The 144179-nt window shown below is 40.0% G+C and overlaps 8 protein-coding genes across 10 annotated transcripts in view; 5 read left to right on the top strand and 3 right to left on the bottom strand.

The window, feature by feature from the left end:
- The window catches only part of gfra3 (GDNF family receptor alpha 3), a 74186-nt gene extending 69287 nt beyond the window's left edge, over positions 1 to 4899 (bottom strand). The window contains exon 1 of the mRNA XM_084718329.1: positions 3791 to 4899. Coding sequence (XP_084574455.1) covers positions 3791 to 3830 — 40 coding nt within the window. The 5' untranslated portion in view covers positions 3831 to 4899. The remainder of the gene's footprint in view (positions 1 to 3790) is intronic.
- Positions 4900 to 55303: 50404 nt separating this feature from the next.
- On the top strand, positions 55304 to 62391 carry dnd1 (DND microRNA-mediated repression inhibitor 1). The gene is made up of 5 exons (XM_084718595.1): positions 55304 to 55421; positions 57795 to 57900; positions 59676 to 60001; positions 60641 to 60773; positions 61583 to 62391. The coding sequence occupies exons 1-5, from the start codon at positions 55398 to 55400 to the stop codon at positions 62146 to 62148; spliced, it is 1155 nt and encodes a 384-aa protein (XP_084574721.1). The 5' UTR covers positions 55304 to 55397; the 3' UTR covers positions 62149 to 62391.
- Positions 62392 to 62984: 593 nt separating this feature from the next.
- Positions 62985 to 72085, bottom strand: hars (histidyl-tRNA synthetase). Its single transcript, XM_084718594.1, has 13 exons — positions 71917 to 72085; positions 67232 to 67321; positions 66455 to 66574; positions 66258 to 66353; positions 65902 to 66027; positions 65660 to 65767; positions 65462 to 65560; positions 65285 to 65378; positions 64813 to 64940; positions 64436 to 64702; positions 64188 to 64304; positions 63753 to 63899; positions 62985 to 63635 (listed from the first exon to the last, which is right to left on the bottom strand). Exons 1-13 carry the CDS (start codon positions 72004 to 72006, stop codon positions 63576 to 63578), a joined length of 1542 nt encoding a protein of 513 aa, XP_084574720.1. The 5' UTR covers positions 72007 to 72085; the 3' UTR covers positions 62985 to 63575.
- Positions 72086 to 73265: 1180 nt separating this feature from the next.
- ugl (ureidoglycolate lyase) lies at positions 73266 to 79503 on the top strand. Its single transcript, XM_084718328.1, has 15 exons — positions 73266 to 73410; positions 74430 to 74558; positions 74649 to 74867; positions 75597 to 75687; positions 75813 to 75889; positions 76547 to 76657; positions 76808 to 76867; positions 76964 to 77120; positions 77311 to 77509; positions 77958 to 78036; positions 78124 to 78216; positions 78468 to 78540; positions 78643 to 78710; positions 78816 to 78940; positions 79067 to 79503. The coding sequence occupies exons 1-15, from the start codon at positions 73405 to 73407 to the stop codon at positions 79236 to 79238; spliced, it is 1659 nt and encodes a 552-aa protein (XP_084574454.1). The 5' UTR covers positions 73266 to 73404; the 3' UTR covers positions 79239 to 79503.
- Positions 79504 to 85280: 5777 nt separating this feature from the next.
- On the bottom strand, positions 85281 to 99223 carry naa15a (N-alpha-acetyltransferase 15, NatA auxiliary subunit a). Its single transcript, XM_084718593.1, has 20 exons — positions 98986 to 99223; positions 96822 to 96906; positions 95107 to 95211; positions 94613 to 94770; positions 94324 to 94458; positions 93128 to 93281; positions 90983 to 91102; positions 90746 to 90841; positions 90425 to 90531; positions 90270 to 90342; positions 90005 to 90174; positions 89750 to 89902; positions 88588 to 88716; positions 88114 to 88329; positions 87401 to 87592; positions 87202 to 87310; positions 87009 to 87107; positions 86732 to 86875; positions 86165 to 86262; positions 85281 to 85989 (listed from the first exon to the last, which is right to left on the bottom strand). The coding sequence occupies exons 1-20, from the start codon at positions 99037 to 99039 to the stop codon at positions 85780 to 85782; spliced, it is 2607 nt and encodes an 868-aa protein (XP_084574719.1). The 5' UTR covers positions 99040 to 99223; the 3' UTR covers positions 85281 to 85779.
- A 1048-nt stretch (positions 99224 to 100271) lies between these two features.
- ndufc1 (NADH:ubiquinone oxidoreductase subunit C1) lies at positions 100272 to 102677 on the top strand. The gene is made up of 4 exons (XM_084718327.1): positions 100272 to 100429; positions 101390 to 101493; positions 102305 to 102372; positions 102558 to 102677. The coding sequence occupies exons 1-3, from the start codon at positions 100384 to 100386 to the stop codon at positions 102362 to 102364; spliced, it is 210 nt and encodes a 69-aa protein (XP_084574453.1). The 5' UTR covers positions 100272 to 100383; the 3' UTR covers positions 102365 to 102372; positions 102558 to 102677.
- A 1732-nt stretch (positions 102678 to 104409) lies between these two features.
- mgarpa (mitochondria localized glutamic acid rich protein a) lies at positions 104410 to 124279 on the top strand. The gene is made up of 8 exons (XM_084718592.1): positions 104410 to 104591; positions 108611 to 108711; positions 109465 to 109570; positions 111626 to 111643; positions 116369 to 116719; positions 120115 to 120995; positions 122172 to 122218; positions 123168 to 124279. The coding sequence occupies exons 1-7, from the start codon at positions 104516 to 104518 to the stop codon at positions 122205 to 122207; spliced, it is 1569 nt and encodes a 522-aa protein (XP_084574718.1). The 5' UTR covers positions 104410 to 104515; the 3' UTR covers positions 122208 to 122218; positions 123168 to 124279.
- A 5281-nt stretch (positions 124280 to 129560) lies between these two features.
- On the top strand, positions 129561 to 137318 carry elf2a (E74-like factor 2a (ets domain transcription factor)). Of its 3 annotated transcripts, XM_084718589.1 has the most exons (8): positions 129561 to 129640; positions 131196 to 131478; positions 133295 to 133402; positions 134113 to 134229; positions 134942 to 135025; positions 135354 to 135546; positions 135645 to 135899; positions 136015 to 137318. In XM_084718589.1, exons 1-8 carry the CDS (start codon positions 129566 to 129568, stop codon positions 136589 to 136591), a joined length of 1692 nt encoding a protein of 563 aa, XP_084574715.1. In that variant the 5' UTR covers positions 129561 to 129565; the 3' UTR covers positions 136592 to 137318. The 3 variants fall into 3 exon arrangements, with proteins under 3 accessions (XP_084574715.1, XP_084574714.1, XP_084574713.1); XM_084718588.1 differs by lacking the exon at positions 129561 to 129640 and having other exon boundaries at positions 131163 to 131478; XM_084718587.1 differs by lacking the exon at positions 129561 to 129640 and having other exon boundaries at positions 131286 to 131478; positions 134116 to 134229.
- The last annotated feature ends 6861 nt before the right edge of the window (positions 137319 to 144179 follow it).

Genomic DNA, 144179 nt, shown 5'->3' with positions numbered 1-144179 from the left:
GTCTTTGTCTAGCTTGTGTCTCCTAAACATGAATGAGCTCAATTTAAGAGGCTTTGACCATTTTCTCCTACTTCTTAAATTCGGCTCCTTTGTCTCATCTCTCCTCGAGACTAATTTGAGCCCAACTGAAGATTTTAAAATGTTCCTTTTTTGTTTCACTGCACTGATCTTAAATTTGTCTTAAATTAACTTGAGACAACGGCAAGATCTAAAAGAAAACTCGGTTGTCTTACAAATGAGATCTTAAATTTGTCTCAGTGGTCAAATTAAAGTCTTGTTGCTCCATACAGCTGTCAAGAAGAAACTTCTAAGACACCTATGAGCTCAGCTCAGATCTGCTTTTTCTTTTGTTTTCTCCTCAGGCTGGGGGGTGGGGTGGGATTTTGGAGAAACAGATGCGACTTCAGTGAGCTTAAAATAAGAATCTCGTTTGTTTCTTATAAAACAAAGAAAAGGCAATTATAAGAAACATTTTTTTCCCTCTGGGAAAACCCAAAGACTATTCATTTAAGATCAGAGATGATGAAGAAAAGCAGAAAGTCCTCACACTGAAGAAGCTGGAACCAGCAAATGTTTGATATTTTTGCTTGAAAAATAACTAAAATTAATATTGATAATTAAAATAGTTCACAACAAATGACAAATTAATTAGTAGAGTGTCTAGCTTCGGTACTGTGACATATTCCTTAGTGAAACAGGATATAGTAAGGCGGGACATAACGTTGGGAGGAATATGATTTGAACGTTGAAGAGTGGGCGTGTCATTACAAACACGGGGAACATAACATGCTGTTGCTAGGTAGCTAACAAACTAATCTTAGCTCTGAGCAGCTACAAAAACTTGATTGATGGGTTGATGATTTTTTTTCTGTCATTTTTTGGTGCACAATATGAGACTGTGATCTAAAAGGGTTAAAAAGGCATTTTTCTTTTCATCACAGGTTTAATACATGGATGAATGGTTGAAATGTCCACTTCCTGCCAGTACAGTTAAAATTCCAGAACAATCCCCAGAAACCTGTCCTTTATGGAATAACATGCAGTCAAATATCAACCATAATCACTGTGTTGATTCATTGTCGGTCAGTGATGATGGCAGGTCTACATGAGCCATCAGGCAGGACAAAAACGGTTGGGAACCACTGATATAATCTTTATGTAACAAGTGTAACTATTGCAAGACCAAAACTGCTAAGACAAACATTCAGAAGGCACATATTCAACTATGTAAAGCTGGAATTATTTGTAGATATCCCACGTTACCGATTTTAACATTGAGTTTACATGGACAAAACATTTGAGGGGAAATTAAAGTCCATATCTGAGAGTGAGCGAATGCAGGTTTGCCATGCAGAGTCGAACCGAAACCAAAACTGATTCGTCATCCTCCGCCTTTACGGGAACACCGGGTGACTTCCCCCCCCGTGCTCTGTCAGCTTCAGTCTCGCTGGTCAGACTTCAAATTGTGAAAAACACATTCAACGTCAGACAGATATGGGCGTGTCCTGTTGACAGGTCCCTTCTCCACATAGTCAAGAGCTCAAAACGACCAGGAAAGAGAACTATGAAACTTTGAATGGTGCACAAAAATTTTGCACTCAAATTTCTGCGTCCCGTACCAAATTTCCAGGATTAAATCAGTGTCCTGTTTTTGTCTTTAACAACCGTCCGTGTTGATAAAATCTGCCACTGTTATCTTATCTTCAGGCCTTCGAAGGATTTGCATAACCTCTTTATTGTACGTGACAGGAGAGGTTGTTGGCCCACTGACCTCAGCCTCTCAGATTTAATGTTTCCACGTTTATTGAGGCTTTATGATTTTCATTGTGTTCAGTCATGATCACTCCCAGGACACTCTGTCACTGCTCCACCTGCCTCTGTACACTGACCCACATCTGTAATGTAATAAAGTCAGTAATGAAGAATCATGGACGCTGCTAGAACTCCTCTTTAGCTCCTCGACACACCTGTCTGTCACTCTCAGCACACACACACACACACACACACACACACACACCGCCATATAACACCACAAAATGGTTGTTTTAGCCTTGACTAGTATATACTGAGCTATAAACAAGCCTTCAGAGAACTTCTCTGAGGAGTGCGCTGATGGTGCCGTAAAGAAGACGTTTTCTTTTCATTTACGAGCTTTTAGTGCCCACACGCAGGCTCCTGAACACATCACTCCGACATAAAACACACAAAGAGGAGTAATAAACTTAACAGGGTCATCATCATGACAATATCACACACTCACACCCAACAAGTTACAGAGTCATCATCACAAAGCTGTGTTAATGGAAACATGAGAGCGTATGTCCACATCGAACAAAGGTCCAATTTATTTCCGAGACACCAGTTTTTGTAATTATTCATAACATCACGGTTTTTAGCCAAAACTGTGCTTTCATCTGTGTTATTTTCATACATGAAGGAAGAATTGTTCAGTCACGACTCTGTCAGGGTTGATCGTCTTCATTAGAAAACAATCAATGAGAAAGAAAGAATCATTATCAAAGGTCTACTACGTGGTGGGTCCACAAAAATGCAGATTATTTACTGTAAGGTGATGTAAAGAAACTTGTTAAAAAATTATCTGTAAAGGTTGTTTATCCACGATTACCAAGACAAAGCATCTCTGTGGCTGTAAACAGGCATCTGTGAGGGCGTATAAACTGGCAAAATGATAAAAATATTCCTTGAAAATCTTTAAAATGCCTTATTTAAATGCTTTAGTCCATGTACACACACACTGTGGGTCCTTAAAATCAGTGAATTTTGTGCCTGAATCTTTTCCTTTCCTTGCTGGAAGACAAGCTGCTTAAATACACCTGAAATTTAGTGTTTCAACACGTTAATGAGTCAATCTGACTGAAGATATATGTCAGGCTGAACTGCAGAAGATCAAATCCTGTTTTAATCACATTTTTTTAGCACTTAAAGTTACTTATTTCATTCACCTTTGTCTGACACATTTAAGGAGATTTTAAGGCAATTATTTTATATTTATCATGAAGATTCCACTTTTGATTTTGTTTTTTTTATCCCGAATTATTTCTATTTTTGTACTTTTATTGCCCTTTCTCATCTGAAAATGGTGTAAAATATGGCATTTTAAGAAATTACAGTATTTCAAAAACAACTTTTAAAAAATGTACTGCAAAATTTGGATTTTAATAAAACAAATAAGAGGATCTGTGAGTGCCTACTCTTACAGAAATCATTCTTGCTGTGAAGCTGAGATCCAAACAATAAAACATCTCGGTGGGTTTTTGTTGTCCATCAGTCGCTCATCATTGTAAAGTTTCAGTTCACGGTTGGAGCTGGAAGGGCGTAGCCTAGTGGCGTTTTAGACGAGAACATAACGGAGACATTTATTGTCTGGCAGGAACTAAGCGCACAGAAAGAACCACAGCCAGAAAACCGAATTATTGAGACAGAAATTATAGTTGAGAATTTAAATATTCGGTGATGTTAAAACATTTTTTTTTTACTGTGCTGAAAAGTTGTGAGGAAAAAAAGACAGCCTGCGCTTATTTACATCCCCGTGGCTCCAGGAGCGTGAAATTGACCAAACGAGCCAAAAAGCTGCACCTCGGAGTAATGGAAGCAGATAACAAAAAGAGGCTGAATATCTCTCTGCACTTTGGAGCAAAATGTGAGGCTGCAAATGAAGTGTGACTTTCCGCTCTCCATCCTCAGCTCCGGCTAAGTTGCGAGCCAAAGAGCATCCAAAGACAAAGAAGGTTTCTGTGTTTAAGTGTGAGAAACAAATGAGTGGACGTACCTGTGAAGAAGAGAGCCAGCACGGTCCCGAGGAGGATCATGTTTGCTGTGTCCGGGACACCGGAGGGGGAAAGACGGGGGATGTGGGACGGGGGACTTGGTGCGTTCTCGGCCGCTCCAGCAGCACCGCTGTGCGCCCCGCAGACAGACACCAGCCTGCCGCTACATTCACCGACACTGTCCGCCCGTCAGCGCGTCCCTCTGCCCGCCTTTTGTTCTCTGCTGCGGCCGTAAAGTCCCTCAAGTTTCCAGCTTCCCAGCCTCGGAGGAATGTGTCGGAGCAAAGTACGCGCCACAGAGGCAGCCTCAGCTCTGAGAGAGTGTGTGTGTGAGAGAGAGTGTGTGCCAAGGCTCCAGCTCCACACACACACACACACACACACACACACTCATACACACAGGCAGACCGCTCTGCTGCTGCTGCTGCTGCGTGCACAAACCTACTGCTGGACGGAGGGAATGTCAGGCGTCACCGGGCTGCAGCTGCGCCCGCGGACAGGCATCACGACGCGGCTCCGCTGGTGAGGAGGTCCCGGTCCAATGTGCGATCATGATGCTGACAGACAGCAGGAGAGCTGGGGTTATTACTGAAGATATCCCTCCCCCTGCTCTCCCTCCTCCTCCTCTTCCTCCTCAGATCATCACCACCATCATCACCTTTAGGGACAGTAATATACCAAGGGAGGAACAATTACCTGCTAACTGAGATTTCAACTTGAATGTTTAAATTAATTCATATTCTTGTAATCTCCAAAGATTCCAGTTTTGCATTAGATGCGGTCCCACGTGGCTTTTTAAATCTGCAACCAGGAGCAAAAATCCCCAGCAGTCTGTGAGAAAATGTTTAATGGTTTGGACACTATAGAAAGATTCTACACAGCAACAAAAGCAGTCAAGTGTGAAAGTCTCTGACAAGATACACGATACACTTAAAAGTACCATCACGCATCTGAATGAGCCTTTTTAAAAAATGCTTTTGCATCTTCCAATTTTCTGCACAGGAAGATTCATCACAGACAGACACACATGATATGGAGGCTCATGTCTGCCAGTGAAAGAGAAAAACATATCACCACGATTAAATATACTTATCAGATAAAAAGTCATAATCATGAGATTAAAAAAGTCGAATTTGTAATAAGTCGAGATGAAAAATCTAAATTATAAGATAACAAACTCATATTTATGAGATTTTAAAAATTGGAAATAATAAGATTTGAAAAATCTGAAATATGTGATAAAATCATAACTGTGAGATTTAAAAAAAATACAATACAATTATTAGTTTTTTATTCATAATTTTGACATTTTATCTCATAATTATGACTTTCTCTATCACAAAATTATGATTTTTATCTCATAATTTTGACTTTAATGTCTAATTTAGATGTTTTATTTTAAATTTCATAATTTAGACTTTTTATCTCACAATTATCTCATGGGGATTTTTTTTTTCTTAACTGGCAGAAATGGGCTTCCATACATTTGGTTTTGATGCTACAGAAGTTTGTTGCTTTTACACTTAGTTTTGGTCATTTGTTGCACATAAAGTGGTTGCTTTGGCAGCATATGGAAATTACATACTGTAATTTAATAAAGCAAACTTTATTTTGTGTTCAATCACAAGGACATTTATTATCATTCTACAACACAGGGCTGTACAACAAAATTAGAGTTGTGGTTCCCTCATAATACACACAGGATACTGATGATTAAATTCAGAATGAAATAGGGGGAAAATATAGAACAATATATATATATATATATATATATATATATATATATATATATATATATATATATATATATATATATATATATATACACACACACATACAGGTAGTTTTTTGAATTTGCATCAGACTGAATATAAACAACAGATATGAGAACAAGGTCGACATCTTCACATTAAAAATTCAGCATCTGGGAAACACTGTCCATCAGCTTTGACTGAGTTTGAGCACAAATCATAGTCAATGTAAAAACACAGAGTCCTCCCCCTTCATTCTACCTGAGACTACCTGAGTGTGGTCCGTCTCTCAGGTGCAACAGGCTGGTCTCTCTCTGTCTCTGAGTGTCTCTGTTTTCATTTTCCTGGCTGGACATCATGCAGAAGCAGCCTTAATCACGGCTGTAGCATGACTCTTACCCACTCACCTCCACTCCTCATGGGACAGTCACCCGTGGCGGTGCGTCCAGCTGATCTGACTGCACATTCAAAAGACGCCAACTGCATTTGTTGATCATCTCAGGGTCCACTGCTCTTCAGTGCAAACCACACATCTGCACTTTACAATCTGTTGCATCCACGTGTGAAGACGAATCAATCTTGTAATTTAAAGCCGTACTATAGTAAATATTTTTATACTGACAATAGACAATTTATACTGTGTTTGACTGTGTGAAAGGGGTCACTCCTACACCTCTGCCTCTATTACAGTTCCAACAAATATGAATACTTTATTCAAGAAGGCACTAATAAACCAATGGAAACAGATATTCCTTCTACCTAAAGTTGCTTGTTATTATACTGGGGGAAAATAAAAAAAACTTTACACAAATAGTTAATTTTATTTTAGTGCTAAGAACTGGAGTAAAATTAACACATCAAGAAACATGAATGCAGCATCATTGCTATTTAAGATTTTTCACTTCAACTGAAGGACATCTTTAATGTAAAGAGTTCCTATTTCCAATGAAAAACAAAATCTTTTTATTACACTTTTTTTCTCAGTTCATTATTGCTCTGTTTCCAATTAAAGGGGTAACAGTGGGGTTCATTTTAAAATTCAGCTGAGTTAAAAATAAAAAAGAGAGAGAGATGAAAGGTACAGAAGAAGGATGTGGGAATATAATTTTATGTTATTTTGTTTTGTTTAAAAAAAAAATGCTGCAGAAGTGCCCTCTTTGTTGCCCCTAAGGTAGATAAGACATGATGAAGTGCCATGGTAAAGGACCTTATTCAAAATGACAAACCAGCGTGACCCAAATCACAATAGGCCGTATTAATACATTCTGGAAAGAGTTCATTCATGCATAAATGAACATTCCTGATCATTTTCCTGCTTTCCACATCATCTTATACAATTCTAGACACTTAACTGTTAACATATATGTGTGTAAAAAATTTCTAAATGAGAAATAAATGCATTTAGACTGAGTGTACAGGCCATCTCACTGTTTTTATTTCCTCTTATCAGGAAAGCAACACAGGACATTTTATCCTACTTTGTAAATGAGACAAAATAAATACATTAGATGGAATTAACAGGCTCTTGTGGTTTACGTTGTAAAACAGTCATGCTGTGGTTAGGTTTGGGCACGAAAACTACTTGGTTAAGTTTAGGAAGTGTTGTGATGGATGTCGCCTCCATAACCAAATTTTAAGTTACTCAAAACTTTAAATAACTCTGTATTTAGTTTTTGTTTCACACCAAACTCTGTGTTTGTTTGAACCATCCATCCACACTCCTTGTCATCCACTCCCTGGTGTTCGGTGGCACCGCCAAACAATAAACAGATATATCAGTTGGAATAAGCTTTCTGCACTTGCGACCAATGCGTGTGTTTTTCAGGTGAGGACAGGCTGGATGTAACCGGTGGTTTCTGTACTGACTGGAGGCTAAACACCACTGCCAAACAGGCTGAAGCCTCCTGGGTGAAGCAAAATAAGACAATGCAGGCAGAGGGCAGAGTCTGTTCAGACACAGACGCCACCACACACCTCTAGTGGGCGAGCAGTTTTAAAAATGTCAGATAATATTATAAGTGTTTGTCTGAGTTTATAATAGAAAGATGGATAATATCTAACTGAGGCAGTCGCAGCGACAAGTCATCCTCCCATGATACCTTTCATCTGTCTTCTCTTTCTCCTGCCACAGTTGAAATTGACCATTACAACACCAATACAATCATTTTGCTTAGCCTCACCTCATCTCTATGCAATCTAATTGTGTTTAAATGTATTATGTTGCCCATATGTGATTTAGTTTGGCGTGTATAACGGATCCATTTCTCCATTTTTTTTCAGTGAGTACAGAGGAGCAATGAATATCATCAGAAACATGAATACACATGCAGTAATATGAGGGCCATTGTAGTGGCCTCTGGTGACAAGAATGGGGTGGAAACTACAAAAGGAAGCAAATTTGGTAGGATTATGCAATATTATAATATTTATCCATTTTGTGTCTCTAAAGCTGTGGATTACAAAGTGTCATTCAGAGGGCTGCAGGGGCTCCACCTCTGAAACCACCGTGGCGTCACCTGAGGTTCATTTGCACATAAGACCACAACAGAATAATGAAAGAATCTCTGCCTGTGGTGTGACACTGCTTCTATAAAACAAGAAATAATTCATGTGTTTATATCTATTCTTTTTAATTATTTGTGGTTCTATATTTTTACTTCACTTTGCGAGGCAGCTGAATTCGCAATATCATGCAAGAATCCATCTTTCTGGGGTTCAAGTTATTCGTTTGTGGTGCAACCAATCAGCGTCCTAGGAGGGACTACCTGCAGCTACAGGCTAGAGTTTTATTTTGCTAATGTAAAGGTCTGCAGAGTGACGGCTGCAGCGGCACAGTACGAACCCTCTCAGTTGGACCATGAGTGCTCTGAGCTGGGTGAGGAGTGAGAGGCAAACAGCCTGCAGAGTCAGACTTTTTGCACTCTTTTCACGTGGTGAATTAAGGATTTAGTTCAACCAAAGCAGAGTTGGCGATTGTTGGACTAACAAAGATGGTTTAAGTGAGATTTCCGTGGTTTTCTGTTGAGTTTGAATGAAGTTTACAAGAATTTAATGAGCCAGTTAAGCTCAACTCGGTCCGGTAAAAGAGATAAACTTGTTTTGTTTTATTCACTCGTTCACACATCTCCCAGCTGAGACTCGAAAGGACGGGAGGAGAAGATATCGTGGATTACCGATGGATGAGCTGACGATGGTTGGTTGGAAAATTTTACAAACATTGTCACAATTTGGTTGAGGCAACAAAGCTATTTGGTTAGGTTTGGGAGAACATCATGGCTTGGGTTAAAATAAGTGTTGTGTTGCATGTGCATTTTGCAAAAAAACAAATGAAATTTTATGATAATTCTTTGCATCTGCTGTTGTTTCATATGAGAGTTCATTTTCAATAGCTTCTTATCGTCATTGAGAGAAAATTACTTTCTTTCCCCTGTCATGATTTCAGTGTGCACAAAGCAAATGGAGGCAAAAACAGACAGATTACCACAAGGTCCCTGGGACTAAGCTGGTTATTATTGTTAATAGTGATAGTTAACTTCACAGTGGCAGTGACAAACTGTGGAACTGGATTCATTTTTCCAATCCAAGTGAGAGGTGCAATCATCATCACCACTTTCACATATGAGAGTTGGACTCAGTGTGTGTGGTCCACTCAGGAGCAACCACACCCAACAGGTGATGGACATCATTTCAACAAATTGGCTATCTATGGCCCTGATTTAATCCGGGCCACGTCTTGCCAAAATGGTGTTGAAAGTGGTAAAATTTAGTTTTTGCCCAGGCAGCTTGCAAGATGTATGATGTACACAGTGAGAGTAATATACTAATGAGCACTAACCAGGATTTTAACATTGATTTCTGGTTGAAAACCTTGTCGATATTCAGTCTGAACCCCTTTAACTAGCTTAAATGCTGTTACAACATCAGCGTGTCATAAAACACACATTTGTTTAATCATTCATGTTTCAGTTGCAGGTTGAAAGTGAGATGGTATTGATTAGTGTGAAGGTATTTCTCTGAAGTCCGTTAACACAGGACTTTCATCCAGGCAAGTGGGGTTTAAGTCCTGTGTGTGGAATTTTATTGTCTGGCTTTTAACTTAGAAATATGGATGTCGTTTCTTACTGAGAGTCCAAAGTGACAGTAGGCTGGGTTTTTTTTTTACACATTTTAGAGAGTGAAAAAAAGTCACTGGGATATTTGTAGTTCTTCAGTCTAACTGATGGTGAGGCTAGACTTGGGTTCTAGTTAGACGTCTCCTAAACTTCCACTGACAGCCCAAATTTAGTTTAGTGTTTTAGCCCAGATGTCAGGTCTACGTCTAAACAGCTAGATGTCTTTTAAATCAAACAGCAGAGGTGGAAATCAGCCCCAATCACCTCTATCAATTCTCACCCACGTTACATGATGTAAATCTTGTGCTGTAAGTGAAGTGAGTCAGATGGTGTCGGTCATGCCCCCCCCCCCCCCCTAAAGTTCAAGATGGGGGTTCAACAACCTCCCCAACCCTGAGGCAAAGTAGGAAAAAAGCAATTGTTAAATCACCTTATTGACTCAAAAATTTCATTGGTATTTGAAAGGAGCACTAATAAAGTCATAGCACAAAGCTATATTGTTCTTAATATTTACTTTACATTATGAGGTGTAGAGTGCGTCTTGTGTGTTACTGCCCAAGCACACAGAACGCTTTAATTAATTTTAATAAGCACGAAGTGGCGTCAATTCAAACACTTCTGACCTTTAATGCAGTTAGTACAGTAACTCATGGCTCTGCCATCTAAATTAGACAAACACAACACAGTGTCTGTCACCAGCTCTGTGTGGAAATACTTCAAAAGATTAAACAATGAGGTTGCAAAGTGTGCGCTGAGCTCTAACGAGGGATAAAAGGCCTTGGAGGTTTGCGGCGACATTTGGAATAGCAGACAAATTTCCTAGTGAAAGCGCAAAGCTTCAAGAACACTGGATTTATACTTTATCAAAAACACTTCTGAATGAAATGCTGGCAGAGATGGAAGCATGGTGATGATGATGGATTGATGGATTGATTCATGATGGATTTACCTGCAACAGTTAGCTGCGAAAATGTGCCATTCACTGCAGAAAGTTCCTTATGAATCTGGCCAAAATCTCACACCAAGTGAATGAGAACTTTTTAAGAGTTTTGCTGTTTAATTTTGAGTGATCATTGAGCTTTTTAGGCTGACTGCTTCGAGTATGGCGGTGCGCACAGTGCCAGCCTTCTGCTGGAGCCGCAGCAACAGCCTCTGAACACCAACAGAATATGGGATCTGTCTCAGATCAGTAGTAGACCTGGGGTCTGGGTCTCCCTTAGAAGAAATCACCTGGGGTCCCAAGACTTTGTCTGCTCTGAGGTCCTTCCAAATTAGATTTGAATGTAAACTAAAATCGCCATTTATGAAGTCTGTGTACAAAACTATTTAAAAAGATAAATTTCTTTGCTCTCAATTAAAAATAGCAGGTTACTTTGATGGCCATAACTCTGTGGCCTCTCAAGCTCTGTGACAATGAATCATTCTTATTATTTTGGTAAAGATGAGGGGGTGTAAATCTGCTCTACTGGGTTGATAAAAGATTAAAAAAGTGTTAAGCTTATACTAGAAAAGAGACACGTACCAAAGGTAAATGAAACAATTTAATTGATGATTATTTTGGACAGCAAAGCTTTGTGTGTGTGGGCTTGGGGGGGGGGGGTCCAAGGAAAAAAGGTTGGCAACCTCTGATATAGCCCATAATTATAATATGAAGAATTGTAAAATATCACTTCCGTGCGGCTGTTCAGTCAGACAGTGACAGATCACAGGTTATAAACAGCATTTCATCCTCACAGCTGTGATGTTGATGCTGTGCGGTTGATATTATGTTCATCATAATGTTGATTTATATTGAAATTAAGTTCTTCTGCATCTATAGTTATTAATACCACCAGATAACAGACTAAACTGGTCAAGTTTTTAACCCACAATTCTCTTTGTTAAATATGTGTCTGAAACATTCTTTGATCTGATGGTAATGCTGAAGTTATACCTTAAAAACAGGTGTATTCCCTGGAATAGTGAGCTTCTATTTACAGGATAGAAAATGTCTAATTTTCTTTCAACTTCTTTGAACTTCAAAAGGCGTCTAATTGACGGTAAGGCCATACTTTCTGTTCTGGTTTCTGCTTTCACTGACAGCCCAAATTTAGCCGTGTTTTAGCCCAGACGTCAGGTCTAAGCATAAAAGGCAATTAGATGTCTTACTGTGAACGCCGACAGAATATGGGATCTGTCTCAGCTCAAAGGAATGACAATGATGTTTTGACAAATTTTGTTTGTTTACAATATGAAGAACTGTAAAATATCACTTCCACGAGGCTGTTCAGTCTGACAGTGACAGATCAGGATAGGAAATGTATAATTTTCTGAAAAAATATAAATCCCTACTCCTCGCCACATCACACCATCTAACAGGGCACATGAATACAAGCGATACTAAGAGGAAATGTTTGTATAAAAGACATTTGTTTGCATTTGTATTGACATTTTTGATCATCCCTAATTCTAATATTAAACATAAGCAAAATTAATATAATTTATAATTATAATATATTGCAGATTGAACTTAAGCCAAATCATCCTCAACCTTTTTTTAACTCGCTTTAACAAAATTATTACACACATCAAATAAAATGTCTTTTAGAAAATTCATCCTGGAGGCTTTTGTTGCTCGCAGCATGTGTCTTTGTACTGTGCTGATTGCTCTCCAGTAGTTTCAGTGCTGGAAGTGTAGACGGTGTGTGTGTGTGGATTTGGTGCAGAGCAGGTGTGCAGCGCCGAGCAGCGCTGTGGCTGTGCTGCTCGTCATCCACGGTGCTGTGGTGTGGGCCGTTAGGTGCACTGCTGGACTGGATGATTGTATAAATGGAGGAGAGAGGAGCTGGAGGAGACACTTTTATGGCTGGCCAACCATAAATAGCAGTTACACAGAGGCACACACACACACACACACACACACACACACACATATATATATAAGACTCTCTCTCTCACACACACACATTCTGCATCATCATGTGTGCTTAAATCTCCTCACATGCAATTTCTATAATTGGTGATGGAAGCAGCTGAGATGGCACACAGTTTTTATGGGAGAGCATCTGCAAAATGCTAATGCCTGAATGTGACAGATTAGTCTCAGTGACAACGGGAGAAACAAGATAATAGAATTAGTATTTTCACCAAACTATCTGGTTTTGTTTTGCACAGAATCATGAGCATGAGATGAGCTGCTCTATAGACGGCAGAGCAACAGGGAGGCCACACACACAATGACTGGCAGGGTGTTTTTGTTCCTGTATTAACAGCTTTTTCAGCTGCTCTTACAAACCACAAACTGTGAGTCCGCTTTAATGATCACGTGCACATACACACATTAGATCTGCAACAATTAATCAAATAATCTTTTATTTATCGATAATTAATCAGTTTGAGTCCTTTTTGAAGACTTTGAAATGTGAATATTTTCTTTCTGGTTTCTGAGGTGGTCATCTTGGACTTTAGAGAACACTGATCGACATTTTTCACCTTTTTATGAACCCAACAACTAATCATTTAATCAAGAAAGTGATTGACAGATCAACCGGTAATGAAAATAATTGTTTCAAGACTTGAAAAATAGGTCCAAACATGTGAAGCACATAACCGTACATAAGCAGAAACATTCACATTTGGTTGCTCTGTATTCTTAAGTTGAAAACATTTCATTGTTTGCTTGCTAATGTTAGCTTAAAAGTTAACAAAATATTAGTGTTTGTTAGCTAACAGCAGCTAAACAGTTAACAAAAAAATCCCAACACATTATTTCCTAGTTAACAGTAGCTAAGAATGTAACAAAAGTTACACTGTTAACATTAACATTAACATTACTAAAAAGTTAACAAAATGTCACATTATTTGCTAGCTAACATTAGCTAAAACGTTCATATTAAAAAGTTATATTGTTTGCAGCTAACATAGATTTTTTTTTTACTAGCCAGCATTAGCTAAAATGATAAAACATTACATTGATTTCTAGTTAGCAGTAGCTAAAAAGGTAAGAAAAACATTATGTTTGGCTGAATTAATGAATAATTCAATTGATAATGTTGCTCAATCATTTCATAAATGCAGCCATTTTCAAAATAAAGAAAAACAGTTCCATTGAATAACAAAAATAAGAATTACATCAAATAAAAAGGTTTGATCTAAATTAGATGAAGTGAATGTGGGGTTTCAGTCTTGAAACAGCCATGAAGGTAATCGTCAGTTGCAGCTCTCGTGTACATACACTCAGACACACACAGACACACTGAAGTGTTACAACCTCGTCCCATCAAGCAGATTACATGCCTTCATGTTCGGCCCCAGAGGTCATTCAACCTCATGGCCTGTTGGGCAACAAGCTGTTCAGCTAATCAGCGGAGAGCCTCCTCTCTCCAGGGAGGGACATATGGCGAACAGCGCTGTGACATCACAACAAATAACAACCGCTGTGACATCACAAAGGAGGCTTTGCAGCGGTGTCATAAATCTCTCTGTGACCACATCTGTCTCCACCATGGAGGTCCACTGCCACGCCGCCTGCAGGGACTATAGGCTGGAAGAAAGCGTGGTCACGATTATTTCACTGGAAGTAATGTCACAGGTTATGGAATGATGCCATATTACATTAAAAGGATAGCAGCTATAACCTCCTCACCCCTCAGCCTCTCTTAAAACGCCTCTCCTCATGTACACCCATCACCGCCCAGGCAGAGCGGATAACTGCCCCGGGGGCCGCTTCAGTTCTGAGGCCCCAGAGACTTCTGTGTCTGTCTGTCACATGATTTATGATGTATGTATTTTGCTCATGTCAGTGACTTTGCTTTATGGATGACAGCCTCTATCTGTCAGTCCACAACGCACTGATACCAATCATACTTCTCAACCGTCCTGGGAGACTCTTGTTTTTCTTTGCTGTCTCCCAGTTTCCTCCCAGGTTCACAATTCTCACATTTTTCTCCTGATTTAGGACACAATTTTACACGTTTTTTTCTTTCTTATGCAAAGTTTTAAAGGAAAGAGGTACTTTTTTCCCAAGAGCAGTCTATTAAAATAAATAAAATAAAATATTAATTAATTATTATTAAAATATAATTGAATCAACTTTGAAATTGAGCTACGAGGCAAAGCTAAATAAGCTAATAATTGTCACTTCTAAATTGATTTTCAGTGTCCTATAAAATGTCTAAATTGACTGAAGCGTCATTAAAATTGGCCCACCAGGCCAGAAATATGGCTACTTTTGGTTAAAATCGCCATTTTGAATTTAATATAAATGTAAAAAAAAAATACACTATTGATATGGTAAAAATTGTTATTATTATCTATGTTTTTATTTCTTTATAAAATAGGTTATTTCAATAAGTTATCTGTGCCATCAATCAATTCAGTGTGTTCTAAAGCCTCTTAACTGACTGGAACATCACCAAAATTGGCCCACCAGGAGTTAAAACATGTATATTTCCAGTTTACATGGTCATTTTGAATTTAGAAATTGATTCAGCATCCTTAATAACCTCCAAAATCACTTCAGCATTGTCCAAATCAGCCAAGCAGCTGCTGAAATATTGTCCATATTGTCCATGTGCTAATTATTGCTAATAAAGCAAATCGCCCAACACATATAAGTTAGCTGCCGAGGACTTTAAATTTCTGACATAAAACTTTTGGGTACTCTACATTTCAGGGTTCATAACAGGGCTTTTTTAGCTGGCAAATAGAATAAAGGGTTAAAAAAGTTGTTACAGTGCACAAGGCGAGTGAATTTAGTTGTGTTTTCACTCTTCTGCTTGAGCAAAAGTGACAAAAGTGAATATAATTATAAACTGTTAATATAATGAAATACCATGAAGTCAGTCTTAACTGTAGTTTGTGTAAATGTGGCAGGGTTACAGCCTCTGTTGTGTCGTGTTCAACAGCCCTGGCGTTCACTCTGCACTCTGCTAATACTCAGTGTAACAAAGTAACCGCTAACACAAAGGATGCAATCATCTGCAATCATTTTAATGTAATTATTTTAATGGATTTGTCCATATTTATAAATGCTGATGATGTTGCCGTCCTCAACAAATGTTATATTTAGCTGTGAGCTCGACTCAGACTCAGAATTCAACTTGTGTCTTCATCAAACCTGCTGCAAACACTGATGATCTTTAGACTTAAGTTGTATTTATGTTGCACATTTTAAAAGCAAAGTCGTTTACAAAACATAAAACCAATGAAATATCAGAGTGAACTGAAATATTATACAATATATCTATTCTATAACTGGGACAGATCATGTTCTACCAAAAAAAAAAACCTTTGAAAATGATTTATACCAACACTCTAATTACATTTTTTTGGTTTAAGTGTATTCTTAAAGGATTTATATTTATGAGATATATGTCATTTATGAAGTGTTTTAGGCTGCTTTATTTTTTTATGTCTAAAAAATAAAATGGCTGCTCACTATGTGAAATGAAAAAAACATCACACTTTGTTTACATTTAATAAGTTTAGTAAGTAATAGTCAAGAGATTATCTTTATTTCCCAGCATACATGAAGAGTAAAAACACAAAACTCCCTTAAAATATGGGTTTGTCCCATTTCTCAAGAAAGAGTAATTAACAAATGCAATGAAAATAAATCAGCAGACATCATATAAAACAATTTAAGAGCAGGCAAGTGTTAAAAACATGTTTTTAAAAGACATTTCAATTATGGCAGAAAACTGGAGGCGACGCATCTGAACATTTTCTCTTCTTGCATTTATATTCACCACAGAACAACAGGGAGGCTCCGAGGGGCCACATTCCCCACCGAGCAAACCTAATAATGGCAATTATTGTCAAGTTTCATTGTTATTATTGTTATTATGGAAGACATTCATCGTGCTGCTCTCTGTTGTTTGCATGAAAAGTGACAAATAGTTGTGTCAAGAATGAGAACAGAGAGCCAGAGATAGAAGTTCAAATTCTGGATCCTTTTTTCACCTCATTAAAGTGACGCAGGGACAGCAAGCCTGTATTTATAAGCACCTGGACTTTATATTACAAGTCTAAACATAAATACTGCACGTGAGAAGTAACTTGAAAGAGACATTAAAAGGGACAATTCACCCTATGATCAAAAATACATATTTTTCCGCTTACCTGTAGCACTATTTATCCATCTCAATAGTTTTGTTGCGAGTTGCAGAGTTTTTGAGATATTTGCCGTAGAGCTGTCTGCCAGTATAACGGGACTAGACGGTGCTCGGCTTGTGGTGCTCAAAGAGATTTTAGTTTATTGTAATGCAAAAGTGCTCTAACAAGTAACTTTTCTCAGTGGGTAACACTGTAATGTACAAAGTTACTTTTTTATGGCAGTAATCTTGTAATGTAAAGAGTTTAACGCTGCCAAACACTGATCTTAATTTCTGGAAAGGGACACTGCTGTCGAGTGGGAATTCATACATCTTTATTGGTAATATCTACAAAACTCCAAATAATCACACCTAAACAATCTAGATAGATAAATAACACCACAAGTAAGAGAAAAAAAGTGTATTTTTAATTTTGGGGTGAACTTTCTTAAAAAAGTTAAGAATTTAAAAAAAGAAATTAATGCAGTTTAACTGACTTGACTGTTTAAAGTTCATGTAAAGCAAAAATAAATGTAGATGAAATATTAAGTTTAGGAAATTAGGTCTCAAAATCCTAAAAAAGTGAGCTTTTTTCTCTGCTCTGAAACACGGGGGACGTGATCTGAAAGGTGGACACTACGTCCAGCAGCTTTTTTTTTTTCTGTGTCGGGTTGTTGGAGCTGAAGTGAACTGAAGTGAACTGCTGGGCTGATTTGGACCTGTAGAGTCTCTGAAGGTGGGGGAGGCGGTGTTGGGGGAGGTGGTGTTATTCGTGTGTCGGTTTGTGAGGATTATACCATGGCTCCAGCACGTCACCGAGACATGTTTCAGGTCCACTTAAAAAAATCCAGAAATCCTGAACGACAGTTTAACTCTCTAACTCCATACCTCAGTGCTACATAGTTCTCAGTCTTTTCACATGTTTTCAGCAACTATGTTCTAACATCTGTGGTGTGTTCAGAAGAAAAACTCCCTTCTTCCATCATTGTTCGTCTCTCAGGCTGTCGCTGACAAACCATCATGTCAGCTGCTTACACTGGTCTCATCACAGGGAACAGCCTAATTACAGATCAGTAGCTTCAACTTCCTGCTGAATGGAACCCATGTATAACTAAATTAATCCAGTTTTCACTCGATAAACAAACAAATGCGACTCGGATGGGAGGAGAGCGATTTCGCCGGGCAGGATCCAGGATGTGGCAGCTTGTGTCGCTGAGTGGATCCCTGGATTGCTGTTGGAGTAAAATGCCATTCAAAAAGCCTGAATAGGAAAAAAAAAATCTGACATCAAAGTGAAAATTCTCCACATCTATGAGGAACATGAGCTGGGTCACTGACAGACAAGTTGTGTAACTAGTGTACTAATATTTAGTCACTTCATGTGGTTCATCTATAAAACATGCCGCCCCCTCAGAACTTCTAAACAAATGTAAAGTCCCGATAGGAATCCCCCTCCTCTGCTCTGACGCTGCTTTATGGCTTCTTGTTTCTGCTCCTTGTCAAGCCTTTTGTTTGATGATACTGATCAAATGGATGGTGCTTCTGGTGCAGAGATCCAGGCTGATAGCTGAAGTTATTAACATCAGATACACTGTGTTGTTTTTCTCTATTTCTCATTCATTTTGTAGCTTTGTCTGTTTGTGTTTGATTGAAATGGGAGTCTTTGACGGGCCATGAAAAAAAAAAAAAAACAATAGTGAAGTTTTACAAAATTTGCACTTGATGGAGTTCAGTCAAAGAAAGAAACGTTGGTAGACTTTTTGGGTTCAGCAGCAACACCATCCGTCCAAACTTCTGCCTTCAGATCTGTGACAAAATATTTTGAACTCCAGGTTCACTTACCAGCTTTTTCCAAAGTTTTCTACCTTATCCTGTGGCCTTTGGTGAATGGAACCAGTCCAGGTGTCACAACATACACATTCTCAGTCCCAGATCATTAAATATAGCTACTCCTATAGCATCAGGTTTGAACGTGCAGGTGAAGTTAGCAATAATAAATAGGCAACACCCAGGTACTTCCAGGTAAATAAAGAATTATCCAGATTATCAAGAACAAACAGTAAGAAGAAGACAGTAAGATGCAGCTGAGTGTGCAGTAAAAGCAGATTTCTTTTTCCTTTCACACACAAGAACAGCAAAGTTTCTGTCAAGCTTCCATTACAATATTTACATCCAGCACTGACCTTTGCATATGTCCACTTCATGGGAAATACTGTCATTGACTGTTACAATCGTGTAGTAAATAAAATATGGTCACATGACCATCATTTACGAGGATCACCCAAGCGCCCCACTAATCAAGTGACCAGGATGAAATGAAAAATATACCAATCTAGACAGAAGAAGGCTTGTTTCTATGTTTGAAAAGGGACAGACCTTGTAGACACCATACATTTATCTATAACCTCTTATGCTTTGGAGGGCAGTGGGGGGGGAGGGGGGGCTGACAGATCGGCTGAAAGGCAGGGTACACCCAGTAAAGGTCACCAGCTCATCACAGGGCTGACACATTGAGACAAATAATCACTCATCCTCATATTCACACCTACAGACACCTGAAGGAAACCCACGCAGACACAAGGAGAACACGCAAACTCCATACAGAAAGGCCCCAACCAGCAGGTGGATCCAAACCCAGAACCCTCTGGTTGTGAGGCACCACTGTGCTTTAGAAACATTATTATTATTTGTTCAGCATTGAAAAGCTGAATCTGTAGAGCTGTGGGAAACTTCAGAGTCCAAAACACAGAATGTCATGTATTATTTTACCAAATCATAGTCAGGATCATAATAGCCAAGCAGATACAGTAAATAAGATTGTCTCTGTGCAAATTTGCAACATTTACTTTAGTTCCTTTAGTTACTATTAGGCAACAACTGCTTTTTGGCCGTGTATTTTTTTTGGCAACAATATATTTCCCACAAACTTTCATGACAACGACAAAAAAGTCCTCAATGTAATTTTCAATCCACTTTATTTAGTGAGTTTGAGTGTTTCACCCCACAGAGACCAAACATTTTTGTGGAGTGATGTGTAGACAACAGGACCTATTATCCGGATCACAGCTGAGAGCTGTACAGTAGGTGAGCTGGGAATATTAATTACAATTAATTGCATCAATTATAATAATCGACTCACTCTTGACTCACAGTGTAAGACAGCTTGGTATTGTAGTGAATGACTGTTCTGATCATTCCAGCAGTCAAGTCCCCTAAGGTCAGTCATTGCAGAGCATTTTGTCTTTGACAAAGTTGGCAGCAAAGACACAAACAGGAAGTAGTGCTGTATCTCTAAATTGCTCAGTGGGTAGACAAGTCCTAATTGTACCTGTGTAAAATGACACGGCTTGACACGCTGCTTAGCAGCTGGAGCAGCTGCTTGCAGCTATGTTTTGTCTTTATTCTCTACCTGAATCATTCACACTGTGTTGGGTTTCATTTGTCTTCAGCTTTTTTTTCTCATATTAGTTCAGCTTGGAAGAAGATGGAGATTGTAGATATGGTCACAACAGCAAATGATACAGGGCTGCACCTAACGATTATTTTTTTTAATCCATCTATATCTGTGTAATAATATCTATCTATCTATATAATGTATCATTGTTTTTTTATTATTCAATTAATGGAACAATTACCTTACCTAAAATAAATATTAAAAAACTTAAATTTAATCATCAACCACTCATTCAACCACTGAATGTTGAAAATAAAAACAAAGTTAGGTTTCTGTCCACTTTTTTCCCCCTTTGTGTAGTTTCTCCACAGCTCACTCACAATGAAAAGGATTCTACTCTTAAACACCAGAGCTTTCGAGAATTAAAAGGTCCACGTTTTTCACTGTTAAGAGAGACTCCAATCTGCAGTGCAAACCACAGAATTGTAGATAATGTGGTGTTTTTCATGTGTTACAAGACGTATCAGGAGCAAAATGAGCAGTCAACTCCACGTCTGAGCGTTTCTTGCTTTGAAACTGCAGCGAGCAAGGGCAGTCGAAAAAAAGACGGATTCAGTTAGGCTAGTTATATGATGTCATAAACCCAAGGAATCAATCTTGTTAATCAAGAGGGTGGTGCTCTACATATCATTAGTGGCGACGCCCAACCAACAGGAGAAGCTGGGTGTCTCGACTCGGTTTAGGTCGGTAGGGGTTTGCATTTCCATTACAATATGGCTACCTGCTTGAAGGTGTGTCTTTTACCTGAAAATGAGCTCGAGGAGGCTGTAAAGCTGTGGATAAACTGTCCATAAACGTCTCTGAGATAAGCACACTTCTTCAGAATAAATGTCCCTCGTTGTTTTGTTATTTATATGCTTTATAATGAAGCAGACAAACAGGAAATGTTTTCATTTGGGGGTTTCATCAGCAGTAACTTAACATGACTCTGACACAGCTGAAAGAGAATATGAAACGATAAAATGAAGCGGATACCTGGAAGTACAAACAATGACAGAGGAGAGAAATTACATTTCAAAACATAAAGATTCTGTTAGAAGCTACAAAAGTACTGAGAGCTGAACTTAAAGAGTCTTAAAGAAATGTCTGTCTCTCTGCTCTCCTGCACACACAAGCTAAGTATCACAACACTTGTGTTCGAGGAGGAGAAAGGCGGCTCATCACTGGCTGGCCACAGCCAGCGAGACTTCACTGCAGTCTGCATGGAGGCAGGCCGGGCTCGCTTTGGCCCCATTCCAGAGTTGGTCCACCTCTGGTGCAGCGTGGCGCAGCTCAGTGTGCTGAAAGTCATAATGGAGACACAATTCAGCGCAGTACGATTTGGCTAAGCGCAGCCAAAAGTTCCAGTGGAAAAGGCCCACTAGTTACTGTGATTATCTACAGACACAGAGGAGAAGCCAAGTGGAAGCCCCTAATTCAAGGTGTCGCGCCATTTCAACAAGGTATTTCAACTTACTGACTACAGACTGACCAGTCTGGTTGGCATGGTAATAGATCATTGGACAGAGAGCACGTGCATCAGTTCACACAGGCTGAATTGGTTTAAGCTCCAGTTCATGAGTACATAGCTAGCTGCATTTTGTTTCTGTTCCGTCTTGGCATGACATTTGTATTGAGTGAGACGGGGTGTAGGTGGTAACGCTGTATACAGTCATACAATGCAGTCCACAAACACAAAACAGTGTGCAAAAAGTGGGTTAACACACTGGAGCTACAGAAGTGGAAGACTTGTCAGTGGGTTTGTTGCTGCTACTGAACTTTCACATTACGCAGTTATGACTTAATGTTACTAATATCAAAATGTGGCTTAATTGAGGTGTAATAACACTGATATGTCTGCTCTCAGACTAAACTCGGTGTTGAAGGAGTTTGGTTCGGCTATGATCTCTCGTGGTTGCTGGGTTTTGTGCTTTTTGGAAGGTGTTTCTTCCTCAGTGAAACTCCACTGACCCTTCCAGCGTCAGCTTCAACACACCAACTGCATCCTATCACTGCTGCTCGGGTGAAAAAAAAAAGGAGAAATAATCAGAGAGGAGCGAGTGGAGGGGGTGCAGATCCACGCGAGCATGAAATAACCAGATATTGTTACCAAATCTCACAAACAATTTCACATGAAATTTCTCCCACTCAACCTCTTCCTATCTCTCATAGCTACACCTCTCATTTTCTCCTCTACCCTTTTGTCTCTACCCATCCATCTCTTGTTCCTCCGCTCACCTCTTCCCTCCTTCCTCTCCCGCTCGCTCTCCTTCCTCCCACCTCCCTCTGAATGTCTCTCTCTCTTCACCAGGTTGCCCTCCGCCTCCTCCCCGTCTTCCTCTCGTTACCATTTTATAGGCTTGTTAGTTCCACTTGAAATGCCAAATGACAAACAATCTAAACCCAGTGAGCCGCTACCTTGCTGCCCTCATAGAGCTGCAGAGTCTAAACAAACAGGATATGAGCTGAAACACTCACACAGGCCGCCCCCACCCGCCCACCATAAATCCTCATATAGGATTTAGACACTTAAACACACACATGAGCTGTGTAACGACAAACACAAAGTCATTTCTAACCTTTTAGATCAGCTGTGTTGCTGCAGCGTATCTTTCATCTTCAACTTTGATTGATGGCTCCGGCTGAGATATTTTTTATATAATTCAAGTAATATAATTTATATTTTTCATCTATGAGCATCTTATTATTTTGTTGAGATCCAGTGTAGAGTTTCAGTGTCTCCTTGTTGTCAAAATGCTGTTCACCGTACAGCGGGGTGCAGAACTTTTCGCGTTAAATCAATTTTTTGATCGTAAAGTTAAGGTTAAGTACTTCAGGACCCCTAAATTAGTGTCTGAGTTCACTGAAGGATCCTCACCATTGTTCTGGAGAGGCTGTGGGACAGTTGGGAATCATACGCGTATTTTTTGGGACCGTCTGAAACTGTATGAGTATTAAAAGTGACATTAAAGTCATTTTAGATGTTTTACCTTTGAATCTGCTGTATCATACGTTGGGATGTATACCAACAGGTAAACTCTATAGAGGTAATTTGTATATCTTAAGGATGTTATTGTTAATTGCAAGGAAAATGATTTCTTGGAGGCAAAATCAACCCCCTACAGTGGAACAATGGATTAAGAGACTGACACACGTCTACATAATGGAAGAACTAACTGCACAACTGCAAATGAAAGAAGACATTTTTGTATGGAGATGGACACCTGCAACTCAGTATCTGGCTGAAACAAAACCCATAAAGATGATATTCATCCTCTAATTATCATTATTATTTCTGATTGATTGATTGATTGTTTTTTTCATTTATCTTTTATATTTTTTCACTTGTGTTATCTCCTTTAATTTGTTTGCAGTTCTTAAGAACTGTGATTGATAATCAGAAATGCTGGAGGAGCTTTGATGTGAAGGAAAGTTTAAGATTGTATCTGATCAATGTCCTGCATTGTCACTCTGGATGTTCCTGGTGACTAATTTCCCTGTCGATTGAACTTTAATTTAGACTAGTCAAGTAGTCTAACATTAAGAAAACACTCGGTTAAATTGAGCAGAATTTATTAATTTAGAATGTTATAACACTGTCAGAATAAAACTGTGATCATGAATGTTAATCACAGTCTACAGTCACCAAATCGTACTTTAAATGCTGCTGAAATGTTTGCCACTTTGCGCTGTGCAACACAAACATTAACATACAAAACATGACAACATCTCATTAAATGCTTCAACTTTTCAGACCGAAAAGGATCACAGTGTCGGTGGGTAAATGACCCAGAGCTGACGTTAGCTGCAGCCTGCTACACAGTGTGGATAATGTTAGCAGAGCTAGCAGCAGCTGCTGCTCTGCTTGCAGGTTTACGTCCATGCCTGTGCTGACTGTGGTCACGTGTTGCTCCATTCGAGTGATTATATACCAGTTTTACCCATTTTCTAGATTAAAACACTGACAAACTGTGCTGGTTTTACAAGTTGTCATCTGCCCAACTTTGCAGAAACATCCAGGGCCGTCTGGGCCATCAGGGAATATGAATTTACAGGGTACGATGAGAGAGTCTGTTGTTTGACGGGGCCACATCCCTGAATAGTGACAGACGGCTGCATAACATCTTAGAGGCAACAGTTTGGTGACATTTTTGAGGACGTCGGCGTGGAAAAAGTCTCGGGGACCCTGGTGCCCCTCTAAGGGGTACCCAGACCCCAGGTTGGGAACCAGTGGTTTATATTGTAACAAGTCTGCATATGTTTTATTTTGAAAATTGATTGGATTCTCTCTGCCACTTACTCACCAAAATGTTTTGCGTGTTTGTCCTTGAGCTTTGACAAATGTGTTGACGGTATTTCCATCCTCACAAAACATTTACAAAACTGATTTTTAGGTGTTTCAAATCCTGCTTTCTTTATACCCATGTTCACTTTGTTGTTACTACAAATATGTCCAAAAAGCCTCACAGAAGAGCAGTCAGTTTTTATTTCAGCTTTACAAGACAAGACGCTGGATACACTGAAATATCAAATGATGAACTGTAAAGTACTTTTACGTTTTTACAGTCATTCAGTTTAATCATCTGCATCACAGTGATGAGTCTTTGGGAGGGAGATCGAAAGGATCCTTGACCAGTAACGTGTGGTGAAATCTTCGTCTGTGTAGGCAGTTTACCATCAGTGTGGCATCTTCAATTAACACAGCAGCCCACATTCATATTACACATGGATAGACAAAATATAGTTGAGATTAGGGATGTAAATCACCAAAAATGCCTACCTGACAGGCAGTATCTATTTTTCATAGCTTCCGGTACATGACAGTGTTTCTGTGAAAAAACAAGTTATTAAAAGCTGCTGATAGAAGTCGTTGTAATATAATATATGACATTGTCTAGTTTAAAATGGTTTGTGTCTAATATGCAGTTAGCTTTCTTTTCTAGTCTTGCTGGGTTTAAATACTTATGGTCTATAGGTTAATAAATAAACACCCTTATTCCATAGATGTTTACTAAAAGACCCGGTGACATCTGTTGCCATGGATACCAACACAACACTTGGCTGAATGAAGATGATTTTATAGATGTACCATGTGGTTAACAGATCGATTTTATAGGTGGGAGCAGAAGAAGTCATGTCAAAATAAAGGTATATGTGGCAATATTTTGATGATCCCGTATCTTGTTATATTTATTCAATCAGCAAGGAGACCGAGACTTTAGAGCAGAAATGACAAGCCAGTTATTTATTTTCTACCTCAAAATAATTCTTCTGTTGACTAAGTTCCCTACTCTAATAAATTAAATTCGTTTTATATTTTTATTTTCCCCAGCTTTATTCATGGAGACGGAATTAAAAATCACACCTCTGGGATTTCTAAATACCTTGGTCTACTGTAATACTTTAATACCTCCCAAGCCTGCAACCTGAGGTGTTCATTTCTCATTAGCAACCACAGCTCTAATTTTCTTCATAATATAATATAATAATAATAACAATAATAACAATAATTTGTATTTATTGAGCACATTTCAAATTGCTTCACAAAGGCAGCAAAATAAATTAGCAGAATACCAAGTGCTTCACAAAGGGCATCAAATACAACAGACAGGCTGGAAAGTCATCAGGTTTTAAAATAAAACAGATAAAAACAAATAATTCTGTGTAAAATGGCAAGAATAGGAAAATTAAAACATTTTAAGAAATTAAAAACAGCTCAAAACAGTTTAAATTTAATGTTGAAATTCTTTTTTACGTAAGAAATATCCACGCCACCCGCCGTTTTGCTATCCACGCTCAAAAGTCTTAGCCGTTAGCTTGGAAAGGGAACAGTCGGACTCCAGAGTGGAGGCTGTCATTTTTTGGGGAATTCCTGCGGGACATGGGATTCCTGTGAGATTCCCGTGGGGTGGGAGTCAATTTAACTTTTCATCACGGGACTGGGGCAGGACAGGAAAAAAGACAACCAGAGCGAGAAACATCAGGTTTTTTTTTTTTTCATTTATGTAAAAGGGTGTATAATGTCATGGGATCGGGATGTGATGGGAATATTTTTGCAGGACTGGGACAGAAAATCACAAGCAATCACAGTCAAACTGTCAAAAAATGTCTTGGATAATATCCACACGGCGTCAATACGTCCTGTTAGTAGACGCTACTGGTCGCACTCGCGACATGACAGATAACAAGCTAACGGGTTAGCTCACTCAAGGCAAATGGTCACTTCCTGTCTGTGACAGGTGCACTGTTACTCAGGGGGCGGGACGCTGTCGGGCGACGTGGACGTCATGTGACGAAACATGGAAGACATGACCGCAGTCTGTAGACACGGTCGCTCATTCAACAGTATAAGAACCAACCACACATAAACAAAAGATGTTAATTTGTTGTCGTTCTGTTGTTTGTGTTTTCGTGGATCTTCCTGACTAGAAAAGTTTCCTGAATACAAACACCAGACCTTTATCAAACATATTTAAATTCACAATTAATACCAGCGACAGTCCGCCGAGGCTTGATGGTAAGTGGTGTTAATATCAGGGAGGGACTCTGGGATTAACATGACTCTCCTAAATTTTTCCTCTGAGAGATCATTAAACTTCCTGCAGGGTGATGTCATTAATAATCCTGCTGAAGAACCTGAAATGTATTGTTTGTTTACTTCTGTTTAATGCTGCCATTAGAGGCTCGAGAGAACTTTATTTTCGACCCATCCATACACATTATCACAGCAGGGATGTTTCTCTGAGTCAGCGCTGTTACACTTAACATTTAAACTGAGGATGGAAAAAAATCCACCAGTAAAGTACAGATACTTGTGTAAAATAGAAGTACTGATTCAACTTCTTTACTGCAGTAAAAGTGAAAAAGTACAGGTTCTGAAATGTGCTCAAAGTAAAAAGTTTCCCTCTGAAGGACATTTCTGAAAGTTGTTACTTTTTTCATCTTGTTAGTTGTTTTTTGTCTTGTTATGACTTTTATGATCTTTATTGGTCTTGTTGTTCTTCTGCATTGTTTTCTAGCTGGTTCCATCTTTTCTGTCTTGTTATGTCTTTTATGTTTTTCATCTTATGTGTTTTTTGTTTTGCTCGGTTTTTTACAGCTTCTTACTCCTTGTTACATCTTGTTTCACTACATCTTTTACGTTGTTTTCTTCTTTTTTAAATCTTTGTCTTATTACGTCTTTTCTGTTGTGTTTTTTGTCGTTACATCTTTTTTGTCTTTGTATGTTCTTTTTGTCTTTACTAACTTTTTAGTGTTATTACTTTTTTGCCATTTACAGACATTTTTCTATCTTGTTATGTCTTTTTATTTTGTTTTTGGTCTTGTTGCATCTTATATGTTGTTTTTCATCACTTTTCATCTTTTCTGTCTTATCTTTAATGTTGTTTTTAGTCTTATCTTTTCCATTGATACATTTGTTTTCATCTAGCTACATCTTTTATGAAGTTTTTAGTGTTGTTACTTATTTTTCGACTTTGCTAGTTTTTCATCTTTTTCCGTCTTTTATGTTGTTTTTTCTGATGTGATTTTTGTTTTTTGTTGCATCTTCCACACAATTTTTCATCTTGTTATGTCTTTTCCGTCTCGTTACATTTTTGGTGTCCTCTTTGATCATCTTTTTGTCTCGTGTCTTTTTTGTCTTCATGTTGGAAATTTCTCGTGCAATGAATACAAAATGAGAATAATAATGCTTCTTAAATACTTTATAACTACAGTAAGGAGCCTGTTTTAAGAATGTAAGGAGTAAAAAGTACAGATTTGTGTGTTTAAATGTAGGGAATAAAGGTAAAAAGTTGTAAGAAAAATAAATAGTCAAGTAAGTCCAGATGTCTGAAAAGTCTACTAAAGTTCAGTAACTTAGTATTTATACTTCCCACCTCTGCAAATAGTACAAAACAAGACAAACAAAGAAAAAGGACAACATGAGGTGAAGCAAAAACAGTACATGTAACATTAATAAACACAGAGACCTCAGTGAGGAACGATATGAAATGTTGGATTGGAAGTATTATAAAAGAAAGAAACAGAGAAACAAAAATCATAAACACCCATATGAATCATAAAAACCATGTGACAGCGCGGCTCCAGCACATGAAGTACCTCTCCTTTATCAAACATCTGCTGTTACTGTGTCCTGCTGTTGGCTCTGGGCCTCGGTGAGTGACTGTTCCACAGTATTATCAGAGACATCAGCACCCTGTGTGTGTGTGTGTGTGCCCGCGCCTGAGTGTGTGTTGGGAGTGTGTGTTTGTTTTCTGTTGTGGGGGGTGGGGTGAGACGGCGGGGTGAACAAACATGTCCTTTTGAGTCAGTGGATGCAGAGCTAATATTGACCAGAGCGCCCGCTCGGCGACATGCAGCAGGTCAAATTAAGCACAGTAGCGACGGTCGCGGGGCACAAAGAGCCAATGACACGCCTTATCACCTGGATGAATTAGCCTCCGTCTGTCAGGCCGATCGCCAACACGCCACACACTGACACACGCAGGGAGGGAGACACGTGGATGTGTGTGCTGCAGCTGTCTTGAATGTATATTTGGATCTTCTGTACCTTGTGTTATATTTTTCTAATTTCCCTTTTTAGGTGTTCTTTTTCCACCACCTCATGTTCAGATAAGAAGACCTGGAAAAGGGGATTAGCGTGTCATATGGTAGCTAACCAAAGACGTACAGCTGGGCTCTTTTTTTTTTCTTCTTTTTCTCACAAGAATCCCATAAAAGCTATAAATTCAACCTCAATTAAACCCTAAAAACACACCAAACACCTTCCTGCATTAGGATGTTGATTTACACTTGATTTGAAAGACTTCAAACCTCTGTTAATTATAAGTTAAGTGTTAATGAAATTCAATTAATTAAGTATTTTAAAGGAGTTTGGGATTTGCCTTTTTTAATTATTGAACAAATGCTACAAACCCTTTAAAGTCTAAATGAAATTTTAACTACATTTTGATAAGAAACTGTTCTATATTTCTTTGCTGTATTGTATAGTTTGTACTGACTTGTGTAATAAGTTGGTCAAATGCTGTAATATCTGTGATTTCAGTGACTGAACATTAAATACAGCTCGTCCTCCTCTATGTAGGTCAGAGGTCACCAGCCTGCAGCTCCTGAGCTGTACGGGGCCCTTTAGTCCCAAAAAAAATATATGGACATGAATGTTTGTTTCATTTATCATTATTGTACGTCCACTGTAAAGACAGAAAAGTTAAGAAAACTCAGACTCAAACTCAGCTCTGGTGGCTCAAACATGTCTGGACATGTCCAATAAAGCTGCTAGACAGAGCGTCCATGTTTCAGGTTGTTTTCAGGTCGCAGTGGGAGGAGACGCCCCCAGTGTTTCAGAGCAGAGTTAACTTCAGCTTTTATTATGTTCATTATGTACAAACTCAGAACACACATTTATTGTTGCCTTACTCAATCTTTAAGATATTTATAGTCAGAGTCTATGCAGTTTGTTCAGTTTTTTTTTTTTCTAAGCATATTGAGGCGTTTAGCTCAGTCTTCAGAATGCGTTGTGTCTAGATGGTAACCCCAGATCTGTGAAAGATCATTTATTCTTTATCAACGTGGTTTTTGTCCCTAAACCAAACCAAATACATAATCTGCAGCATTACCACATTGTAAAATAGAATTAGTTTGTACAAACATGCAAATAACATGTACAAATCTTTATTTGATCATTAAGAAAGCTGCTGATCCAGTCAGTGATTCAGTCTTTGAGCTGTGACAGTCCACATCTGGACCCACAAGATTAAGACATATATAATAATATAATGTCTTGCAATGTGCAAATTGAAAAAATATGGAGATACATACAGGGTCATGTTCATTATAAATGTCTCTGCTTATTAAAACACAAACCAGGTAAAATTCCTCCACAATGTACTTGAATTATTCTTATAAATGTAGCCTGTTTCTTAGGAGAAAATGATGTTTTGATCTTCTGTCATGCCATGACTTCAAAATACTGAAAAAGAAAAAGATCACATCATCAAGTCAGCTAAGCGCACACACATAGAGATTTTATTTTCAGTCATTCAGCAACAGTGTACACACCACATGCATGCTGGGAACAGCACAAAAGGCTCACAGGTGAAGGAATGTGAGAAAATCACGGCCAATGAATGTCACAGTGGTGAGTCAGTCTGATCATTTTTTTTTAGAATCAGAAATACTTTATTGATCCACAGGAAGAAATTGGGTCGCATTACAGATCCTCTCGTTCTACAACAGAAATATATGTACAAGCACAGAGAAAATAGAAAAATAAGAAGTTAAAAAAAACAATATGTATAGGAAAAATAGAAAATAAGAAACATGGGAATATATATCATACTACAATATGACAACAGTGTAAATAAAAATGCTAAGAAATAAATAAAAATATGCAGCATCAAGTATTGGATTACTGCACATTTGAAATATTGCAGCAACCCGTTCCCACCTGAATTCAGCACATACTGATATGTTGTCTCCGCCCCTCAGCAGTAACCTTCAGTGACAGTATCTGAGGCATCTAAAAAGTTGTTTTTAACACCTTATTAATGCTGTGAAATAATAACGGTTTGGTTACGGCTGAATTCCACCAGACACGGCTGTGTCGTATTACGGCTGCGCCGCGTCAGCCAAAGCTGATCGCAGCCATTCTGCACAACGCTTGTGATTCCAACAGCAGCACCTTGGCACGTCCCAGAAACGGCACTCTGCTCCGCGTCACTTCAAATATGCGCCAAATCTATTATTGACAGGTGACACGTCAGTTAGCACAGAACAGATCGGACAGGCAGGAAGTCAGGAAGCAGGGAGAATCAGGTTAATTTTCAAAATAAAAGACCATGTGCAAACTCACAATCATAAAGAAAGACAGAAAAGAAACTATTCAACCACGTAGCCTGTTTATCCATGGTAGAAGCACAAATAGCAAGAACCTAATTAACAAAATCTGAGCAAGAAAATATAATCAGGTGGGCAAAACGCTCCGCTGCTGAAATGCCTCTGAAACGCTGCTGGTGGGACTTGCAGTCGTGTGGAGGACAGATCAGAACCATGGCGCAGGCCACGGTGAAATCAACCGGTTAGGTTTAAGCACAAAAACTATCTGGTTAGGTTTAGGATAAGACCATATTTGAGGTTATCATAACTACTTTATGTTAGGTACGTCACGTGACACACATAACGTTATGTACCTTACAACTTGTAATAATGCTTTGCATTCACATGGGATGTGAATTTCTCCTGAGTTTGTTTTAGCCATCTATCCACCAAACTCCCTCCATGTGTGGACTTTGTCCCTCTAAATATCACATCAACAGCCCGGGGCGTCTTAAACAGCCACAGATGGGTTTGCTGAAGTCACTTGAAAACCCTGGTGCTTCAGTTTCAGCTGCAAGCCGTCCATGTCTGCATGAGTCACTGAGAGACGGTGACAAATCATCTGTATTTTATTGTCAAGCTTGCCAACCCTCCCTATTTTCCCAGAAGGCTTCCGGTTTTCATTGCCTTCTCCTGGTTCTCTTCCAGGATCATAGTTCTCCTGTTTTTCTCCCCATTTTGACAAATTTTCTGACCTTTTTTTCCCTTTTCGCAATCACAACCTGTTTCTGGCACTGTACAGAACTTGATAACAAATGAAAGAAAGCTGCCTGGACGGCCCACGGTCAAGACCCACGGGCACACATACGCAAGAGCGAAGTAGTGGCCTGCCAAGGCTGTGACCCCGCCCCCTCAAGTTCACCAAAGTTGAACTGGACACAGACACACACGTGTGACAGAGCCTCAATACATCTATGCTCGCATCTCGTCCTCCTCAGAGAGACAAATGGATGGTACTAAGACAAAGAAATACTGTTTAGCAAATTTCAGACACTGTGGAAAGAAGGACTCCTGTTTCTCAGTGCAAAGGCCCATATTTTTACAATGTCACAACACATTAAAATACTAATTGTCGGCATCATATTTGCTGGTCAAAGATGTATTTTCGAGTGTGTGCTTAATGAATTATTTATGAAAATAAAAGCTCAACAACGCAGGGTTAAAGGGAACTTTTCCTTTCAATCAGACAGTAACTCATAAATAGAAAGAACATCCAGTCCACTTTTTCTAACTTGAGACACTTCTCTCTTTTTTTTTTTTTTTTGTATCTGCATGAAAAGTATGTCACGCAGCTGTTACATTACATTGTATTTATTTGGCTGTCAATAAATGCATTCAGCCATGTGCATATAACTCGTACATGCTGGACTGCTTCAAGTGCCACATTTAGAAACTACTTTACAAGATGGAGAAAGTTTTTATTAAGTTAGTTTTCAGTCTGTGAGAAGATGTGCAGAGTTTCTGTCGACTGGTGCCAATAGAGGCAAAGTCACGTCCCTGCAGGTGGTCTAACTTTGGACAAAATATGAACTGTCGTCTGTGGTGAGAGACAAATTAATTTTTTGTTCTTGTTTGAACTGTGCCATGAATTACATGTAGATAATTTTACCAGTGAAGAAACTCACAGTTTGTCATAAAACTGTTGAGACACAGATATAAAAAAAGTTAAAATTCAAACTATACAAAATCACCAATGCACATTAAGTGTTAGTTAAGCCTGTTATCCTGAAAACAAAAGCCCACTACTCTGAAAACACACACTCTGGACTTTGAGTTAAACGACTACCTCGCTCACTGCCTGCCAAACTCCTTTAACATTTTGCTCAATTTAACTGTTAGAAACATCTACACCTTCGACAAGATTGTTAATGATTTCTTCAGACTCATAAACAGACACTTACTCATTCGGCAAACATTCGGTATTAATTTTAACTCTAATTAATGTGAAACAGGCAAAGAGAAAGTTATTCCAGCCCGGAATAGAAATTTCAAATAGGGCACTGCGGCTGCACTGAAGTTCTCAGAGTGTATTTCAACTTAACATTGTCATTTTATGGTTTAGCAAAGTAAATATATTACAGACGTCTCCTTTAGGGACATGTCGATCATCATGATGTTGAGGAGGATGAATGTGCAGGATTGATTGTCATGGGTGTATGATGTTGTGACTCTGCAGCTGTTCATAGACCCATTTTAAGAAAGCTGTCAGACTGTGGGTGTGTGGAGCAGCAAGTGGAAGAAAACGGACTGCAGGTGGAAATCAGTACTGTGGTAAATCAGATATGGTACATGATAACATAACACTTAGGTTCTTAAAATACTTTAGATAAAACAAGTACATCTGGTGCAGTGCAGCCCACCAAATTAATATTAGAGGACCACGGGGAGAGCAGCTGCTACCTCCATCATTTTTTGTGATAAACAGCTTCCAAATGAGCTTTAAATGAACCTGTACTGTGCCATACCTTAATGTGGTGAAAAGTGAGCGCTCCTGCGGTTTGATTTTGCACTTGCTGGGATGTCGTATGGTGTTAAAAATGTTTCCAAAAAAAAAAAAAAAGAAAAGAAAAGAAATCTCCCTCAACATCAAAATACACACTGTGCTGGGGGGCTTAGTATGCATATGCACAACAAGTCCCTTGAGTGGATTTATTGAGCTTATTATGGTTGCTAATTGAACAGAGCGGTATCACCAAGAGTGTCTCGATACAGAGAGACAAACAAATAAGTGGGGCGGGCGGCTAAATGAGGGTAGAAAGATTTTTGAAATCAAAGCAAGCGAACGGAAGAGCTGCAGAAATACTAATATGGTGCTGTGGGATTTAGAGTTCACTCTTCACTTCGTTATGTTAATAAGTCACCACCATAGAGGGAAAAGAAACAGAAGGAAAGCCTAAAATCCAAACAAATAGCAGTTACCATAACCTGAAATATACTCCAAGTGATTCCACTGAACATGTCTGTCCTCCACACGGCTGCAGGTCCCACCAGCAGCATTTCAGCAGTGGAGTATTTTGCCTGTCTGATTGTGTTTACTTGCTCAGATTTTGTTGATTTGCTCCCCTTTCCTTGCTGTTTTTGCTTCTACCATGGATAAGCAGGCTATGCGGTTAAATAGTTTCTTTTCTGTCTGACTTTATGGTCACCAGTCTGCACAGGGTCTTTTATTTTGAAAATTGATTCTCTGTTTTGTCTGTGTCTGACTTCCTGTCTGCTCGATCTGCTCTTTGCAATTTGACATGGCCGCTGTCAAAAATAGACTTGCACGAGCACATCTGGTATAATCAGAAGCACTGGATGGCCATGATCAGCTCCAGCAGCTGTAACATGACACACCTGTTCACAGTGAAATCAAGCCGTCAGACTGGGTTTCACCAACAAAGACTGATTTTATCTAAGAATAATTCTAATCAGAGTTTAGGAAAGCTAGGTCTAAAATGAGTAAATCCAGATTTAAAATTAAGCAGAGCTCTGTTGCAGTTAAAAGCTAATCTCTGTTTAGTAAATCCAACTTTATAGCTGTAAACCGAAATTAAACAGACTTTAATTAATGAATAATTTTAATGAATAAATAATAAATTCAAGTGTTGTTGGAACAGAAAGTATAAAGGAGTGGGGAAACCGTCAACTTTCAGCTGCTCTGTATTCTTTAATCAAGTGCTTCTTTGTTTGCTAGCTACTTAGAAAGGTAAACAAAATATTACACTTTTAGCTAGCTAGCTAAAATTTAACAAACCATTACAGTTTTCTTGCTAGCTAAAACCCTAACAAAACATTACATTGTTTGCTAGCTAGTTAAAAAGTTAACAAAATACCACCCTTTTAGTTAGCTAGCTAAAATTTAACAAACCATTACAGTTTTACTGCTAGCTAAAACCTTAGGAAAACATTATATTGTTTGCTAGCTAGTTAAAAAGTTAACAATCACTAGCTAGCAAAAAGTTTACCAAAAATGATACTGTTTGATTGATCGTTAGCTAGCTAAAAAGTTAACAAAATGTTCAACTGTTTGCAAGCTAGGTAGCCCAGCTGGCCTATTAATGATGGCTTGGTTGAGAAGCTCTAATTTCTCCTCTTCTGAGAAAAAAGGACGAGTTAATTAATGAAGCATTATGGACAAATAATAGAAGATTTAAAAAAATAGACAACATTGAGGAAAAAAGAGACTGCCTGGCAGCAGGTGGCTGACTGCTTTCAAGGAACCAGTCTCAAAAAGGCAGCTATTCTAAAAGTTAAGTGTAAGTTTAAAATTAATACTGGGCCACGTCTTAAATTGGAGATTAAATTTTGGTGCAGCCTTTTCCAACTGGAAATCCAAGCATCTCATTCTCCAAAGCCACCAGACTCCTTTGGCAAAAACCAAAATTTTGCCTCACAGACCACAGAGCTGCTGGTCTACTGCTGCCTCGATGGGTTAGTTTGTTTGATTTCAGAGTAAAAAAAATCACACAATAACACAAAGAAAATTCTGCTATCTGACAGCAAGGTAAAGAGTTGAAAATATTCTAAATATAGCTTACACTTAAACTGATATTGATTATTTTAGGTGTCTACAATATGTTTTGCTGCTGACCCTGTCAACAGCTGTACACTGGTTAGCTTCTTACACCGGTTCTCCTGCTGCTTCTCCAAACGGGGGGCGTATCGACCTCCATCTACTGTGGGAAATACACTGACTATGGAGAAGTACCTCACACAACCACACTTAAAATAATCAGAACTATCCCTTTAATGTCCCCATATTGATCAGTAAGATGAAACAGAACAGAAGAGAATATTTATATTCTTTTTTCTTTAGAGGAAGAAAAAAAATGAGACTTTGATTTATGTTTTGGCCCCTTATTTCTGACATCAGTAATAAAGGGGAAAGTAAAACACCCAGGTTGTGTTAGTGTGCACACCCCTCTAACTGCTGCTGCTGTCGCCTAATTGTATTTTAAAAGATTTAACTAATTACATTAGAAAGGAAACAAAAGCCAATTTACCTTTTCCTGCAACCAACTCAAGGGTTCTTAATTAGATCAGTGAAAAGCAGGATTTCACTGGAATGCCTGTGTTGCATGAATTTAAAGCCGAGGGTGATTATATCTAACATTTTACACACACACACACACACACACACACGCACGCACACGTGTTGTGTTCCCGAAGCAGCAGGAAGAAAGAATGTGTTCCAAACTTTCTCTGTCGGGAGTGCAGACTGTGAGACTGTTTGAAACTGCTGTTTGAAAATCCTGTGGGCAGCATCTGTAACCTCTGCTCTGTGAGCTAAATGAGCCAGTCTTAGTTACCTGGTAACATAACTAATTTTTATATTGCACACATTTCCTTCATAGCATCATGGAAAAGTACTCTCAGACATATCAAACCAGCTCTCCACCCCGATGGATTTAAACACACCACAGCAACAGAAACTGTCAAAGGGGGGGAAAAAATGAAATATGAAATATTATAACATATGACACCATGTTTTCATCAAGTGGACTGATCCTAAATGTCTTCATTTACTACACAGAAAGATACAGTTTGGTTATAAATCATGGGGTTGTAATTAAGGGTCTTAATGAGTTAAAGATGATTTTTATACAGAAATGAACATTTTTAAAAAATGTCTGCATATAGTGTTAAAAATAATATAATGCTGAGGACAAATGGTAGGGATACAGTACCAACAAAATGGTTAAAAATACATAAATACAGCAAATAAAATGAAATGCGAAAACTGTTAAATTTTTTTGTTTTAGATCTCATAGGTATATTTATTTTTAATTTACAATTATTAATTTATGTGATTAAACAAAATAATTTCATATTAATCATATATATATATATATGTATATCAATAATTGTATATATTTAAAATAGTTTCCATATTTCTTTAAGTATTGTTATTGTAACTGACATCAGTCGTAATTCTCAAGGATGTCATAATAAAAATATTACATCAGAATAATAGTTTGTAAATAATCAACATAATGTTGCACAATAATCTACGAATTGGCAAATTATTAATCTCTTCATGAATGACACCAGTTACATGCATTTCAATATAATAAGTTTTATTGTGTGTCCATTTTTGTCTCAGTACATTCAGTATTTCATTTCAGTTTTATAAGACATGGTAAGGTATTTACGTTACCATGGTAACACAGGGAGGAAGTGTTGGCTCCGACTTTGCACGATGTGTCTAATGGTTAAGTTTCCTTAACCTTGAATTATCTAAGCAGGTAGCCGGGGTCTAAGTACAGTCTGTGGATCAGGACGCAGCTCATGGAACGCTGCAGGTGAGGAAGGTGTGAGTGGAGGTGTATGGACCTCTGGTGACTTGATTTTATTCTTTTATAGTTTTTATTGGTTGCTGAAACATGTGAAAAGATTTCTGAGAATTATGTGGTCCTGAATTGTGGAGTTAGACAGTTCATGATTTCTGTGTTCTGTGTAAATTTTTGGGCAGACCTGAAACATGGCTCGGTGACGCGCCGGAGCCACGGTCCCCCAACGTTATATAAGCCCCGCGAATCGACAACACAAACAACCTCCTCCTCCCCTCACCGTTCAGTTACAAACGTACCTTGACCTTCAGAAGTTCACTTCAGCTCACTTCAGTTCCAACAACCTGACACAGAAGAAAAAAAAACATCCTGTCACCGTCCTCTGGCTCTGGTGGCTCAAACATATCTGGACATGTCCAATGAAGCTGCCATGTTTCAGGTTGTTTTCAGGTTGTATTCGTGTTTGACATCCCCAGAGTTTCAGAGCAGAGAAAACTGCTGATTTTTTTCATGATTTTGAGGCCTAATTTTGAACACTTAGCAATTTTTTAATCATTCAAATTTGTCTGGGTGGTTAATAACATGTTTCTGTGGTGACAAACTCGGAGCACACAGTTTTTGTTGCTTTACACAATCTTTAAAAAATAGCTGTCATTCATTTCCATGTAGGTTTTTTCTCAGAGCCACATGGAGTCTCTGCAGAGAGGTCTCAGACACACCCACCTCGGAATCGTCAAATCAAATCCCTGAACAATTTAATGAAATCCCTCTTGAAAAGATACCCTTGGCTTATTCAGTTTCACTCAGAAAAGATGCTCTGACTGCTTTTTTCTCCTCGCTGTTGGTAAACTCAGTTCAACCCATCCAGACGCCCACAGTTTCTCAGCGCACAAAGCGTTTTACGTTAAAAAAAAATGTTTTAAAAAGAGGAAGAGATAATAACAAAAATAAAGAGGGGGGGAAAAGATGGAGCGCACGCAGGGCCGGGCCTCCCAACATCAAGGTCCCTTCATTACCGAGCAGCTGTTGAACTGCAGTCAGATGACTCAAGTTGATTTCAAAGTCTTTAAAGAGTTGTCGCAGCCGGGCTCGGGCGTGTGTGTATCGGAGGGGAATGAGGATTGAAAAGTGATGGAGAGTGACAGCCGACAGATTGCCGGCGCTCGCAGCTCGCCCTCAGGTGAGACTGGGGAAGACAGATCACCCCTGCTGATGTTTAGGCGAGGGAGGCGGAGAGCACAGCTGTGTGTGCGGGGAGGCGGGGTGCAGAGAGAGAGAGAGAGAGAGAGAGAGAATGAGCGTACAGTATAAGCATGTACACACACACACAATCTTAAGTGCCTACATGGCAGCTCGTGTGTGTTTCTGACAGTTTTGGCCCCTGTGTGTGTGTGTGTGTATGTGTGTGTGTGTGTGTGTGTGTGTGTTTGCACAAGGGTGTGTGTGTCAGACAAGGCCCCGCGGCTCAGGATCTGCTGTCGCTAAGCAGCTGACACTTCTTAGCGACAGACTGACAGATTTTCACAAACTAATTTGACTCTGAGGAAGACGACACGAGACGCTCATGAAACTTTTCACATCCTGCCAGTGGAAAATATACTGCAGAGCTGATGATGATGGTGATGATGATGAAGATGATGATGATGTAGAGCTAACCCCAAAAAACTGTCACTCAACAGACAAAGAAAGAGCGTGACGGCGTGGGAGTTGTGGAGAAATGTAGGGTGACACACATGTTGTTGTCAGAGGAGGTTACAGGGTGACGGAGGGTTAGATCACCTGCACTCATGGCTGCTCTGCTTTAACACACTTGAAGTTACTAAAGTCATCAGATTTAAGCATCACAGGCAGCACATCTGAGACTAAGAATACAAGCTTCCTGTTTCTATGAATGTGGCGTGCAGAGGTGGGAAGTAACTGAGTGCAAATGCTTCATTACCTCAGTAGATTTTCCAGGTATCTGTACTTTACTTGAGTACAACTTTTTACTTTTATTCCCTACATTTACACACAAAAATATCTGTATTTTCTACACTCTACATGTTTAAAACAGGCTTGTTACTTCAGTTTTAATGCATTTTCAGAGGAATTGTTTTTTTTTATTTTGCATCGTGCGCTGCCTTCCTAACATCAAGTCTGATTTCAACCTACATGGATGAGATGATAACACAGAAAAGACGATGTAACAAGACGAAACCTACATAAAAGATACAGCAAGACAAAAATGATGTAAAACACGTAACAAGATGAAAACGATGTAAAAGACATAACCAGACAAAAACTACATACAATATGTAGCAAGATGAAAATGATGTAAGAAGACGTGAAAAGAAAAAACTACATAAACGACACAGCAAATTGAAAATGACATAAAACACGTAACACAATGAAAATTATATAAAATACGTAACAAGACAGAATGACAAAAATGAGGTGCAAGAAGCAACAAGACAAAAATGACGTACATGTAACAAGGTGAAAATGACATAAAAGATGCAACAAGATGAAAACCTTGTGTTACAAAATGAAAACAGAGGAAAAAGATGTAATGACAAAATTGACATAAAAGACAAAGTGACGAATATAAAGGAAAAACTTCATAAAAGACAAAACAAGACAAGGCGACAAGACATAACCTGATGACAATGATGTGACAAGACAAAAAATCCATAAAAGATACAACAAGACGAAAATGACATAAAACACGTAACAAATGGAAACGATGAAAAAGACATAACCAGACAAAAAATGCTGAAAATGATATAACAAAACAAAACCTACGTAAAAGATACAGCAGGAAGAAAATGAAACATAACAAGATGAAAATGATGTAACAAGACTTAAAAAGACAAAACTATGCAAACCATGCAGCAAACAGAAAATAAAAGTTTTAAAAGTAAAAAACATAACAAGACAGAATCACAAAAATCTGGTGTAAGAAGCAACAAGACAAAATGATGTAAAACATGTAACAAGATGAAAATGACAACAAAAAACAGACGGAGACTCTGGTGGAGAAAAGGTTCAGTTACCTTTGCACAGAAACAATCATTAGAAATGTCCTTCAGAGAACGACTTTAAGGCCAGAGCCTGTACTTTTTCACTTTTACTGGAGTAAAGAAGATAAATCAGTACTTCTGCTTTTACCAGAATCTTTTTTTCTACTTGAGTCAAGTATATGTGCACTTTTGCCACCGCCAGTGGTTCAACTTTTCAAAGGACACCTTCACACCTAACCTGACCACTTCAGTTCTAATAAACTCCATTTGTTCTGTTTAGTTCTTTCAGGCTGGTCTGAAAGCTGCTACACCAAACAAAAAAATAAATAAAATAATGTCAAAGTGTCAAAGATGTCAGCTTCTTAAATGAGAATATTTTCTGGTTTCTTTAATCCTCTCCGACAGTAAACTGAATATCTTTGAACTGTGAACAAAACCAAACATTTGTGGACGTCATCTTGGACTTTGGGAAACACCGACCAACATTTTTCTTTTATTTCTTTATTTTTACTTTACCTTTATTTAAAGAGGCAAGTTATTATGAACAAATTCTTATTTGCAATGGTGGCCTGGCAGAAACCAAGATCCTCATGAGGAAAGCATTTTAGTTTCACCATTTTATGGATCAAATAACTAACTGATCAATAAAGAAAATGATCAATAGATTTATCAATAATAGAAATAATTATTACATGAAAGACTTGAAAAAAATGTCCAAATGTGGAGCACACAGACTTTTCAAGTGACTTCTTGAATGCACATATTTTCTGTTTTTTTTTTTACTCCTCTCAGACAGTAAACTGAAAATGTTTTGATTTGTGGATAAAACAAGACAAATTGATCCACATTTTTTACTATTTCCTAACATTTCATGCACCAAACAAGTAATCGATTAATAGATATAATAATCTTAGATAGATAATAATCATTAGTTGCAGCCCTGAAAACACTACATCAGGCTAAACAGTTTCAGCATATTTTATACTGAGGTAATCCAAAAGTAATGGAAAGTAATCAAGTTACATTTACATTTTACATTTGTTACTGGAATACATGTTTAAAGTAAGCTTCCCAAACCTGCGTGTGACCTGTGTAACATAATTAAGGTTCTGTAAAGGTCTGTGTTCTCCACTGGTAATATATGTCGTTCTGGGACCTGTTCTGCTGTTCAGGTACGAGGACGTGTCGGCAAACGGTCACCACAGTCGGACACATTTATATCACTTTACGGAGCGGCTATAAGTTTCAGCTCCCGCTGCTTTGTGCACCAAGGCCAGTAAATCCAAAGACACACACACACACACACACTGACTGGACCATACACACACGAGGATCATCCGCTCATCAACTACCCAACACTCACCCAGCTCTAGAGGGAAATTACAAGGCCGACACTCAAAGGACTCGTGTTTGCCTGCGCGCGCGTGGTGCCAATAAAAAAAGTGTTGATGTGAACCTGTGGCAGAGTAACTTAGCAACAACCTGAAAAGAGCAGGAATTAAATGCCACACACACACGCATGGGGCCACGTAAATCCAACCTCTATATTAACTCCGCGGGGACCCTCGGATGGTCAATAAAAATGCCCCGAGACCTTGATGCAGATCTGATTGTCCTGAAAGCGGCCCGGGCTGCTTATCTGCTGCGTGGAGATAGCCTACAGTAATTCACTTAGATCCCAGATACTTCAGATTAACTCCTCTGCTGGGAACACAACAACAACAAGACAGACACGACAGGAGGAAACACCGTATTCCCAACTCAATATCCTCCCCCACACACCGACCTCCCCCTCTCCCTCCTCACCCTCCTCGCCTCCCCTCCTTCTTCTCGTCTATCTTTCCATCTAAGTTCCTCTCCGTCGCCTCTCTAAAATACCGTCCTCTGTCTCATGGATGAACTCCCTCACTCCTCCTCCCCTTTCTTCTCATCTGCAACTTTCCAACTCTCTTTTTTTCTTTTTTTTCTTTTTTCTTTTGGCACAATGAACCAAGCGGACCACATCCTGCAGTAGAGGCATTATCTAAAAAAAAAAAAAAAAAAAATCCATAAAAGTCATCAGTGTTTTTGTTGTTTTTCATTTCTGAACCCGCTGCTTCAGCGAGCTGTGCCCCCCCGATGCAGCCAGAGAGAGAGGAAGGGGGTCAGTTGATCAGTAAACCTTCAGAGCACTGCCAATGCTACGTCCTCACACACACACACACACACACACACACACACACTGGCGGCTGGCAGTCAGCTCTTGGATGTGAGTACAGTCAGTGGCTCAGGTCTCTTGCAGCTTGTTTTTCATTCTGTCCTTCCAAAAGGAAAAAAAACCAAAAAAAAAAAACAGCCTAATTAACAGCAGTTTGAGTATGCTGCTCAGCACACATCTCATTCACTGCATTTGCGAGGACTTCAGCAGCCAGTGGAACAACAATTCACAGCCTTTATTTAAGCTCAGGTGTCGACAGAACGACGTAAAAACATCATGTTAAAAATAAAAGTGCTCACGGTCGAATAGGGCTCACTGAGTCACATTTTAGGACTTTCTTAGACAGATAGTTCCAGTCTGTCTGTTGGGTCAGGGAGGAGAGGCTGACATTTTTTAAGGTTTGTAATAGCAGTCAATTTGACTTTACATCACAGAATCATAATAACAGGTCAGTTGTGGTGTGTGGACTGTGGATTGATGAGAAGGGAGGAGACAGGAATCATTCTTCTGAGATTGGGGCGGGACAGGAGTGAAAATCCACGCCCGTGTCGCCCTCTAGTCGGGCTCACTGGGGGCTGGACAGCAGTGACATAAATGAAGATGGACGCCGCGGCTCCTCTTCCTCCCACTGTGCAAAAGTGAAGCCAAAATATCCCAGATACGAGTGCTGCCATCTTGTGCTGGTGACATCATCTGGAGTCTGCGCAGTAATGATCAGGGTTGCAGCCGTGGTATCAAGTTCCTGCCCAAACAGCTGGCCAACAAGAGTGAAACACTCTTTTTATAGCATCAAATAAGAGGTAGTTCATTTTTTAAATATAATATAATAATAAATCAGGAACTTCTGTAAACTTATAATAGACTATGACCTTCTGTTAGACTTGCTTATTGCAAATAAACTTTCTTAACAAATATAATTGATGGTGGTGTCAGATTGCTGCAGACTGGCCCTTTAATACAGGTGGTTCCTGCCATGTGTGTGACAACTGTTTGTTGAACACCAAACAAAAGTGGAATATGGAGGAGAAATCTATGTTTTTATCCATACATTTTGACTTTTGAACTTAACCAGTTAACTAAGGAATAAAAAAAAGTCTCTTGCCGTAGACTACAGTTTATATTTACTCTAGTCTGTCTCGAGTCAAGTCATCTGACTTGAGTCATCCATCTCTGTATACGATCACCTTTTAACTTGATATAGAGTGCCTAAGTCCCGCCCCTTCCAGGGGATTACCATGGGACCTAACTTGGAAAAATATGAACTATAGTCGGTGGCGAAAGACAAATTATTTTTTGACCCCACCTGCACTGTCCCACGAATCACACATATGATGCTTGTCAGTTCAAAAGATGATTTTTCAAGTCAAGGCAGTCACAGTTTGTCATAAAACTGCTGAAGTATCAAACTGTGAAGATACGTAATTATAAAGATTTCACACCCAGAAGCCGTGTAACTGACGTCATGATTTTCTCCCTCCAAAAGCCAACGTTAGCCACTGAAGCTACGAGTTCTCTATCAAGTGCCACAGTTCAAACAGAATCTAAACATAATTTGTCTCTCGCCATAGTCATATTTTTTTCAGAATTTAGGTCCAGTAGGGCTCATCCGAAGGGGCGTGACCGAGGCTGTCTCTCTGCAAACTGTTGGTTATTTACTCATCTTATTCATTTGGTCTTTCTGGACAACGCAAGTCCAATATTCACTCTGTTGTATCTCTGTTTTTGGTCTCCACCAACCCCTGAGAAACCTATTTCTTAAGCTTCTCTAGCAGGTAGCATTACAGTGGCTTTATCGGAGCTTTGTCACTGAAATCAGCAGCAGCTGCAGCTGGAAATGACGCTATGAGAGCAGAAAGAGTGAATCCAAACAGTAAAGTAGTGGGGCTCCAGTTGGGGGTGCCCCTTTCACATTGTTAAATTGACTTAACATTGTCATTTGATATGTTGTTATTATAAAAATCTGTTCATTTAATGTGCTTAGTTACCTTTCAGCACTGGACCACTCTACGGTTATTAATTAACGCCTAAACTTCCTGGCAAACATGTTTTGAATAGATGCTGATAGAACACGCTGGAGACCTCTCCTTCACATGAAGGAAAACAAACACATTTGTGAGCTCGCCTGCACACACATGCACAAACATAAAACTCCGTGTACGGCCCCATTTGTGATTTGAGCAGCAGAGCATCTAATCGCTTGTGTCACTGACAGTGATCACCTGAGGAGCTCTGAGCTGCACACAGGCGGTCCCACCGGGGCCGTTTTGTCACAGTATTTCCAGTCTCTGCAGGCTCTTCAAGGCCACATGAATGTGTTCATGCTCTTCATAAAATCAAAAGACACTTAGCCCCGTCTCTGTGCGGAGAAATATCTGCTGCGACTGCTAATGAAAAAAAGGCTTAACTGTGAAAAATGCCGAACTGCGCCGGGAGGCAACTATCAGGGTGTGAAAGCACTATTTAAAACCTGCGTCTATATCTGCTTCACTTAACACAAACAGTGTTAGTCTACTACTAAAGTGTGTTTTCAAATGTCTCCCCAGTTTTAGAAGCTTAATGAGTTTCAACTGAGAAAACAATAAGCACTTAAGAAAGTAAGTCACACTCAGGGAATATTTCTGTAATACTATGAGAGAAATACTGTCCTCAGGTTCAGAGACAAAGTAGGAGTTCATGTACAAGGATGCTGAGTTGCATCATGGGAAGTGTAGGATGAAGAGATTGATCAGGCCGACAACCGACCCTTTGCTAAGCCCCTCCTGTGAACCACAACTGTAACTACAGCTCCGCAAGCCTGGCAACATACCTGCAAACTAGGTTTGTTTTTTTCACTGTCGTTATGTCATTCTAGTTCTGAAAGCTGTTGTCATGTCGTAATATTCCTCACAAAAAAACATCACAAGTCTTTTGGCCAATCACGATCAAGATAACTTCATCGTCTAAACCTGCCAAATCAAGTTGAAGAGCATCTTAACGTAACCTATCAAATCTGTCCCGACCTGTTTACGATGGAAAGCGTGCCAGTTTGTTAGCACGTCAGCTAATATTAGCTTCAGTGAATTGTGTATTAACTTAACAATGTTAGCGTTGCAGTTGAGAATCATTTTTATGAGTTAACCCACTGCATCTGTATTGTTATCTGATTTTAACGTCCATCATTGTTGTAAGTTACAAAGGAAATAAAAACAAACATATAATGAAACAAGACACCAGTGTTCTGGTTTATCGAGTGACCATGTTAACTGGTGACTCAGCAAAATAAGTTGTAGTTTCAATCACAGTGTTTCACTGTATTTGGTGACTCATCATATTCTTTGACCTACAGTGATAGAAAAAGTACGCAGCTGCTTTACTTGTGTGAAAGTAGTAATACCACAAAAATACTTCATTATGAGTAAAAATCCTGCATTTAAAGTCCTACATAAAGTACTAAAGTAAAAGTACTAAGTAAAGTAACTTTAATTTTATGTTAGTACGTTTTTACTGAACTGCTAAGGTAAAAGTAAAAGCAGTAACGTCTGCTGAAAACACAAACCGAAGATGGAGGTCTCTCTTTAAAGGGATAGTTCACCCAAAAATGAAAGTTCAGTCATTATCTGGTCACACTCATGCTGACTGAAGGTCAGGTTTGTTTTTTAGTCCACAAAACTCTGCTGGAGTTTCACAGGAAAACAGTGTTGCAGAATCTCCCAAACAATGGAAGTGAATGGTGGCCAGTTTTCAAACGTAAAAAAACAACACCCCCCAAAAAAAACCTAAAATGCCGTCTGGTGTAATCCGAGTCCTCCTAAAGCCCCAACATGCCGTTCACTTGTGTGTGCACACATCCAGTTCAGACAGTGTGCATCACTCACCATGAACTTGACCAGATGAGGCTGAAATTAAGACACGCTTACACATCCCTTAACCTTTGAGGCTTTCTGCCAGGAAGCCTTGAAGGTTAAGTGATGTGTTAGGGTAAATAAAATCATGTTTTGGGTTAAAAAAGCAAGACTGAAAACCCCTCACCTCCCTCTCCCCGATATATTACCTATCTGTGTGAGACTTTTGCTGTAAAAAGGGGACTTAAGGTTCTGAACCTGAATATTTAGACAAGAAATCATAATCAGTAATCTGAACTGAATTTTAATTTTAATTCAATTTAAAACTGAGAGAGACCCATGATAAGGCTGGTAGGCTATTACTCTCCCTTGCACATTCTTTTTACTTTTTATAGTTTTGTTTATGTCTGTGCGCTAAATCAAATCAAAATCCCCTTCCAAGTGTGTAAGAGAAACTACTGTAAAACCCACAAAAAGTAAAAAGCAGAAAAGTGGCAACATGACAGTGGACCTGTGCCGTCTGTAGATGTAAAAGGCTCATTCTAAATTAACAAAAACACAACTATTCTGATTTTCAGGTGACTGTGCACTAATGAAAACATAATTTCTCACTGTTATATTTTATTTCTGTCATATTCTACCAACCGATTTGTCACCGCCTCCCAGCGTCTGACGTTGAAGCATAAGGTACCCTCTAGCGGCTGAATCTAACGCAGCCAGACGTGACTGTGAATTGGTCAGTTTAGTTCAGGTTTTAGCAGAAAAAAGGTACACGTTAGAAAATATGTAGTTGCTGAAAACATGTGAGAATACTGAGAACAATGTAGTACTGAATTGTGGAGTTAGACTGTTAATCTGTTTTTTGGGCGGACCTGAAACATGGCTCGATGACGTGCCAGAGCTACGGTCCCCCAACACGATATAAGCCACACGAATGACACCGCCTCATCCTCCCTAATGGTCAGTTACAAACGTACCTTCAGCGACCCTGATCCAGAAATAATTAAACAAAACTATGTTGTTGTTAGGAACAAAGTCTGTGCCCTAACAGTCTCTAAGAGCCCTGAGATTCAACAAAACAATAAAATAGCAGGAGGATGCTAAAAGCTTTCAATCACGTCAGGACTCCTAAGTAGAAAACCACACAGTCTACAAGTTTATCCTTCATATTTACCATATTTTTCACACTTGAGCCACAAGATAATAAAAATAAGTTGATTTTTCAACTATCTGTTCCATTTTGTGGTTGAGTGCTGCATATTCCTCAACAAATGTTTACTTGTTTTCTTAAATTTGAGGCACAGCGAGGCTGAACTTGGGTCTCCTGGAGTCTTGGCACCACGAGACAGTTGTCCATGTCACCCTGTGTCCAATCCAGCCTCAGTGTTGACAGAACAAAAGTTGTGCTCTGGCTGGACGGCCCTCAGTCTGCAGCAGTGTGAAGGACCACGCAAGCTCTTTTCCATATTTCCTGCCCATAAACTATAAATGGCCTATTTACTGCCAACCATTCTCCAAACCATACCATATGTTTGTAGATTGATTTCCTACCTTCCAGGCAGCCAGTGAACTGTGCTGAGTTTCACAACATCAACAGTGAGCTGAGAGGGAATTTTGGGATCTGGAGGCTCTACTGGGCGCTAAAACACGGCCATTATACTGATTGTTTTTCAGATTCTTCTCATATTGAGAGGATCTCGTATCGGCCCCCACGGCTTCCTTATTTCTTTGCAAGTATCCGTCTAGCATTTTATGTTATGCCTTTTGCTGTGATGTTTTAATTCTGCAAACAGTTAAACAAAAGTAATCAAGGAGTGTGTTTTTACTGGATCGTTTGCATTTTTGAAAATGAAGTATTTTAAAGCCTGGCTCTAACGCGATTCCTCTTTCTGTCTGCTGGTTTTGATTTTAACCATCTGAGTTAAAAAATAATAATGATAAGTCAAACTATACTTCCTCGTTCGTACCTAACCCTAAACTCAAATCCTGACGCTAAACTAATTTCAGTTTTATCCCCTAATCCCAACTCTAAGTCCAGGGCCTAATCCTGCACTAAACCCTTTAAGAAGTGAAGAGTGTCCAAAATGTTCTCCAACTGGTTCTCACAAGGCTGGAAAAACAACAACAGCACACACAACATACACAAACTGTGGAGACAGACGGTTGTTACTGAATAAAACATTTGAGACATGAGTAAACTGACTTTTTTACCAGCTGAAGCCGGGCTGCGGGAGCGGCGCGAGCCTTGATGTGCAGATGTGACGGGGAGCTGAATGAACAGCGGGAGACCTTCCTCTCTCAGTGCACACACACAGATAGCACCGCCTGTCTCACCACACGGTCACTGCAAGACGGCAGAACGCAGACAGACATGTGCCCGTCATGGGAGACATATGATTTACTGAGTGTGTGTGTGTGTGTGTGTGTGTGTGCAGAGTGGTTTACACACATGATTAGGAAATAAAGATCATTGCAAATATATGGAAAACTAGAGTGCTTTTTTCAATTTCAATTTCCAGTTTCTGCATTAATTAGAAAAAAACACATTAAAGTATAAATCAGTGGTTCCCAAACTGGGGGGTGGGCCCCCCTGGAGGGGCGCAGAAGACCACTGGAGACATGAAGAATGAAACAAAGTTGAATGAATATGATATATGTAGGGGAAATAAACAAAAGTTTGGTGATTCTATCCTGCTAACCTTTATTTCACTAAAATTCAACATTTGAATCCTTTTTTTAATCAGTTGATTAAAAAATTGTGGGGTTGGGGGGTGTGCAAACTTCTACAGTTTCTGAAAGGGGCGTACACCAGAAAAAGTTTGAGAACCAGTGGTATAAACCAACATGTCGTCATCCCTTGCCGTCAAATACCGTCGCTACTTCGTCACATCACTCTGTCATACTGGCGCACAAACACTGCTGCCAGATGTGCGATCAGGGTTACCAATTACCTGCAGTAATCCAAGTATCACAATATTTAAGTAATGTAACTTACTTTCAGTTACTTTAGGATTACCTCAGTATAAAAATGGTGAAATTGTTTAGCTTAATTTAGTGTTTTTAGGGCTGCAACTAATGATTATTTTCATCATCAATTAATTGGTTGATTATTTTCTCAAGTAACTGATTAGCTGTTTGGTCCATGAAATGTCAGAAAATGGTGAAAAATGTTGATCAAAGCTCAAAATGACGTCCTCAAATGTCTTGTTTTGTTCACAACTCGGAAAATATTCAGTTTACTGTCAGAGAAGAGTAAAGAAACCACAAAATATTCACATTTAAAAAGCTGAAATCAGAGAGTTTTGATGTTTTTCATTAAAAAATGACACAAAAATGATTAATTAAATATCAGAATAGATGGAGATTAATTTAAGTAAATTAATAATAGATTAAGCGTTGCAGCTCTCAGAGCCCTGTCTTACGCTGATCTAAAGAGCAGGCTGCTTTTGTACTGCACCTTTACACACTGTCCACTTTCCTTACAACAAATTTGTATCAAATCTATTTCAGTCTATAAAAACCTGACTGTTGAATTCTGTCATAGCACGGACACCACACACATTACACTGCACGCTAAACGTATGCATGAGAAAAGTATGTTGTGTGCAGGAAGCAGCAGGCGTTTGAAGGTTGAGGGCGTCTGTCTGCAGCACAAAGACCACTTTTCTCTCTGTGTGCGCTGCCATGTGTGTGGAGCTGCCTGTCTCAGGATAAAGTACAGGTGTCTGGCATGGATGGAGCGCTGCTGCTTTGTCAGCAACACAAACATTACTTTCAGACAGCAAAACGCTGCATTATACAGTCGCTTATAGGAAAGCAAAATGCTGCCATACCGCTGACTTTGATTTTCAGCTGAGCTATTTGTTTCAGTTACAGGCCGTCTCTGTCCTCTCTGCCTGTGTGTGCGTGTGTGGCCTGGCTTTCACACACTGCTACTGCACACACACACACACACACACACACACACACACACACACACACACACACACACTCATGCTCCTCTGATAGAAGCCGGAACTGAGAGAGCCAGGGAGAGACACCATGAAGAGAATTCTGAATGATTTTTAATTTTGTATCAAAAACTTTACATCTCTAATTAGATCATATGGTTCCGCTGTAGAACCTTAAAAGACGAGTCAAGTATTTTGGGAAATCCTCTCATTTGCTGTGCTGCCCACAGTCAGATCAGAACGAATATGAATATCGGTTTCATCGCTGTGCACTCAGGACGGTCGTGAGGTCAGGTTAGGCAATGCAAACCAAAGCTAAAAATACATGTTGAGATTATATGATAGTGGTTTCTACTAATCATTTCATCCTATTTATATTTTATTAATATGAATTTGTTTAATTTATTTAAAATTTACATTATTATTTCATAATTTGTGTCAGGATTATACACACTCCTTTAAAAACTAGTCAGAATAGTTGTTTTAAAAATGCTCCTTCTTCCACGACTTGCTCCGAAAGATTTTTATTACTATCTTTGAGTCAGAGGTTCTCTGTGTCTCTTGGCCCTTTTCTGTAAGAAGCTACAAAAGTACTGAGAGCTGAACATAAAGAAACTTTTACTCTCCTGCACACACGTGAGCTGAGTATCACTTGTTTCGAAGGGGAGAAAGAAAGGACGTCTCAGGTCGGCGAGACGTCACCGCAGCTCGCTTGGAGGCGGGTCAGGCTCGCTTTGGCCCCACTCCAGAGTGGGTCCATCTTGGGCGTGGCTTGGCTCAGCTTGGTTTGATAAAAGTGGTCATGGCGTGCCACGGTTTAACACGGTTTGCAGCACCGGGGGAAAAGCCCCATCTGTCTGCACTGAGGACTGCGTGATCGACCGACCCTCCTTTAGCTCTACATCATCGTCTGTCCTATGTCACATACAGGACATCCACTCCTTTTCACTCCAGTCTGCATGCTAGCAGTGCATCTGACTGTCTATGACCGTCTGTTGCAAGTTGTCTTAAGTGAGCTAAACAGTTAGCTTGCTACATGTCCTGTAACAATGGCTGCCAAAGACCAGTAGCATCTATTAAAAGGACACATTGACGCCATGTGGATGTTATCTACAGTTTAAAGACTTTCTAACAGTTTTACTGTGATTGCACATAGAGCTGGACTGCTCCCTAGCTAGCTTTCTGGGTAGAGCTGTGCACAGGCCATAGACTCCAGCCCTGACCCAGGCCTGGTCCATGGTGGTGAACTGTTTCCAGCTGCTGAAAGAAAAACTTTAGGGACCACTGTCGTATGGTATGGTGCACTTAGCATGCGCTCCTCCTTGTTGCACACTTTCTCAACATGATCCAACAACCAAAAGGTAAGTACAGATTCACAGCCTACCGTTCTTCGCACTGCACTGTTCTATTTCTACTTCTATTGTTAATGCCGACTGCAGACTGTGTCAAATTACAAATTAAAAAAAGTGAAGAAAGGTGCGTATGACAGACATGTTGTTAGACGGGACTGAAAGGTGCAGACAGTCTTCCTTCAGAAAGAAAAGGGCTGGTGACAGTTTTTATTTTTTTAATTTATAAATGATGTCATTGTGTCTGTATAGACATTTTTATTCATTAGAGAAGGAATTAGCACAGGACTCTATATTTATTCCTCTATATATTCTGGTATTTTGGTGCAATTCATATGCAAATGTGAATTGTACATATTACTGTAACTGCAAACCATATATTTGTATATACCCTGATTCATGGCCGGTTAGTGATAAGCTGCTTACTGTCTTTGCAGTATAATAGATTTCCGTACATGAAGTACCGCTCTGTGGACTCCATGTCTGTAACCAAAACTGCTCCTCTCAGCTTTGGTATGTGGCATTAGTTGCTATGGCAACATGAGTGAGTTTGAGCTATCTGTCTAAAACCAAAAGGTCCGACTTAAGTTAGCTGGATGAACCAAATCCCTGGATGTTTGTTTGAGATAAAGCAAAAGGCAATAACTTCCATTTTATCAGTTTAGCTTTAAAAAGCAATATTACGACAAATATGATAAAAATCCTGTGTGATGATGATGTCAAATGATATTGCACCTTTTACTGATATTCTTTACATTGTTGTTATTTATTTACAATATTTATTGTTATGTTACGGTAAGTTTGTGATGCGTCAAGTAACTTTTAAAATCTAATTATTTCAGTGGCTTTGGGATGTTTCAGATATATTTATCCAGCAGCTCATTCTAAATGTTACATTGAGCAGATTTTTTCAAATAGCACCAAGAATTGCATCATTGTAAAGTTTAGTGAGGTCATTCATCTTCAGCATCTCTTCTGTGTAAACTGCAGTTCATTATGAGGCAACAATGTTCAGACCACATTGTATTATACGTCTGTCTTCATGTACTTATTTATTACTCATCTCTCAGCAGTTTCCTCACTGCAGGGAAAACAGACATGATGCAACACTGACACCTTGTGGAGTTCTTCATGTATTACACGTCATGGTTTAAAGTCACATACAGTATAATGTGTAATGAAAGAGGATCCTGGGATTTTTGTGTGCAGCAAACCCTCAGGTTTCCTCTGTTATTATTGTTGGATTTATCATCTAAAGCACTCTGAATGCAATCTTCATGTCCTCTCATCTCTTCTCTTCTTTTCTCTGAAGCTGCCCTGTAAACTGGAGGAGAAGGAGCTCCTTCTCCCCGAGGTTTTATTCCATCAGTTAACCTGCTCTGTTGCAGGTTAACTGTCAGCCTTAATTTAGCTGTGTGTGTCAGAGACTTCCAGCCGGGCAGAAACAGAAAACGACAGTTCCATCAAGTTCTGTCAGGGTAGAAACACAAGCTCAGACCTTTTTCTATCCGATCAAGCATGAATTTACGTGTTTAATTTAGTTCCAAAGAACATATTAACTAAAAGAGAAAAAATGTCATAACTTTTAACAGGCCAACAGATTATTTGACATGGAGTTAACCTGTTCATTTAAAAGCTCAACATTTCTAATTTAAGAAAGAAGTGTTCCAAAGTTGAAAAGAAGTTATTTATTCATTCGCTCATTTTGTTCAAGCAACGAAACATTAAAGTTCAAAATATAACTTTCTGTTGTGTTTAAATTTATACTTCTCCAGTTTCTTTGATTCCTATTTCAACTTATAATTTCTAGTTTGAAATTTCAGATCTTGTTTTGTTCAGCATTTTAGGCTTCACCTTTACGTTAAAGTTTCTGTACAAATAAAGGGCCTCCATCTCCAACTTCTTCATAAGATTTTTCTTCAATTTGTTCTCATGAAAAGTCTTAAGAAAAGTCCCTAATTAGCAGAGATTAACGCGCACACAGAAATCACACAGAGGAGCTGAGAGAGAATCAAGAATTCAGAATTCAAGAATTTGATTTAAAAACTGCATTTGAACATCAGTATGTAAAACCTAAATTTTAGTAAATAAGAGTTTAAGGTATTTGATTTCTTTCTTGAGATTATTTATATGCTATAAATAACTACAGTTAAGTTAAATTTATTATTTATTTTAATGCTTTGTAAAATGTTGAAATAATTTTTTAAATATTTGTAAATTATATATAAAACATGTCAGCAAAGACAAAGACTCTGTTTGTTTCAGAACAGCCTGCAGCGTCACCAACACAAACATCATTCCTGCAATTGTTAGACTGTCAACGTTGAACATCTGGACAACTTTTGCAGCAACTGTGATAATTTTACATCACTGAAATAAAATATTAAATGAAACAAAACAAAAGAAACCAAAACTTGTACATTACATATTCTGTTGAAATAATATTGTGAATAAACATGATTTGGTTAATTTACAAGATGCGCAGTGTTGTGATTGTGTCATATTATGTTGATTATTAACAGAAAGTTATTATGTATTTATATTATGCTGTCTTTGATAATTATGACTGGTGATGTTAGTTGATACGACAATACTTACAGACATATGTAAACTCTATTGAATATTAAATAAATGTATAGGTATCAAATTAATTCATAAATTTAATTAAACATCATTAAATATTACATCTGATTTAATAAATAGAACTGTCAGTTAGATATAATTGTTTTTTAGGCGCAGTGAACTGAAAAGTTTGGAGTCTTACTTGACACGACTGAATATCCTGTCAGTCCACTTCACAGAGGATTACCAGGGGATTGGAACGCACCCCCTCTCTCATCCAGGGTGAGACAGAAAGTGTGGTCGCGTGCTGCCTGCATGATGAGAGCGTGACATGCTGCATGTCCATGCTGGGACGGACTCACTGACCAATCACAACTAAGCAGGCTGGTCAGCTCAATTTCTTCTAGAATTTCTTTTCTAACAGAACAAAATTAAACTTATTTTCTACATAATTTACGATACTTTATTAGTTTTGTATGGAAGTCTATTTCCGCCAGTGAAAGAAAAAAAAAATCCATATGGTAAATCATAATTATGAGATTTAAAAAAGTCTAAATTATTAGCCAAAAAAAAAAAAATCATAATTCTGACAGTCAAAATTCTAAGATAAAAACTCAACATTAAGAGATAAAAAATAATAATCATTATTATGAAAAATCTCATAATTATGGAAATAAAAAATGAAATTGAAATTATGGGATTAAAAAATAGAGTAAAATATATTTTTTCTCTCATAATTTCGATTTTTTCTCACAATTATAATCTTTTATATTTGACATTTTATCTCATATTTTACGTTTAATCTCATAATTGACTTTTTGTCTCAAAGTTATGACTTTTTTAAATCTCATATTTGACTTTTCTATTCCACAATTATGACTTTCGGTCTTAGAATTTTTTTAGCTCATGATTATGACTTAATCTTGCAATTATGACTTTTATCCAATAATTTTCGACTTTTTATGCCGCAATTATGAGCTACCTGTAGGAATATTTTTCTCTTTATCTGGCGGAACTGGGTTTCCACAGTTTTAAACTATCGCGTCTTGTCAGTTTATTTTCGTTTAAATTTGAATGTGTGGGATTTAACCAGTGTCCATCAGTCAGTCCGTCCCTCGACATGAGCTCGGCAGGATGTGGGCTGAACACCTTAACCGGTAGGTGCGGCCTCGCGCTACAGAGCGGCGTCACAGCCCGCGCGAGCACACGGTGGAGATGATGGAGAGCAAGCGGAACCAGGTAACGTTAACTTCACACTTTTAAATGTGATTCTTTATGAAGTAAAGGAACTTTGTTCTGTTAACGGAAAATTTAAGACTTTTTCTGACCTGTTTGAATAGTAGCACTGATGGCGCGAGACAGATGAGCTTTGACTGAACTGGTTGGTGTATCAGCCTCGCGAGCTGTTTACAGACACACGCGCATGTTGGCTACATTGTGTCAAGTGTCCTGACAGTGACGTGTGGCTCACAGTGTCTTTGTTCGTCGTGTTTTATTGTGTTTCTGCTGTTTCTTCTTTATTTCCACTGGTCTGAGATCAGCGCTGCTGGAGCCCCACCTGCTGCTCATTAGGCTGATAAAGACCCGCCAGAGTTTAACGACAGAGCCAGAGTCAAAGTGTTGTACATGTTTTAATTTCATTTTTAACTACGAGTCTCTGTTTGTTGTGAAAGTCCATTTCCGCCACTGAAAGTAGGAAAAAATAATTATGATCTGTCATGAAATGATGAGATTAAAATTTCATAATTCTGAGATGATAAATCAATTATGAGATTTAAAAAAAAAGGCAAAATGAAAAGAAACAGTTAAGAGATAAGTTATAACTATGCGATTAAAAGTAAAGTAAGACAAAAAGTTGAAATTAAGATAAAAAGTTATAATATGTGATAAAAAGTCAAATTATTTGCTAAAAAAAAATAAAACTATTGGATAAGTCTATTGGATATGACTTTTTATTTCATAAAATAACTGTTGTTGTCAATAACTGCTGTGTTTTTGTTTGATAAATTTACTGTTTATACCCATGAAGTTTGTTGGTTAAGAGAGACTGATATTTAGTTTGTGTAGCAGCAGCTTACCACCAGAAAACTCTGAGTACTCTGTTTACTAAGGAAGTCTACTTCTGACAGTGAAAGAAAAAAAATACCTATAGAAAGTCAATTTTGAGATTTAAAAAAAGTTACGAGATAAGTCAAAATTTTGAGGTAAAGGGTAGAAAATAGGAAATAAGATTATGAGATAAGTTGAAATTAAGATATAAAAAGTTATAGTGATAAAAAAAAAATTCAAACACTTCTCCTCCTGTGTTTTGTGAAGTAAAAAGTGAAGTTTAGTCGGTGAGGACAGAGTGATATTTGGTTTATGTAGCAGCAGCTTCCTGTCAGAAAACGCTGTCTGACACTTAAAGTTAAAATTGTAAATATACTCTAAATGCAGCGTGCACTTAAACTGATGTTGATTTTTCTTTTTTTATGTGTCTAGAATACATTTTCCTGCTGACTTTGTCCACAGCAGGACGTTGCAGCTTGAGGCTGGGAGAGAAACATGTTGAGTCAGGGGACGATTCGGTGGACAGGTGGAGACAGCCGGGATTGGGAATTTTGCCCAGATGCAGGAGAACCCGCTACACTTTGTTTTCAGTGCCATGGGATGTTTAATGACCGAGTCAGGATCTGGGTTTAAACTATCTTCTGTACAAACAGCAGATATTTGTCATCAACGGCAGCTTGTAGTGGCCAAATAATACGTTCCTGAAAATGATGCAGTGCAGTGATCTGTTGTATGGAGTTTTTGTTTATTGTTCTTAAGTATAAATGTGTGCGTGGTCATCAGTGGCATTGATTGCTCAATTCACTCAGGGAGAACAGTGAAAAGTTCAGAAAATAAATTCCCTGATTAACAGGAGAGGACTATCAAATCAAATGTTCACTAAGATGTGATGTCACAACCTCTAGCTCGTGGTGAAAAGTGGAAGCAACAAAAAACCGTTATAAATGGTCAAATTACGTTATTTATTAGCAAGTTTTGGGGAAATTAACAGACAGAAAAAAGTTATCCCTGCAATATTGTCACAATATCTAGGTATTTGGTCAAAAATATCCACCTCCTGGTTTACACAAGCTGCAACAATGGATCGATTTTTAAATTAATCATCAACTATTTTATTTTGAGAATTGATTAATCGATTTGAGTAATTTTTTAAGAAAAAAAAGTCAAAATTGTCTGATTTCAGCTTCTTAAATGTGAATATTTTCTGGTTTCTTTCCTTCCTCTCTGACAGTAAACTGAATATCTTTGAGTCGTGGACAAAACAAGACATTTGAGGATGTCATCTTGGACTTTGGAAAACACTGATTGATAATTTTCCACTTTTTTCTGACATTTCAGAACAAACAACTATTAATTGATGACTTGAAAAAACATTTGAGTGATTAATCAAGTATAAAAATAATCATTAGTTGCAGCCCTAAAGTACACAAGATGTCACAACTGTCATTATCAATAATTACCGATATGAAACTTCATTATCATGACAGGATAGGATAGATAAGTGTTGATTAGTAGGAAAGATCCTGTTTCTGAGGAGCTGTTCCATCTTTGTGTCCCTCTCAGGTGCTGAACGTTAAGCGGGTGCAGGAGCTGGAGACCTGGCTGAAAACAACCAATACAAAGCTGACTCAGGTTAACGGCCAGAGGAAGTATGGAGGACCACCTGAGGGTGAGTGAGGCTGATCACCTCAGACACACCGCCGTCACACTACACTGCATTTTTAACATTACTGAAAGGAGAAATCTGTAGTTACATTTACTGTATTAGATAATAAAAGGCAACATGTTAAGTTGAAATATTCGCTTCACTTGACATGAAGCATCCTCCTTTGACATTTCTGTTCCAGATGAGAATAACTGTTTTGTGTGTCCGTTTCACATTAATTGGAGTTCAAATTGATGCCGATTGTTCACAGAATGGATGTGTGTCTGTTTATGACTTGTAAGAAATGATTAATAATCTTGTAGAAGGAGTAATTGTTTATAACAGTTAAATTGAACAAAATGTGAAGGGAGTTTGGCTGCAGTGAGACAAGCAGTCACTGAATTCAGTGGGATTTTGTTTTCAGGATAGTAAATATATAATATACGGTCTATGGCTCAAATTCAGTATTTGGACTGCGGTACTCAGCTTTGCACATGCAATAACTACGTGTTGCTCCTTTAACAATGGCTCTGTTCTGTTTAAGTCTCAGTAAATCTGAAACTCAAGTAGCTAAATATTTTTCTATCTTTGTCACCTGTGCTTCTCTTTTTGTTTTGTCACTGTAACATGTCCAAACTGTTTTCTGTGGGGAAAAAAAAGACCCTAAAATGCTGACAGTTATCAGCGACTGCTCATTATTTTACCTGAATCAAACTTCAGGCATCTAATTAGCTGCAGCTGTGTTTTCCATGTTGACACCTCAGTGAGGAGACTCAAGTATGAACGGGAACATCTGAAAAACTGTTTCTGACATGAAACAGCTGGCCGTGTTTGCTGTTATAAACGTGGCTTTAGAGTTTCCGTGTGCAGAACTCCACATGGAAAGAGGCAAATTACTCACAAAATGCTGTGACCCTGCATACAAAGTGCAAAACATTCAATTAAAACCAAGCTGATATTAACAGATCAAGCACATTTGTTGGTATTTCTCCTCATTTTGATATTAACCAGATGATGCAACACATTTACTATTATGTCACCATCACTGCCATATATTTATTCAAATGTATGACAGGATTGAACAGTAAAAGAAACTCAGCTCATTATTATCATCACCTGCTCTCTCAGTTTGGTTGGTTTCAGGGATTTGAGTCATGGATCAGACATAAGTTGCCGCCCTAATTTGCTATATCCTATTTTCATTTTCTAGATCAAAACATTGCCAAACAGTTCAACAAGATGTCATCTGTCCGACTTTGCTGATTTAAAAAGAAAAAAGCAGCCTGGGCCATCGGGGCGTATGACGAGAGGGGCTGCTGTCTGATGGGGCTGCAGCCCCGACTAGTGGCAGGCGGACATATAACACCTTAGAGGCAACAGTTAACTGGCATTGGACATGAATGGTTGAACCGACTAATACTTTGTGTAGTCGACTAATCGTGCACATCCCAAGTGCACATATTGGGATCAGCAATCGACCAAAATGTGTTGGAATGTATGAGTAAATCAGATATCAATAAAAATCTGATATGGTGCACCAAAATTTTAGCATCTTGTGTTTAGAATTTTGTAGAATTTTACATGTACACAGACAGAGGCTGTATCAGACCGTCCATACACATGATTCTTGTGAATAAGGTCAGTTGTTTGTTGTTTTTAGTCTCTTCAGGGGGATTGTTGTCAAGAACAAAACGATCCCGTAAAGGAGATCTGAGCAGACAAAATTAAGTGTTCAGATTTTCCTGATAAAACCATGTGATAAATGTAGTAAATAATCAGACATCACCACCCTCTTCCAGAGTGGGAGGGGCCCACCCCAGAAGCCCGCTGTGAGGTGTTCATCAGCCAGATCCCGCGGGACGCTTACGAGGACCTGCTGATCCCGCTGTTCAGCTCCGTGGGGCCCCTCTGGGAGTTCCGCCTTATGATGAACTTCAGCGGACAGAACCGTGGCTTCGCCTACGCCAAGTACGGCTCGCCAGTGATAGCCACCAGCGCCATCCGCCTGCTGCACGGTCACATGCTGGAGCCCGGCTTCCGCCTCAACGTGCGCCGCAGCACCGAGAAGAGACACCTCTGTGTGGGAGACCTGCCCGCCACCACCAAGCAGGAGGACCTGCTGCAGGTACGACAGCATGAAACCTGTTCTGTAGGTCATGGATTTAAAAACTTTTCATTTATGTTTGTTGAAATTCTCTGTTACATCCTGCCTGCAAATCAACAGGGTTCTAACAGGTGCTGGAAATCCTTGAAGGTGCTTAACTTTTAATGTAGTGTTTTCTAAGTTTAACTAAGTTTTTAGCTAGCTCGAAAATAACGTTATCGTTAACTTTTTAGCTAATTTTAGCTAGCAAACACTGTAACCTTTTGGTAATGCCTTGGCTAACATCAGCCAGCAAATAAATAACTTTTTGATAACTTTTTAGCTAATGTTAGCAAATAATATAGCTTTTGTAACTTTTTAGATAACATTATCTGGCAAATAATGTAACTTTTTGTTAATTTTTAGCTAACATTAGCTAGCAAATTATGTAACTCTTTGGCCAGTTTCTAGCTAACATTAGCAAACAAAATGCACCTTGAAAAGTGCTTGAATTTGACTTCAGAAAAGGCGGAGGAACCCTGAATTTATAAATCAGATCCTCTACAAATAAAAAGAGAAAATTTGGTATCTGTGTTTGACCTCCCTGTCTGTCGATAATTTAGATTACGTCCTTACCATTTAACTAAAAGTTCTTGTATTTTGTGTAATGTTTGTTCGCAGGTAATGCACGTCCTGACGGAGGGGGTGGAGAGGGTGTCTCTGAAGGCGGGGCCTGGTATAGAGGGCGTGTCTGCTATAGTGGCCTTCTCATCACACCACACTGCTTCGATGGCCAAGAAGGTTCTGGTGGAAGGTAGGTGAGCTCCTGACGGACGGTGATACGGTGATCCCATTTATTTCTTCAGCCTTTGGTAGAATTCACAATTTATTTATTTTTGCAAATGAACTCTCCACATATGATATGCATACGGTAACATTTTGATTTATTTCAAACTGTTGCTTGTTTCATCCATGTGGCCCCAGGCACAGTGTCTGCATGTGTCAGAGTTGGTGTGTATGCAGTGTTTATAAATGGAGCCTCTGGTCCAAACACTTTGTCTAATTTTCCAAAACTGACACTGACACCTGCTTTGCGCTGCGATTGGTCGGCTGTGAGGAGCTGAGAAAGGAGCCAGGCTTCTCTCTCTGCTCTCTTTGTTCAGTCTTTTTCAATTAGTCCAACACCATGAACATCGTCCAGGAGAAACCTTCTGAAACTGTACACCGTACCTCCATCACCATGACAGAAGTGTAGCTGTTTGTTACAGTTATAAAGACTTTGCCACTTTTGATTAGACATATCAGCTCTTATCTAGAGTGACCCGACTCCTGTCTCCATCTTGAAAATTACCTTGTATGGTACCGGCGACAAAGTATCAGGCTGCAATCCATTTTCAGTGGAAGCCGGTGAAACTGAGCCAGAAACTGATGTCTGATAACACGAGCTGGCCTCAACTTTTCTCAGCGCTCAGCGACAGTGAAGGCGGCCATGTTTGGCTGTTTGGTGGCTGTTGCCGATGATGTAAACATACAGCCAGAGGTGTTTTCTCAGCTGGTTAACAGTCTCATTATCTCAATGTAAAGGTTTCTGGTTAACTTTGGCTTTTTCTCTGCTGTCTCCAGCCTTCAAGAAGCGGTTTGGGTTGAACATTTCCATCAAGTGGCAGCCAGCAGTGAAGCCGAGCACAGACGAGTCCCTCCCTCCTCAGAAACCTTCAAAGAGCCTCCTGCCGTCACCCATCAAGCCACCGCGCCACAACCTCCACTCTCCACAGCCCTCCGTCCTGCCTCCTCGCCTGGCCTGCCCTCCTTCCGTCCCTCCGGGATTCTGCAGAGCAGTGGGAGGACCCACTGCCCCCCAGCACCCTCCGGCTCCCAGCTCCTCCACCTCCTCTCGCTCACATAAGAACAGAGCATCATCATCAGCGTCCCCCGTGGTGCTCCTGCAGCAGACGTGCGAGGCAACCGGGTTCAGCCAGCCACTTTATGAGATGTGCTACAGCCACGCCGGGCCTGATGGATTCGTCTACTTCACCTATAAGGTGTGCATCCCCGGGTTACCCATGGCCTTCGAAGGCGTGGTTATGATCTTACCGGGAGCCAACACCACCACCATGCTGGAGGAGGCTCAGCGTGCTGCAGCCCAGCAGGTCCTGCACAGGGTGTACAGTTACGGTCCTGCACACTGACCAGCTCATCAGACCTCCTACAGCACTGTTTCTGCTTCTGCCTCTGTTCTGTTAACAGTGATGTTCTATCAAAAAAACAAAGGTGTTTGATCTTATATGTAGTTACTTGATTTCTGCATGCTTTTACTAGTAGTGGATTTGTCTTGTTTGATATTCTATGGTTTGTTTGTTTTATGCATGTTTTATTGTGTGTTATTGTAAGATTGTTTCCTCATTTTAATTAAATGAGATTTGAAAAGAAAATGTAATGTTGCTACTTAATATATTCAGTCAAGTACTAGTTTTCTACCAGCATTCTTCTTCTCCTGCCTGATTTGCAGCAACAGTGTTGCTCGGTCATGATTCAGCTAATTATCAATAATGTGGTTTGGGCTTAAGGATCTGTTACTCTGACAACAGCTCCAGAAGAATTTTAAAGGGATAGTTCACCCCAAAATGAAAAGTTTCACAGGAAAACAGTACTGCAGAATCTTCCAAACAATTGAAGCAAATAAACTGTTGGTCTAACTGTCTTTCAAATCAACGTGGCATGCTGGGGCATTAGGAGACTTAGTTGTTTTTTCCATCTGGGAGATTCTGCAACGCTTTTGTCCTGTGAAACTCCAGCAGTGTTTTGTGGACTAAAAAAAAAAAACAAACCCGACCTTCAATCAGCACGAAGGTGAGCAGATACAGACTGAAATTTCATTCTTGGGTGAACTATCCCTTTAAACCAGCTTCAAAGAACCAGAGGATCCAGACTCATGTAGGATAAACCCCAGCATCTTGAAAGGATTCTTCAGAGGTTTCTGCCACTGGGTGGGAGAAATGAGTTTCCATCACAGTCGACACAGCAGTTGTTTTTTCGCACTGAGCATAATGATGGATGTTTATTTGAGACAGTTGACAGTACAGGCATGTTTGATACAGGTAGAAATGAGCCTTTGTCTTGTTAACAGTTGGGCTGCGGCAAATCATTCGATGGGTCCATGTAGAAAGTAAATTTAACAGAATTTCTCATCCTTGGACCTGGACTGAAAAAGCCCCGAACTCTGAGTTAAGACTAAACTCACCTCCAGCAGCTTTCTTAGACTCAAGTAGTGATGATGTTGTGTTAACATCAATGATCTGTTCCTCAGAGAACACTATAAACAAGAACATATCTTTCAGACATAATCCAGAACACGTTACATCTCATGGATGGAGGTGCACATCATGTTAAACACACTTCCTCTTAGCTTCCTGCTATGTTGCAACATAATCCCAGTGTGTGTGGCTGCTATGAGGATGAGTCAGATGTGTGTTTTCAGGGCTGCATGACGTCCAACATGCTCTATAGAGGGCTAGACGAGAAATTCTGTATCAGAGTCTGTAGAGTGTGTGTGTGTGTGTGTGTGTGAGGTGGTCAGATGATGTGATTGGGGCTGTAGCTGAACAGAAGGGAATGGCTAGACCTCAGAGGTCCTCCTCCTGATCTCATCTATAAGATCCGCTCTGGAAATATCGACCTGTGGAGAAGAAACAAGGCAGAAGAAAGGTTAAAGTTTAAACTCTACACACTGGAAATAGAGATCTACTGTGTTTTTACCAGGTATAAATAAAAGGTTATGTAGAAAAGCTGTTACCTCCTCTCTGGTGGCCACGACGCGCAGTTTGACCACTCCGTCTTTCAGCTCCTGCTCTCCCAGTATGGCCACCAGGGGGATCCCAGACTCCTCGCAGTGCTGCAGCTGACTCAACAGTTTGGGGTTCTTCTTGTACATCACCTCTGCCTGAATACACACAGACACACACACACACACACACACACACACACACACACAGCAGTCAGTTGGCCTCCAGAATTCAACGGTCACTCTTACTCTCTCTCCCTCCTGCATGGTGATACGGTTGGCAGGTGTAGTCTGATAGAAAAATAATAACTCCTACATGAAACTGCTCACAACAATGATTATCAGGTCATGTTTTTTGGAAAGAGACATCGCTGTTGAGTTTTTCAAATGGTGGACAGACCACAAGGTCAATCAGAACATACAAAACACTCTCACACAAACACACACCTTAATGCCAGCATTCCAGAGCTCTGTGATGAGTTTGAGTTTCTCCTCCAGAAGGTTCTTCTGAGCAGACGCCACCATGACCTGAACCTCTGTGGTCCGAATCTTCTCTGCCGAGGCCTGAACAACACAACAGGTTACAGTCTAGACAACTACACACATATGACCAACACTGCAACACTATTCAAATGTGTAATATATTAAGAAATAAATGGTCATTTTCAGTATCCAGATAATATGTGAGGCGTCACCTCAGCCTTCTGCTCCATGATGGAGAAGATCCTCTCGATGCCGATGCTGACGCCCACACACGGCACCTTCCTGCCCTTGGGGTCAAACATGCCCACCAGGCCGTCGTATCGCCCCCCGCCGGCCACACTGCCCACACTCACGCTCTCCTCCGCCCCGTTCTGGGCTTCGGTGGATACGGGGGCCACACCTGCCTGAGTCAGCACCGCCTCATAAATGATTCCTGTGTAATAGTCCAGACCCCGAGCCAGACTGAGGTCAAACACCACCTGCAGGGGACGGAGGAAAACAAATGGAGGCCGGAAAAATTAGAAGGTTACATGAAACAAAAGTATTTCATCATTATTGTAAAAAAAAAAAAAAAGATGGGATGTCTGACCTTGTCTGTGACCTGGAAGAGCTGCAGGTAACTGAAGAGCAGCTTTATGTCGGTCAGACCGGCACAGGCCTGTTTACTCTGAGACATCTTCTGGTCCTGAAGGAGGCGCTCTGCTAAGTCCATCCCACCTACAGGACAAACAGGAGGCTCTTATTTAAAGCAAAATCATTTCTTGTCTGATTACTTTATTAAATCAATGAAATGATCAGCAGAACACCTGATTACAAAAATAATCAGTAGATGCAGTCAAACTGAGAAAACTGTACTCAAGGACAGTACTTGAATAAACATACTACTCTAATTTCCACCACTGCTCAACGGACAGTTTTTATTTGTCCGTCTCCTCTGCTGACAGGACAGCCTGGTCTGAGGACCGTGATGCTGTTAACAGAGGTTGCAGTTGTTGTGGATTGAACAGATGAATGACGCCACTGATGTCTCACATCGGTGTGAGTTTGTGGGAAAGTCTCACCCTGCATACTGACGTACTCCCCGATCTGGTCTGCAGCCTCCTCTGACAGGCCCTTCTCATTCACCATCTCCTTCTTCACCTCCTCCCACGGCATCTAGGATTCGACAGGAGAATGAGGAGACGAGTCCGTTTACCATCAACCTCACCCTTCTGTAAGTGACCAGCGGCTGTCCATACCTTGTCCAGTTTATCCACTGTTGAACAGATGGTGCGGAACTTGTCGTCTGGAACGCCGCACACGGCGAACATCCCGTCCAGGATGCGTCTGTCGTTGACCTGGAAACAAAGGACAAAGGTACAGAGGTGACACCTGCTCATCAGAGTCTGCAGATCTCATCTGTGTCCATTCAGTGCGACTGAATGGACGTGACAAACCTTGATCCGGAAGTCTCCGAGGTCCAGGTCACTGAGGATTTCATGGACGATCTTCAGACACTCGGCATCTGGAATCATGGCGTCATACTGCCCTGCGATGTCAAAATCCTGAAACACAAACGAAAATGACTTTAAGCAGCTCAGACAAAGAGAATTCTGAGTGAATTCAGTCTGTTTCCCGAAGATCTAACAAATCAGAAGCTCGCTGTCAGAAGGAGAACACGTATTTGAGGATGACTCACACACTGGTAAAACTCCCTGTAGCGTCCGCGGGTCATGGCTGGGTTGTCACGGCGGTAGACTTTAGCGATGTGGTAGCGTTTGATGTTGGTTATCTTGTTCATGGCCAGGTAGCGAGCAAAGGGCACCTGAAAGAGGGCAGGTCAAGGACAACAAAACACTCTCCGCTTTGATGGAGACAATCTAGTGACTTTTTCTTGTATATCGACCAATTTAATTATGTAAATGATACATATAATTAAATAGTTTTCAGAAAGCCATATCTGATGAGCTCTAGTTATGACCTGGTTCAGACTGAATGTGAGGTCGTGTGCAGCAGAGAACACTTCATACTGATCAGGCTGAACAGTGAGGATACAGTGAGGTCATATCTGAGCGACAGCAGCTCTCCTCCTTGGTCTTTGAGGTCGTAGATGAGCTTGGAGTCTTCTCCGTACTTCCCTGTCAAGGTTTCCTGCGCCGCACACAGAGACAACAAACGTTCAAGTTTCCATGTGAGATGTTTTACACTCTGTGAATGAACATGTATTCTGAGTTTCGTCAGTGTGAGACTACCTTCAGTTCAAAAACAGGTGTGTCGATGGTCTCGGCTCCGTGACGTTTGAAGCAGCCGATGATGGTGTTGAAGACTTTCTCTCTGATGGCCATCTGTTTGGGGTTATAGTCCCTCGTTCCCTGACAGAGACACACATTTGCTGCATTTCAGGCTGACTGTGAAGTTAGTTTTTTGCTAACACCCGCCTGCTGGGGCTGCAGCTGCAGATAGAGGAGGGGCAGCTGCACAACAGTTAACCAGTGTTGTACATTAATAAAATTAGGGCTACAACTAATGATTACTTTCATAGTCTATTAATCTGTCCATTATTTTTTCAATTAATCAATTAATAGTTGTTTTAAAATATCAGAATATGATGAAAATGTCAATCACCATCTCTCAAAGCGTAAGATGACAGATATGCAGTTTGTTATTGTAGAGGAGTAAAGAAACCAGAAAATATTTTTATTTAAGTAGCTGAAATCAGAATTTTGACTTTTTGTCTTAAAAAATTACTCAAACCAATTAACTGATTATGAAAATAGTTGGTGATTAATTTAGTAATCGATTAATAATTGATTAACTGTTGCAGCTATGAATAAAATAATAATAATTGGTTTAACCAAGTAGTATTTCCGGTGCTGACTAGCAAGAATAACAATCTTTAAACAACTACTACTACTTCAAAACCAGGTGGGAATTTGGTTTTTGTAACACAGATTTCTTTTCCTTTATTCCAGCAGTGAGCTGTATGTGCAGTAAAAGTGTGTTTGATCAGAGCAGCACTGTCCTCTTACCTTTGCTGTCTTGAGGACGAATTGATGTTTGCCATCGTCTCCTCCTAACTGACCCTTCAGCTCCAGCAGTTTGGCTACTTCTTCATCAATCTGCAACACACACGCAGAAGATCGATGAGAGGATGATAAGAACTTTGTGAACACTCACTGTGGACGTTATCTAACATAAGTGTTGGTCAAAAACAGCGAAAAAACTTGAAAAACTACAGATGTCAAATGATTACAGGAAATTCTGTCAAACACACACATTCACACAGCAGCAGAGGCCTACCTGAGCCACAGTGATCCCAGGGAACGAATGCAGAGATCGGATACGTGTTGCAGTCCGACAGCCAATCAGACCAGAGCAAGCACGAACACAAAACATGCCCAGCATGTTCATCCCACAGTGCAGGGACACAAAACCATAAAAATAAAAAATTAAGTCCAGAAATTGGACGAGCAAAAGTTCAGGAGTGCATCATGGATACAGTAACGCCCAGTGATATTGTCCAGGGACCATCAGCAGCCAATCGCAGAGGTCAGTCGAAGAAGAGCCAGAAAGTGACATCCAGGATGTTTCGATTCCAGACGGTGAGGTAGACGAAGGTGATGATGAAGGATGAGGCAGGCCGAGGCAGACGTCATCCGGGGTCAGGCAGGAAGAACAGGAGAAAAGTGGTAAGCAACCCTAGCACTAGGGGAGGGCGGGGCATGACGCATCATCATCATCATCATCACAGCGTGGAGGATAGAACATGAAATGTACCAAGTCAATCAAAGCAGCGAGGCCAACGCAGCCCACACACACACACACAAACACACACAAAGACCCCAGGATCAAATCTAAGTCTGCAGTACGTCTATCACTTTAAAAGCTCCTAACATGTAAAACTTTGGTTAACTGTGTGATTTCAGTGTTTCCTCTATCCTGGTCCTCAGAGCTCACCCCCCTGCATGTTTTAGATGTTTCCCTGCTCAAACACACCTGACTCAGATGATCAGCTCGTCATGAAGCCTCTGCCTGAAGCCTGATAACGAGCTGATCATTTGAATCAGGTGTGTTTGAGCAGGGAAACCTCTAAAACATACAGGGCGGTGAGCTCTGAGGACCAGGATAGGGGAAACACTACATTTAATAACATTTTTCTTGAAATATAAGTGAGGAAAACCAAAATTAAGACTCATATTTGAGATTTGCAGACAGACATTCAAAGCTTCATTCAAATTCCTCAATAGAAGCTTTAGGGCTGCAACTAACAATTACTTTCATAGTGGATTGATTAATCGATTTATGAATGTTTATTTTAAAATGTAAGAAAATGGTAACAAATAAAGCAGTAAAGCACCTAAAAATATTCATATTCAAGAACCTGAAATCAGAGAATTGTGACTTACATTTAAAAAATTACTCAAGCCAATTAATCAATTATCAAATAATCACTGCAGCTCTATTTAAATGTAAAGGAAATGACATTTGGTACAGCCCTCTAAAGCACAAACATGGCCTTGAACTACTTATCAAAGACGGACAAATTCAACAGGCATTGTTGGATTTTCTCAGGCATCATTCTAAGTGAAAGTATAATGTGATATAACAGCAGAGAATTCACACCAAACAAGACATCCACAAATAAAAGATGAAACAGAAAAGGTTTACAGAGAAGAAGAAGAGAAGAGAGATAAACTGAGGCTGATATCTCTGGACTGTTCAGTTAAAACAAGTTTATGGAGAAACAGGCGGCACAACAATTCCCAATCCATGCAGATTTGAATCTGTTTTAACCTGTTAAGAAAAGTTTGTCTCACATGAAACAAAGGAAACTTCTGCACTTTTCATGTGGACGTCCAGTCAGTGTTGAGAGTAAATGTAGTTAACTGAAGCAGTAAATTCATCAGTGCTGCTATGTTGACCATGAAAGCTGAGTTCTCCTGCTCGTGAAGCTGTGCCAGCAGTGCCTACATGTACCAGGATGCACTGTGTGCCAGCTTCTGACGCCCACGTCCATGCTGCCATGTGTCACCACCCTAACCTATGGCTGTTACTTTGCTGGCCAGATCATAAGTGTTAGGTGCAGGGCCATCATGACATCAGATTTTTCACTACATGATTATCATGGCCAAAATAATTCACAATAACAATATTATCACAGTATCTACACTTTTAAAAAGTCTAATTCATCTTTAACTTTGTTTATTGCATGTTTTGTCTCTTTACTGGCAAATGAATTATGCTCAAAATAGGAGCGTAGGAAGGTGGACAGAGAGTCTGTGATCACAACAGTACAAAACACTTCATAGATAGTGAAACAGTGTGTGTCTAAGGCGTTGGTGGAAGGAGATAAAAGCAGAACATAAAGAAACAAACTATTTCAGAGCATACAGTATGTTTAAGAGGTGCTGGATTATTTACACAATATTATCATTTGTGAATTATTAACATAATATTAATATTTAATGTTTTAAACACCATGGTTACCATCAATAGTAGTGTAGCCCAATGCCCCTAGATGGGTGACAAAAATACTCATTTAGCAGCCACCTGGCCACCCAGAGACAGAACCTAGAAATCCAAGATGAAATAGCCCATCATTCTTCCTTAGCACCAACGACATCACTGTGGCATCAATATGTGCATGCGAGATGAGCCGGGCCTACGCAGAATCAATCACCAGCAATAGTTGCACAATACATGCCAGTTAGATTTGTGTCTGACTTGATCCCGACTTGCTTTGACATCATGCACACATGAGCAATGATAACCTCCTGAGATCAAGGCGCTCACAGCTTTAAGAGCCTGATCGATGACATGACTGGCTGCAATTGGCTCTTAAATTTGACAACAAACAGCTACTGGAGTATAAAATCCTAATTGTGTGTGTAATTGTAATATTTAATACATGATATATTAGTCTTATGCTGAAGAATTAAGTTTTAATATGTGAATAAGCATATATTTTGTGGCTAATAATAATAACAGTATAATAAAATATTATACTATACTAAAATATATATAACAAAAGAACAGATTACATGTACAGCTTCAACTTCAATCAGTGATCAAGGATGCACTTTATATCTTCAGCTAGGAGCATGGTCTGCAGACTACAGGTAATCCACAGGTGATCTAATGGGATGTTAGTGTCACTTCCTGTATATTTTCTTGAGTCCCCTAGAAACTGTCCCAACTCAACCGCAGCTTGCTGTCACCACCTCCTGCTGCAGCCGCCTGATCTCATCTACCTTTCAGGTGAAGCACAGTTCATCTCAAACAAGCCTAATGGATGCAAGAGGAACAACAGATTTTCCAGCAGGAGAACTCAGCTTTCTCTGTCAATACAGCACACACTGAGGAATTCACTGCTTCAGTTGACAACATCAACACTGACTGAACATCCAGATGAAAAGTGTCAACTTTCCCTTTAAATGATAATCCCAGTCTGGGCCTTTCTGCACCTGCTGCAACATCCTCTATGATGCACAGCAAAGGAAGATCTTGAATTTCACAAAGTAACACTTTGAGATTTGAATGAAATAAATGCACTTGTCGTTGTTGTACGCAGCTGACATAAAAACTGGCACCGAGTTCTGTTCTGTGTGCTTGTTACAGTATAGACAGCATCACACAGATATATATAAAATAATTATATAAACACATGTGGTACTTGATATAGCATTCTGTCTCTATCACACAGCACAGATTTTTTATATATATAATAACTGGACTGCACCTGAAGAAACCTGATTAGGTGATGGCAAATATCTGATGACATCTGTGTTAATATGGCAGCTGATTGCATCAGCTATCCTTAAACATCTTACACATTTTGGATAGACACGCTTTAAGTTACTGTTGAAACGCACCGTGACATAGTCGTCTAAAACCTTCCCTTTGTATATTAAATTTACTATATCTGGTTTCTAAGCGAGATGGATACTTTACTTTCGATTCCACACCACTATGTTAGTTCTAGCTAGTGCGGCTAACGCTAATTCAACAGAGCGGAGGGCGGTTAGCAGATATGGCTAGTTAGCCGTTCAAAGTGAGGCAACGCTGAGTTAGCCGACTAGCTAACAGTTAGCCGATTCAGTTAAAATGAAAACAGTGGAAGGGGAAACAAAGCGACAACAGTCCCTTTTAAAATTAAGTGTGTATGATGGAGACAGCAAGCCAAATAGCTAGCTTAGTGGCCCCGGCGCGTGGAGCTAGCTGTCACTGTATGCCGTTTTTAGACCTCGTCCATACATCATTCAAATCTAGAGCAATTTAATTTTGACTCATTTTTTAATGAACTAAATAGGATCGCACAATGTAACGGGCTGTACTTCTAATTTTTTAGTGTCTTGCAGTTAATTCGGCCCATAAATAACAGAGGAAGAAGTTCTTAGTTTAAAAATAAAACCCGACAGTCTTTATAATGACCGTTTCATTTCATCGTTAGTGAACAGGGTGTAGCGTTATACCTGCATAGAAAGATGACTCATTACATCAGACAGAGGTGAGTCAGTTAAGTTGTGGGTAACGTGAATAGCTTGACAGACAGTTAATTGGGGTTTGTTATGGGGAATAACAGTTAGCTAGTTATGCAGTATAAATGAAGTTCTTGGCTAGTTAGCAGCCCCGTCCTGTTAAATGGCAAATGGACATGCTGTTCACCGCATGCTAAGAACTTGCTTTGACATGAGCATTAAATCTGAGTACTGACCTGATCTTTGCTCGCCTTTTCTGACTTCAGCTTCCGAACCACTTCACCTTGGAGTTTAATCGCTTCTTGAATCTGTGCTTTGTCTTCCATGGCTTTTCATTGATCTATTTCCACCGCGACCCACACCACCAGCGACCCCGCAGCTGTCAAGACTGAAAACGGATACGGAAACAAGTGAAACTTCCGGTTGATATTTTCGAAGTAAAAGACTTCCTGGCGAAAGGTAGTTACTGAGTGAGCAGCAACTCCTCCAAATTCTGAAATGAGATCTGTAAAAACCAAACTTTTTTTTTTTTTTTTTTTTAACAAAGTTTCAAATCTTAAATATGAGTAAGTCTTTATCACAATGTTTGCAATTACATTTGAAAATAATTAAAATAAAAGCAGCCATGACATGAAAAGGTAGTGTAACCATGGGTAGGTTATTAATCATACTAATCAAGATTCTGTGTCATTCATGTCAAACAGAGTGCTGCTATTGTGCATGTTTGCTCACAGTATCACTCGTAACACCTGTGTTTACTCTACTATGTCATATCAATATCACTATGACAATGAAAAAGGTCTAGAATTTCTGACCTTTATTATGACACGCTAGAAGCGCGTGCTGGTGTCTCTGCAGAGATCTGCTCTCTTCCTGTACTTAAGGGCCCAAGCAGCGTCACTTGCTGCATAACCCTGTTATTTTTGTTTTGATAATTAGGGCCCAGCACTGAATGGTGGATTTGCTCAGTTTGTTATTTTATTTTGTTTATTTTTGTCTTCTTTTAAAATTTCAGCTGATATAACACAGCAGTCGTCTCTGTCTCTCTCCTCAGCTGACTTTCATGTACTGCAGGAGTTACTTTGAAAAATCTAACCTAACCCTTTAAATCAGGATCTGGGAGTTTGGCCCAGTGCAACAAACTTACAGTATTTCTTTGTCGAAACATTGTAAGTAAAACTTTATTGTCAAAAAACAAAAATAAAATTGAATATTCTCACTTGTCCAGGCCTCTAAAAAACATGTCCCATCTGCTAAAATGGAGGCATTACTGCAGTCAGCCAGCAGAGGGCGATCAAGATGCTTTAGCGTCACTTTTCAGGACCTGTCATGTTGTCCATTTCTATATACATAAAAGTCTGTCTCAGGGTTAAACCGAGCTGTCATCAGGCTAAAAAAAAGGCTAGAAGTGGACTGTTGCACAATGCAAAAAGCAGACTGAGGAAATGTGGATGCACTTTTGAGATTTTCAAATCATTTCCAGTAAAATAAAATCACAAATATTTTTCAAACCACATATACCTACTGCATTATTTATTTGACCGAAGTTCTAATATTGAGCATACAGTGTTTAAATAGTCTTACATGTAAATGTACAGAATGCACACATATTGTATAGGACTTTATACTCTACATTCAAACAAACATCTTCCTGTTCAAACAGTAACCAAAGTTAGTCCTGAACCAAAGTCCACTTCTGCTGAGTGAACTGAGCTCCTGTCAACATGTCTGTAAGTATCATCATGTTACTTTATTCTGCAGCTGAATAGATTTATGGACTGTTGAATGCAACTTTATGGCTGATGGTAATAAACTAGTATAATGTAAGGAGGCGTTAACAGCATCATGCATGATGGACTTTGATGATCAGTGTAGTTTCCTTAGCTTTAGTGTCCTGCAACAGCTAAAGTGCTACTCTAGACAACTGGAAATTTTTCATGCATGAAAGTGGTCAAAATCAAATTCTGATCAGTGGTGCAACATCTTTAAGCTGCATGAATCAAATGTTAAGTCTATTAGCAGGGGTGTAGTTAGGAATCAGAAACCATCTGAGAGAATATTGCTCAGGATCATACCTTTGTTCTCATTTACACAAACAGATTTAAAAGCAGCAGCCTGTCTCTTCTGCTGAAATTATTAATTAAATAATCAGACTGATCTAGACTTATGTAGTACATTTATTTGTGCAGTAATGTGTTACATGAAATGGAAATTCACCTTTGACCTTTCATGTAAAGTCACACAGAAAATTTGCCACAAAATGACATTCGTGTGATTCATAGTTCATCAGTCCCATCTGGCAGATCATTTGCGAATTCAGCAGACATCACATTTCATGTCACAGATGAAAATAAGATTTTGTTAACTGAATGCATCATTTTGCATGTAATAGACGTTGTGAGGAGTTTGACAGTTTGGCTGAAAATTAACCTTGTCAGTTTTGATCAGCGAGCCATATGCAAGTGGTTATTATGCAAATTGTGGACAACTGTATTTAATCTTTTGGACATGTGCCAAGACTTGTGCATTTTGCCTGAATGAATGAGAAATTCCACTCTGTTGTGACCAACAAACGAATAGTGAATGAACTTAATTGAGCCAAAGCAAATGAGAAGAATGTACAAAATGACAAAACATTTCCTTGTCTTGCACACTACCTTCATGATGCCTAAAAGACATTTTTACAATGCAAACTTAATCGTTTTATTATTGTTATTTTTAAAGGATCCTGTCTGTTTTCTGTCCGCAGGGTCCAGTCAGCATGGAGCTGTCTCCCCCTCCTTCGGGTCTAGAAGCAGAATATGAAACACTTTTCACCACCGACTGTCTCCTGTTCCTCCATGAGCTGATCTCCACATTTGATAAGGAGGTGGATGAGGTAGGACAGCAGAAAAAGCCCTTTTTATTTTATGAATGGCAGAGTTGACTAGTACAAATCATCTGGTCTACTGTACTTTACTCTTGTCAGGTCTTACAGTTACGAGTGTCCAGAAAGGCCCATTTGGACCTCTCGGGTGACCTGCCAAACTTTCTGGAAAGTACAACCCATATCAGGAGAGACCCAGGCTGGAGGGTGCTCCCCGTCCCCCCGAGGCTCCAGAAGAGACATGTGGATATTGGGGATCTGGCTCCCTGTGACACTCAGCGCTTCATTAAAGCTCTGATGTCGCCTGCACAAGGCATACAGGTACCAAATCTGTCACTGACCTCTGACCAGACAAGACCAGCACTACAACTGTGTATCATAAGCTGAACTGACTCCTTTGACTGTGGAAAAGTTGACACTTTTTTCATTTCTGCTGGCATTTTTCAAGGACCAGTGTCCAGGATTTAGTGGCATCTACTAGTCAGCCAACACATTGCAAACACCTCCCTCACCCTCCCCCTTTTAAGCACGCAGGAAAAAGTACACTGGCGGCAAACTCTAAGCTGACACCAACAACCCAACTGGAATGTCATCTTTAGAAACTCTTTGGAGGTCTGCACTTTCAAAAAAACACTTTGCAGGTGATTGGATGAACATGGGCTAACTTCAACTAATAACAGATAACTTGAAGCTTGGAAAGATGCTTCCTTGATTCTCTCCATGCCTCACAAAGTTAAATACGGATGAAATTAATTCAGAGTGTGGACGAAAGGCTCTAATGAAGGTGTTTCTTGATAAAAGGCCAAAACACCCAACGACGTCTAGGTTCACGACTGATGATGTGTCATAGTGGTAGCTTCTTATGGCGGTCACCTCTAAAAAAACCACCAACATAACTGTAGTGCTGATCGTCAGGATTGTAACACCCAGTCCTGTCAGTGAATCTAATGTTAAGAATAAAGGAGCCTTAACTTTTACACACTGGACCTTTAACCAACAGATAACTTGTAGACTCAGTTTGAAATCCTTGAAATCTTTGGTTTTTGGCAGGTTGACTTCGATGATGGGAACTGCCCGACGTATCGCAACCAGATCAAAGGCATTCATAATGTTCTGAAGGCGGTTCATAACCGGTTTCCTGGTAAATGCTTTATATTAATGTGGATGCTTACATGTGAGAATATTCCAGATGTGGAACAAAGTAAAAGTTACAGTTCACATCCGCTCATGTACCACACCATTCATCCACCTTCCATGTGTTGACAGATGTTCCACACATATCTCAGACTCCCGTCCTGATGCTTCGTCCCCGAGCCTGGAACATGGTTGAGCACAACATGATGGTAGTATAAAGTTTTCTCTGCCTCACTTGACTCAGTTCATTTATTTGTTCAGTGCTGGTTTGGATCCAGATCTGCAGCTGATGTACTTGAATACAAAATTAACCTACTCTGGTTTTATTTTGAAAAGAAAAAAACACTGTGGAGCTGTTTTGTCAGTGGGTGCTGGGACTTAAAGCCCTTGAGTGTAGGTGTAGGAAATGTGACTTTGGCGACTCCTCATGGTAGTATCATGAAAGACAAGAGACTGAACTGGTTTATTTTTTCTCGTCTGCTGTTGGAATCATTTTATCATTATATTTTTCTTATAACGTGACACTTTGACCATGCATTGTATTGGACTTTAAAAGTATTTCATTAATTGGGCTAAATTTAAGAGCAGAAAATATAGAAATATTTTTGTTATATTTGAGTAACACCAATAAACCACTGTACAAAATGACCTTAAAAAAATAGTAACAAGAATTGTGTAAAAGATGTATCAAAAATTCCGTTTGAAAAGATGTAACAAGATAAAAACAAGATGAAAATGACAAGACAACATCAATCTAAAAGATGCAACAGACAACAGAAAGACTCGACTGTGGAGAAAAAGTGAGATAATATATGATCAATCAAAAGATAACAGTCCATAGTGAAGACGTGTGTTCTGGTTGGCAGGTGGAGGGGAAGGAGGCTCCTGGTCCTCTCTTTGACTTTGGACTCCTCATGTTTCACTGTGGAAAAACCCTGTTTGACAACCAGAGCGGACCTTTTTTCTACCTCTCAAAGGTAACACACACACACACACACACACACACACACACACACACACACACACACACACACACACACACACACACAATCACTAAAGCACACAGATGGTTTGTTTAATATGAATATAGTGAACATGAAATTCTGCTGCTTGTCCATGTTTTCCAGGTGGAGAGCTTCATGGAGGCCAGACTGTGGAACAAGATATTTGTCTGGACACAACAGAAGGTCTGTTTATGCACATATCAGTCATCTAGTCAAGACCATTTTCATACAGCCCAGTGGTACAAATGTGTGTGTGTGTGTGTGTGTGTGTGTGTGTAGCTGGGCCTGCCGCTGGGCTCCATCAAGGCGACGGTTCTGATTGAAAACGTCTTAGCGGCGTTTGAGATGGAGGAGATTCTGTACGAGCTGCGGGAGCATTCAGCAGGACTCAACTGTGGCATCTGGGATTATTCAGCCTCCTTCGTCAATAAGTTTGGTGAGTTAAACACTCTGACATCAATATGATCCCCCACTTAGCATCCGAACCCAATCATTAGGGCTCGTACAATAAGTATGGGGTGTATTTAATATTAATAATAACTTTTTACAATAAGACACATTAAGTCGGGGTGAAAAAGTCCATCTGTGTCTCACTGACATGAAGAGCTGATGTGTGTGTCGTCCAGGTCACAGACAGGCCTTCCTGCTGCCTGACCGCAGTAAATATGTCAACATGGAGAAGCGTTTTCTGCGCAGCTACATGGACCTGTTGGTTCAGACGTGTCATCGGAGGGGAGCGCTGGCCACAGGAGGCATGGCCGCCCCGCTGCTGCCTCGAGACCCGCTCAGTGACTCTCACAGCAGAGTGTTGGCTACGGTCACCAGGTACAGACATCACTGCTCACACACACACACACACACACACACACACACACACACACACACACACACATTCACACACACACACATTACATATTCATGAGGGGTTTTGCTGCTGCAGCCTGACCAGCAGTATTTTCATTCACTAAAGTTAACTATTGCTAGTAAAAGTTTAAACACATATTGTGTAACAGGTGTAAGTGAGTTTTTAATTTGCTTGTTAGCAGGTGGGGGTGGGAATCATTGAATACATGATACAGCAATTTTAAAACATTTTGTGTTCTGCTGAGTATTACAATAACATATATTGCAATATATAATTATTATAATTATATTATTATAATTATAATTATTATTTATATGCAATCCTACAGGATCACATTGTGTTGATCTTCACCTGCATTTTTAAGTTAAAACATGTTGACCGCTGTGACACTTTTCTCCCACCTCTTAGACTGAAGTTGCTGGAGATCCAGGCAGGAGTGGACGGTTTCATGGTTTATGACCTGAGTCTGATTGAGCCCATGCAGAAAGTAAGCACTGGATCATGACGAGCCACATGGAGCTTTCCATAAATACAGAGTGGCTGATAATAGCTGGTGATTCTTCTCCTCTTTCAGCTCTTCAGGCTCCACACTGAAGGTGATAACCAGCTTCACCAACTTCGAAAAGATGTCACTGTGACTCCTGATGACCTGCTGTCGATGCCTTCGGTCAGTCGAGCTCTTCTCCATGAACTGAACTGCAGAAGATCCGTTGCAAAGCTCTAACATTACTCAACAGTTTCGACCATAAGCTGCAAATCCATCCATTTCCAAACATACAGCCAGCCTCATCTGGCCTTTATGTTGCAGTTTACAGATTTTAAAGGCATCGTGCAGGAAGTTTGAGCTGTTTGTGCTTACCGTAGATGTTATTAGGAGGGATTGGGAATTAAATAAAAATGTATTTTGTTCTTTCTTAGGGAGGAGTCACCCTTTATGGTTTGAAGTATAACATCGCAGTTGGTGTCCTCTTTATTAATGCTTGGCTAGCAGGTATGGGCACAGTGGCATATTCTTATCATTCTCATCTTTAGGATCAGACAAGATGAAGTGAAGCAGTTATTGTGTTAAAAAATGATTTGTTTCCTCCTGCAGGTAACGGACACTTTTTCTACAGAGGTCAGGTGGAAGATTCAGCCACAGCAGAGATTTCCAGATCTCAGGTGGGTTCGGGATTAAATGGTTCAGTTCAGTTTGTTTGAAGTATGAATAACTTGACATGACAGTGTGTGTGTGTGTGTGTGGGTGTGTGTGTGTGTGTGTGTCAGGTGTGGCAGTGGATCCGTCATCAGACTCGGCTGGAGGACGACAGCAGGATGGTGAGCAGGCGTCTGGTGACTGACCTCACCACCGAGGTCATGATGGAGCTCGGCGCTCTCTGTCACTCTGTTAGGTGAGTGTACAGTAGGGGCGGGGTGTGTTTGTTTTCTATCACAGCACACAGATCTTAGATGTAAATTAAACTTGGTCAGACATGTCGTACGCACTACCACTTATCGGACGTGTCTTTCTTCTACAGGGCCAAACAGAGGCTACACACTGCAGCAGACATGTTCCTGGAGGTGGTCCTGAAGAGGGATTTCCCAGAGTTCATCACCACCTACTTGAATCAGGACCACACTTTTCTCAGCTCTCAGGACTGTGGACAGGTGGAGGCTCAGGACAGAGACACGCACCAGTCCAAACTGTGAAGACGGCTTCATGTTCTCTCTGTGAGGACATCGCTCTGGACTTTTGGAAATTGCCATGAACATTTTTTCATTATTTTATAGATTTAAACGACTCAGTTATGATCCTGAGTTGCAGTCATCTGTATACAGACAGCAGTACCTGTGATCATGTACTTGTACTCATAAAAACATTCCATCACACCCAGTTCAACTTATGAAAAGATGCTCTTTCAACACAGGCAGTTTGATAAAACGTGTAAAGATAATAAATGATAATAAACCTGAATCTATCACTGGCCTTGTTAAATCATTGCCTACATTACAACCACAATAGTTTTTTTTTGTTGTGCCATGTGATCACTGTGTTTCCTGCTTCATAAATTCCTTGATCCTCCTTAATTGTAGGAGTTGTATAATTCAGATTTTTTTTTGGTAACATCCTGTTCATGTGCAAATGCACTGCACCTCCAACTGGCTCAAATATTAACTTTTTAATGAATAATTAAAGGTGTTCGTTCAACATTAAATTGAATATAACATAAAAAGCTAATGTGTCGATTTAGCAAAGTTGCAGAGGGTGTGCAGAGGTCTGGGTGTGTGTGGGTGGTGGAGGAGATAGCAGAGGGCTAACAGTTCAGCTCGTTCTCCCTCTCAACACTGCTTCAAGTAAAGCACAGATACTCAAAAAAATGTACTTGAGCGCAGTACTCAAGTACAGGTACTTAGTTACTGTCCACCTCTGCTTATCACCATGCCTGAAGCTAAACATGGTTTCCTGAGGTGTTTGTGCTTCATGTGAGTCGGGCCTCTGTGTTGTGTTTCCTGTGTGCCATAAACTGAAGTCACTGAGAGATAAAACACAGCAACAAAAACAAACTCACGTTTCGATCAAAGTTCTCTCCGTCACGTGCCGCTCTGGACGCTACCTGTGCTTCCTTCAGGTGTGCGTATATAAAGAGCAGCGCAGCCTCCTCATCATCATCACCGCATCACTCAGTTGATACCTGAACATCACCTCACAGTTACCTGACAGGTAAGACACCTGCTCTCTCTGTCTGTCTCATTCCATGTTAGTCAAATCTTTAACCGTCTGATTGTCTCTGACCCCCAGCAGACGTTCATCAACCTTCGTCCTCTTTGTCATCTTCATCATGAAGGCTCTCCTGCTCCTCTCCGTTCTGCTCAGCGGCGTTCTTGCCATCACAGCTGCAGCAGGTCAGATCATTGTTTTCATTATCAGATTTAGACGTTGTTGGCTTGTTGGATGTTTTGTTATAACAACTTAACTTTAATCAAGATAAAAATGTTTCTGTTATAACAACTTTACATTAACAAAGATAAAAAAAAAAGTCTGTTATGACAGTTTGACATTAATGGAGCCAATAATATCTGTGTTATGACACCTTGACATGGTCAGACTTAAAGAAACTGTTTAGCTTTGTTTTAACATGACATTAGACTGACAGGTCAATGTAATGTTAAACGCTAAAGCTAAACAGGTACTCTAAGCCTGATAATGTCAAGCTGTCATGTGAACTTTGTTTGACAAATTATATACTTTGCCAACTGATACTTAATGACAACAGTCATAAATATTCATAAAGACTCCTTCATATCTATTACAGGTCGCATGACATGTTTATGACAGTGTAATGACAGTCTACCACCAAAGATGTGAACAAATATTTTACTCCTCACTTGGATAGCCATATAAGTGCCTGCAATAATAATTAGTAATTGTCAGTAATTATTTTTCTAGCACATGACCCTGAAGAGGCTCCGTACTTTCTAGTTTGAATATATGAATGAATGCAGCAGCCACATCCTTCTGTTTTCCTTTCAGTCGAAGCACCTGAAGCAGTAAAAGCAGTTGAAGCACCTGAAGCACCTGAAGCACCTGAAGAAGTGGTCGAGGCAGTCGAAACAGCTGAAGCACCTGAAGCACCTGAAGCACCTGAAGAAGTGGTCGAGGCAGTCGAAACAGCTGAAGCACCTGAAGCACCTGAAGAAGTGGTCGAGGCAGTCGAAACAGTTGAAGCAGTTGAAGCACCTGAAGAAGTGGTCAAGGCAGTCGAAACAGTTGAAGCAGTTGAAGCACCTGAAGTGGTCGAGGCAGTTAAAGCTGCACTACAGAAGCTGCAGAAGAAGAAGCAGAGTAAGTTGCAACAGTTGTGATACAATTAGGACGAACGTTGTGTGAAGGTTTTGAACAGACTGTAGCAGGTGTGGACCGTCGCATTCGCTATCTTGTGCATGGCAAATTGGAATCAAAACCAAAACCTGTGGCGCAGTAGGTCTGTCCGCACAAGATAGCATCCGGCGCATTTGGCTGAAGCTCCCACACGTCTCCACAATCACAAAACACCTTCATTTATGTTAAATGGCGTGCAGATGTCAAAAATTATTACATTAATTAAATTATTAAATTATTAACATTAAATACTAATATGGAATAATGAATAATTTATGTCTCCGTGTTTATTGGGATATATTTCGTGGTCTCGAGCTTTCACGTCTCAAACCAGGAAATCTGTCTCCTTGACTGAAAGTCTTTTCACTTTGTTTCTTCCTGGTTATTTCACCATCGTGCTGCCATCACTCCCAGTGCACCTGCCTCTTAAAGCTGATGAGAGTTGACTTTCTGAGTGGTTTATTGCATGTTTGGCCTAAAACTTGGCCATGAATTGATCAAGGTACTTGCGCACAGCTGATAGGTGTATCCTGCTACAGTCCAGGAGCATAGGAGGCGGGACAGGACAGAGCTGCGCTATGTGCTTTCAACTTGTGCTTTAGATCAACATAAGATAGGGCTCTTATTCAAATGATGTGTTCAAGTACTGATGTGCTCCTCTCTTTCCTCTGCAGGTCGTTTTTTCTTGTGTCCCGCTGGCTGGATCAGATATAAGAACTCATGCTATCGGTTTGTGAGCTCTACTGGATCCTGGAGTGGTGCTGCGGTACATTACATTCTTCATTTTAAGATACACGTGCAGTCAGAGTGCTGCTTTGAAAGTCTGCTTCTCAGCTGTTCATTTGACAAACTCACATTCAGTGACATGAAAATGATCATTATTCAACATTTTATTTCTTAAACACAACATTTTCCTGTGTGTGTGTGTCTCTTCCAGTCCTACTGTGCCAGTCTGGGAGCCACCTTGGCTTCTGCCCATGATGTGTTTGAATACAATTTCCTCCAGCAGCTCACCAGCAGAGCAGGAGCCTCTGTCTCCTGGATGGGAGGATTCTACTTCCAGGTTATTTGACCATCAGACACTTAATGAAAAGATAAATCCATGTCAACACATCTGTCAATCACAGCACTTAAAACAGATGATTTACCATCCTGTTTTTTCTTCATGAAGATAAAAATATGAAAGTTCTGGAGAGAAATGTCTAATAAAAGTCTGCTGCTTGTTATACTTGATGTGTCTTGTGTCCAGGGCTGGAGGTGGGTGGACCAGAGCTCCTTTAACTACAACTACTGGAGCGCACACAATTCTGTCAGCAGGTATCCGTGCATCTACCTTAGAACTGCAGGTAAGACACAACATTTCTGTGACTTCAACTTGAGTCGTATTCAGTTGGTTGATAATAGAGTGCTGCAGGAGTGACTCCTAAAACCTGGACGACAGTTAGTGTATTTGCACCTCATGCAATGTTTTTTTTTTTTATTTGCCTAAAATAATGTTTTGTTCTACAACATAAAATACTGCAGTAAATATGTTCAGTGATATCAAGGTCTATTTTTAGTTTGACAGCTGAAAAGTTTGATGCATGCTTTAATGACCATTGATTTGATTTTGAAAAGATTCATAAACCAAGGGAATGGTCATCATGATTGGATAATGTTAATTAATCAATATTTTCTCTGACAGGGGGCTGGTCCAATAGTGTCTGCAGTACTGGACGGCCTTTCACCTGCATGAAGAGAACTGATACCTGCTGAAGCTGACAGCTGGATACAGCTGTGTGTACTGATCTTAATCGTGATCATCAGAATGAGATGAAGGACGTTTTGGATCAGTGTTAGTGTGCAAACTTTGATTTGATCTGAAGAAAAAATAATGCTGATGCATGTGTTATAATACATGATTGAATGAAGTCGAGCTGCACGCTCCTCAAATCAGCAGCGACAGATGTGATGATGACTTATTGTTGTACATATGAAACAAAATGCTTCTTCCTTTTTACTACAAAATCAGATTTGTAAAGAGGCCACAGGCCCAGCTGTGATTTTTTTTTTTACTTTGGAATACAAGTTTCACTGAAATAAAAGTTGAAAGTGAAATTAAAATAAAAGTTAAAATGAAAGTTTGATACTGTGTCATTATTCTGTCTTACTGCAACATTAAAAATATCATCTTGTTTGTGTTGTTCGGTGCCAGAATCAAAGCAGTAATGGCTCAGAATTGAAGTTTTAATACAAGCCAGCTGCCACTGCCAGTCGAGAAAACTGTGGTTAAACAGAATATGATGAAAACCATCTTCATCAGACTTTTCGTTAGATCTGAAAATAATCTACAGGCTGTTTTCCTCTCACTCATCCTCTGATGAAAACACCAATAAATTAGCAAAAGAAACTAAAAATAAATCAGCTAAAAAAAACAGAAAGATCGTCCATCTATTGAGTGTTTAAAATGTCGTTTTGATCCAAAAAGTTGCACTAGTAGTTTTAGACTAAAATCCTTGAAGTTAATTATTATTGTTATTTAGTTAAAGCTGAATTAGACAGAAAGCCTAGAAAAAATAATGGAGTCTCATCTCAGGAACATAAAATACCAACTTTTCAGGTAAGACTCTCTGTCCTCAGCTCCTCCTGTCATGCAGTTTTGTCCAGTTTTGTCCCTCCTGTCTCTCTTCTTTCCCTCGCCCTTTCTGTATTTTCACAAAGTAACTTTAAAATACATCACTCCTCCGGTCAGCAGTCAACTAGGGCTGTTCAGGGATATTTGCTTTATAACAATAATCATACACTCTGAAGCATTTTATGACTTACAAGGTCAAGTATCATAACACTTCATAACTGCTGGTCACTCACTGACTTTTATTTTGCAAATACAATAATGTATTATTATAAACTATTACAGTACTACTACTATAAGTTTAATACACCATGACCCTTGGAAAGAAATGTCAATGAAGTGTGATATTTGACCTTCAAATCATTATAAATGCTTTAGAATGTGTAACAATTGTTGTTATAAAGCATTATGAATATTTATGAGTGCTTATAACTCTCATGAGAATTGGGACAAAGTATTTTGAGAGGGTTTTGATTTTTACTCTTCATTTATGCTAGAAAATATATTCTTGAAGAGTTATTAACTGTTCTAATGGGCCAACATCCAAGAGATTAAATTTTTTATGAAACAGATTTTCCATCTGTTAAAGTTGACATAACCTTAACATTTCTTAAATCTAGTTTTATCTCAACACAATCAAACTGATTAATTCTCTCCAGAACACCTGTTTTATTCTAAATGGGGGTCATTAGGGTGAGAACAGGAGCAGATCAACGGTTTGGTCGGATTTACACCTGGTTTTTATGGTTTACCTCACAGCCTTTTCCCACCAGCATCTGATATGATGAAGACAAGCGAAGGAATCGGTATGAAGACTTCAGTCGTGTCCTGCAGAGACCTGCTGGCAGCTGGTCCACACCAGCTCAAATCATCATTTCCTCTTTTCTGTTTCACATTCTGAACAACTAAGCTGACACACCAGATGGTTTGATACACAGAACCTTAGAAACTGTTTGGAAAAGGGCAGGCACTTAAAAAAAAACACTTTGCAGGTGACTGGATGAACCATCTGTCTATCACATCTAACACAGACTAACTTCAACCAATCAGATCAACACTTCCATGGACACTTCTCGCCCGTGGCTGCAGCAGTCCCTCCTAAGAAGCTGATTGGCTGCGCAACTTTCAGTGTGGACACAAACAGGTAACTTGAAGCCTGGCAGGATGGATTCTCACACGATCGTGCGAATCCAAGTGCCTTGCAAGGATAACTGAACACCCCCACTCTGCCAACATCATCACCACCATCACAACGGTCCTGTTTGGTTTTGCAAACATTGTTTTATTAATCCATTTGTCAGTTTGTAATATATAAATTACTTTTAAAAACGTGAGAAGCAGATGCACCTTCGAGAAGGACCTGGCGTGAAAACACAGGAGTTATAGAAAACCTAGACTGTGTTTACAGAAGCCATCTTAGCCAGCCAATGTCCACTTTTCCCAGAATCCTCTTTTGCCTCCCCATACCGTGTTTAGCAGTTTTTTTTTTCAGTTACAGAACGACTGTGGACAGGGCCGTTTTTATTGTTTAAAAAAGTTTAATGGGCGTCGCCTCCCTCGGTGTGCCAGCTCGGCTCCCCTCCGTCTCTCCTGTGGCGTCAGTCCATCCAGATCAGTGCAATGTGGGGGCGACTCACGGCAGCCATAGCCCGGGGAGCGGCGGGGCGGGGGTGGGGAAACGGGTGTGTTGGCGGACTAAGGCGTCTGGCGGCGTGTTCGCACCTCCTCCTCTTCCTCCATCTCCTCCTCCTCCTCAAAGCTCACATTTCATTTGCCATGTCGTCGTGCTCTCCTGCCGACAGGTCGCCGTTGGCACTGATTGTGGTGCTGTTGTCTTGGTAACCGGGGGGCATGAAGGCCAGGCTGTAGGGGTAGATCTTGTGGCAGGCGGCTCGGTAAGCCTCGGCAGCCTTCTGCTGACCCTCGCCCAGCTGCCCGTCACGCAGCGACTCCAGCGCTTCAGTACAGATCTGCAGCACACACACACACAGACACACACACAGACACACACACAGACACACACACAGACACACACACACACACACACACACACACACAGTTAGCTTATCTGAATGACTGTGGACATGTTTTCAAACAGAAGCAGCATGTGTGTGATGAGATATGATGTCTGGCACTGCAGCACACCTGGATGCTTCTCCCAGACAGTGACTCATCGAGGGCCGTGGCGATCTCACAGGCCATCTTGTCAGAGGACGGCTCCAGGTAGACCATCATCTTAGCAGCTGGGAACACAAGACAGACTGATTACAACTAGTTTCAAAACAAAAGTTTTCACTTGTCACACATGCAACTTCAAAATCTGTTGTTCTTCTTGCATCCAGTGATGCCTCATCGAGGAAGATCCGCAGACTTTTTCAGCTTGGATTTATAGTCTCCTCCTCCAGGCAGCCAGGTAGCAAGGTAGATATTTTTGTATTCTTAATGCTTTGTTTTGGCCAACAAAGTAACTACATTTACCAAAGCCACGTGAAAAGTGCAGAATTTCCCCCTTAAATATGATGGCAAAACAGCCATTTCTGGCCACAAAACAGGAAAAAAAATCTCCATGGCCCCATGCTACAGTAGGTCGATCTCGGGCACGACTAGGCACACCTCGGCACGACAAAAAGCGCCAATGGAAAAGCCCCATCTGGCAGATGTCTCCTGTAGGAAAAGGGTCTGAGTGTCAGTGTGTGTGTGTGTGTTGCGTACCGGCCAGTCGGTGTGGGATGGAGTTGGAGTGTTGGCTCAGGTAGTTCTTGTTGAAGCTCTGAGGGTTGCTCTCTCCAAACAGCCTGGAGATCTCCTGCTTCAAAACCGTCCTCACTGCCTCCGGCAAGTCTGCACTCTCACTCACTACACACACACACATACACAAAAGATAAGATCCATATGTAGCAGGTCAATCTATTGAGAAAGATCTACTATAACGAATCCAACTTGTATGGACAGTTTATGGTCTCAGCCTCACCTCAGTGGTTCTACTCACCTCCTTTGAAGAAGCGGACTAGACACTGGTGCAGCCAGGGGTGTGAAGGCTCGATGGCTACAGCTCTCTTTATTGACTGCAGCATCAACAGGTACTTCTCTGCAGGAACACAGAAGACAAACAGTTGGGACTAACAGTTGAAACGAGTGTGTGAAGTGTGGTTAAAAACGCATGCTGCAGTTTACGTCTGAACCTTTCCTGAAGTAGATCTCGAAGGCCAGCAGGTGAGTCTCGATCTTGTTGCGCACCAGGTTCTTCAGAGGGATCAGGAACTTGACAGCCTCCTCCAGAGGGTTCTCCGGCTGGTAAAACAAGTTCCCCACGCCACATTATTCATCTGGAATCATTCTACCACTCTGTCATGCTTAAAGAACAGGTAAACAGGAGCCCACCTTGGCCAGCTTGTCTGGTATTAGCTCCTCTTTTGGCCCTCCAATCTCCTCATCATCATCCTCCTTCTTCTTCTTCTGGTTCTTTAGCTGTTTCTCCTTTTCTGCATTCTTCTTCTCTTCTTCTAGCTGCGCCTTCTTCTGGGCTCTTCGCTGTTTGTTGCGCAATTTCTTCAATTCCTTGTCTGTCAGATTCTCTACAGAGAGCAAAACAGGAAAGGATACTTTCACTTTTTCCAAATAAAAGTGACATTTTTAGAGACAGTACAGTCACCAAACTTTCTCTTCTTCCTTTTGTTGCTTTTTGAATAAAACATGTTCTGGTTTTTGCAACTACACTAATGAATCTGTTGATTATTTTTCCCATTAATCAATTAGTTGTTTGGTCTATAAAATGTCAGAGTGGTGAAAAATGTTTGAAAATCCCAACATGACATCCTCAAATTGTTTGGCTCACAAACCAAAGATATTCAGTTTACTGTCTTAAAAGAAAAGAAACCAGAAAATATTCAATATTCAAATAAATCCTTTATCAAAATACTATTAAAATACTTTAATCATCAATTATTAATCGCTCAGTCTTTGCAGCTCTGGTTGCAAACATGTAATTGTCCGTTTAAATGAACAGTTTTAAATGAAGATACAAAAGATAAACTCTCATTTGAGACGCATTAAGTTGACTAACAAGCCACTGTTTGTAACACACACACACACACACCGGTGTCCGCCTGGCTCTCCTTGCTGTCGTCGGTCAGAGGTTTGTCGTGCAGGGTCAGGTAGATCTGGATGGCGGTTCGAGCAGCTTTGTAGTAGAACGGGTGCTGCCGCAGGACGTCCTCCAGCTTCAGCAGGTCCACGTAGGAGCGCAGCGTCATCTTCCTCATGCAATAGGTGTGGAAGTCAAACTGGTCGTCTGTGATCTCGACAAAATGCTGACGGAGGAGAGGAGGAAGGTCAGTGTTTTGATCTGCTGCAGAAGAACGAATGTGGTGTGAACATTCAACAAAAACTAAACTTCAGGGCTGTTTTATTACACTGCATCAGTTTTAGCTTGACGTAAAGTGCCAACAGAGTGTAAAGTGGATATGAGATTCTTAAAATGAGTAACACCCAAGTATAAATGTGGCCGGCGCTGCCCAGCCTGAACAGGGGCAGGGGCGGGGGCGGGGTGATGGGGTTATGAAGCTCACCCTCTCGATCTCGTGGCACTTCTTCAGGGCCTCTCCGAACTTGTTCATAGCCTTGTAGGCCAAGGCACATTCTGTCTGGAACCACATGCACTGCATCTCGTTCAGGTTCTCCACTGCAGACGTCCCCTCCTGAAAAAAGCAGACACACACACTGTCACATAATCCACAACCGTACAACCAGACTTCAGATCGGCTTCTTTCCTGAGACTGTGAGACTGTTAATTCAACCTCAGCACTCCAACATGATAAACAGTTTTATTTTCACGACTTATTTGTTCACTCATTTACTGTACATACTTTTCTGTTCGTGCATAGCATCCATATACAACCCAACCCTGTGCTGTAAAATAAAAATAATGAACCTTGTAACATTGTGTGTCTGAAACTGTAGCTGAGGTGAGTCATGGCGGCTGGTCTGTCTTTATGCATTCAGACCACTGACATAAATAAAGATGGACACCATGTCTCTTCTTCCTCTCACTGTACAAACATGAGGTCAAAATATCCCAAATAAAAAGCACTTTGGAGTCAGAGTCTGCACAGTAGTAGAGCTGCAACTATTGACAAATTATTAAATTACTCACCAACTATTTCAATAATCAATTAATCATTTTGAGTTATTTTTTAATTTAAAAAAATGCTCAAATTCTCTGATTACTGCTTCTCAAATGTAAATGGTTTCTGGTTTCTTTACTCCTCTTATGACTGTAAACTAAATATTGTTGGGTTTTGGACAGTGACATCCAGAATTTGTTGACGAGAGGGAGATGAGTGCTGAAAATCACGTAGCATGGCCCTGGCTTTAGGGAAGGTGGCTTTGTGGGTAACCTGAATTCTAATATGCAATTAGAATTAGAGGGTTTGTTGCAGGCGGAGAGTCTCTCCTGGTGCCAGCACGTTGCTTACAGTCATAATAAAGTGCATGCTCTAAGGGGCAGTTAAACTTACAACCAGGAGTCTTTAACTGGTTATGAAACAGTCTCAAATTAATACTTACGCCTGTAAGTGACCCACATTAAATAATGAGACCATCAGCAAGAAGACTGGCTGTTGATCAGTTGAGATTGAGACACCTCTAGTACGAACAGAGGCCAGAGAGCTTGGGCTAAACTGACCAGGCACATTTTCTCTCTGCGCCCCTCTTTCTCTCGTCGTCTCTTACCCGTGTGAACTTGGAGCACATCTCCTCAGCTTCTTTGATGAGACCGGCCTTCAGCATGTACTTGGCACACTTGGAGTTGATGAAGCGGTCAGCGGTGTCCAGAGCCTGAGCCTCGTCCATCCACCGAGCTGCTTCCTTTATGTTGCCTGCATGCTGCGGGGCCGAGGAGAAACGGTAAAATACTCAAGATAGAAGAGAAACTTCATCACCCAACTTCCATCAGAATGCTTACGCTGCTTATTTGTTCATGCTAACCTTGTAGATCTTGGCCTTGATGACGAAAAGCTCGATGAGGGTGGGCGTGCTGTCGATGGCGGTGTTGATGTACTCCAGAGCAACAGTGGGCTGGTCTATGTAATCAAAGTGCTGCGCCAGGAAATACTGGACCCATAACAGGGTGGTGGGGGGCTCCTCTTTCCCATCATCTGTTCACACAGTTTACATCAGTCACATTCACAACTCTGCTCCAAAAACATCAGCCTTTAGGTGAGATTTTCATAAATCAAAATCTATCACTCACCATTTTCATTAAACATTCGACAGCTTTTTAGACAGGATTCATAGCCGACTACTAATTCTTCAATGATTGTAACCTGCAGGAAGAGCAGACAAGTTAAGTGGTTGTTTGACTTCAGAAAAAAGTACATACTGTGTTTTAGATGTTACCCTGCTGACCTTTTCTTTGTCATTGTAGAGGGATTTGAGGGTAGTGAAGACGGGCGGGCAGCCTTTACTGAAGTTCATCCTCAGGTAGCTGTCCAGACATTCACGAAACTTCTCCCCTGGCCAGCACAACACACAGCAAAGACACAGAAACGTGAGATTTATACTGAAATGCAGCACAGGATGACTCAAATGAACATGAAAGCTTTAACAGCGGGTCATTATGGCAGAGCTGCAGTTTTGGGAGATCGCCCACAAAAGCCCTGAGATCAGAGGCGATGACAGTGTAACACACTGACTGCAGGGTGGAGCTGCAGGCTGTTCTGTGTTTACCTGTGAGGAAATTGAGAGGCAGTCTTCGGGGAACCAGGCCTTTAGGAAACTTCACCCACGAGTCCTCATAAATCTTCTGACGCTCCTCTGTACTTCCTGGAGAAACACACAAACAGAGTCTCAGGAGACAGATAGGCAAAGGTAGACATGCTCATACTAATATCAATTTGGTGTACAGATGTTTTTCAAAGAATCCATACAGTATAACTGCATCACATGTAGCACAGAGGTGCTCACCTGGTTTTAAGGCCTTTTCCAGGCCCTGGTAGTAGGCCCAGTTCTCGGGGTTCCTCTCCTGGAGTCTCTTGTAGACCTCAGAAGCCTCCTCAGGCCTCTCCAGCTTCAGCAGCAGCTCTCCTACACACACACACACACACACACACACACACACACAGACACACACACAGACACACACACACACACAGACACACACACACACACAGACACACAGACACACACAGACACACACACACACAGACACACACAGACACACACAGACACACACAGACACACACACACACACACAGACACACACACACACACACACACACACACACACACACACACACACACACACACACACACACCCATATTAGCAATTCAGCTCCAGCTTACAATGCTTTTTTAATGGGTTAGGTACAAAATAGAGCTGTAATAGGACGTGTATTTGCACTGAACCATTCAGAGCGTTCAGTTCAGTGCACCCTGCGTCCCAAACAATTACTGTCAAAACTGCCGACCACTCACACACGCAGAACAGAAATTCTAGAGCGCAACTTCTACCCAGAAAGTTTTGGCAGTGCACCAGCTGTTGTTTATCAGCTGCTGCATGCGAGTCGGATTAGCCTGGTTAGTGGAGCTCGTGTAGCGTCGCTGCCTCTGAACATCAAACACAGATGAGAGACCAGAGCTGGAGGATGACATTTAGATCCGATGTATGGGAGCGTTACAGCTTCCTAGTTAGTTAACAGTGAAAATGCACAAAGATTAGTGTCAAACTGTGTGTAGATATTTCTCAACTTAAGGGTGGTTTGTCTGTGGAAACACGTCATTTATAACCACATCACATGAGGATGTTGATTAGCACAAAAAAGATATTTTTTTCTGTCCTCAATTAAATATAGAAGTTTACTTTGTAGGTTTCTCAGTAGGCTACACCTCTGTGACCTCTGAAGTTCTGTGATAATGAATCATTACTCTTCTTTTGGTAAGGACAAGCATGTATAAGCTACTCTCTCAGGTTGTTTAGTAAAGGTAAAGGTTCTGAAAATGGAAACAATTTAATTGATGGTTATTTTTGGACAGTAAAGCTTTGGAGTGATTCGCTCAGCTTTCCTTAAATAGAAGTAGGGGGTTCTCCGAGGACAGAAGGTTGGGAACCACTGGATCAGCAGAACAAACAAACAAAAAAAACAGCAGAAGGCGAGTCTTTCTCCCTACGGCGTTAAGACAGACTCTCACTGCAGATTCACTCTGAAGCTTTGACTAACGCTACAGGAAGAGGGTACAAAATTAACAAATTAATGTTAAGCACTAGTCAGTCATAAAGAATAAAGAATTGTTTTAGTATATAAATATTTGGGCTCTTTATGCCTTTAATTTGATAGGACAGCTGAAGTAAGGACAGGAAAGGGGGACAGAATGGGGGGGGACAACATGCAGCAAAAGGCCACCGGTGGGAGCCGCTGCTGAAGACTCATAGCCTCAGCACACAGGGTGCTCGCTCAACCAACTGAGCTCAGCAGGCCACCAATAATAAATTGATAATAAATAATTCAAGCGTCTGGTCAAAGTGCTTGAGCCCCGATACAAGGTATCTTTACGTATGTATGTTGTCACTCCGCTGTACTGCTGTGCTGCCACTGTTGAACTTTAGACATTTTCAAAATAAATGAAAGGGAGGTTTTTAGGTTATCGTCTGGTTAACGAACTGCGACCCCAAAACTGGGGTACATATCAGACCTGGAATTTTGTGTTACACCCTATTTCAATGCAAACAAAACAGTGTTTCCCCCGTCCTCAAGGCTCACCGCCCTGCATGTTTTAGATGTTTCCCTGCTCCAACACACCTGATTCAGATGATCATCAAGCCTCTGCCTGACAGCCTGAAGCCTGCTGACGAGCTGATCATGTGAATCAGGTGTGTTGGAGCAGGAAAACATCTAAAACATGCAGGTCAATGAGCTCTGAGGACCAGGATAGATGAAACACTGAAACACAATGTTTATATCAGTTTATCAGTCTGCATAACACACCAGTACTCAAACATAAAGGGTGCATGTAAGCCAGTTTAAATTCTGTTAGTTCGGTCACAGAAAGTGTCAAATAAAAAGACTTGTGTGTTTTCTCAACAGCAGCAGGTGAACAACAGCATCGACCCACCTCTGGTCTCCTCCACAGCCAGTTTGTCACAGATCTGTTTCTCGTAGTTGTTGAGGTGATCCAGGGCCTCCTTGTGCAGGCCGGCCTCCCTCAGGACCTGGTTCTGATACAGCAGCAGTTCACTGTACTCGTAGTCCACCTTGTCTGGAGACGTCTGGACCAACACACACACAAGACAAAGACAAAAAAATGAAAGTGGAGCCTGGGAACTTTAACTGACTTAAGCATTTGCAGCTATACAAGTCATTTTAAACTTTGAATGCTGGGTGATTTAACCTCATAATTTAATGAATGTAAAGTTTATGCATGTCATCTTGGAAAACAACATATTTTGAGCACCTGTACCTGTGTGTAATTTGCTTGTCCTTCTCCAAAAAGTGATGCCATATTTGCCACAAATGCAAAGTACAATATATCATCATTATATTCAAGTCTGTGTTCAGAGTTTGACAAAAGTAGAAATTCATTCTTTCTTTAGAGTATGTGGCTCGTTTCCTGTTCTGAGATTGCTGACGAGTTTTACTAGTCCTGCTCAAACCTTCAGTATGGTAACACATGGTGAAGCACCTACTGCAATGCCATGACTGTCAGATGCAACCTGTATTTGCATAGTTGTATATAAAGTGTTTTGTATGATATAGTGTATAGAGATTTTTTTTTTTATCTGGGTTCTCCTGACTGTATAAACTTGTTAAGGAAACAATTAACTGGATGATACGTCCAAATTTCACTTAAACTTTGTTACTTATTTAGAACATTTTGATATGTACTCAGAACATAACAAGCAACCAGGCAGCTTTACAACAGAACAGATATCCACATTTCTAGAGAAACTCAAAAAAGCTGAAATTTACACTTAATGTTGCATATTCATAAGTCAACACCAGCATTTCCCAGTGGAAGTTGTCGCTATCAAAAATCATGACCCATCCCCAGTTTAAAGGGACAGTTCATTTGAAATCAAAAACACATTTTTTCCCTGGCCTGTAGTGCTGTTTATCCATTCAGATAGTGTGAGTTGGAGAGTTTTGCAACTCTGCAACAAACAACAAAAATAATCTAGATGGATAAACAGGATTACAGGCCAGGGGAAATGCATATATTAAATAGAATTTAGATTTTTCTGAATTTGTGGTGAGCTGTCCCTTTAAAGAAACATTCACAATTCTGTTGAGTAGTGTTTGGATTTGGCCTACCTGTTGCGTTTTGCGGAACTCCTCAACAATCTTGGCAGCCATCTCAAAGTCCTCTAACAGGTGATAGGCGACAGCGTATCCGATCCACGAGGCCCGTTGGGCTGGACGGAGCTGCAGCAGCTGGTACCGGGTCTCCTGGAGAGGGACAGAAACATCACAGCACACACACGTGTTTGATTATCCTGTCCATCATTCACCTGTACAGATCCGTCTGCCTCTCCTCTGTCTATGATCACCATCTAACTTTGCATCTTGTGAGCAGGATGTGTAACTGTTTGCTCATCCTCACCCTGTATCCCTCCAGGTCCCTCATCTGGATCTGCAGCAGGGAGAGGTCTCTCAGGATCTGCAGGTTGTCCTTGTCCCACTTCAGAGCATTGCGGTAACACTTGATGGCCTCGTCGTACTTTTTGTCCGAGCGCTGCAGCAGGCCGTACACGTGCCAGCCTGGAGGAATGACTGAGTTCAGGAAGCAAACACACACAGACACACTATCCGGGTGTTTATACTGTATGTGCTGACCAAAGAAACAAACACACAGAAATAAAAAGTCTGGATGACTTTAAAGACAGGTTTAAGCCCTAAACAAAGAGCGGCCAAGCAGAAACTAAGCAAAGATAATCCTTTATGGATCCCCAGAGGGAAAATTCAGGTGTTAACTGAAGTAAAAGAGAAGCCGTTAGAGAGTGAATTCAGCAGCTGTAGTGTTTAGCAGAATTTGAATGTCAAACTGTTGTGTGAGAGATGAAATCTGGCTGCCCTGAGGGGCTGATGAAAGGATACAGACGTGGCTCTTGAGGTCGTTGCGCAGGCCTCGTCTCACCAGCTCGTAGGCCTCCTCCTTCTTGCCCAGACAGTTTAGGGTTAAACCCTTCATGGCCAGCGTCTCTGCAGCACAAAGGAGGGGTGGAGAGGACAGGAGGGACACATTGACATATATTCTTAACAATGCAAATGACTATGTTTACCAACCCTGTTTGTTCACATTAACTGATGGAGTGACTTACAAGACACTGCAGAGTACGTCTGAGTTTATGTTTGCTTTAAGCTAAATGGAACAGGTGTGAGAAGTGAAGTATGTAGCACAACTGGGAATAAATAGCAGCATGACAGGTAGATCAATTTAAAATCCTGCCACTGCTGCATCATGAAACTAACAAACCACTAAAACTGCAATCAGAAACAGCATGGCAAATATCACATCTCGAAGCATTTACAGCTCATCACAGATACATCAGTGTCACTGCATACATCAGCTGATAAATGACAACAAACTCCAGCAGAGAAACACCAAAGATATATTTGAGGGAGTTCAGAAACAGTCGTGCCATTACAGTTTGTCCACTGGGACAATAATTAGAGATATTATGAGACCATTTTTATGCATACAACCCTTAAAATAATTTTATTTACTTAATAACTTTATTTGTACAGAACTTATAACTTTCAAAGTTAAAATGTGCTTTATGTGGTCGAACCAACATAATACTTTAATACTGTGCTCTACTCTATTATAGTATATTATAATGCATATAATAGACTATTTTGCACTATTCTGCAGTAGAATCATACTACACGCTGTAGTCTACAGCTTTTAAATCAGTAGCACTTCACTTTTTTTAAGACTCAGAGTAAAACAGTGTTCATCTGCCTTGTCTTTTCTCTATTTCACATTATAAAAGTTACATTTAGCCAAACCATGGGGAGTGATCTGTGCAGACCATGTTCCAGCAACAATCTGTTAAACCCCTAAATCTACCAAACAAATACAATACAAAAATAAAATGGATTAATATACCCAGCAATTACATACAATCAATGACACTACTAACAACAAACGGGACACATTAGAAACAACAGGGTTCTAGTGTTAATTAAAACTACACTCAAAAACATAAATGTTACACTTTTATTTTTGCTCCCATTTTCATGAGTTGAGTTGATGTCAGACTACTTCTGTGCATGCAAAATGTTTATTTCTCTCAATTCATGTTCACAAATTTGTTCAAATCTGTGTTGGTGAGCACTTTTCCTGTGTCAAGATAATCCATCCACCTGACAGGTCACAATAAACGGACACTCTAAAATGTGACTTTTATCAGACGACACAGTGACACAGATGTCAGAAGATTTGAGGGAGTGTTCAACTGGCATCGTCTTATCTTTCAACTTGGACTTTTCTAAGTGTTAGCAGGAGTATCATCAACTTAGGAGACAAAGCATTAGGTACTTGTGTCATCATAGATGAATCACACATATTCTTTATATAGTATCACTAATTCCTGCAAAATGGGAAGATCTTTGTTCTTACTTTGTGCCCCCTAATTACACCTGTTGTTTTTGGTGACTTTTTCACATTCACATTTATCTGACTCTGAGAGAGTAACCAAAAAGAATGAAAGGTGAAGGTATTTTTGAGTGAACCCAGAGACACTAAAATGACACAGTGATCCATACACTTTACACAGTTTCCTTCTAGTTCAGAGCTTGTGTCTTACCTCCATGCTCAGCAAACTTCGGGTTACCCAGGATCTGTTTGCAGAACTTGAGGCCGTTTCTGTACTGCTTGTGCTCGTAACATCTCTGCAACAAAAGACAGAGCAGACTTTATGCCAGGCATCTGAGGCCAACAGCCTGCCACTCTCTGCTCGCTGCTAATCCTCAGAGAGCCTTGTAAAGTGCACGGAAAGGGCATTGCAAGTGAGCTGAGGGCGCGTGTTCCAGTGACCGGCAGAAATAACTGGTCCTTCCCGCTATGAGCGAGCAACACATCACACATGCCAAACATTGTCAGTGTGAGATCGTAGCGCCGAGACAAATGGAGGAAAGAAACAACACTTGAGAGAACAGCCTTGATGATGAAGGGCTGGTGATGAGATGTAATCAGACAAGCAGCCAGATGGATGTGCCTGGCTCAGAGCAGACACCAAGAGCCCCCCCCCCCAACAAGAGGAAATCCTGCCAACTACCACTACAATATACTGTACGTATGCCAGTCATATTCAACTTGCGGCACACTGACCAAATCTGGCCCTACAACCATTTTCTAATTCACAACGTACATAAACTGACACACAGTTTTTCCCAGGGAGGAGGGGCAGCTATGCCGGTTTTCTATGATGGGAAAAATGTGGCTGTGCTATGTGCAGTAAGATCAGACAGTGAACTATGCAAGGGAAGAAAACTATTGGCTAAATTAGCAAATTACAGGAGCAAAAGTTAGAAATGTGTATTTCACACTAAAACAACTTATTAATTCTGCAGTTTATACTTACAAGATATTCAGTGATTGCATGATGGAAGAGGATCCAGCTATGTTAAATGTTGTATAGACTTATTTAAATTTTAACTTAAGCATTTACAACTAAAATATGACTGCAGTTATTAAATGCAATAAAATATTTTATTTGTCAATTTTGCACCAGCTTAATTTGTTTTCAAATAACTGACTTATTAACTAAATAATTTCAGAGAAAGATGTTAGGGACAGAAGAAAAGGGCAATCAATCCTGCAACCCAGTCCTGGCATTTATATTATTGAGAGTGTACATTATTAGTATTGTCGTCTACTGTATACAAAAGTTACCGTCAATGGCTAAATATTTACAATAGACACTTGACTTTAACAGCATTTTACCAAATTAATATATGCCGAATTAAAATGTGGCTTCAAATGATTTGCTAAGCCCCTTCAGATTTCTGTCCGCGTTATATTTTAAGAAGCGAGGGTAAGTTGACCGTTAAATTTCCAACTAAGTAGATGAAGTTTGGCCTGACAAGAACAGCAGGTGCAGTAATTGGCTTAATGTTCTGAAAAAACACCGGACTATAACAGTGTTTAATATATGCCGAATTTAAATACGGCTTCAAATATTTTCGTAAACGCCTTCAGATCTCGGTCCATATTATGTTGTAACGAAAGTAGAGCAAGTTGACCGTTCAATTTCAAATTAGTAAATGAAGTTTGGCTTGACAAGAACCCGGCGGAAGGTACAGACATTGGCTTAAAATTCTGAAGAAACGACGGAATAAAACAGGGCTTGATGAAAGCCGAAGTCAAATACGGTTTAAAATATTGCACTAAACGCCTTAAAATTTCTTTCCATGTTTTGTAACTAAGGAGCGAGAGCAAGTTTACCGTTAAATATCCGAATTAGTAGGTGAAGTTTGGCTTGACAAGTACCGGCGGGCTGGCTGTAACATTATGTGCTGAACTGATATGCTCCAAGTTAGGACAACTATTGTAGACGCGCATACAAGACAAATGTTTTTTAACTTTATAGACAACGCAGCCGAACAACTTTCGAAACTGGAGCAATTAACTAGAAAGCGAACTCAACTACCCAGCTGAGTTGTGACTGGCTGTCATGTGTCAAGCAGCTTTGTCATTGATACACTTTGGATGTGTTGCAAGGCCAAGGCACAGCTAGGACAGCACATGATTGCTTACTAGCTAACTATACTAGTGTTTCTGTCGTTCCTTTGTTACAACTACTTGTTAATAACAGAGACGGGATAGTTACAATGCGTTTGGTGAACTGAATCTGTCGGTTAACGCAGTAGCAACTCCCTAGCTACTTGCTCTGGCTGCAACAACTGACGGCTACTTGGTAAACTAGCAGTAAGCTAGCATGCTAACGTTATCTGAGGCATGTAGCCTACCAATATTCTCTTGAAGAGAGCGTTTTCCTTCGGCGGTAGCGTGATTGTGGGCATTGTGTTGGCTTCCTATGCCTCTGTCGGTTCACACATGAATAATATCCTCTCGGAGTCAGAGATCCTGGACTGTTTCGGTCTCTTCAGGCTCCTCTCTCTCACGTGTTGAAGCCGAGGCCCCCTTCCGAGCAAAATGGCCGCCGTGCTTCTCCTCCGGGTCAGGCAGCTCTCTGAGTCTGCGTGCCAGACACGGACAAGCAGGGCAGAGGAGCAGCAGTTACTGGATGTTCTTTTGATAACAGTTACCTGAAACATGCTTTTATGTAATGATAGACGAAATAGAAAATTACCCGGACATGTTACAAAATAATACAACACTAAATTCATGCATGTTGGATGGAGAGCAGTGGCGGACTCAGGCTGTTTGAGGGTCAGGGACAAAAAAGAATAAATAAATAAAACGGGCATTAGCTGTATGTAGTGGGGCACCTATGCACTTAAAGTAGTGATTCATTTATGATGAAACAATGTGTTGATCAACAAACAATCAGGTGTGTCGGAGCAGGGACACATCTAAAACATGCAGGGGCCCACACCTCTGTAATAAAAACACAGGGAACTACTAACTATTTAACAGCAGAGGAAAAATGAGTTTCATCACATTTTCTCCAGTGGAAGGTGTCCTAGACCTATGATTGTCAAAACCAGGGGCTGCCAGAGGATACCTGTGGGGCCTCAGGAAGTGAAAGAGAAGATGATGGAAAATGCTAAAAAAAAACAAGAAATAAAATAATAATAATAGTAAGAACAATAACAACAACAACAATGATGGTTCAATGCCATAGCATAATGCTATTTTCCAAACAACAGACTTTGTTTAAGATTTCAACATAGGGATTTAAAACTGCTCTTTATACATACCCTAATACATGCACATGTTGCACACGAAATATGTATTATAAAATAATTTTCTGTCAATATCAACTATCAAACCCATTACAAGAGGAACTTCATTTTGTACCTTGACAGAGTGTTGTATTCTAACCTTCTTAAATCTTGCCCCTGACAAATACCTCCCATATTATAATTTAAAAGAAAAAAACTAAAGCTGATGCTGAAACTCTTAAAAATCAACTAAAACAAACAAACAAAATTAAAACGAGCCAACTGAAACTAAACTAAACTGAACAATTAAAAAAATAATAAAAATACATATAATGAAAAATACAAAACTATAATAACTAATACAATCGCTTCAAACTGGCAAAATCCAGATATCTGCAAACAAATGAGGTTCTCCTATCGATGATCCTGGAATCATCTACTTTGTCCTTGCCGGAAGACTAATCAACCTCAGAGTGGCAGGATCGCAGAGTGGATGAAGGGAGCTGCTCTTCAGGCAAAATGACTTTGAACCGGTTATTATCTCGAGCTGTTCTCGTCAGCAGAGGTAAGATGATGATATTATGGTAATGGAGTCACACTTATGATTTTGAAAGAGCTGTGTTTTATCTTGAAACGTCCAAGTTGAACACCGTGTTTATTTTGAAGCCTGACCTTAGCTTAGCTTAGCATTCATGTAGCGCTGCAGTCACGCAGGTGTTTTTCTCCTTCTAAAGCTTTGTATTTATGACGATGTTACTAAACTTAGTGTTTTCGAGGAAATTGTTTACCCATTGCTAATATAGCGCATACAGTTAATCCAGTTTTTATCCACGTAATGCCATTCTGTCATGTGTGGAGGGATATTCACACCAAATTCCGTTCTCAACTTTTGTAATTTAATGTTCCTCTGTTTTGTGGAGAACCACGTTTGAATGAGGATTTAATTTAAACTTATTTTTATTGAGAATATGGCCCATTCTTCAATTCGGCTTGCTTCTAGTGGCAAAACAGTCTACAGTTACTGCCATAGCCTTCATCCATCAAAACATGCAGTGGAGCTCAGAGAGCACTGTAACTCAATTCTTACAAAGTAAAATGCAGTGTTATTAGAATGGAATGCGGTCCGCTGAATCAAGTACCATAATTAAAAAATACCATTTTTTTTTTCTTTTTTTTTTTACATTTCTTATTTTCTATATATATTTTTGTTATATTTTGTGGAATAATGCACATATTTCTGCAGACTTACAGTTTCTAAATTTCTTACAATTCTCTGGTTATGTACTTCTGTTTTTGAATACTTTATTGATCCCCAGTGGATCAATAAAGTATTTATGTTTCTGATATATGATGAGTTAAATAAATGGTCTCAAGTCAAATCTTTGGCTAGGTTTAAAAGGGATCATTCATCTGACATTGAGATCGATGCTTACTTTCAGAGCTGTTTTAAGTACTGACTGTCAATGCCAAGACAATGTTAACTTTTCAGTGATGTCAGTGTGGTTCTTTATGCTATTTTTTTCAGTTGGATCCAGGTCTGTGTTCACAAGCTCCAAGCCTGACACTGCTAACCCCAACTGGGTGCGAGTGGGTCTTGCCTTTGGGACCTCTGCTTTCCTTTGGGGCCTGGTAAATAAGCACATCATTTCACACAGAACAGTTTGCTAACATACAATCTAACTGACATACTGTATCATTCACCCAGCTTTCTTAAGCAAAATGAGCTCTTCACTGATGTGTGGAGACCAAACTTTGCTCACACACCAGTCATGCCATTTATTTTATGTCATTACCTAACCTATTAAGTAATGTATTAGTGTTTCACTGCAGGATAAAAACCTTTTTATAACTCATGTAGCCACCAGGCACAGTTTGAGCACACAGCATCTGGTCCACCATGCAGCACTTACTGTATGTACTGTATCTCAAAATATTTATCATTATTTCGCCCAGGAGAGAGCAGCATTGAGCAAGAAATTTTTCTTTTAATTGTTTGATGGTGCAGTGCAGCTTGATGGATGTGGACAAAGGACTGTGTTCTGAATTTCAAGCAGAAAAATCAAATGGATCTTAAATTGTGGTGTAGAATAGAAGCATCGTTCAGACATAAAGACATACTAAAAGCTCATATTTTTGAATGGCATTTGGTACCAATTTTGTCATCATAAAAGGGGAGTTCCTTGGGGTTATCAAAAGTTTTTCTTAATTTCAGTGATTAGTATTACATTGCAGTCTGATTTCCTTATTTTGTTGTAAAATGTTCTTTTCACTAATCCCACGTGGCAATAAATGTCTCTCAAAGTCCTAAATTAATCATTTTGACAGTAATTTATTTTAGAATTTCAGATAATAATGGGTTATAAACGGATGTGAAGAATGTTGTGATATATAACCAGCTGGTACATTTAAATGACTTGTGGTATTTGTTTTCCACCTGCAGCTCTTCAAGCAGCACAGCACAGATGTACATGAGTACAAAGTGAGGAATGGCCTGGAATAACCACACTGGTATGTAAATGTCTGTTTGTTTAGATGATAATAAACATCATTATTTTGTTATATTTGATCTGATAGCTGTATTGACATATAGTACTATTGGTATTCTGTCATCCAGTGTGAAGATAAAACAGTGAAATCTTTAAATGGACAAACAAATAAAACCTGATATTCATGTCACTTCTCGTCTTGTGCAGGAGGTCGTCGGTTCCTGTCTATAGGAGGCACCTGTTTGTGCGCTCGTTTTTATTTCCACTGTTCCTGATTCCTCACTCTGAGTTCTGTGTAAAATAAAAATGTATCATGTGAAATACAAATGAGTCAGTGATTATTTTGTTCACGTAAATTCACAGTTGCTGTGGTATTGGAAAATGTCCAGAATAAAATCTAAATTTAGAGAAAAAGTAAACTTTGTAGTTTTGGTGCCAGGCATAAGAAAAAATACATCAGAAATTGTATGTTTCCTTTAATTTGCATTTTGAGAATAAAGTCAAAATGTCCACAGTGAAGTTGAAATACCAAGTTAAGAATTAAGTCAAAATGACTAAAATAATGTTGAAATGTTGAGACTAAAGTCAAAATATCAAGACTTTAGTCTAAATGTTGAGTATAAAATCAAAATTCAATTTCAACTCTATTCTCCACATTTTTTCCTCTTATGTCTGTCTCTAATTGTCTTCCTTACTATATATAAACTTGAGTTGTGTCATGTATTAGCCTTTGAAATATAAGAAAGCAGGAGGATCAGTTCCTGACACTGTAAAACCATCAAATAACAATATCACTTGTCCTCTGGTTAAATTGTTAAATTGTACAAGACTCACTGGCACTTATTTCTTATCATTAACAACATTAGTAGTTATTGTACATTATGTGTTTTTATAAACCAGCTAGCTGCTCTGCCACAGGGCCAACACTCGAACACAAATGAACATGTCTATACTAAGGGGCAATTTAGTTCTCATTTCACCAAATGTAGCTGCATGCAGGGAGAACAAGGCCCCAGCCTGATAATTAAATGTTACAAAAGTACAACACGTACAGAAAATGATTCTTACAATTATCATAATTATACCTTATATTTTGTTGTAGAGAGAAAAGAGCAAACTGTCCTCTGCAGTGGTTGCTACGAATATTTAGCTTATGAATCTGGAAAAAGAAGGGGTTTTCAAAGTAACACATTTTTTTCAAACTAAAGACAGGAAACTGAACTGTAGCTAACAGTTATTGAGGACAACAGTTGTCTGAGTAACAAATAAAACCATAGGAGAAACACGGTTTTGTCCCTGAAAGCAGCCGTTAAAAGATAAGGAGATATGTGCAGGAATGTACAAGTGTTGAAAAAAATGACTGAATAAATGAAAAGTGTACAAAATCATGATTTTGTCCACATGTCTTGTGACCTGCTGTGCCTAAGGGTGGACAGGATGAAAGTCACCATGATGTATAGAGGATGATCAGTGTCCTCAAAGATAAGACGCAGGACAGGTAGTGTCAAAAATGGACACACTTTGGGGTAGACTTAATGACCAGCATGAGTGAAGTTATAAAAGTGGATATAGGAAGAGTGAAACTCTCTATACCTTGCAAGGCCTATGTTTTTTATAATGACATATTACAGTGTGGGCCGTGTAAGTCCCACAGGTGGGTCTGGAAAATAAATGAAAAATAAATGAATGAAACATATTTAAGTTTCAGTACTATGTTTGAAATTACCATAAAACATTCATAATTTATTTTGAAAAAGTAATCAGAAGTAGTAAAACAGAACCATGGGATTTAATTTACATGTTATTCTTTGAAACACTACCCTCCAGCTAAACACAGGGATCCAACAAGATGAAATCCTTATGCAACAAGAACAGATGCAACTCAAATCAAACTAGGAACAACAATTCTGTTGTTACACCTGCAGCATTAAAAACGGTTCTACTCCTCTATGGCGCTAATGATTCCTCATACATCTTCCTGTCGCTGTGTGGCACTAATGGCCCTCCATAAAAAAAGGCACCACATGCAACCTATATTGCGCAACAGAGGGCAGGTCCATCCTCCGCCTCCTCGCACGTTTCTCTGGTAGCAGCCCAGCAGCCATTCATCCAGCAGCACTTGCTGAAGCTGCATCATTCCCATCGTAGCCCCTCGGAGAGCAGCGATGTTTTCCTGCAGAGCGGCCTGGCAGAGGTGTGGGCCTTTGGCACGGAGAGCAGCCTACAGGTTGCCCCGGGATGGTGAGTCTCATCAGCCAGCCAAAACCAAAGGCGTTCAAACACGACACAAAACTGAATTTATGCCTTTTGTAAACGATGTCTGTGGTTGAATGGGACGCTGACTCTGCGCCATCTATTGACTGATGCGTTAATCGTTAGAAAAGAGAAAAGTACACTCTGTCCTCATGTGAATTTCTCCGCATAGCTGCATCCCCAAACCGGAGGATGGCAATGGCTGCCCATGTGATGTGAAGGTCAACTCGGCTTTTTGGCTAAAATTAGGCCGGATCGGACTTAAGTGTGGACTTTAGTCCCCGGTATTCAAACGGTGTGATTGGTGAGACATCTCTGCAGCTCCTCGTGGTGATGTGTGTATATTTGAGCCCTGGTTGGAGTATTTGATAATGACACCAAACAAAGCCTCGTGTATCCTGTCAGGGTGTTCAGCAGGACAGCAGGCTGCCACAGTCAGTCTATAATCCGCTGTTTGCCACCGGCTTGTTTCCATACTTTATAAACTCCGTGTGTCACGTTTTAAGCCTTTATATCAGGCGCTGAACCATTTAAACCAATTTAAACGAACGAGCCACGTGGTTTCTTGTTATGTCACGTTAATTTGGATCTCATTGCCGTTTTAAACCTCTATATATTACAAACATACATTTGTATGTGACCTTCAACAGACTATGGGAAGTATGGAAACATGGTTGCCGCTGTCAGTCACGTGGTGTCCTCGTGTGACGGTGGTCTAATGTACAGAGGACAGAGGAGGCACGCGCTATAGGATACCTACACAGGCTGTTTTAAGATTGCGCCACAAACCGGCCGGTGGTGGCAGCTCCTGTCCTCCACCCTGATAACTTTACATAACCGTGAAGGACAGCTGGACACTGCCGGTACGTAGGGACAAAAAGATGATGAACTTAGAGGACATTCTCTTCTGATATCATTAATTATTAGCATTTCAGACACATTGATATGAAAAAATGGCGTCAACGAGGGATAGTTGACGTTACGTTTTGAAAACTGGACACCACTCTGTTTAACCTCAATTGGTATCAATCATAACACCTGTGTTAATGTTACTGTTTCATGTCAAAATGGCGTCTGTTTCACCTTTACAGAATTTACAGTTTGGATAAATCACCGTTGCAGCTAGCAGGTGGCTGTTTCTCAGGTTAGCTCATGTTTTTGACGAGAGAAAAATCATAACTTCAAATAAGTATGTTAAGTAAGTCATGATGTAACTAACGGACTTTGAGTTTTGCGTTCAGTTGTTCATTTTTGGATGACTGTGTTAGCTAACTTAGATTTCGCCTCTAAATAGTCAAGTTTAGCAGCCATACTCTAACATGAGACCTCAAAAATAGAGGAAAATTTGAGTTTCAGAGACTTTTTTTCATGCATTTGATGACTTTTAGAAAATGAAATGATACAAATACTCTACAGCAGCATTTTTATATGAAGTACTTTTAATTTTACTTTGAGAACTTGCTTAAGTATCTTGCATAACCCAATGAGTTTTTTCATTCATTTAGTTTGTGCCCTGCCACTAAAAAATTGACAGGGCACATTTTATAAAATGCACACACTTTACTCCAAAACCTTCGTTAAGAAATGATGATTATTCTTTGCTGGAAGACGCGTCTATCTGAGTGAAAACACTAGATTTTTGGAGTTTGCTGCACACTGTCAGAAATAAGTTGTTATAATGTAAAGGGGGGGATTTGTCATAAATCTGGAGAAACGCTGGAGAATTGTGACGGCACAGGGAGACAGCAGTTGGGAGAATCAGGAGGTTTGGCAAGTATGGCTTCACCTTCTTTCTGAATGTCCAGGCAGCCCCCCTCTTCAGCTTTGTACATCCTGAATGTTTCAGGACACACCTTTTGGCTTTTGGCCTGTCCTGACGGAGCCCAAGCCAAACAAAGATGGCCGTACGACACTCTTTCCTGCAAGGGTTTGGTTGTTGTCTTCACTGCCAGGCACCACTGGGGGCCTCTAAACAGATTACATCAAACTAAATGTCTGCTCTCTACCCAGAATCCATTCAGCGAGACAAATATGCTGAACACGAGACCCTCATTTTCAGACCTTCTCCACTCCAGTGCTCCCACTTAATCAGAGAAGGGTATCATGCTGTAATCCTGTGACTTCTTGACCTGTGCCCCTCCACTGGCCAACAGTTTTCACCACCTTATCCCCCCACCCTACTCATACCTTTAGACTTGAGCCGATTAGCCAGTATAAATATAACAGGGTGACTGGTAAGGAGTCATGTCAGAACTGTGGACACTGGATTAGTTCCTGACAATATGAGGAAGTTAATAGCCTTAACACCGGACACGACAATGCTTAACTTCTAGAAGAACTACTAGTTAATACTTTGACAGTGTTTCTTAGAGGCCATCGGTTGAAACACTTGCAAGGTATTAATTTGTCCTTGTTTTTTGACTTATCTATTTTAGGAAAGGAATTCATTTGAGTGCTGTAGTATCATTGAACCCATAGATTTATACAGTTTTAATTAGGGATCAACCAAATATCTACTCCAATATTCAGCATTTTTACAATTATTGGAATCTTATTTTTTAAAGTCCAATTGCTGCTATATAAATTAATTGAAAAATTTACTACTTTGTCCCTGATGCAACCGCCTCAGTGTCCCCCCAGCAACACTACTTGCCTACGTCATATACTGCTGTGTATCTTAAACTATAATAATACACCATAATTGTTAAAAGTAGTTGATTCATCGTCCATCTGTCTCCCTTAAAGTAGCGCTCAAACATCATTAGTTGGCATTGAGTTTGGAAGAGACTGAAGTAAAAGATAACAAAAGTAATTAGTTATTTCGATAACACCATCAGAAATTGCCTCAGATACGGCCTAAAGTGGATTTTGCAGGCTGTTTTTGGTGGTTGTTGCGGCATAAAATGCCTGATTTCATGGCAGCTTTTCTAAAAAAAAGTGCAATCCAGTTTTGCTTCCTGTTCACTGTCTGTTTTGTAGAGTGTTTGTGAAATTGAACATGACACATCAGTAACTTAAAAAAATAGAAGAACAGAAATGCAAACTCATCTCCTGATAATGGAAAAGCAGTCAATCACCTATTTTTAGTGTGTTAATTTTAGTATAAAAACGGTAGGCCTATAATTTAAGCTACAGCCAGATCAGTGGATATTTCTGTTTCCTTTGGACATCAAAGTTCTTTTCTACCAAACAGGCTTCAGTTGTGGTCAGCTACACATTGTGTGTGATGAAGTGTGATTCTGTAGTGTTTGCTAAGGGTTTAAGTGTTAGCGCTGGTCTACATAGTATTGATAAGAGGTGTTGACTCTGGTCCAAGTTTTTCGTAGTAAACAAAGCTGGCTTGCCTGCATTCCCTTTAGTTGTGCTGAATGTTCCATCAGTGAAGAAACTGCTGTGCCAAACTAAAACAAAGGATTTGCCTAGTCAGAGGAAGCAGAGTTTAATGTCTGCTCTGGGTCAAGTGGATTCAAATGCTAATACCGGCACCACTTTATCACCTGAAATGAGCACAGACTCCAAACCTTCCTGCAGGAATTAGAGCTCCTTGTAAAACACCTTTAAAGGTGTGAACATAACAACAGGTCGAAACCAAATCGTTTTTTCTTTCCGAGGGTGCGGAGTAGAGTGCATCACCCTGTGGGTGTCAAACAAGTGCTGACAGGCATATTTTTGGCAATCTAAATCTATGGCGCTAAATCCAATCAGAGCAGGAGGCATCATGAGCCAGCAGAGCGCCTTAGGGTGCTTTCTCACCAATCCCTTTCACACTGACAGAGCTGGAACTTATGGGCTTGTGTGGCACATTATTCCTGTCCTGTAGGATCTTTTCAAAGCCATGAAGGTCTCTGCAGAGTGGTGGGGAAACACACAGGCAGTTTGTATGAATGAAAGGTTGAACTTCGTAATACATGTGGATGTCAAAGTGAAAACGCATAATAAAGCTCCATTAAGGACAATCTATCAACAGGTCTGAGGATCTAACATGTGACCTTTTTAATTCTTTGCAGTTGAGCAGCGGCGGCCAATGTCATCAGTTCCTGGTGGGTCTGGGGAGAACATAGTCTACGCCCTGCTGTGTGGTGGAGCTTTTGTCGGTGCTGTGACATATGTAAGTTTTATTGCTTGTAGAAGTTGATAATTTCAGCCTCAACACATTTGATATTAACATACACTAGGCAATAGTGTGAAACTATCAATATATATTGATTACTGAATAGAGGTGTAATGGATCACAAAACCTGTGGTTCGAAATCGTATCATGGTTTTGAGTCACAGATTGGATCACTTTGCAGATGATGTAATAATGATAATGACAGTTAACCAGTTAGACCAGTGAAAAGAGGTGATGTGACAGCTTTTCAAATAGTCGCTCTTCCTTTTTTAAAAACTTCTTATTGACTGTTGCTTCAGAGATGCAATGCAGACAGTGTGCACCTGTCTTGTTGTTTTACTGCAACTCTGCATCAAGATTTGGGGTTTTATAACTTTAAAAAGCAACAGTGACGGTACAACTATTGTGTTGTCGATCTGTTTGGATCACAGGCCAACAAGAATCCGTTACACCCCTCTAATACTGAATATTTGAAATGCAGTATTGATAATTGGACTGCAACCATCAGTTATTTTCATTGTCGATTCATCATTTTCTGCACTAATTGATTAGTAGGTTTATGGAATGTTGAAAAAAAAATGTGAAAAGTCAGTATTTCTTAAAGTCAGATGATGTCGTCAAATGTCTTATTTGGTCCACAATAGGATTGGGTGATATGTTAAAATTTTCCAACTGGAATATGAAACTTGTCATTTGAGGAATGAGAGATGAGTCGAAATATCACATTAAGCCTTGTTCTCCTCTCCACAGGCGTACAACACCGTGACCGGAGACAACGCCAGGTTCAATGAACGCGTTGCACAAATAAAGGCCAGACCCAAGACAGAGTGGGTACCTAAACCATGGCCGCCCAAGAGTAAGTGCTCCTCACCTGCTGCCTGGTAGTTTTCACTCACCTTAACAGAGATCAGATCCCTCCACCGGCTCGCTGACTCAAATGTGTGAAGCTAAAAAATGTATTGTAAAAATGTATCTGTGTATTTGTGCTCTCAGTCAACAGTGCTGGTCTGGACTCGTCCTAACAGCTGACCTCTAGTAGTAAATATTATGTTAAAGGAGAAGCATGGAGCTCTAGAGATGAAGGAAACAAGCACACTTTTCATTCCCCTCTACAGTTTCTTATAAGTAGTTATGAAGTTTGCTGATTGATTAGTGTGTTTCTTTAATTCATATGTAGGCATCATTTATCTCTCAGGCTGCTCTGCCTTGTTGCGGGCAAAGAGATTGACATCACTCCAAGCAAAGGATTGTGGGACAGTTTGAGATAATCCTCTGCTTATTTCAGCAGTGAGGGAGCGTCATTGAGCAACGCACAAATGAAAAGACTCAGCATAGCCGCTCAGCTCAGTCTGACCAGTCAGTCTGTTGTGGCCATCATGTCTCAGCAACTTAGACACCCAGGGCACGCACACACACACGCACACACACACTTAGTTCCTGCTGTGCTGCCTGTGTATTTTTACGTCCGTCTCAGAGTGCTGAGGACGGTCATCAGTCAGACCAATTTAAATGTTTTGGTGGCCAACCAGCACCATCCCAGACCTTCTGTCTGACTGGTTTATCAGCTGGAAATCTCTTTTTATTGTTAATTTTATAATCCAGTGGAGTGTTTTCATTATGCTGCCATGGGACAGCATTTTTTAAGCTAAAACATAATGGATTCTGCAGTGTAGTACACTGTTTATTGGAGGACTTTACAAAATTAAGAAAGTGAAACTAAAATGATTAGTTCATAAAATAGTTAATCAACAGGAAATGTAGACCAGCTTGATTAATTAATACATTCAACAGGTAAATCCAGTGCAACTAATTTAAAATTGCAGACTTGATGCAAAGGATAAGTTAAACTGCTGCTGCATTATTCTTGACATTAATGGTAGTTTGACCAAAAAAGGTAAACTTAGCATTTAGTTTTTAGATTTTTCACCTACTAGCAAGGATAAAATTGTCAAACGACAATGGACAATAGTGGACATTGCAAAAATATCCTCCAAATCAGTAGATTAAGGGTTGGTTCTGGCAAAACGTTCACATCAGACATTCTTTATTGTTCAGTACCTCTAGACGTTTCAAACCCTCCAACACAAACTCATGTCCTCTAAACACAAACATCCTTTGGTTCAGTGCACACGACTGTGTTTATGCTGTGTGAATATTATCAGTGTTTGTAATCACTGATAATTTCCTTTTATTTATTCTGGCTCACAGACTCTTAACTGCCCATATTCTGTTTTAGATGGATGACATTTGTCGACTTGATCCAATTTATATGTATGAACAGAGCAAACAAACCAGCTGACAGTGAACTGATAAGATCAGCGGCAGCACGGTCGCTGTGTACAAACACTTCACTATGTAAACTGTTTGGCTCAGGCTCACTGGTGGAATCAAGATGACCCATTTCAAATAGATTTTATCACATGCAATAAGAAATAATCTAGTTCGTGCCACAGAACCAAATCCTGAGGGCTTTTATAACTCATCTTTCATCCCAAGAAGATGAATCCCGATGTTTCTGAGGAATGTTCTGCCCACCATCCAACCAAATTTTCCTTTTTTTTTTTTTACACATGTAGTGAGCAGAATCTAACTTAGATAATGTTGGATTTTCAAATTAAATCTCCATTTTACTGTTAATATTTGAGAGTAAGCATAAATAGGTAGCATGTTAAATAGAAACAAACTGATGCAAATATGTATCACAAGCTGCAACTGAATGCAAACTGTAAACAGCATTAAGCAGCAGCAGCAGCAGCTTTTCCCGATGCTGTTACCTGTAACAGAGTTTGAAGAAGTTTCTTTGAGCATTTTGAAGAACAAACTATATTTGTTCTCGTAAAAAACCCATACATTGGTTTACTGCTCAAACTGTTTCTATATGAAACTTAGACAGATGTTTGTTTCCTTGCAGGCAAGGATGATGAAGAGGGTGAGTTTTGTGTCATGCATTTTGCATTCACTCATTGTCACGGCTTGATGACTGTATGAATGCTTCACTGACATGTTTAACTGGGTAGAAGGAAATGTTGGCATGGATTTGATTTTCTTCTAACAATTTCACTATCCTGATTGCGATGAAAAGTCATGATCACAATAATCACAATGTTTTTAGCACTGACATTTCCAAGATTACAACATTTGGTTAATTTCTTTCCTACGGTCTAAACGGAGATTAAGAAAGGGAAATTATGACTGCAGCAGCAGCAGACAGTAGTCACACCTCACACAGAACATTAGCAATGACAACCTATTTAAAATAGTTCATAGTAGTGCAGACCTCTGAACAATAATTTGACATTATAAATTTTATAAATGATCTAATCTAAGATTTAGTTTAATTACCATAATTACAGTTGATCCTACTCCTCTGTAGGATATTAAGTCAAGCAAAGTTTTATTTATACATTGCCAAATCATCACAGAAGATGGATACAGTGCAGCATCATTTGAATAACAATGGACGTTATAAAAAGTTCCCCAATAATATGGCCTGAATGAATCAGAGGGTGAACTGGACTGGTCCAAGCACAGAACGCTGTGGAACTCCATGACTAACCTTTGCACATATAGAAGACGATATCTGCAGGATTTGTAGTTTGGGAACATGTATACATATTCTACATAGTTTTCGTATACTTGGCTATTACAGTATTGACAAGTGTGTCCTTGTATTTGACCTTAGCCTCACCGCTCCCGATTTTCCCTGTCTGGCCGGAAAGCTTGGTCACCAAATCAGTCCCCTCCTTTGACACCACTCAGTCCCTCCTCTCTCTCCCTCCCACTCTTCACTGCGTTCTTCATACCTCATAAGTAGGCTAGGCTTAAAATTAAACCGAGTCTTGCATGTTCTTAACTTTAAGTCATTTGAAGACATCTCTGCTCCATTTTGGACAAACGGTGACTTTGTCTTAATGTCCTCATGACTAATGCTTCTTCTCGCAGAGCTTTGCATAGATTCAGCTACCCATTACCATTTTTCACCTGCGTAGCGTCTGTGGTTGAGTTTAAATTTGACGATCACATTGTTGTGTAAATTGACTGTGGCTTTTTTTAAAAAAAAGCAAAATATCTTCTTCCCATTTCTCTAACTCTTTGTGTCTTTACTCTTTTCAGTGTAATGCTAAAGCTAAGGTCCTCTGTGGCCGCATGGATATTCATCCTAGAACTGGACTCTTTGGAAAAAACCCTCTCTCCTCCTTTCCTCCTCCTGTACTGCTACTGCTAAGAAAGGCAGAGTCCTCTACTGTGCCTAAAACTTCTGGACATTACTGTGAAGGATATTGATTCTGTTTTGCTCTCTTTGTTGTGTTTGCTGCTAAATGTTAATGTGTAAATGTGTGAAGAGGAGAAATGGACTTGAGTTGAAGTATCCACAAGGCAATCATGACAGATTTTTGTTTTTGTAAATGGACTGCATCATTTCTCAACAACACTCTGGTTTGAATGTTAAATATTAGCTATGTTTTGTCATGGCCACAGTTGGTCAACTATAGTGTCACGCAAACTTATCATTGCTAACACATTATAATGCGCTATTGTGAGTGATGTTAGTCTTATCCAAAGGCTTCTGTTAGCTTATGTAGCCCGGTTTACATTAACACTGGTGCCCTGATATTTGTCTACTGTATTTGCAGTCTCAAAAGCCACTTCAGAGTCCTTCTCTGTGTTATTTGGAGTGTCCCCCAGTTGAAAATGATTGACTTCTAAGGCTGTTTGTGACCATCATATCTGCCCTATTGAGTTGTGAAATAGGGGGAATAATATCGGGGTCCAGAGTTCTGGAAGTCAAAGTAAAATCATCTTTACAAAAGACAAAGATTATTATCACTCCCAGTAAAAACAAAAATTACCAGGGTCAATATTCTTAGCCCCCTTATGAACTGACCTTTTTATTGAGCCATAGCACAAACCACCGTTGTGCAATGATGTGCTTTAACTTGTAATGCACAAAGCTTGTAAAATCAAGTTAAAATCTTCCAATTTACACACAGTATAAAAACTTCAGTGAGGGTTTGAGCTGTCACTTGAGAAAGCATCATGCCAAAAACAAAAGAAATCAGTTTAGACTTGAGAAAAAGAATTGTTGATGCTCACAAAGCAGGAGAAGGATATACAAAGTTATCACAGCGTTTCCAAGTCTGGCAGAGGTAGGAAGAGAAAAATTTCAAAGAGACTTGAAAGAAAACTAGTGAGAGATGTGTCTAAAGACCCCAGAACAACTGCCAAGACACTAGTGAATGACTTGGCCAAGTCAGGAATTGTAGTCTCAAAGAAGACGATCACTAGAGCCCTGCACAGGAATGGACTGCGAGGTTGCAGACCAAGAAAAACTCCACTACTGCAGAAGAGACTCCTTCAAACCAGACTGAAGTACGCTAAGGACCACCTGGAGAAAGATTATGCATAATGGAAGCGCGTCCTTTGGTCAGATGAGACGAAACTAGAGCGCTTTGGCCGTAGAGACGTTGCTTATGTTTGGAGAAAGAAGGGAGAGACGTATAACCCAAAGAACACCGTCCCCACAGTGAAACACGGTGGTGGGAGTATTGTGCTGTGGGGATGCTTCAGTCCGTCTGGAACTGGGAATCTCGTCAAGGTGGAAGGAATCATGAATAAGGAAGGATATGTGAAGATTTTGAAAGAAAACCTCAAGCAGTCAGCAGCAAAACTGGGTCTGGGTTGTCACTTTGTCTTCCAACATGGCAACGACCTAAAACATACGTCGCTCCTGCTGAAGAACTACCTCCAGAAGACCAAAGTGAACGTTATTGACTTGCCTGCACAAAGCCCTGACTTGAATCCCATTGAAAATCTGTGGGATGAACTGAAGACCAGGGTCCATGCCAGAAGACCATCAAATCTGGAGGAGCTTGAGAGACTTGCCAAAGAAGAATGGGCTGGGATTCCTCAGGAGACGTGTCTGAGACTTGTTGAAAACTACAACAAACGACTGCAGGCTGTTATCCAGCAGAAAGGATACACAATTGACTATTAGCATCAGGGGGGCTAATATTTTCGACCCTGGTAGTTTTCGGTTTTTATGAAATACTTTTGTTTCTGTGTGCAAAGTAAAATAATGTAAGCATCCAAAATAAAACTAGGATGTTTGGGAAAGCTGTGTTAAAAATTCCTTTCTCTGTTTAACACCACTTAGGAAATACTTAAAAAAATATATAATTTTCATAGGGGGGCTAATAATTTTGTCCTCATCTGTAAGTATCTGTCTCAATGGCAGACTCACTTTCAGAGTTCCTAAAAACTGATAGCTTGTTAATTTGATGGTAAGAACCAAGATACAACTTCACCCCTCTACCCTGCACCTGAACCCGCACTCCTCTCCCTGCCTTTCCTTTCCCCCTCCCCTCCCCCTCCCTGTTGTCTTTGTCATGCTCCTCCTGCCTTTGAGTTTGCATGCAGTTTGTGTAATAAGTGTTGCCTCTGGTTTTTTTTTCCAGATGACAGAGGTAAGGTTTGGACTGACTATTGGAAGTAGTACTTCTTGATTAACCTGCTATAAGTGAAATATGATCAGCTGTAGCTGTGTTTCCATCCAACTGTCGATCCTTTGCTCTGACATACATTAGAACGTCCTAATTAAGGTTAGCAGAAACTGATGTGTCAAATAATAGTTTCAAATGTTGTATGCCCCTTTTCCCTACACATTTGCCAGCTTGGCTTGACTCGGCATGGCAGGGATTTGCATTTCCATTATATCGGGACTACACGCTTGGTGTCTCATGACTGAGGACGAGCAGCTTAGCTTGAGTGGAGCATTTATAAAACAGCAAATAAACACTGAACTTCCTTTTAATTCTTCACAATAAAAGGCCCAACTCCAGAGTAGCTTCATCTTGTGTGTGGCTTCCTTTTTTTGTTCATATGCTCAAGCACAATTTATTGAGTATGTGTCCATTGTGGAGTATAATCCAGCTCTTATGGTGCAGATACGCCAAATCTGGCGATGACGGATCTTGATGCAAGGGAACACCCGATGCTTCGGCCTGTGGGTGGCGCAATATGCAGGTTACGTCACATGTTGACCCCTGTCGTTTTGACGTATGTCAGATTTGGTGTGTCTACACCAGTAGAACGTGAAACGTGAACGAAACGGCTTTGGTTACGTACCATAACTTCTGATTCTGAGTATAGCTGCGGCCCCAAGAGCCAACAGTAATAACCAAAAGGGAAACTCTAATACTGAACTGACCAATGGTGTAACTTCATTACTGAGTAAGTCAGAAAAATGTCAATTACACTGTCAGGTCACTGAGCAGGATGTCCTTTCGCTGACTACAGAATTTGAATTTGGTAAGATTATTACTGGTTAAATATTTACTGTTCTTCTCACGTTGAAATTTTGTGAAAATTGCTTATAAAAAGTGACAGCCCTACTATTTTTCCTTTCTTCATTGTCCGTCTTACACTTTGGATGGAAACCCAGCTACTGATAATATATTTATCTTGTGTAATGTTGCTTTTTAAATATTAATCACTTTATCTCACACTTAAGAAGAGGGATGCTTTGTCTGGTTTATATTCTTAAATGCAGCAAATTTAAGATTACTGGCTGCTTACTGAAGTAGATGACAGATTATTTTCATTCATTCTGTCAATCAGACTGGCTCATACTGTCCCTCTGGTCCTTGTGTTCCAGGTGGAGAAGAGGAGGAGGAGGCAGCAGCTGAGGAGGAAGAGGCAGCAGCTGAGGAGGCCGGCGGAGAGGCTGAGGCCGCCGAGGAGGCTGAGGTCGCGGCAGAGGCTGAGGTCGCCGCAGAGGAGGCCCCTGCGGCTGCTGACAGCGAGGCGGATACTGTAGTGGAAGCAGTCGCCGAGGCGGTTGCAGAGGCTGCTGAGGTTGTCGCAGAGGTGGCTGAGGTCGTTGCCGAGGCTGCGCAGGAAGTGGAGACAGTCGCGGAGGAAGTGGCCCAAGTGGCCGAAGCCGTCGAGGAGGCTGCCGAGGCTGTCGCAGAGCCAGCCGTCGCTGCCGAGGAGCCCGAAAGCAACGGTACGACTTCTTCATCTGAGGAGGAGGCCTGAGGCTCCACACATTCACTACAGGGAGACACACACACACACACACACACACACACACACACACTACCAGACACACCTGACTATCTTTAAACCACTTTAACTTAAGAGCCGCTAACACCAGGGCTTTTTCCTCTTCACAACACTGGGAACAATAGAACTGGTAACATAGTCACTGTCTACAGTAGAACCAGTAGAGTTTAGCTGCTTCTCCTCAGGTACTTGGTTTCACCTCTTACAGATCACTCTTACCTCTTCCTAAAACTGTATATTTTCTCTTTATTTATTGGAGTGGGTATAAAGGGCAGCACTGTATGCAAGTTAACTGTTTATTTAAGTAAAGCTGACTTGAGATTTTTCTGGTGTGCAGCGTATGATGTCTATATTCGTTCAGATTGTTAAGATGTTAATAACCAGCGAGGCCATCTTAGCAGGCTCCCTTCTGATTTCCAGCTGCACACCACAGTGAGACATTTCCAGCGTGGCAGTGAGGTCTTCATGAGACACTCATTTGCAGTTATGGGTGAAATAAATGTGATCACTCTGAATACAAAACCTCATTCACGCGGATTGGCCCCGATTTTGCACAGTCAGCAGAACTGAAAAACTTCTCCATTCCTCCGTGAGAATACCACAAGCCTTATATCACGTTCAAACCCAACCACACACGGTAAATAGACGCGGCGAGACAACAAGCAGGAACACCCCCGAATGCTGTGACATCACTGGTATCTTTTTGTTATGAAGCCCCTTATTTCATCTTTATAAGATTTGACAAAACGCTGTATTTCTTTGATATAAACCTCTGTAATGTTGTAATAAGTTATCACAGAGCCCATTTATCCGCCGTACAGTTGTGTATTTCCTACAGCAAGATGAGATGGCTCTGAGATTGTGTACAAACTCTGTAACTTGTGCAGTGTGATATTTTTCTTAATTGTAATGTGAAACTGTTAGAGAAATCATCAGGTCAGAGAGAACTGTCAAAGAAATATGTAGGTCACCGAGTGATTCAATCCATATGTGATCATATTTTTATTTTGCTTATAACTGGATAATGAGCACTGTGAACAGTTGCGGTAATTCATCGAGCCATACAATAAAGCTTTTATCAAACCGGAAAGGTTTACTGCCGTCTTTAATTTGTCTGAATTGGTCTTTTACCATCATTTGCATTGAAGCTTTTAAATAGGGACATTTGTATCTATTCATGACATTTTCAGCGCACACTTTAGCCTTCATAAAAATAATAATTCATCTTCAGTAATTCATATAAATACTTTCAAAATAAGATGGCACTTCTGAAGTTTTAAGTGAACACAGGCATGCTTTTCATTTATTGAGTGAGCATTTTAATCAGGCTGTCATTATCTGCTCTTCACCACTTTCTGCATTCAACTCTACTTTCCTGCACTATATCAGAAATGCACTGGGACTTCTGTTTCGATCAAGACACAATCCTTGACTTTTGCACTGTGATATACTTTTAAAGGGACAGTTCAGCCCATAATCAAAAGCACATTTTCCCCTGGCCTTTGGTGCTGTTTATCTGTCTAGATTTTTTTGGTGTGAATTGCAGATTTTTGGAGATATCAGCTGTAGAGATGTCTGCCCTCTCTCCAGTATAATGGGACTAAACGGTACACAGCTTGTAGAGCTCAAAGCACCAAAAAAAAAATACAGTAAAAAATTTAAAACCAGTGTCTCTGTCCAAAAATCATGACTGAATTGCTCAAGATAATCCACAAACCTTTATGTAGGAACAAAAGCTGTTTTAGTAGGTTGTACTGCAGACAAAAAGTAGTGCCTGCAGCTCGCACCGAAAAAAATCTAGATGGATAAATGGCACCACAGGCCAGGAGAAAATATGTAATTCTGAACTTGGGGTGAATTATCCCTTAAAGGGGTATATTTGCATGATATAGAGACAGTATGCATCGTTAAATATTGCCAGTGTCCGTATGTGGCAGTGAGGATTTTAAGGAGGCATGCTGGGTGAATGGTGTTACGCTTGTTTTAAAATCTTGAACAGAGCTCCACTGACATGACACAGATCAGCCACAACTTCAAAACCACTAACAGGTGAAGTGAATATCATTAATCATCTTGTTACAATGGCACATGTTAAGGGGTGAGATATATTAAGCAGCAAGTGAACAGTCAGTTTTTTGAGTTGACATGTTGGAAGCAGGAATTTTGAGAAGGCCAAACTGTGATGACTGGCTGAAGCATCTCCAAAACGACAGATGGTGTTAAAACGTTCCTGATATGCAGTGGTCAGTACCTACCAAAAGTTGTCTAAGGAAGGACAACTAGTGAAGTGACGACAGGGTCAAGGGTACCCAAGGCTGATTGATTTGCATGGGGACCACAGGCTAGTCCACCTTGTCTGATCCCACTGAGAAGTGACTGAAGGACAAATAGCTGAAAAAGTGAATGCTGGCTTTGAAAGGTGTCAGACAACAATGCATCACAACATGCGGCGTAGCCATAGACCGGTCAGAGCGCCAGTGCTGACCCCTGTCCACCACCTCAACTGCCTACAGTGTGCAAGTGAGGGTCAGAATTGGCCAACTAGAGCCATAGACCAAGGTCGCCCCAGCTTGGATCTTACAGGACTGGAAGTATCTCCTGCCAACATCTTCATGCTAGATACGACATTCAGACGTGTCCAGAGTGGAGATATTATGGTGGAACGAGGGGGACCTATAGGCATTAGGTCATATTAGGAATGGTGGTTTTAATGTTGTGGCTGATGGGTGTGTTTACCAACTCTAGCGTATCACATATCAGTACTGCTGTGTTGTCTGACCAGTAAGCACAAGAAACTCTAGTGCTGAAACGTTCATCTGCCAGAAAGGACAGTTATTTTTCAACTATAAAATGTCCATACAAGTATATCCTGTATCTTGACAACACATCTATAGTAATCAGTTTTAAGATTTAGGGGACACAGTCTAAATTTCTCCTTAGTCTCTGAGGTTTCTTGCAAAAAAAGAGTTTCAAGCAGTGTATCCAAATATTACCAGAATTGCCCAGTATTATGTCTGTATGTCTGTTCTGTGTGAAGCTGTATTTTTCTCTTTTTATATTGAAGTACTTCACTGGTTTGTGGCACTGCATCAATGCTCCAACTAACAGGGAACACCTTTGTTTCTCTTAAACTCCATCTACTGCTGGTTGTTGGCCTTGCACCTGCATGTAGTCAGAGTCCACCAGACTTGCTGGCACTAAATCCTCCTTCCCTAAAAGGTTTCACAAATTCCCATCAAGTTACCTTGGCTAACCACCTCAAGTTGTGTAAGCTAAATGTGGTAAAATATAACTTGAGCATCAGTGATGTTTGGATGGCTGGATTTTGTGTTGCAGCGCCGCTGGCAGCTGCCTCTACTCTGGAGGTACCGAAGATAGCTGAAGTAACGGAAGAGTTGGCTCCTGCTGTTGAAGACGTCAAAGAGGAGGAGGCCCCTGCACCAGTGGAGGCTGCACCAGTAGAAGAGGTCCCTGCACCAGTGGAAGAGGCCCCTGCACCAGTGGAGGCTGCACCAGTAGAGGAGGCCCCAGCTCCAGTGGAGGCTGCACCAGTAGAAGAGGCCCCAGCTCCAGTGGAGGCTGCACCAGTAGAGGAGGCCCCTGCACCAGTGGAGGCTGCACCAGTAGAGGAGGCCCCAGCTCCAGTGGAGGCTGCACCAGTAGAAGAGGCCCCTGCTCCAGTGGAGGCTGCACCAGTAGAGGAGGCCCCTGCTCCAGTGGAGGTTGCACCAGTTGAAGAGGCCCCAGCTCCAGTGGAGGCTGCACCAGTAGAAGAGGCCCCAGTTCCAGTGGAGGCTGCACCAGTAGAAGAGGCTCCTGCTCCAGTGGCTCCTGCTCCAGTGGAGGCTGCACCAGTAGAAGAGGCCCCTGCTCCAGTGGAGGCTGCACCAGTAGAAGAGGTCCCTGCACCAGTTGTTGAGGAAGCCTTGGCAGCAGTAGAACCTGAAGTTACCACAGCTCTGGTTGAAGAACCAGTGACCACAACAGTTGTGGAAGAAGTTGCAGCAGCTCCTGCTGCAGAAATAGCCAGCCCTGTGTTGGAAGAAGCTGTTGTAGCCCCTACAGAGACCCCGACAGAAGATCCCAAGAGAGAGTACATTGTCGTGGTTCTGGAAGGAACACCTAAAGCGGAAAAACGGCCCAAGGTGCTGGGAGTGGGGTCCATGACTGGTAGAATCATCCCAGCTCCAGATGATGACGACGCCTCTGCTTCTGAGGTACCAGATAACTTTGTGTTTAGGCTGATTTCAAATTGATCAAAGATTCCATGCACAGATTCTGATCAATAGGTAGGGTTTTTTTCACACTGCAGTCATTAGCCCAATGCCATCCTTAGTCCTGGGCTAAGAAATAACCCTGCAATAACTTGGCCCCTTTTCAGACACACTGTTAAACCAGGGTTAAACTAAGCCCATGGCTGTTTCATTCATAATGTATTTCTTAAAGCCCCGGGTTAAATGTGGAACATGCGACTAATGTTTCCATTAAAGAATGTTGTGTTACTATTCTTCAATAGCCTTTTGCCTCATTTCACACTGGCATGTTTTAGCCCCATGTTTAGTAGATTTTCAGGGGGGAAATTCTGCACATTAGGGGCTAACCCTGCTCTGAAGCAGACTTTTTTTTTGTGGGGGGGGGGGGGGCTTTTCACACTACATTTAGCCCAGGGCCAAAAGCGTTCCAAAAACCTTTTTAAGAAAGCTTCCACACTGGCACATTCCAAAGTTGGCAAACCCAGACTTCAGGTAAGGGTTTTCTGGCCCTGCGTTTGCAATGTTATCCCCTCAAACTACTAAACATTGGGCTAAAATGTACCAGTGTGAGTGGCTGTATTAAAAAAAAAAAAAACAGTCACACATCATTCTAGTGTATAAACACTCGTCGTGTGTTATCGTGCACATTTAAGCCAGAGCTCGTAGAAGTGCCTTGTGAATCATACAGCCCTGTTCTTAGATTAACCCTGGGGTAACGGTGTGAGTGTGAAAAGTGCCCAAGTTATCCCACAGTCAACTTTAAGACCAGGTCTGAGGTTAACCCTGGTCTAATGATATGGAGTATGGAAAGCCTTGCGCCCCTCTGTGTGTGTTGCATCAGCTCTCAGATGTACGTTGCTTTGGATAAAAACAGCTGCTAAATGAAATTGTAAGAAAGCTTTCTTAATATGGGCCTAAGGCAGTTCTAAAAAAATTTTAAAGTGCAGTGTGAAAAGCACTTATTCATTCACTTCACAGCCTTGGTTTTAGAGTGTAACTGTATTTTGAGAGATTTAAAGAGACCAGTTTTTATTATCAGGATATTACAACTAGATATGTAACAAAGATTTCACTCTGCTTGTGTTAACTTTGAGTTTGAGCTTTAAAAAAGTCACTCTAACTTTAAACTTTGCTGTTCAGGGTAGGCGACGTCTTCTTAGGATGCAAATGCAGTAATTCCAACTAAGGTACTGAGCCTTTGATTACTTGTACCATGGTAGAGCAGGCTGTGGACACCATGTACCTGTGACTAGAACTGGACTTTCCTAACATTCATGACCACATTCCTATACTTCAAGGGAGAGTTCGGATGATTTGAAGTGTGGTTGTATGAGGTACTTCTTCTATTTCCTACAGTAGATGAAGGTCGACATACCTCCAACATGAAGAAGCAGCAGGTGTAAGAAGTTAAGCAATATACAGCTGTGGTCAGGGTCAGCAGCAGTATTCTAGACACCTAAAAATTTTCAGTTCAAGTGTACGCTATATTTAATATTTTCAGAGCTTCATCTTGCTTTGAGATGGCCTTTTATGACAGGACACTGTCCTTATACAAGACAAATATCTCTGTATCCAACGCAACCAAACTCGTGTACTGAGGCTATCAGTCTTTTGCAGCGGCCGTCGGTTTGACTCCTGCCTGTGGCTCTCTGCTGTGTGTCATCCCTTGTCTATACCCCATTTCCTGTCTGCTCTTCAGCTGTCCTGTCAAAATTAAGGCAATAATCACAAAAAAATAACCTTTAAAAAAGATAAATACTATTCGCAATATGACCTTTTTTTTTACCATATCATGCAGCCCTAGTTCAGATACACCAAAGTCACAAAATAACACAAACACAAAACTCTGGCTTTGGAGAGAGTGATATTTAGTCTTTTTAGATGACTAAAATATTTTTTTCCGCTGACCTTGTCCATAGCAGTACATTGCTTAGCTTCCTACGCTGGTACTCCTGCTTCTTCTTCTCAAAATTGTTTGTGCATCGACCTCCATCTACCATCAGCCACACATCAAATAATCTGAGCCATCCCTTTCAGGTTGAGATGCATGCTTGGGCTGTAGAAAAGGTTGGCATGTATTTATATGGAAGCAGCGTACACTTGTATTTACTTGTGCCTTTCTGTCCTCCATCGCAGTAAACGGCTCCTGAATGACGATGAAGAAGAGGATGTGCCTTTCTCCTACACTTTCCTTCCCCCTGTTCTCCGTTAAAAAAAACACAAGGGACTGGTATGTAGTTCCAGTGTGAAGACAAACATAATGTACAGTGTTTAGATCAAATCCTGTTTTATGGAACCATCATCCCGGCACACTGTGGGTGTCCATACAGCCCAGTTACTGTGACACTCCGCTCTCGACTCCACCGCCCCCGATGAGCCCGGTCAGTAGCTTTACCTTTTAGTGACTTCAGTGAATTTCAACCTGTTTACTTCGTGGACAAAACTGAGCCATTCAGTCCACCATCTTTCTCCTCACTGCCTCAAATATCACTCCAGTGGAACACTCTGTTACACCACATCCTATGAACCCGATCACTGCCTGACCACTTGTGACATGAACCTACAGTGTTAGCTCTTAAAGCGAGGGGTGTTTTCAGTCACCAGCATTCTTTAACAGTACCCGACCTCAGGTTTTTCTTCTGCTTCTCTTGTGCAAAAACATCTGGAAACACTTTGCTACAGTTTCTTTTTTTTTTATGCAGAAAACACTTTGAGCCCGTGTTAAGTAGCTACCTCGCTACCTCAGTTTTCCTCGTGTTTTGAGTCTTTAAAATGACACTTCAGACCTCTTCTTGATGCTGTTACAGTTCCTAAGACACTAATCACATTGTAATTTGAGCACGGACACAACTTATCATGCAAAACTGAAGGCATTTGTTGATTTCACGTCACTTTTCTTCCTTTAATTTAACAGTGAAACAAAAGCTGCTGCTGCTGCTGCTGCTGCTGCACTGCTCTCATTGTGCTAAAGCATGTTTCACTTTTGGCCACACCCCAGTTGATGATGTCACAGCAGGTATTTTCCCTTTGACAGCTGTTGGATATCGCCAGCTGTGACATCATTGATTGGAGACGATCTAAATCAGACAATCTAATTAATTTAGTGAATGTACAAAATACCGGGAACATCTTAAAGATCTTTTGCACAACCAATATTCAGTTTTGATCAAAAGTCCTTCTTGCATTCTTTTTTCCACATCTCCTCCTGAGCCATTGATCTAGATTTAAGAAGGAAAATAGATAAGGGATGCTTGTTTTACTGATCATCAGTGTACTTTAAGTGTCATGTATCATGTCCTTTCACTCTTTGCTTTTCTGTCCTTTCCAACAACTTTTCTCGTTTTGCTCGCGCAGTCAGTCCTGTGTGGATGTTTAATTTAAAGGCTTGCAGGAAGTACGAACAGTCGTGACGCTGATGTGTTGGTGTGAGATGAAATATATGTGTGTGCGTTCGGAAAGTGTTGCGGTATGTCTGAAGAGAAGTCTGCAGTGTGAAATGCTTCGACAGCTCTGTTGTAGTCCACTCTTCCTTCCTCAATTCCCTCTTTTAGAGTTTCTCACCTCTTCTGCTGAGTTTCTGTCTTTGTTAGCTCTGCATTGTCTATTTAGAAATGATCTGCAATCACTGAGGGAAGAACTGAACTTGATGTAAGTAGATATTTTAAAGAAATGTTTGTCATTGGTGTTCACAGGCAAGTTTCTCTAATAGGATGTAAGTGAATGCCTTTGACTTGGCAAAGGACAGAAACCATGACTGTTTAAGATATTACTGTTTTTCTTGTTTTTGCAAAATAAAGAGGGATTAAACATCATTTGTCTGTCAGTTTTATAACTAACAAGAAGACTTTTACACTTCACTGAACCCAGGTTGATATAATGGTGTGTGCTCTAAAGCACATATTTATTTGCGTTGCCAAATAAATAAAGGACTATGAAAGAAATTCTCAATTTATGATATCTGCAGTACAAATTTTATAAAGCATTTAAAATGTGTATATTGATGAGAGGAAGAAATGAGAGCCTGTTCATTCCACCTAAATGCACTTTTTGTCTCATTTATGAAGTAGGCTAAAATGTCCTTTATTTTCATGCTGAGATTAAATAAAATCATTGAAATGGCCTGTCAACGCTGCCTGAATGCATTTTCATGCATATTTCATTAAAATATGCAATGTGTAGAGCTGCATTGATCAGTAGATTATTAATCAATTATAAGAATAGTTGTCGATTAATTTAATAATAGTCAAAATTCTGATTCCTGTTTCTTAAATGTGAATAATTTCTGGTTTCTCTGAATATTTATGCGTCGTGGACAAAACACAACATGTGGGATGATCTGTGGGAAGAATCTGTTCTTCTGTCCGGTCGCTGTGGTGTACATTGTTCTGTAGCGCCCACCAGAGGAGAGAGGTCGTAACCGCTTGTGTCCAGGGTGTGATGGATCTGCAGTGATATATCCTGACTCTGGATGTGTAGATACATCCTGGATGGAGGACAGGTTGGCACCAGTGATTTCCTCTGCAGTGCTGACTGTCTGTTGAAGTCGGTTCCTGTCCTGTTTGTTGGCTCATCCAATCCAGACAAACAATGGTCTCATACAAGCAGACTGTGACACTCACATCGACACGGTAACTTCTGAAGATTCTCATTTGGTTTGATTTATTCAGATTTCTAAAGCTGAGTAATAACTTAAGGTAAACTTGCATGAAACAAGGACTTTGGACCTGACTGACTGTTTTGATTGTGAATTTTGATTGTGAAAATTGTGAATCCATCCTTTAATAATCAGTGATTAAATTAAATAAATGAGTTTATATATGCCTTAACAATTATTTGATTAATGAATCTATTATTTCACTGTGTTAGTTATTCATTGGTAATGACTGTTGGTGTTTGTTCAATCACAGAAAATATTTTCAAGAGTAAATTCATGATTTTGATTCAGGTCAGGTTTTCATTAATAACATGTATCAGTCATACCAGCAAAATAATATACTCAAACAAGCACACACAAAAAAGAACATGTTAATTATGCATGCATTTATTTGTTACAAATTTAAGAGACTTAAATTAACATCAAACTTCAATTAGAAACTAAACAATTTAATTATTAGTAATATCTCGAAAAAACTTCCCCAATAAGCTGAAAAAAAAGTTAAGAATAATCTATACATTGTTATCTTTACATTCAAAATATTTTTCCCTCAGTAATAATCATGTGTTACTTTTTTGCACAATGTATAATTCTCATAGTCTTTCCGAAATAGAAATATTGGCAACCGTACAACAGATGACTTATAGTTTGTAGTTCATTCTTGCAGAAAGCAAATTAGTTATCAGCATTTAAAAATCTGGATACGTACATGCTTGTTGAATATAATACATTTAATAGTATGTACATGTATTTCTTTAATTTTACTGGTGGTGCAAAGCAAGTTACTTTTCCAGAATTTTTTTTAATATGTATGTGGTGCATCTGTTGTTTATACGATCTGTATAAAGAATGTTCTTATAGCCTTTAGTTAATTACAAAGATAAATTATTTGAAGAAAAGTTTCATAGATTCGCAATTGTGTGTTCAGATTATGTTTCTTTTTACTTTGCAAATGAAAACGAAAAGGATTGTGCGAATAACGCAGTTTTCACGCCATAAGAGCGTGAACTTAGTTTTTTTTTCAGATGAGGTTACAAGCTTACATCTTACAGCAAAGTACATACGAGGTCGCGCTCTCTGTTGACGAAATTCGTCGCGATGACGTCACGGCGCTACGTGCGTCGAGTCGCTGGATGGATCTGTTGGTTGTAGCGAAGAGGCGGCGCGCCGGAAAGCTACAGGATAGCAAGAGACGAGCAGGAACCAAAACACTACTTCAAGACCTTCATCCGCCCCCAGCCTCCAGACTTGGACACAGGACGGTGAAAGGTGTCCGTAAAGTTATTCCCAAGGGACGGAGGACCTGTAAACATTTGTTTATGCGAGCTAAGTGAGCGTACTGGCCTTGTCAACTTGGCTAACGTCAGTTAGCTAACGCCAGGCCCAGCCAGTGCTAACGTTAGCTGGGGAGCTTAGCTGCTTTTCACTCGCTAAAGCAAAACAAGGTAAGAGGAGGAAACTCGCTGCATGAACACACACACAGGCTCTGATAAAACACAACTCACAATACACATGTCAGAAATGACTCTATTGGCCAGACAGTTTTGGTGCACTCCTTTAACTAGACGTTATATTAGCTAGCTGTCTGCTAACTGTGTCGAGCTCTGCTAGCCCTGCTAAGTTATATTGGGGTGATCTCCCTTTAAAAAGCGGAGTGCACTGTTAGTTTATTTTCATGACATTGAATTTGTGACGTTACATAACAAAGTGCACAATGTAAGCAGCAGCCGTAGTAGCTAAGTTGATTAAGTTTGGTTCACTAAGTAGCAGAAGCAGCTAATTAGTTAGCTGTGGAGTTTGGAGCTTGCAGCCACAGACAGTGAGCACAGAGCCGAGCAAACCCGCTCACAAAGTAAACATGAGCTTGTGTGGAGAGAGGAGTCTGTGCCTGACAGCGGTGTCTGACAGGATGGACACTGTTAGCATCTTCACCCATTCTCACTGTTTTGATCTAGTCGTGTTGGCATTTTGCCAGCGATTCGTTTCTCTTCATTGCTTCAGGAGTCACCGTGTTTATAGTAACGTTAAAGGATGAACTGTCAGGAACACTCCTCCCAGAATCTCACTTTAATTATACCTTTAGACATTTCGCTTCCATATAAGCACAATATGACAATGTATGCCAAGCCTCTGAGCCATTGCTCAACTTTGCATACATGCTCAGAGCAATATTTAGTGGTTTCCCTGTCATGATCAGTCTGTTTTTCGCAGAAGTCAACTGTGATTATTTTTATCGTTATAATCATTATTTTCTCAATTAATCAATTAGTTGTTCGATCCATTAAATGTCAGAAAATGGTGAAAAATGTTGATCGAAGCTTAAGATGATCTCCCCAAATGTCTTGTTTTGCTCAAAATTATGCAGTTTTACTGTCAGAGAGGAGTAAAGAAACCAGAAAATATTCACACTTAAGAAACTGAAATTAGAGAAACTGGACTTATTAATTAAAAATGACCCAAAACGATTGACTGATTCCTTAAATCTGTCACATACTTGTCACTTAGAAAATAGATCTTAGCTGTTTGGACCTATTTTTCAAGTCTTTCCTGTAATGATTCGTTTTCATGATTAATCTGACATCCTAACAGTTTTTTCACAGAAGTCTCTTGTGAAGAAGTTTTATGATTTTTACTTTATTTGTTGTTGAATTTTCAAAATGAGTGTTATCTCATGAATGAACATTGATAATGAACATTATTAAAAGGTAAATATTGCAAGGCTATGACATGGTAGCAGTTACAGCAAATAAGACCAGTGATGAGAAGAAGACAGCACTGAGTAAATGAGAGGAGGCAGGATGGTGTGCTCATTGTATGTGTCAACTCACTGTCTTAGAGAAAAGAAAGCAAGAAAGTACAGCTTGCTCTGGATTATTGATACAGTGAAAAATGAGTATTGAAAGCATTTTAAATATTCAGTATTGATATATTGCTAATTATATTATTATATTATATATTTTTTAAAATTTTTAACACTAAACCCTACAATAAAAATCCTGAACTATGCCTTTAAAATTTAGTGTTAAGGTTATAGACTTGTCAGGCATCAAACTCATTACGTGAAACATTGACAACTCAATACAAGAGTCAGTTGATATTATTTTGTGTAAATTGTGGATGATTTTATTGCCTCAGTCCTTGCCTCATGTTAGGGCTGCATGATGTGGTAAAAGTGTCAGATTGCGGATATTTTGACTTAAATTGCAATATGAGATACGCTCTGTGGAAATGATCATCTTTGTGTTACAATTTTAATTTTTACTGAACAAAAAATCTATTATGATCATGTTGATGTGACATTTGTTGGGATCTGTACCAAACAAAAAGGTTTATTTCATCTGAAGAACAAGATTTTTAGGCCAGGTCATCTCTGCAGTACTACAGCACCTCATTATAATTGTTTTCTTACACATTTTTCCCTTTTTGAAAAATTGCGATTTGGTTCTGGGTCTGCGATTTGGATGTTGCACTTGGTCATATTGCGATTTCGATAATATTGCAATTAATGATGCCGCCCTACATACTGTGAGTTTGATGCTTGATGAAGATCTATGACCAGCAAGTTGCATTTTTGATAAATTGAATGAAATAAAGTGCTTTCTGTTGGACAACTTATGAGATTGGTGTTAACAGATGATGTTAGACTGAACTATGAGGTGTGTTCTGTGCTCACAACAAACAACACAACAACTAAGTCATGAGGAGAGCTGGTGCCCATGGGGTTTTCACATGACCCCAACTCCCGCACACATACACGCACACACTCAAAACTTTCATGTAGCTTTCAAATCATACTCAGAAATCCTTCAGCTGTGTGAAGTTAGCCATGTCTTCTCCATCCTGATCTCCGCTTGTGCTTTTGTTTTGGTAGGAATGAGTGATGACCTCTGTGGTAGTGTCAGACGGAGGAGGGAACATAGTGGAGTATGTCACTGTGGTGGAGGAGCCCCAGCAGGTAAGCCTGTGTGTCCTCACAGCTGCTGTCAAGGAAGTCAGCAAAGCTCCACGCTGAAAAAGATACTTGAGGTTGTTCCAGCTGGAGACAAAGTCAGTGAGAGAAGAACACAGTCGAATGAATTCAGCTCTATGATGCACTTAGCCTGAAGGGAGATTCTACCCAAGTTGAAATATGTGACAGCTTTCAAGTAGGGTATTCATGATTTTGATTTTTCTCAGCCAGTATGATAATGGATCATTTTACATTAACATTTATCATAAGCATTTTTGTATTTTAAAAGGTAAGTTCAGATTTCAGAATTACCCTTTTTGTTTGTTTCCTTTGTGCAAATTTCCTGTCTGCGTCTGTGCCGTGTGGAATAATGTGTCGCCAAAATGACAAAAAATAGTGCTGAAAAGACGTTTTTCTATTGTCACATCACATATATCATCACATTGCACAGTCTTAGTACATACATGTGGTAATCATGCAAAACAAAAATCTGTATTATATCAGGCAACAGGCTGTTGGTTTTACTAGTTCACACTCTAAGATGAGTTTGATGGTTGTGAGATTTTTTTCACTCTTGGTAGATGCTGTATAAGACTGGTTTAGCTTCTGCACACACAACACAACACAGTGAAGAATCTAAGTGTATTCATGCAGCCGAAATGTTTACACAAAATAGAATTCAAAACAAGCAGGATGACATTTGTCATGAAAAGTGTCCAGTCAGTGTTTGTTTTTAGAATACATTTTGGATGCAGAAGGCGACACAGATGTTAATGTTAGACAGACACTGCCGTTAAAGCTCACAAAATACCTGTGAAATTAAAAATGAGAGGGCGAAAAATACCCTCTTTTTTACAGTTCATTTAGGCGCTCTTTTAGTGTAGTGTGTGCAGTGTGAGGCACGAGAAAATGTTGACATAAAGCAGCCAAGACTGGAAGGAAATACTGATCCCACGCAAGCCACTTTGTCCAGAAAAAAATACAACAAATAGCAAGTTGAGAGCCAATAGAGAGGTGGAAGATAGAAAGGTGGGGCAGAGTTTTCTCTGAGACTCAGTGTTGCCAACAGCTTTAATGGAAATTAGCTGAAGCCTGCTTGAAAAAGTATTGGATGACGTTGTACGCTAATTAGCTTATCTGCAAAGTCAAGCAAAATTTTACTGATACTAATTAGCTGTGTCATTGTGTTTTTAGGCTGCTTTTATGACATCAGTATACATCCAGATTGTTGTACAGACGGTTGCATTTTTTCACAATACAGATAAATATCAGTAAAATAGTGTGATATTTGATTTTGTCTGCTTCCAAAAGTTGCACAGAAATAACACTAAAAGTGTCTTGAAAGCTGCCAAATCTAGTGAGAAAGTTATTAGTTGGCAACACTGTTAAAACTCAAAAGACGCACTGAAAAGGCAAATAAGATTAGGGGTTACACATGTGCCTCATTTTCTTAATTAGCAGTGACATCATTATGCTCAGTTAGTGAACTGCTGTGAGTTGGGAACACACTGAAACCACTAAAAATCTTACTTTTCTACCTTTTTTTCCACACTGTGTTCAGTGTGAGCAGCCTGCTGAGGAGGAGGAGGAGGAGGAGGTGGTTCAGCAGGAAATCGAGGCGGTGATCGTAGAGGGCGGAGAGGAGGTGGAAGAAGATGTGGAAGAGGAGGAGGAGGGCGTGGTCCTGCAGGAAGAGGGCTGCCCGGCGGTGATCGTGGAGGAGGTGCCCAGCGCCCAGGTGGAGGAGTGCTACTCCGCACAGGTCCTGGTCTACGACGACGAGACGTACCTGATGCAGGACGTGGCCGAGGAGCAGGAGGTGGTCACAGAAGTGGCTGAGACCGGTGAGGCCAACTTCACTCAATCTAATCTAAAAACTTGTTGGAATAAGACTTCATTGGAATTATCAATAGATAAAATCCATCACGGGTTTAATGTTTATGTTCAGAGGGAGCGTAGAAGTTTTTGCTGCACAGAAATGTTGATAAAAACATGTAGTGTGAGTTAACACGAAGCAAAAAATGAATAAAATTGTATCCCCAGCTAAATGTGCAACCTACACATATACAGTAAATCAAACAAACTGAGAAGAAGCAGTCAGGAGAGCCAAAGGCTGCAGCTGAATGGACTGTTGTTCTGAGAGCTGCAGCTGAGATTTCTGCACTGCCTTCCTATAACTGATGTCATTTAATCAAGGCTGCCCCCTAATACTCAACTGAACCTTTAGTTAGTGAGAAGAGTCTTAGTTGACCAAGTTTTCATTTATTTGTTAGTCCCAGAAAAAAACTTACCTCAGATTCTATTCGGCAGCTGCTCCTCACTATTAGGCCCAGAGGATTGTTCTAACAGGGACTTTTTTTCTTGTACCGCTGTAATCTCCAGCACAATGCTGCTAATTGTGCTCTGGCTGACGTTTGCTAGTTAGGTCATTAATATTAATCAAGGTCAGGGTTTCCCCCAGAAATGTTGTTAGGCCTGGTGGCCTTGCTTAAAAACTAACTTGAGATTTGAAAATATGACTACGTGATGTGTTATGTTTCATTTATTCAACACACATTTTTCAGTCTTCAGCGTACTCAGTGGTACTCAAAACAAAAGATTAAATCTATGCATTAGTTCAACAGCATAAAGAAATCAAATTTTATAAATATAAAAGTAAAAATATTAAGACATATTAACATATTAATACTTTAATTATGTTTTTATCCTGATTTGCTGTGAAGTTTGTTTTATACTGCTGATACTGCAGCTCACAACACTGAACAGAACACAGAAAATATTCAGACAGTAACCTTCCTTTTACTTTCATTTGGCCAAAAATTAAAGTGATTTTCAGGTCTCCTTCATTATGGGACTGTCAGAGCAACAGTATCGCTTTTAGATCTGCTGGAGTTTAATTTGTTTAATTGCTTTTTGCTTCTTGTTCATCATTGTGATTGTTCCTTTTTGTGCAGAAGTAGAGTCAAATAATATACCAAACACCCCCTTTTATGTGACCACACACAGTCTGAAGAAGAAAGCCTGAATTAACAGAGAAAGTTTAAACCACTGTTGTGATACCTGTCATCTCCGACTGGGGATTTAGGTTTTGTCGAGCCAGCTCGTGCAAAGAAAGCCTGGCTTTTAAAAAAAACCCAGATCAGTATGGTGCACTGTGCTCTCTGTTTTGTTACATGTCATTGGAGTTAAGGTCTCACATCAGTTTTTTTTCTTTTATTTTGGTTGTCAGCTTAAATTTAAGCTCTGTAAACATTTTATTTGAATTCTGCAGAGGTGTTGTGCCATTCATATTTGTTTACATTTTTTCCAACACTTGACTATACCTCTTGATAAGACAGACATGCTTCTTTTGCCGTTTGCAACAGCTGTGCACTGCCCTCTGCTGGCAGGAACGAGTTCTTACTGCTCAGAGCAGATTACAGGAAACAGGAAGGGAGGAACAGACTGCCTCTACCACCCCAAACAAGGAAGTTAACATTTCAAAATAGTTGAAGTTGCAGCTGTTGTGTCTTGTTATGTTATGAATCTAATCTTTTCTCGTCAGAAACGGGGTTTGTGTGTTATGAGTGGACGTCACAGGTCTCTCCTCAGGGAGCATGTGTTGTGCACGCGGGCGTGTGTGTGCTGACAGCCTTCTCTCTGCTCCTCTTCTCTCCTCAGTGGAGATGTCTGGTCACGACATGGTGTGTTTTGACAAAACGTTTGAGGCAGCTGAAGCTCTTCTCCACATGGAGTCTCCTGGAGGACTGCACAACGAACGCAACACAGGTAAACACACCGTCAGTACATAGCAGACTGAGTTGAGTGGACAGTGAAGCATCTGCAATAAACCAAGTCATAACAGCAGGCAGTACAACTTTGTTTAGTGATAAGCCACCCACATATGTTTAATTTGTTTTCATGCTTTTATTTTATATCATCAAACTCCAAACCTTGTAGTTGTAATGAACATAATTACAAATGTATCTTGATAAATGAATCAGTTCAAATAATGCAGTTCAAACCAGTCAAAAGAAAAGTCAACTTATGTGCAAACTTGTAAATGTGAGTCATTTTCTATAAAGTTTTAGAAAAATTTAAGTTAAGGATCATAACAGTTAATTTATTATTGATTAATTGCTTGTGAAGAATTTAACTGATCTACCACCAAACAAACATCTGACAAGTATATACAAGTATATGTGTTTAATATGTAGATCTGTGTTTAAGAGTATATGCATTATGTTGCAGTGGAAATGAAGCTTTGATTGAGAGGGAAGAAACACATTTGGTATAAGCAAAATATTTATTTATTGTAAGGATTCATTGATTGTAAATTTTACCAAACCAACCAGTTGTGTTTTTTTTTTTTTTAAATAAGGAAGGTAAATTTAAATACTAAAACATGACTTTAAAAGGTGCTGATATATTTATTGGAAACAGCTGCCTGGTTGGATGAGAAAGAGAACAGCGTGAATGGTGTGTTTGTTTGACCCCAGCAGAGGACGTGATGATGGAGACGGTGGTGGAGGTGTCTACAGAGTGTGGACCCATAGAGGAGGAGTCCTTCCCCATCCCTCCTGACTGTGAGCCCGCTGCCAAGAAGAAGAGAGGAGGTCAGTGGCACTGTAGTCTTTATTGCACAGAGATCCCACAATACTGCAACACACCGGCATAATAAGAACATCACGTATAAATCTACAGATTCATCTAAATAAATGCACAGCCTCTTCCAGAAAAATGACAGATACTTACGTAATGCAGTGAAGAACGCTACAATAAATTAATTTAACATAACTTACACACTTCTGCAGTCCGAAAAAGGTGTAGGCTGAAGCTACAGCTTATAAGGCCTACCCTTTTAACAGCACATCGTATTTGTCAAGGTCAGATCAAACGACACAAAACAAAATGAAACAAACAAAAAACAGGCAAACAAAGACAAGCAAAATAACAACAAAACAATACAAAACAAATAGCTTACAAAAAGCAGCTTGCTCTCTGTAAGTTCCTGAACCCTGTCCTTCTGTCAGTGTTACAGTCTGATCATCCATGGTCTTATGTGATCAGGATGGTATTTTTTAAACTTTTGTTTTGTACATATTTTCAGTTCCTCATTACAACTGATTCATAAAGTCACTCCTTTAACTGAGATATAATGTAACTTGGCATTGGTCCAGCTGGACTGTGTTCAAATTAGGGTTGAACAATATGGAAAAAAAAAATCACAATTCTAAAAAAAAAAATCATCTGAGGCTCGTCTTTCAGAATGATTCTGACCTGTTGTGTGTGTTTGTTTGTGTTTGTGCCTGTGTGTGTTGAGTGCAGGTGGACGGAAGCCCAAGACACACCAGCCTGCTTCCAACGGCTCCTTTGACCTGGGAATCAAGAAGAGACCGAGGGAGGGCAAAGGTTGGTCACAGCTCTGAAGTCACTAGTACACAAATACGCCTTATATTGATTTGTGTTTTATATTCTATCTGTAGAACTCTGTTCTGTAAAGTGTGCTAAAAAGTAAGAGTAAAGAAATGTACAAGAACATCAAAATATTTTGGGGGAGAAAGATTCACCTATTTTAATCACCTGGGCAACATAGTGAAGAGGATTAAAGGAGCTGTATGTAAGAAATGTAGTTGAAAACATTCCAAAAACTAAAACAGAATGTGAAGAAATACCAGTACCAGTTTACCCAAAGAGACGATACTAAGTCTTTCATTATTTTGTGATGTGTGTCCTGAAGGCAACACCACCTACCTGTGGGAGTTCCTGCTGGAGCTGCTGCAGGATAAGAACACCTGTCCCAGGTACATCAAGTGGATGCAGAGGGAAAAGGGCATCTTCAAACTGGTCGACTCCAAGGCCGTGTCCAAACTGTGGGGGAAACACAAGAACAAGCCTGACATGAACTACGAGACCATGGGCCGAGCCCTGAGGTCAGCCTGTCCTCTCCACAAACACCCCATCTGTTCAGTCCTGGACACAGTCTGATAATAACACAGCCTTCATATTCCCTGTGTGTGTGTGTGTGTAGGTATTACTACCAGCGGGGGATCCTGGCGAAGGTGGAGGGTCAGCGGCTGGCCTACCAGTTTAAAGAAATGCCCAAAAACATCCGGGTGATTGATGACGAGGAAGACGGAGAGGAGGTGGAGGACAGCGAGGGCGTGGTGTCTGGCCAGCACCCGGCTCACCAGCAGGGCCCCGCCAGCCTGGGCACCAACTCGCCTACCGCCACACAGCCTCAGCAGACCTATGTCACTGTCATCCCCAGCAACGCCACCACCAGGTCTCTATTTAATTGTTGGAATTCACTGTATATCATAAACACGTCTTAAGTTAGTTTTATGATGGCACTACGGCAGTGATGTCATCACTTTCCCTCCCTATGCTTCCTCCTGCAGGCCTATCCGAGCCATGCCAGTGGTCATGGCTAACTCGCTAGGTCAGGTGACGTTAAACTCCTCCTCCATCCTCACCACGGGAGTCCCAGTAACGGTAGCCAACGCCACGGCCAGCGCTCCCCCTAAACTGGTGATCCAGGCTCTGCCCACCATGCTGCCCACCGGCTCCAAAGCAGGAGAGAAGATCACCATCATCACCATCCCGGCCAATCAGCTGGCCACGCTCATGCAGGCCAACCCGACGGGCCAGATCACGCAGCTCATCCAGGCGAAACCTGTCGCTACACAGTTAGCGCAGCCCGCCGCAGCTAAACCTGCCGCTACGGCGGCAACAGTCCAGCTGACGGCAGGCCGGCCCACGCCGCAGCTCATCCTGGCTAAACCGGCGGCGGTGGCCCAGCCGCTGCCGCAGCTCTCCGTGCAGGTGAGCCAGCCTCACCCCGCCCCGCCCAAAACCCCCACCCAGCCCCTCAAGCCCCCCAGCAGTCAGCCGGAAGCAGCACAATCAGAGGCAGCACCTGAGGCCCCGCCCCCCTCCAGCCCACCAGCAGCATCAGCAGAAACCCCGTCATCCTGAGAGCTCCGCCCTCAGCTGCGGGGGGGGGTGTGTACAGGAAGTGACTGTGGACCCACAACCCCCCTTCCCCGCCACAGAGCAGAGCTCTTCTCTGATTGGCTCAGACTGTCAGCCTGGAAGATGCCTGCTCTGACTCTGGAGCTGCTGAAGCCCCACACAGGATCAAAGGGACTGTTGCAGACACACACACGAACACACACACACACACACACACACACACACACACACACACACACACACACACACACACACACACACACACACAGACAGACAGAAGGGTCATAGCTCAGACGGGCAGCCTTAGATTGTAAATGAAAACTTCTTTTTGTAATCAAATGTAAAATAAAGCCTGACAGACTTTGTGTAAACAGACTGTATAAAGCATCTTTTGATACTCGGCAGCAGCAGCAGGTGTGTATCAGTCAGTCCTCAGACACACACAGACGTAGTGTGAAGTGAAGTCATCTCTCTGTTTCAGTCTGCACTCTTCTGTTACTCCACTCACAGCACTGTCCCATTCTCCCAACACTTGTCTTTTTTTTTTTTTTACTGTCCATAAAAAGGGAGTGAGCGGATGTCTGCGTCAGAGAAGAGAACTAAATGGTGTGCTCCACATCTGAAGTATAATATACTATTTTTTCTTGTACTATCAGTGTATTGAAGTAGATTTTACTGAAATGTGTATTATAAAAAACTACAAATGTGAATTAAAGCTGTCTGAAGTTGTGTTATTCGGCCATCTGCAGGGGTCATATGGGAGCTGGAAGTCTAAAATTTGAGCATTTTTCAAACCTGAAGTGCTTGAAGTTGCAGTTGCGTTGCCTGCATAATAGAATTCTACATGACTGAAGCCTGACTAGTTTGCATTTTAGATAAAGAAATAAAATAAGTCAGATATTTGGCTCAGCTGGGTTACATACGGTCAGGCCAAGTCTGCTTACAGACCGGTGACACATTCTGAAACATGAAACTTGTGTTTTCCTTTAATTCATCACCCTTCTGCAAAAAACGCAAATTTAAGTTTTTGTTAGTGCTTGTGTCTGTCCTGAACATGCTTGTTGTTGGTAATTGTTAATTTGTTGGTTTATAGTTTTAACCACTAATGAGGCAGCTGTTATATTTCTTAAGGCCATGGCCAGGCAATTAATTGGAGTTGGGTTTTTTTTAAAGAAAAAAATTCAAAATTCTCTAATTTCAGCTTCTTAAATATTAATATTTTCTGTTTTTTTACTCCTATCTGACAGCAAACTGAATATCTTTGAATTGTGAGTAAAACAAGACTTTTTAGGACGTAATCAAAGGGTTCTGGAAACACTGGCATTTTTCTCCATTTTCTGACATTTTAAACAACTTTTTATAGATTAATCAAAAAATAAGCAATCAATGATGAAAATCATCAACTTAATCATTAGTTGCAGGCCTACTGTGAAGCTTATTGTAATTTATTTTCCACAACCGTCCGGTGACCCCCAGAAATCAACTTGTGACCCTATCGGGAGTCACAACCCCCAGGTTAAGAACCAGTTGTTTCTAGCGCTATTGGAAAAGATGTAAGAAGGCTGCATCTGAAGCATGAAATGTCCGCTGAGCACTTTTTTAAATAACAGCTTTACAAATTCTGGAGGTGTTTGTCAGTTTAAACGCACAAAATAATAAAAACATTTTGCTGTTTAGCTGTTAGGACCCCAAATTTTCTGACCAGTCGGATGAGCAATTATGTTACGTCTTTGACAATCACAACTAAATTATTGAATCTTCAGGTTATATATTTCAGACTCTATCTGCCACTTTTTATTTATTTATTTTGTTAAGACACTTGATTTAGCTGCTTTGGTGCTTGTGAACCAAACTCCATGCTAAAAGCGGGTGTTTTATGGTAGGAACATATTTTTTCACAGAAAAAAATAAAGTTCCACCATCAGTGAGACTGTTTTCTGATTCACTATGATCTACAGACACATTCGGCTCACGTGTCGTTTACTCAGTAACGTCATTAACTAACCTGCTATGAAGTGTTTGACACACACACACACACACACACACACACTGACTGGCTGCTTTTACACCCACCTGTTTTCGTGGGATGTGACGTGGCCGCTCTCATCCATGAAGACAGTCAGCTGCAGGTGAGTCCACAGAGGGGCGCTGTGCTGCTGATGATGCTCAGGCCTCCTGCCACTTGTTTGTGGGATTAGTTCAGGGGTATTCAACTAAAATTCAAAGAGGTCCAGTTAGAGAAAATTTCCTGAAGCAAAGGTCTGGAACATCAATGTCTAACTTGTGTTATGAGAGTGATATATTACTGAAGTAGTGTAGTAGTTGTATCAACGTCTACATCAGGGGTGTCAAACTCATTTTGGTTCAGGAGCCACATACAGCCCAGTTTGGGCCAGACCAGTAAAATTAAAGCATAATCTATCGATTATTCTTGCGATTCTGGTAATCAGATAAGAAATATTGTGTGTTCTGCATTTTTTTTTATTACATTACTTTTGCTTTTGCTAAAAGTAAAGGTAGTAATGTCTGCAGAAACCACAAACAGAAGAGTGAACTAACTCTTTTAACTGAAACAGTCACCAGAATGTTTTGTTAACATGTTAAAATCTCAACATGTTTCTTCTGGAGCAGGACAGACGCTCCCAGACCCCCAGAGGACAGGGGACAGAGGACAGAGGACAGGGGACTGGTTTACCAACATGCCACCTTTTTCTCCTCTTATGAGTGTGCAGGTCTGTATTTAGTCATCAAAAAATAACTTTAAGAATACCATTAAAGTACAACAAAAGCAATAAAAATGATGATTTTTCAAAAAAGGAAACAATAACATTTTTTTAAAATTGTAATTAAGTAAAAACACTAATACCACAATGTAAAAATACCTAAGTAAAGAATGTGAGTATTTTTCCATCACAGCAGGTCAGTGATCAGTGTTTCAGTGACTCTCTGTGGATCAGTGAATAGTGTTTTATTAAACATCGACACCACGACATGAGTTTCTAGTTTGGAGCTGCGCACCTTTTTCGCTCGTGTCTAGAAGGTAACTCTTTATTTGCACATCTCTCGCGTTATTTCTACTAAAATAATCAAACTCTCGCGATCTTTCGTGGATCTATGGTTCCCTTCTAGACACGACCCTCTCTGTCTCTCTGTCAAACTACAGACAGCAGACTGTCTGTAAACAGCACGATGTTACACTCTGGTGTTTCACACAAACACTTTATTTGTGTGGACGCCCAGGTTTGGTTTGTCACCAATTTTAGCATTTTTATTTTTAATCAGTACGAGAGGACGACGGTATCAGTGATTGATTAGTGATCAATCTGCCCTCCTCTCCTCCCTCACCCGTTCACTCTGCTGTGAGAAGGTCTGAAAGTTTCTCACAGAGAAACACAGACTCTCCTGCTTTACGTTTAAGCCTCCTTATACAGCTGTTTAATTTTATAAGAGCATCTGGTTGGTGATGATGTCATTAACCATCACGTTAGTTTCTGTTGTAATAAACTCCGTCATTAACAACAGTCTCCTCCACACGCAGCTTCTCTGCAGTTGGTCTGTGCGTTTCCTGATCAGATAAACCAGCGGCGGAAAGACTAGAAAAGTTGCGCCAGTTAAAATAGAAGCGTCCCGTAAAAATTTATAATCTATTAACAATTTATTGGTTATAGGTCCGGTTCCGTATAGGACGGCGTGTGGGTCCGGACTCGGACCGCGGTCCGCCTGTTAGGGACCCCTGGATCAGTGTGTCTGGTCAGCTGTTGGCTGAGAGGAGACGTCACTGCTCACTTCTGAACATTTAACAGACTGAAGAGAACAACCAGAGTTAACAGAGTCACCAGAGACGATCAAAGTATTTCACCGTGTGCAGCTGGAGACGCTCACAAATATTTAACTGGTTTTACTGGCACAGAAAATAAGGTTGAAATGTAAAAAGGGAAATTACACCAACCGCTCTTGTTTCGTTTCATGGCTCAAACTTTCAGTACAACTTTTCACTCACTTATTCTTGAGAACTGGTAAAGAAGTGTTTCAGCCACTCAGAGTTCTCTTAATGTTAATCAATATACACATTTTTAAACTATAATTCTTATTTAACTTTAATTTAGAAGGACTACAGAGTTGACATGTTATGGTTGAGACACATCTCATAGCAATATTATTTAATAAATTTGTTGAGAAATAGAAAGTTCACCAGTACTTCAGCAGAATTCACAACTTTTTTAAACCGGGAAGTGAGACACAGGCGTCCTTGGGGTTTAGCTGACACTTTTTATGCCTGATTAAATCATCAACTTTAAAAAGGCCGACATTTTCATTTAAAAAAAAAAGAAAAGAAAAGAAAAATACTCCTTTTATCAGTAGGAATCATTAGTTTTAGAGTTTAACACATTTTTGAATTCTTGTCTGGGACAAAGGTGTTTTCTGCAAACAGCAAAACAAAACATTTCAGATATTACAAAGATTTCGTACATTCAAAGTCGTAAAGAACAAATTGGAATTAGAGTGTTGGTATTGATCATTTTTAAGGTTTGTTTTGGTAGGATATGATTTGTCCCACTTCTCAAGAATGTGTGAACTACAGAGATGGTTTATTAATTTGATGGTTAAGACGAGAAGAACATCTGGCAGCAGCACGTTGAGTTTTCAAGGTTTTAAAGAATCACAGGACACGGAGACACTGTGATGTTCAAACAGGAGTTGGATACTTGTCTAAAGTATTTTATTCTCTGTATTAAGAGTTTTTCTCCAGGGGGCTACACTGAAAATCAGACAAACATCTTAAGTGTAGTTTAATATAAGAAAAGGGCCTTTATTTGTATTTGCTGAACTAAATGAACATTTTTAAAATAAAGTTATGGAACTTGCTTAGTTAAGGTACTTCAATTAGTGCAAATCCTTCATAATAATAGATTTTTTTTTTTTTTTTAACAATTTATGCTGAAAGGCTAAAGGAAACAAAAAGTACTTCAATAAGTATGAAAGAAATCTAACAACACAAACATTTGAAATTTAAAAATGTCCATCTTGTGACTTAAAATTTACTTTTTGAGCATAAATTCTCCCTGAGTGACTCTGATAAAAATGTCTTTTAGTTTATACAAAGTACAAACCTAGATATGTATCACCCACTTTTCTGCACAAAACAGGAACTATTTAAAAGTTTGTAAAAGACCAACAGCACACATTCAGCTTCTGTCATCTCCAGTGAGGGAAATGTAACTAAATACATTTACTCAAGTACTGTACTTAAGCAGAATTTTGAATTGAATCCAGTCCATTTGCCTGAGAGGACAGGAAGCATTTTACTGCACAATTTTAACTTTTACTTTTCACACTGATAACAGCTGATAATACTCACATACTTTTACTGCAGGACGTCTACATGTAGTGGAGTATTTTCACAGTGTGGTATTGGTGCTTTTACTGAAGTAAACGATCTGAATACTTAATTCAGCTCGGCTCACCTGTGTGCAGATCACCTGGTCCCAGTATGAGGCTGAGTTCTTCTGTTTTGTTCTCCACAGAGTTTAAATCATCTTCCTCTGACTGTTGATGTATGATGTCTGACTGATCAGATTCCGCTTCTTTAACCCTCAGTTTTTCCTTCTAATCTCTTGTTTCTAGTGATTTCACGTCTCCACTCCAGCAGCTGAGACACTAAACTCTTCCGTCAATCATCGTGTCTCACTCTGCAGGTGTTTATTATCACATGCAGATCGAGCCTCTGGCTCTCTGCTGCCACCCAGAGGTGGACGGTGTGTAAATCAGCACCCCTCTCATCTTCATTGCCCACTATAATGAAATTCAACTTTACAGCAAGTCCCTTAAACCTCTATGGTACACATTATGATGCCAGTGAGGGAAAAAATGTTTGGAATGTTTTTATGTCTCAAAATAGACTAAATAAACATAATCTGAAGAAATTTTATTTTTATTTTTATTTTTATTTTTGGAAGTTTTTGGGGTTTGTTGCCTGTAGGCAACATTGTACCATTATGGTGCGTAAGTGAAAAAGAACGTTCCTTTTCCAATTTGAACATTGTTTATTTCATAAAAATATGCAAAAATATTCAATAACATCAAGAAGTCACAATTCATTTTAAATTTTAAATTAAAAAGAATTATGAAAAGAATTTAAATATATATTTATGTATGTATGTATGGTCATATATATGTATGTATGTATGTATGTATGTATGTATGTATGTATGTATGGTCATATGTATGTATGTATGGTCATATGTATGTATGCATGCATGGTCATATGTATGTATGTATGCTCATATGTATGTATGCATGGTCATATGTATGTATGTATTCTCATATGTATGTATGTATGTATGTATGTATGTATGTATGGTCATATGTATGTATGTATGTATATATGCTCATATGTATGTACGCTCATATGTATGTATGTATGTATGTATGTATGGTCACATGTATGTATGTATGCATGGTCATATGTATGTATGTATGTATGCATGTATGCTCATATGTATGTATGTATGTATGTATGTATGTATGTATGTATGCATGGTCATATGTATGACCATATGTATGTATGTATGTGTGTATGTATGTATGGTTATATGAATGTATGCATGGTCATATGTATGTATGGTCATATGTATGTATGTATGTATGTATGTATGTATGTATGTATGTATGTATGGTCATAAGTATGTATGTATGTATGTATGTATGTATGTATGTATATATGTATGTATGGTCATATGTATGTATGTATGCATGGTCATATGTATGTATGGTCATATGTATGTATGTATGTATGGTCATATGTATGTATGTTTGTATGCATGGTCATATGTTTGGCCATATGTATGAATGTATGCTCATATATATATATGATCATATGTATGTACATATGTATGTATGTATGCTCATATGTATGTATGTATGTATTTATGCTCATATGTATGGATGTATGTATGTATGCTCATATGTATGTATGTATGTATGTATGCTCGTATGTATGTGTATGTATGTATGGTCATATGTATGTATGTATGGTCATATGTATGTATGCATGCATGGTCATATGTATGTATGTATGCTCATATGTATGTATGCATGGTCATATGTATGTATGTATTCTCATATGTATGTATGTATGTATGTATGTATGTATGGTCATATGTATGTATGTATACATGCTCATATGTATGTATGCTCATATGTATGCATGTATTTATGTATGGTCACATGTATGTATGTATGCATGGTCATATGTATGTATGTATGTATGTATGTATGCATGTATGCTCATAAGTATGTATGTATGTATGTATGCATGGTCATATGCATGACCATATGTATGTATGTGTGTATGTATGTATGGTCATATGAATGTATGTATGGTCATATGTATGTATGTATGGTCATATGTATACATGTATGGTCATAAGTATGTATGTATGTATGTATGTATGTATGTATGTATGTACGTATGGTCATATGAATGTATGTTTGCATGGTCATATGTATGTATGGTCATATGTATGTATGTATGTATGTATGCTCATATGTATGTATGTATGTATGTATGTATATATGTATGTATGTATGC

The sequence above is a fragment of the Lutjanus erythropterus genome, chromosome 5 (assembly GCF_056507025.1).
Source record: "Lutjanus erythropterus isolate fLutEry1 chromosome 5, fLutEry1.hap2, whole genome shotgun sequence".
NCBI classification, from domain to species: domain Eukaryota; kingdom Metazoa; phylum Chordata; class Actinopteri; order Lutjaniformes; family Lutjanidae; genus Lutjanus; species Lutjanus erythropterus.
Note: the sequence above shows the minus strand (reverse complement) of the source record. Positions and strands in the feature narration are given on the sequence as shown.

Excerpts from the sequence above, each read along its gene's own strand:
- dnd1 (XM_084718595.1), top strand. The coding sequence starts at position 55,398 with ATGATGGAGAGCAAGCGGAACCAG. Across the intron at positions 57,901-59,675 it reads GTATGGAGGACCACCTGAGG|AGTGGGAGGGGCCCACCCCA; the intron begins GTGAGTGAGGCT and ends ACCCTCTTCCAG. Across the intron at positions 60,002-60,640 it reads AGCAGGAGGACCTGCTGCAG|GTAATGCACGTCCTGACGGA; the intron begins GTACGACAGCAT and ends GTTTGTTCGCAG.
- mgarpa (XM_084718592.1), top strand. The coding sequence starts at position 104,516 with ATGTTTTCCTGCAGAGCGGCCTGGCAGAGGTGTGGGCCTTTGGCACGG. Across the intron at positions 104,592-108,610 it reads CTACAGGTTGCCCCGGGATG|TTGAGCAGCGGCGGCCAATG; the intron begins GTGAGTCTCATC and ends AATTCTTTGCAG. Across the intron at positions 116,720-120,114 it reads CGAGGAGCCCGAAAGCAACG|CGCCGCTGGCAGCTGCCTCT; the intron begins GTACGACTTCTT and ends TTTGTGTTGCAG.
- ugl (XM_084718328.1), top strand. Across the intron at positions 76,868-76,963 it reads TTGTCTGGACACAACAGAAG|CTGGGCCTGCCGCTGGGCTC; the intron begins GTCTGTTTATGC and ends GTGTGTGTGTAG. Across the intron at positions 78,541-78,642 it reads TATTAATGCTTGGCTAGCAG|GTAACGGACACTTTTTCTAC; the intron begins GTATGGGCACAG and ends TTCCTCCTGCAG.
- naa15a (XM_084718593.1), bottom strand. The coding sequence starts at position 99,039 with ATGCCCACAATCACGCTACCGCCGAAGGAAAACGCTCTCTTCAAGAGA. Across the intron at positions 87,593-88,113 it reads AGAGCCAGGCGGACACCGGT|AATCTGACAGACAAGGAATT; the intron begins GTGTGTGTGTGT and ends CTCTCTGTAGAG. Across the intron at positions 86,876-87,008 it reads AGTCCGCTTCTTCAAAGGAG|TGAGTGAGAGTGCAGACTTG; the intron begins GTGAGTAGAACC and ends GTGTGTGTGTAG.
- elf2a (XM_084718589.1), top strand. The coding sequence starts at position 129,566 with ATGACCTCTGTGGTAGTGTCAGACGGAGGAGGGAACATAGTGGAGTAT. Across the intron at positions 134,230-134,941 it reads TGCCAAGAAGAAGAGAGGAG|GTGGACGGAAGCCCAAGACA; the intron begins GTCAGTGGCACT and ends TGTTGAGTGCAG. Across the intron at positions 135,900-136,014 it reads CCCAGCAACGCCACCACCAG|GCCTATCCGAGCCATGCCAG; the intron begins GTCTCTATTTAA and ends TTCCTCCTGCAG.
- ndufc1 (XM_084718327.1), top strand. The coding sequence starts at position 100,384 with ATGACTTTGAACCGGTTATTATCTCGAGCTGTTCTCGTCAGCAGAG. Across the intron at positions 100,430-101,389 it reads AGCTGTTCTCGTCAGCAGAG|TTGGATCCAGGTCTGTGTTC; the intron begins GTAAGATGATGA and ends TATTTTTTTCAG. Across the intron at positions 101,494-102,304 it reads CTGCTTTCCTTTGGGGCCTG|CTCTTCAAGCAGCACAGCAC; the intron begins GTAAATAAGCAC and ends TTCCACCTGCAG.
- hars (XM_084718594.1), bottom strand. The coding sequence starts at position 72,006 with ATGGAAGACAAAGCACAGATTCAAGAAGCGATTAAACTCCAAGGTGAA. Across the intron at positions 65,561-65,659 it reads TCGGAGACTTCCGGATCAAG|GTCAACGACAGACGCATCCT; the intron begins GTTTGTCACGTC and ends CTTTGTTTCCAG. Across the intron at positions 63,636-63,752 it reads TCGTGGCCACCAGAGAGGAG|GTCGATATTTCCAGAGCGGA; the intron begins GTAACAGCTTTT and ends TCTTCTCCACAG.